The sequence below is a fragment of the Salvia hispanica genome, chromosome 3 (genome assembly GCF_023119035.1).
Source record: "Salvia hispanica cultivar TCC Black 2014 chromosome 3, UniMelb_Shisp_WGS_1.0, whole genome shotgun sequence".
NCBI classification, from domain to species: domain Eukaryota; kingdom Viridiplantae; phylum Streptophyta; class Magnoliopsida; order Lamiales; family Lamiaceae; genus Salvia; species Salvia hispanica.
The window spans coordinates 8,449,271-8,588,961 of record NC_062967.1 but is presented as its reverse complement, the minus strand read 5'-3'; the positions used below and the strand labels follow the sequence as shown (position 1 = coordinate 8,588,961).

At 34.7% G+C, this 139,691-nt stretch overlaps 23 protein-coding genes and 1 long non-coding RNA gene across 30 annotated transcripts in view; 10 read left to right on the top strand and 14 right to left on the bottom strand.

The window, feature by feature from the left end:
* LOC125215550 overlaps positions 1–3,150 on the bottom strand; it is a 5,785-nt gene extending 2,635 nt beyond the window's left edge. Inside the window, exons 1-10 of one of the 2 annotated variants that reach the window (XM_048116992.1) lie at positions 2,802–3,150; positions 2,227–2,427; positions 2,034–2,121; positions 1,826–1,934; positions 1,641–1,719; positions 1,391–1,477; positions 1,193–1,273; positions 551–1,008; positions 310–391; positions 47–223 (exon numbers count right to left, since the gene is read on the bottom strand). In XM_048116992.1, the coding sequence (XP_047972949.1) occupies positions 47–223; positions 310–391; positions 551–1,008; positions 1,193–1,273; positions 1,391–1,477; positions 1,641–1,719; positions 1,826–1,934; positions 2,034–2,121; positions 2,227–2,340 (1,275 nt within the window). In that variant the 5' untranslated portion in view covers positions 2,341–2,427; positions 2,802–3,150. Of the gene's footprint in view, positions 1–46; positions 224–309; positions 392–550; positions 1,009–1,192; positions 1,274–1,390; positions 1,478–1,566; positions 1,597–1,640; positions 1,720–1,825; positions 1,935–2,033; positions 2,122–2,226; positions 2,428–2,801 lie in introns of those variants that run through there. The other variant, XM_048116993.1, reaches the window with a different exon arrangement.
* A 605-nt stretch (positions 3,151–3,755) lies between these two features.
* LOC125213780 lies at positions 3,756–5,711 on the top strand. The gene is made up of 5 exons (XM_048114514.1): positions 3,756–3,885; positions 4,092–4,213; positions 4,923–4,993; positions 5,078–5,164; positions 5,263–5,711. The coding sequence occupies exons 2-5, from the start codon at positions 4,105–4,107 to the stop codon at positions 5,533–5,535; spliced, it is 540 nt and encodes a 179-aa protein (XP_047970471.1). The 5' UTR covers positions 3,756–3,885; positions 4,092–4,104; the 3' UTR covers positions 5,536–5,711.
* A 30-nt stretch (positions 5,712–5,741) lies between these two features.
* LOC125213779 (ribosome-binding factor PSRP1, chloroplastic) lies at positions 5,742–7,834 on the bottom strand. Its single transcript, XM_048114512.1, has 5 exons — positions 7,480–7,834; positions 6,700–6,843; positions 6,317–6,610; positions 6,099–6,207; positions 5,742–6,008 (listed from the first exon to the last, which is right to left on the bottom strand). The coding sequence occupies exons 1-5, from the start codon at positions 7,729–7,731 to the stop codon at positions 5,893–5,895; spliced, it is 915 nt and encodes a 304-aa protein (XP_047970469.1). The 5' UTR covers positions 7,732–7,834; the 3' UTR covers positions 5,742–5,892.
* Positions 7,835–11,106: 3,272 nt separating this feature from the next.
* On the top strand, positions 11,107–14,710 carry LOC125215178 (two-component response regulator-like APRR3). The gene is made up of 8 exons (XM_048116517.1): positions 11,107–11,449; positions 12,262–12,423; positions 12,502–12,632; positions 12,726–12,884; positions 12,985–13,162; positions 13,246–13,531; positions 13,615–14,263; positions 14,346–14,710. Exons 1-8 carry the CDS (start codon positions 11,209–11,211, stop codon positions 14,451–14,453), a joined length of 1,914 nt encoding a protein of 637 aa, XP_047972474.1. The 5' UTR covers positions 11,107–11,208; the 3' UTR covers positions 14,454–14,710.
* A 2,723-nt stretch (positions 14,711–17,433) lies between these two features.
* On the top strand, positions 17,434–18,360 carry LOC125213614 (NDR1/HIN1-like protein 26). The gene has a single exon (XM_048114258.1). It carries the CDS (start codon positions 17,492–17,494, stop codon positions 18,137–18,139), a length of 648 nt encoding a protein of 215 aa, XP_047970215.1. The 5' UTR covers positions 17,434–17,491; the 3' UTR covers positions 18,140–18,360.
* A 1,249-nt stretch (positions 18,361–19,609) lies between these two features.
* LOC125213613 lies at positions 19,610–20,605 on the bottom strand. The gene has a single exon (XM_048114257.1). The coding sequence runs from the start codon at positions 20,603–20,605 to the stop codon at positions 19,736–19,738; it is 870 nt and encodes a 289-aa protein (XP_047970214.1). The 3' UTR covers positions 19,610–19,735.
* Positions 20,606–22,031: 1,426 nt separating this feature from the next.
* Positions 22,032–22,463, bottom strand: LOC125209187 (E3 ubiquitin-protein ligase RHA2B-like). Its single transcript, XM_048108796.1, has one exon. It carries the CDS (start codon positions 22,461–22,463, stop codon positions 22,032–22,034), a length of 432 nt encoding a protein of 143 aa, XP_047964753.1.
* Positions 22,464–24,796: 2,333 nt separating this feature from the next.
* On the bottom strand, positions 24,797–25,460 carry LOC125216317 (E3 ubiquitin-protein ligase RHA1B-like). The gene has a single exon (XM_048118004.1). The coding sequence runs from the start codon at positions 25,334–25,336 to the stop codon at positions 24,890–24,892; it is 447 nt and encodes a 148-aa protein (XP_047973961.1). The 5' UTR covers positions 25,337–25,460; the 3' UTR covers positions 24,797–24,889.
* An 8,923-nt stretch (positions 25,461–34,383) lies between these two features.
* On the bottom strand, positions 34,384–35,393 carry LOC125211114 (putative germin-like protein 2-1). Its single transcript, XM_048110811.1, has 2 exons — positions 35,258–35,393; positions 34,384–35,032 (listed from the first exon to the last, which is right to left on the bottom strand). Exons 1-2 carry the CDS (start codon positions 35,373–35,375, stop codon positions 34,512–34,514), a joined length of 639 nt encoding a protein of 212 aa, XP_047966768.1. The 5' UTR covers positions 35,376–35,393; the 3' UTR covers positions 34,384–34,511.
* A 2,159-nt stretch (positions 35,394–37,552) lies between these two features.
* LOC125211544 (E3 ubiquitin-protein ligase RZFP34-like) lies at positions 37,553–39,796 on the bottom strand. The gene is made up of 13 exons (XM_048111387.1): positions 39,637–39,796; positions 39,445–39,553; positions 39,268–39,355; positions 39,100–39,159; positions 38,988–39,020; positions 38,838–38,915; positions 38,724–38,767; positions 38,538–38,578; positions 38,377–38,459; positions 38,210–38,301; positions 38,040–38,109; positions 37,915–37,956; positions 37,553–37,830 (listed from the first exon to the last, which is right to left on the bottom strand). The coding sequence occupies exons 2-13, from the start codon at positions 39,537–39,539 to the stop codon at positions 37,705–37,707; spliced, it is 852 nt and encodes a 283-aa protein (XP_047967344.1). The 5' UTR covers positions 39,540–39,553; positions 39,637–39,796; the 3' UTR covers positions 37,553–37,704.
* An 8,878-nt stretch (positions 39,797–48,674) lies between these two features.
* Positions 48,675–50,498, top strand: LOC125216178 (transcription factor FER-LIKE IRON DEFICIENCY-INDUCED TRANSCRIPTION FACTOR). 2 transcript variants are annotated; one of them, XM_048117824.1, is made up of 4 exons: positions 48,675–49,205; positions 49,534–49,716; positions 49,805–49,981; positions 50,277–50,498. In XM_048117824.1, exons 1-4 carry the CDS (start codon positions 48,690–48,692, stop codon positions 50,370–50,372), a joined length of 972 nt encoding a protein of 323 aa, XP_047973781.1. In that variant the 5' UTR covers positions 48,675–48,689; the 3' UTR covers positions 50,373–50,498. The 2 variants fall into 2 exon arrangements, with proteins under 2 accessions (XP_047973781.1, XP_047973782.1); XM_048117825.1 differs by lacking the exon at positions 50,277–50,498 and having other exon boundaries at positions 49,534–49,711; positions 49,805–49,934.
* Positions 50,499–57,548: 7,050 nt separating this feature from the next.
* LOC125214279 (probable aquaporin TIP-type) lies at positions 57,549–58,797 on the bottom strand. The gene is made up of 2 exons (XM_048115223.1): positions 58,356–58,797; positions 57,549–58,073 (listed from the first exon to the last, which is right to left on the bottom strand). The coding sequence occupies exons 1-2, from the start codon at positions 58,752–58,754 to the stop codon at positions 57,711–57,713; spliced, it is 762 nt and encodes a 253-aa protein (XP_047971180.1). The 5' UTR covers positions 58,755–58,797; the 3' UTR covers positions 57,549–57,710.
* A 3,244-nt stretch (positions 58,798–62,041) lies between these two features.
* LOC125214136 lies at positions 62,042–67,992 on the bottom strand. Its single transcript, XM_048115034.1, has 6 exons — positions 67,256–67,992; positions 64,135–66,942; positions 63,610–63,663; positions 63,085–63,431; positions 62,621–62,686; positions 62,042–62,325 (listed from the first exon to the last, which is right to left on the bottom strand). Exons 1-4 carry the CDS (start codon positions 67,709–67,711, stop codon positions 63,147–63,149), a joined length of 3,603 nt encoding a protein of 1,200 aa, XP_047970991.1. The 5' UTR covers positions 67,712–67,992; the 3' UTR covers positions 62,042–62,325; positions 62,621–62,686; positions 63,085–63,146.
* Positions 67,993–80,724: 12,732 nt separating this feature from the next.
* LOC125215757 (superoxide dismutase [Cu-Zn], chloroplastic) lies at positions 80,725–83,147 on the top strand. Its single transcript, XM_048117292.1, has 8 exons — positions 80,725–81,049; positions 81,252–81,313; positions 81,423–81,462; positions 81,551–81,646; positions 81,737–81,768; positions 81,861–81,936; positions 82,085–82,138; positions 82,897–83,147. Exons 1-8 carry the CDS (start codon positions 80,758–80,760, stop codon positions 82,920–82,922), a joined length of 678 nt encoding a protein of 225 aa, XP_047973249.1. The 5' UTR covers positions 80,725–80,757; the 3' UTR covers positions 82,923–83,147.
* A 2,513-nt stretch (positions 83,148–85,660) lies between these two features.
* On the top strand, positions 85,661–87,009 carry LOC125211172. Its single transcript, XR_007174471.1, has 2 exons — positions 85,661–85,858; positions 86,505–87,009. It is a non-coding gene; the product is annotated as an uncharacterized LOC125211172 (long non-coding RNA).
* Positions 87,010–90,812: 3,803 nt separating this feature from the next.
* Positions 90,813–92,091, top strand: LOC125212684 (zinc finger protein ZAT5-like). Its single transcript, XM_048112914.1, has one exon. It carries the CDS (start codon positions 91,043–91,045, stop codon positions 91,721–91,723), a length of 681 nt encoding a protein of 226 aa, XP_047968871.1. The 5' UTR covers positions 90,813–91,042; the 3' UTR covers positions 91,724–92,091.
* A 3,223-nt stretch (positions 92,092–95,314) lies between these two features.
* Positions 95,315–98,089, bottom strand: LOC125209768 (50S ribosomal protein L9, chloroplastic). Its single transcript, XM_048109353.1, has 7 exons — positions 97,861–98,089; positions 97,633–97,760; positions 97,116–97,161; positions 96,567–96,664; positions 96,435–96,482; positions 95,904–96,082; positions 95,315–95,507 (listed from the first exon to the last, which is right to left on the bottom strand). The coding sequence occupies exons 1-6, from the start codon at positions 97,999–98,001 to the stop codon at positions 95,962–95,964; spliced, it is 582 nt and encodes a 193-aa protein (XP_047965310.1). The 5' UTR covers positions 98,002–98,089; the 3' UTR covers positions 95,315–95,507; positions 95,904–95,961.
* A 1,503-nt stretch (positions 98,090–99,592) lies between these two features.
* LOC125213193 (probable histone H2B.1) lies at positions 99,593–100,202 on the top strand. The gene has a single exon (XM_048113590.1). It carries the CDS (start codon positions 99,669–99,671, stop codon positions 100,113–100,115), a length of 447 nt encoding a protein of 148 aa, XP_047969547.1. The 5' UTR covers positions 99,593–99,668; the 3' UTR covers positions 100,116–100,202.
* Positions 100,203–100,281: 79 nt separating this feature from the next.
* LOC125213192 (pheophorbide a oxygenase, chloroplastic) lies at positions 100,282–103,172 on the bottom strand. The gene is made up of 7 exons (XM_048113589.1): positions 102,500–103,172; positions 102,162–102,397; positions 101,867–101,993; positions 101,305–101,441; positions 101,011–101,170; positions 100,659–100,934; positions 100,282–100,588 (listed from the first exon to the last, which is right to left on the bottom strand). The coding sequence occupies exons 1-7, from the start codon at positions 102,917–102,919 to the stop codon at positions 100,334–100,336; spliced, it is 1,611 nt and encodes a 536-aa protein (XP_047969546.1). The 5' UTR covers positions 102,920–103,172; the 3' UTR covers positions 100,282–100,333.
* A 4,019-nt stretch (positions 103,173–107,191) lies between these two features.
* LOC125212413 lies at positions 107,192–109,197 on the bottom strand. Of its 5 annotated transcripts, XR_007174670.1 has the most exons (4): positions 109,116–109,130; positions 108,471–108,512; positions 107,727–107,862; positions 107,192–107,627 (listed from the first exon to the last, which is right to left on the bottom strand). XR_007174670.1 is itself a non-coding variant. In XM_048112581.1 (3 exons), exons 1-3 carry the CDS (start codon positions 108,466–108,468, stop codon positions 107,602–107,604), a joined length of 285 nt encoding a protein of 94 aa, XP_047968538.1. In that variant the 5' UTR covers positions 108,469–108,476; the 3' UTR covers positions 107,192–107,601. The 5 variants fall into 5 exon arrangements, 2 of the variants coding, with proteins under 2 accessions (XP_047968538.1, XP_047968537.1); XR_007174668.1 differs by lacking the exon at positions 108,471–108,512 and having other exon boundaries at positions 109,116–109,197; XR_007174669.1 differs by lacking the exons at positions 108,471–108,512; positions 109,116–109,130 and adding an exon at positions 109,133–109,194.
* Positions 109,198–111,515: 2,318 nt separating this feature from the next.
* LOC125215244 (cyclin-dependent kinases regulatory subunit 1-like) lies at positions 111,516–112,872 on the bottom strand. The gene is made up of 4 exons (XM_048116607.1): positions 112,749–112,872; positions 112,607–112,680; positions 112,437–112,497; positions 111,516–111,926 (listed from the first exon to the last, which is right to left on the bottom strand). The coding sequence occupies exons 2-4, from the start codon at positions 112,657–112,659 to the stop codon at positions 111,771–111,773; spliced, it is 270 nt and encodes an 89-aa protein (XP_047972564.1). The 5' UTR covers positions 112,660–112,680; positions 112,749–112,872; the 3' UTR covers positions 111,516–111,770.
* Positions 112,873–114,002: 1,130 nt separating this feature from the next.
* Positions 114,003–114,611, top strand: LOC125209184 (uncharacterized protein At1g08160-like). Its single transcript, XM_048108795.1, has one exon. The coding sequence runs from the start codon at positions 114,003–114,005 to the stop codon at positions 114,609–114,611; it is 609 nt and encodes a 202-aa protein (XP_047964752.1).
* A 7,238-nt stretch (positions 114,612–121,849) lies between these two features.
* On the top strand, positions 121,850–126,349 carry LOC125213608. Its single transcript, XM_048114252.1, has 8 exons — positions 121,850–122,018; positions 122,527–123,401; positions 123,592–123,710; positions 123,876–124,751; positions 124,844–125,147; positions 125,244–125,409; positions 125,487–125,592; positions 125,693–126,349. The coding sequence occupies exons 2-8, from the start codon at positions 122,667–122,669 to the stop codon at positions 125,808–125,810; spliced, it is 2,424 nt and encodes an 807-aa protein (XP_047970209.1). The 5' UTR covers positions 121,850–122,018; positions 122,527–122,666; the 3' UTR covers positions 125,811–126,349.
* Positions 126,350–127,925: 1,576 nt separating this feature from the next.
* LOC125212169 (RING-H2 finger protein ATL57-like) lies at positions 127,926–128,963 on the bottom strand. The gene has a single exon (XM_048112256.1). It carries the CDS (start codon positions 128,719–128,721, stop codon positions 128,131–128,133), a length of 591 nt encoding a protein of 196 aa, XP_047968213.1. The 5' UTR covers positions 128,722–128,963; the 3' UTR covers positions 127,926–128,130.
* Positions 128,964–139,691: the final 10,728 nt, after the last annotated feature.

The window sequence follows — 139,691 nt, the reverse complement described above, 5'->3', positions numbered from 1 at the left end:
ACTCATAAACGTTCAAGTGGCCAAAAGAACAGTAGTAGAAACTTACCGTGCAGTCATGTGCATTATAACAGCCAACATTGTCAAATTCACCAGTAGTTGTGTCAAGGGTACACAATTCAAAGGATCCGGAACATTTGCCAATAGCCAAGAACAATTTCGATGGTGATCGTGCGGGCAAAGTAAGTGAAAGTACAGATATCATAGAAGAATCAACCGTCGCAACCTAATTTCATGATAAATTGCTATTTTTTTAAGATATGACCAAAATGAGTCACGTATGAAACCAAGACACTGAGATGCAATTCTGACCTCCTTCAACAATGATAATGAATCATTGATAACTTCAGACGCCTTGAGTAAATTTTCACCATTTACCAGCCAGATCTTCACACTATAGCATAAAGCGGGGAAAAATAATCATGTCAATAATTACTAATGTGCATTGTTAATAAACCTAATATGGTAGTTACTCACGTGGTGATTATTTAAGAGCAATCAAAATTCTACTCATTTTAGAGGTAAGCCGGAAGGTAATATAAAAAGTACGTACCTACCATCAGAACTCCCAGTAGCCAATGCAAACTGGGTCTTTGAATCATTAGACCCATATCCAACCCAACTAATTGCTGTAATCCAGCTATCATGTGCCTTCTCAAGGCCAACAAGTCGAACCTCACTCGCGTGCCCATCATTATCAGTAGAATAGCACTCAGGTGCACAAACTCTCCACAATGAAATTTTACCGCACTTTCCACCAACAGCAAGAATTGAGCAGCAATTAGAAGAGCTAGAAGGTAAAGCCACATCGTCTCCAGATGTCTCTAGAATTGGAGACCAAGCAATAATAAGTGACATTAGCATTTCATTGCGAGAAGCATACTGCTGTGCAGATATTAATGGGAGACAGTCTTCGGTCACTTCCGCCAGAGGGTTCCCTTCATAGAAAGAGGAGGAAATAATTTGCCAATTGTTCTTCTCACCCAGATTTTCATGGTCTTCTGATACTACCTGATAAATGTTATCAGGATACAGATTAGTGTTTAATGAACTTTAAGAGTATTGGACAAAGAGATATTGAGAACGCCCAACTAGAAATGAATCCAGCAGCACAAAATCGCTGATTCAATGTGGATAATGATTGCTGGATAGTTGTCTATAGGGAATTAGAAAGTCGAAGAAGAGGACACATTACATTAGCTGTTTTTTGTCTTCTACGGTTGACACACTTTCTCAAACGTGTACCTTTATTTGCAGTATCTTGTCTTGGTATAACCTGTACAAGAAAAAGCAAAAATAATTACAAATGACTGAGGGTGAATGCATAGTATGTCCTGAAGAATGAATGATCTTGTAGCATATGCCACATACGAAACCAATAGCAACGACTCACATCAGAACCTTCCAAGGGTACAATTTGACACTCCCCAAAATTGGTGCTCTTGTAGTAATTATATAACACTTCAGATATATTCACAACCTTCAGAGACCAAAACAGGAGAAAACTAAAATCAGTCAACATTTTATAGAATCTAGTCCTAGTTTCATTACATGAGCTTCAGAAAATACCATTTTAGAGTTAAGGATCCCTCAAATCGTGCTGATCAAAGAGATTGCAAACTGAAGCTTCAGTATATACATACCTCTATCCACTCCGGAGAACAATGTGGACGACGGTAAAGCTTCACATGCCCGCTGGTGGTGCAAAGAGCAAGCAAACAACTGCCTCATTTATTTGGGGGTAGGGAGGGGGTGATTAGCTCTATCAATGCAGTTATGATGTTATAAGCACAAAATTACTCAAAGCTGAAAAAGTTCATATTAGTACCCAGCATCGTTGGCGAGACCTGCAGGAGACCAAGAAATCGACCGAACACAAGGACGAGTTTCCCTTGATAAATGATAAGGAAGCAAGCACCCATTTAGCAAATCAGCACCTATGTTCAAATCAACAAAAAAAAAGCTGAGACAACTAGAAGCACAATCCTTCCTACATCTATCAATATGGTTAGGCTAAGCTTAATTACTCAGCGTACCTCCGCCATCAACATCAATCTTCCCAGTGGGGAAGCGCTTGCTAGATGGAACGGTAATCACACCACGAACTTTAGGATTATGAGGATTCTAAACAAACAAACAATGCAATTGCTCAGCTAATAACCAACCAACTAAACTGTGCAACAGCAAATTCAAACAGCAGCACATAAGTTGGAAAGTACACGACTTTACCAGAATTATAACAGCGGCGCCACACGCCACCGCCAACAAATTCTCTTCCGACCAGACGACGGCATTGGGGTAAACAGTTCGCAATGCGACGACGGCAGATTGGAAGCAGGACATAGCACATCAGAAAATTGAACAATCGTTCTTCTTTTTCGGTTAAACTGAACAATCGATTCGCTGCTACTGCGAGTAGTCTGCAGCAACCTACAACAAAATTAACTTTAAATTACAATTAAAAAATTAAATTAAATACTACTAGTATTTATTAATTAATTGAATAAAAGGAAAGTTTAAACCTTGAATCAGTAAGGAAATAATGAGATACGGTTGAAGATATGGATGCTTAAAAGTAGCACATATGCAACAATATCCATAAATAAACTGTTCAATTTCTACTCCTAATTCTAACCTAATTACCAAATCCTAATCAAACGCGAAATAAATTTCCTTCGCCAACAATGATTTTCACTCTATAAATACTGCAATAGACAGAATTTTGGGAGAAGCTGCAATCGACAGAATTTCGTTAAAACTTGATTGATAGAAATTTGAGAGCGATAAAGCCATGGAAGTATCACCGAAAAAAAGCTCGTATTCAACAGGAATGCCGGAGCCGTGGATGTGGTTTTGCAGTCCAGCGGATGCAGTGGTGATCAAGCAGCTCCGCACTTATTTAGGCAATTTCAATTCTCGGCCGTCGTCGTCTACTCCTGCGCCGATGAAGCCGGAGCCATGGATGTGGTTTTGCAGCCCTGCGGATGCAATTCTGACGAAGCAGCTCCGCCGTTACTTCAGTTCTCCGCCATCGTCGTCTGCTTCTACTGCCGAAAACGATGGGAAATTACTCCATTGATGTGCTGAGTGTTCTTCAAATTTTGTTTTATTTCTTCTGTTACAATACAGAGTTTTGTTGTTGAGTTTTCATAGAAATTGTATTTTTCCTTCATTCTTTATTCCTATATTTTTCATTTAATATACTACTAATTACAATCATTAGATAGATTGTTACAATAACCATACGTAATTTAAATTATGTCATTCAAACTCAGAATGAAACAGATATTCAAAGTCAAAATTAAAGTATGCAAAATTAAAGTATTCAAACAGTTGATTAAATGTTTATATAGTTTTAAAAATTTTGATGCAAATCCTTAATTATGGAGTTCTCTATGCAATCAATATAATCATTTTTAGGTTTATTTCGTTCATTGTAAATTTTGAATAACAAATCATAAAATTTCAAAATCTCTGCATTAAATGCAATTTGCATGTAAATTTTATAATTTTCACTAATTCTTGAATCCTTTTATAACAAAATAAATTTAGTCAAATTATTGAAATTTGATTTGATTGTTAATGATGACTAACTAATCAAATGTAATTTCATTGCAAATAAATTTAAACTTCCTAATTTAAACTGTTTCATTGTAAATAAATGTCTCTTTGATATTTAACTTGAAAATAATTTCAAACTTCATAATTTTTCAATAAATTCAAATTTCTTGATTAATTTTATGACAGGGAAAAATATTTGAATAAATAAAAGTAGTATTTAAATAAATAAAATCAATTTGCACTGCCGCCGCCATCTTCAAGCCCTGATTCCTGCGCAGAAATAAAGCAGATTTCGAGTTGCCATCTACAGCTTGTTTCAACCATTTGGTAATCCTTAACTCTAATTGCACTCTGCGATTTTAACTTTTTCAAATTTTCCAATGTTAACTGCGGAAACTTATAACCTAGTTATGATTTTTTGAATTATTGTTATCATAAGAGGAAGATTTCGTTTCTTCACTGCGAAATTCAATTGATTTGGTTGGGTTTGTTTCATGTATTTTGTTGGATTGAAGATCTTGCTTGTTTTTCAGTTAGGAAAAAGGTATGACTATGAAGGGGAAAGGAACGAAAAGGGAATCTTCATCCTCCAATTTGGATTCCCAGGAACCCAGAATGGACATCAAGTCCATCCTGAAAGATATTGAATTTTTGGGTAAGATTAAGTCTCTTACATTTACTACTGTTATAATCCAGTTTGTTGGATCTTTGGTGAAGTATGTAAATTTCTTGGAGCTGTTGTTATAGGGAAAAGAAATATTGACAATTTGATTCATGCCTATTGCTGTCATTCTAGTATATTTGATCTTATTCTTTGCTGTAATATTTTTCTAGTGAAGAAGTGCATCAATGTTTTGAAATTTTTCTATGAACTATGAAGGCAAAGGAATTCGATTTGAATGAATCTGTTCACATGACTAGTTGTATTCATCAGAAATTGCTCCATGAAGGTTAAAGGGTTTGTTGTTGGTGGTGTAAAATACGGTTTGGAAAAGATGACTATCATAATAGGTTTGATTTTGGTTGAAATCACTAACATGTAGTAATCTTTTGTTGATACTTTGCACCCATGGCTGAATTGCTCCTTCCTCGTACTATGAACTCTTTCCTTTGTGTGTGTATGTTTATGTTTGTAGTTGGTTGTGTAGAATAATGTTTGGAAAAGATCACTGTCCAATTAGGTTGAGATTTTAGTTGAAGATCACTAACTTTGCACCCATGGCCGGAATTGCTCCTTCCTCTTACTATGAACTTTTTTTTTTTTTTTTTTGTGTTTGTTTGCTTTTGTATTTGATGAGATGAACATATGAGATATGGGTGTACTACAATATCTTGGAATGTGTATAATTTTCTTGTTAATTCAGGTTCCTCACACATGACATGGAAACAGAAAAAGGACTTGGAGAATAAGAAGGTAGTGTCACTCGGTGGAAAGGTGTGTTCATTTATGCCATTACTATTGCAGCACATATTAAGCTCTCAAGTACCATGTATGAACTTTGTGTTTCTTGTTAAACAGCCTCCAAAGAAACAGAGGTTACCTCTTAGTGTTGCTAGAGTTTCAATGAAGAATCAAAAGGATAGAGAAGAGAAACTGCTTCAAGAGGTTACTTAACATTCTCAGCTTCATCATTTCACTCAGTCACTCTAAAGCTGTATTTCGATTAATATTAGAAATGATGTGTAAATAATTGGTCTATACAGAGAGCTATACTTGGAAGGTTTGGAGCCTACAGTAGCAGTAGTTCCAAGAAGGTGCCAGAGAGGAAACCAGCAGAGGACAGAATTCTGAAGTCGATGCAAGGCGATTTCAGAAAGGGGGTTCTCAACGTCGGGCATCTGTTGAAGCCCTCGGCCCCTGAAGCCTCTAACGACAAGGGCAGGCACCCTACGGGTAAAGGGAAGAAGAAGAAAGATGGCAAGAAAAGTCATGGCAAGAGAAAGGGTGGTGGCGGTGGTGGCAAGAGGCGTCACTAGGAATATATCTCAAAGTGACTACACTTTCTTTTGAATTTCTTCGCCTTTCTGAACCTGGCTATGACTGTAACTGCGGAAGCAAGCTTGTAGAACATATATACATTCATGCCTTGTATCTGTTGGCATGCTCAGATTTGTTTTGTTGCTCAATGCAGAATGAAATTTTGTGTTGCTAATTTCTGATATATAGATTTCAGTTTATTCTATTTGGGAGCGCAAAATTGCATAATACATTTAGCAACAAGGGAATGTTTGCAAAGGAACTTAACACCATTTACAAGAGATCTCATAATTTTCGACTCTCTACAAACTTCGTTTTGACTAATTTTCATCTCAAAACACCTTCTTGAGCAGGAATCAGCTCGCTGTCGACTCAACAACCACAGGCTCCAGTTTCTCTGTTTCACCGTTTTGTTTAGGGATGATGAGACCGTATCCCCCGGCTCTCCGTTTGTAGACTATGTTGATCTCACCTGCAACATGGCAATCTCTAGCATCAGCGACCGAAAGGAGCCCCGTCATATATAAAGACGGAAAGACGGAAAGACGTGAAGTCAGCTTACCAGTTTCTTCGTTGCGAAAGCCATAGAAGTCATGATCGAGGTTTTCCAGCTGCTCGACCGCCTCGCTAACTGTCAGAGGAGGCATATCGAAGTACTTTGTGCGAACAATCTGCAAACAAAAGTGTATACATCGGGAGATTGCTAAGTTAACACAAATTTAATGAACACAAGAATGTGAAAAAAACATTAAAATGAAGAAAGAGATGATGAATGACAACCTCATTAATGACGATTTCTTCCTCTTCAACTCCTCCACCCAGAATTCCCACTGCATCAGCCTCATCTGCTTCTTCGGGTACCGCCTCAATATCCTCAGCAACCAAGAGTGCACCGGGGTCCCTAACCTTGAGCCTGTCGAAGCCCTTCATATGGCGACCATGGTCCGAGTCTTTCTCCTTGATCTTCCTCAACTTTCTCTGGATAATGGAAGAAACCAAATCTATGCTCCCATAGAGCGACTCAGCATCTTCTTCTGCTCGAACTACTCCATGTTTCTTAGTGAACAAAGTAACCTATATACATTAACACAACTCCTTAGATAGCATACTAACAAACACAATCCCTGTAGGCTAAATACAACACAGTGGTAAGACGCACGCACCTCACACCTTCGCACTTTTGGGCCTTTCCCTACCTCTCCACCACGGATGGACAACCTGACATCGACTTCCCTCACTAAATGGCTATGCTTTTGCACTGCCTTACCTAACTTCTCTTCCACATAACTCTTCACAGAGGGACTCAGCTGCATTTTCAATCCATGAGAAGATCGATTAAAGAGCATCAGAGAATAAGCTCACCGCAGTTTCCCCTCAACATTACCCCCTTTGTGTGTGTGTGTTTACTCAAATGTAAATGTATGATGAAATCAACAGAACATAAATGCAAGAGTTCTCTTAAGAAACACCAATTCCCAATCTACTCACCTCCCATCAAATCGATTACCGCTACACCTCTTCAATATCAGAAGTGAGAACTAACTAACTACACATTGAGCACTAGTTCAAGCTTTACCTCTTTAGCAACACATAAAGATAATTTCTTTCTACATCTCAGACAAAAACTCCAACTTATTATACCTCTAAAATCAAGAAAGTTCAGTCACATTCCATAAAAAATGTGAATTTACTACTCCAACTAACTATCCAACAACACATTGAACACTAATTCAAGCTTTACCTCTTTAGCTACACATGAATGATCATTTTAGCTACAAAAAACTCCAACTAACTGAAGTCAAGAAAGACCAGTCACATCCCATAAATAAAATGTGAGAACCAGCATCGAGAATCAAGAATCCACCGGCCCACAAAATTCCCCTCAAAACTCAACCAGAATCAGTCAAATACAAGAATTCTAAGCATGAGGAGGAAAAGGGCACCTCCAAATTTTTGACTTGGAGAATCAATTTCACAGAAGAGAGAGGGCCATCCCATGACATTTTCACCCCAAATGATCTCTGAGCAACCATTTCACGGCCTCCGAATCCCGAGCCGAGAAAACTGGATTTCTGTGAGGGAAATGAAAGTGAGTGAGAGCAGCCAAGCGACGAAGAAGAAGACGAAGTGGAGCAGAAAACATGGTGTTGAATTAAGCTCTTCTGAATCGCTGGAGCTGTAAGTAGCGTAGCCATTTTTCTGGAGCTTTTGAGATTGAGCTTCTTTCAATTTTACTGTTGCGGATGATGATTGTTCTAGAAGATTGCAGAGGGAAATGGAATTCAAGAAAGAAACAGTTGCAGTGACGATGAGAGAGAAAGAGAGAGTGATGATTATCCAAGGTGGAGTGATGGGTGACACGTGGTATTGGACAAATGGGCCGAAGATTTGAGGCCCACTCTTTAATGAAATGGATAAGCCTTGTGTTGGATGTATGTGCAATTTAAAAATCATAAGAATATTCAAATCACAAGTATTTTTTTTTTTTATATCACAAAAATAAGTTACATTTGGCTCATTCATGAATCATGATACTCAAATATATGAATCTGAAGACGAATAAGTCAAATAAATTGCCACCATAAGATTAATGATTTTAGAGTGGCCAACATAATGAGTATTGAACCATTCATTATGAACCTAGCATTTTGTTAATTTTTTGAAATAAAATATGTTCATATAGTGCATTTTGTTAATTTTTTGAAATAAAATATGTTCATATAGTACAGAGACCATATTTGTTCAATATGAATTAATATATATGTAAAAGCATAGCTAATTTTGAGATTATGAAATACACTTGATTCATATCCACTCACTACAAAATCGATCTTTATCGAATACATTTGATTAATATGCATCTTATGCATATGCTGACTAACATAACTTGGAATTGGATTATGCTCATAGTTGGTATAAACCAACATAAGTTTTGGTTCCAATTGGCCCAACATAATGGAGATCGCGGTCATAGTTCAAACTGTGATCGATTCCAATTCTAACTTGAGAAATATATATGGTTTTGAATCATTAGTCCGATTTAATTTAAGCATTACTATTTACACGTGTTCAATTATGAAAACTTGAAATATCTCATCTTCACAATGGTAGAGAGAAATCCATATCTCACAATTGTGAAGTTCACCCCGATACGACTTTTAAAACTAAATAATATACCATGATTTCAACTGATTTTTAGTTTCTCATATCATAACTATAAAACAAACTCTTAGCAGTAGTAATAAAACATTGTAAACTTAAAAGGCAGACCAAAAGCAATCTAAACATTGTGAAGAGTGTTGTGCTAGATTTTAGTTCTAGACTTTATTTTATGGATGACAAGTATAATATCAATTTAAAAGAAGTACTACTATAGAGCTACCCTAAATCGTTAAGAATACATATTTCTAGTGTTATCCATTTTGTGACGTGTATTATTTTTCCCTATCACTTTTGCAACTTGGAGTTTGGTATACGATAAATTATCACAAATATCAACAAATTGAAATATCGTACGATGTAATATCCCAACGTTACCACAAAAAATAAAATAAAAAGCATGACACGTTGAGTCTGGGGCTTATATTTCTTCTCTCATTTATGGTCTTAAATTTGAACCACATAAATAAAATTAGTGTATCTTTTAGGATATTTATTCTCCAACTTTATTCGGTTTGGCACCGAATTTATCAATATGACAATATTTCGACATTTTAATTTAGTTAATAAACCATATATTAGTTGGATACCGAATCCAACTGGCAATTGTTTTTGTTTTTTGAGTTGAACAAATATGAAAATATGTATACTTATTTAATTATATAAATTTTGGACCACTATTAAAGTAATCGAATTTGTTAGGAAGAAACTTTTTGAAGCAGATATTTTTAAATAGTTAGACTCCTTGAACATTGTATGGTACTCCATGTTTTCTTTTTAAGAGGATTATTGTGTCACATGTTATATATATAAAGCTGGGTCGTTCATAAATATAATTATTTTTTATGAATAAAAGGAGCATTAATTTTATGAAGAAATACCGGTGGAGAAATTATCGAAGTCTTAGGCCTACTTACTATTAATTTCCTTTCTGTCTCTTAAAAGTATGTCTCTCATAATTATAGACTTTTCAATATAGAAAATATTGTTCTCTTTAATAAAACGAATCCATTCTGCACTAATAATTGTGCATTAAAATTTGTGTCCTTTCAAAACTTCATATTTTCAAGAGACGGAGACAATCATAAAAGTTGAATGATGAAATGAGACATTCAATGATAGATCTATAAAGTAATTTACAAATTGTGCATTTGGAACCCAATTGCACAACTCGTACGTGTACTTCACGCACGATGCTGATCAATCAAGGAGAGCACATGCATCACACGAGCATGCAATGTGCTTTAGCGTGCCTTTACACTCGAGGCGTGCCAACATACAATACTCTTTGTCTACAATGTTACATTGTACACGCATAACATATAAAGCTTTGAAAGTTGTATTAAGTTAATTTTTTTTTTTTAAATGGCAAGATATTATCGAATCTCCCAAAGTGTTTGACATTATGACCCTCCAACTGATAAATATTCTACAACGATTCCAACTTCCCATTTGTCAAGTCGTCGTTTTCCTTCACTAGTATAGTTTAATTAAAATAGAAATACAAGGATTAAAGATAAATCATTTGGACAACTCTAAAGCCACAAATATGATACACCAAATGTCGAATCCACGTGTCGAATTGAAGATAAGCAATTCAGAGACATCAATGGTTGATTCCACGTGTCGAATTATTATCCATGAAATCTCAAAATATCTTCTCTTGTGGGGCCCGCGTGACAACTTATGCCCATGTGTTGCATAAATATCTTTATAAAGCTGTATTATATTCTAATTGTAATTAAAGAGTGTTTAATATCGACCATTGGTCCCAACCGCCTCTTTTAATTTATACCACCAACCAATTTTGAAGAGGGGAAATAAAATAATGATATAATAAAGAATGGTGAAAACCAATGGCCACTTGCTTTTTGATTGGGGAAGGACGTGGCTAATTTGGGCCATTCATTATAATATCCTAGGCATAAATAATGATCCTAGATATTTTATGTCACTTTCTTTTATTGCATGTCCAAATTACTAAGCAAGTATGAGCCCTCACTCAATTGCCCATCAATTTTTTATAATTCTATAATTCCCTCAAAAGTTTGAAAGTATTTAAGTTTAGTTACACAATAATGATAAATGGATAGTAGTCATTTAAATGCCAAAATTTAGTTAAACTTTGGCTAAAGTTATAAAATTCCACCAAAATCCGTGATTAAATAGTATTATAATGGTAAAATGATATAAAATTTGTTAAATCTTTAAGCCTTCATATATTAAAAAAATGAAAATATTTTACTTATAAAAACGGGTAATTTGATGTAGTGGAGTCACCTATAGGGTGTTAATTATAATTTTCATAAACTATGGGGGTAAATCAGAAAATTTTAAAAAAATATCTAAATGATCCAACCAATGAGTAGACTGAGTTGACATTCAAAGTTAAACAAGAAATGTAAGCCATCAGATAAGAGGCGGTTATACAATATCCTATACCAACAAAATCAAGAATTTGGGATATTTTTTTACAAACGCTTTCATTCTCAGAAGAAGAGTGAAATCTTGAAATGGGAGAAGTTGCGATGAGCAGTGAAAATGGAATGGAATTGCAAGCTCGAGAAGCGGAGATGGAAAGAAACGGGAATGGAATCACAGCTGAAGAAGGCGGCGGCGGCGTGGAGGGGGGTTCTGAGAAAGTGAGGTGGGAGAGGTTCCTCCCAAAAATGGTGGTGAGGGTGCTCTTGGTTGAGGCTGATGATTCCACTAGGCAGATCATTTCTGCACTTCTCAGGAAATGCAGCTACAGAGGTTGGTTTTTGAGTTCGGATCATTGCTCTGAATTTCTTGATTTTGGATTTGGATTTTTAATTTTTTTTGTGGGAGGGTGAAAAGGTTGGGGTTTGATGTGTGGGAATGTGACTTTTTATGGTCAAAGATTGAATCTTGTGGATGTTTGTTGTGTGAATGTGTGATTACAAGGCTGAATTTTGGATTTTGTTTTGTGATTGTCTTCAGTTTTGGAGTTTAGTGTTCCTTAACTCCCACTAATTAGTTATATGGTGAAGAATGGAGGAGTTATTTTGAAGATTTGTTTTTCAATTTTGTGGTTTTTGGAGAAAAATCATGAAATTTTATGTATAAATCTTATGATTATTGGCTGTATTGTGAATTGATGATGTTTTAGCTTGCTAGAATGATGATATTGAAAGTTACAAGTTGGAGATTTCAGGTTTAGCTCCAAGAAAAACCAAACCTTTATATTGAGTCTGTTAATTTGAATCATCTTTTCTTTTGAAAATTTCAATTTAAGCACTTACCAAGCTGTATTAGTTCAACTGACATGGTAAATCTCTGGAAAATTTGCCTCATGACTTGTTTTGAAAAAAAAGAAGTTGGCCATTAAGATTACAAATTTTGGAAATTTTGTTTAAAATTGGAAGTTTTGTCAAAATGGCAGTTTGATACATCTATGTGGTGATTTCAGTTTGTAGGATGTAAAGTTTCCACATGTAGTATTTCTTGCTGAATTTGTCAGATAGTGTTACTCATAATTGCAACTATGATAAGAAGTAGGTTTTGGTTGGTTTTGTTTGAAACTAAGCTGTGTTTATTTGAAGCAGTTGCTGCAGTTAATGATGGATTAAAAGCTTGGGAGGTTCTGAAAGCAAGGCCCCATAACATAGATCTTATTTTGACTGAAGTCGAACTGCCATCAGTCTCCGGATACGCGCTTCTCACTTTGATCATGGAGCACGACGTCTGCAAAAACATTCCAGTAATAAGTATGTTTACTCGAACACCTCATGGTTTTCCTCAACACTTGATTCATGGTTTCTAACACCTTCTGTCTGTATTGGCAGTGATGTCTTCACACGACTCGGTTAGCACAGTCTACAAATGCATGTTGAGAGGTGCGACCGACTTTCTTGTCAAGCCCATCAGGAAAAACGAGCTCAGGAACTTGTGGCAGCATGTCTGGAGGAAACAAGCTGTAAGTTGGTTCAATCAATCATCATGCTTTTCTCCGAGAAATTTGTTGTTTTCGTACTAAAAAACTGATCTTGTTTCTGTTGTATGATATCAGTCGAGCACTGCTGCTGGACCAGGACCTCCCGATGAGAGTGTTGCTCAAGAGAAGGATGAAGCCACCGCTGAGAACAATGATACGAGCAACCATTCTAGTGGTTACATGTCGTGTGTACAGAGAAACAAAGAGGGCATCGAGAAAGGAAGCGATGCTCAGGTATTTTGGCTTCTCTACGCTTCATCCTATCCATATTCTGAAACAGATGGATAATCTCAAATAATACGAGACTCATAGAGAGCGACTATTTGAGCTGCAGAGTTCATGTGCAAAACCGGGATCGAAAGCTGAAGAAGAGGAAGACACTGAACTCGTTAAAAACCACCCCTCGAAACCAGAAAGCCCGAAGTGTCTTTCAGATGGCATTAGTACTCCCGGACAGGAAGAATGCCATCAACAAAAGAGTAAAATCCGAGCACATGATAGTGAGACCGAAGGTAATGTTCTGTCACATTTACCTCTTTTCTTCTATCAGTTCGCCTCCATGGATCGAAAATGCTTACTTATATTTTGCTGATAGGATTGCAAGTGGCAGCCAAATCAGACGCTGATCAAGGAGCGACACGAGAAGACAAGAGCTGTGATGATAATCAAGAACAGCCTGGATATATTTTAAGAGAGGCCATTGATTTGATTGGAACTTTTGATAACAATCACCTCAAAAAAGGCAGTCTTGCGACATCTGCCTCAATTTCTAATGCAAACAAGTTCAACATGTTGCCTATGTTGGATCTGTCTTTGAGAAGATCTCAAGTAAATGATGAAAGTCAGAGGCTAAACCACTCTGATGCTTCTGCTTTTTCGAGGTCAGTTAACACAAACCCTTTCCCCCTTCCATTGATCATCAGTGATTCTTTGATAAACTGATGAAGAAACAACTCTTTTGCAGATACGTGAACAAGCCGTTGCAGCTCAGTCCCAGCACTTACAATCAACACAAGGACATTGAGACGAGCTCGGAGAAACAAGCCGGTCCAACACAGAACTCACCCTCTACGCCTGCTGTCCAAACAGGATGGCCTGAATTCACATTCTCCTACTCTAAAAGTCGAGACATATCTCACCCGGTTCCTGTTAGAGGCGTAGGATTCGGAAACTTGAGCAGCCCTTATGGTTCTACAACGCCCTCATCGGGATCTCCATCACTGCCTGGTCAAGGTGCAACTACTCACCACTCAGAACCCTTCCCACAGCCAAATCCTCTCTTTCAGTCGGACCATCAGCCCTGGACTCCTCAGCAACTTCTCAGCCCTGCAGACCACAGGAACAGCAACTCCGTAGATCAGACAGAAAACAAACAGGACGAGTTGGAGGATCATGGCCTCGTCTCACACGGAACGAATCAGAGTGCTAATAGCAGTTTCTGCAATGGCAACATTAGCCATCATCACAGTCAAGTTTCTGGATGCAATGGCACGATCAACGCTCACGAAGACAGCTTCCACCATCACGATGGACCCTCTCACCGAGCAATGCAGAGAGAGGCCGCCCTAACGAAGTTCCGCCAGAAAAGGAAAGATAGATGCTTTGAGAAGAAGGTACATTGAATTTCTTTTATGACTACTTTTATATGACTATGAAACACAATTTCTCACTACAGCCTTATATTTTTCTCAACAGGTGCGGTACGAAAGCAGGAAGAAGCTGGCTGAGCAGCGGCCGCGTGTAAAGGGACAGTTTGTCCGACAGCTGCCAATGGATCAACCTGAAAGCTCGTCGGCTGGTTAGCTACATCAGGAGCAAGTTATGGCAGTAACAAGTAGTGTGATCAGTTAGAATTTGGCATCTCTTTATTCTTTACTTTGATGTATGTATTAATGTATGTATTTATTATAGAGCTGAGATACAACCTAACTAGTTGTATAGTAGAATGTATTACATTCTTCATCAACTGCTTGTACATGGTTTTTTTGTTTTTGCTTTTTTTGCCTCAGTTTTCTGTAGCATTTTGAGGCATTCTATACATTGAGATAGAGATTGGCTTATGCATTGTTGTGTTGATATAGACCTGTGGTGTTGTGACCATAAATTGAGTTTTGTAGTTGGTTTAGTAGTTTCTTTATGTACTACTAAGAAAATCATGGTTTTATAATTTGATTGTATCATCATTAAAGTTTTGCTTTTATTATTTATCACTATTCTACATTTAAGTATATGCTAGAGATAAAGAGATACTAATGTACTCAACTTTCAACTTAAGTAAACGGTTTCCCGATTATCAGTTAACCGAACCGATTAAGGCGATTATCGATTAATCAATAACTGAAATTTTTAGTTTAAGTACTAGAATTCGCACCTAACATAAATCCTACATTATTTTTGCTAAAGTAATTTATGTTGAGTAGTAGCTAAGGAAATAGTAGCAATGACGGCTTCAGGCTTGATCGACCCCACCTCCGGCCATAATTAAATTCGGTCTTTTGAGTTGCTGTCACAACTCGTTGTCGGTGATGGCCATTGCACAACCTCTATTTTTCGTGCGGTAACGACCTTCTTCATTGTGTTCGACCCATTATTTCTGTTTCTAGGATTTGTCGTTAATAATGGAAATCTTATGAACCGCACTCCGCAGATTGAGTAGTTCAAGAATGGTAGATAGATAGATTCATTTATCAAGCAAACGTTTAAACACAAAATCCAACCCTCTGCAAGTAAAAAGTGGCATAGGCGCATAGCCTTATCTAATTGGAACCCACAATTTTGCTAGTGATTTTAATCTCACCCCATTATTTATATTAGTCATTTTCAATGGTGCCAAGCGCCAGCTTCCAATGTCCACACATTTTTCCTTTTCTTTTTTCTCTTGAATAACAACTACTCCACTAAAATCTTAATAATTAATTCAACCCAAAATTGTAGATATTATTTTTCTTGAATGTTTGTTGTAAAACATTGAAGTAATGGTGGGGTGATTTGGGGTCCAACAATGGAGAAAAATACGACAAAAGGTAAGTCGAGATGAGAAATCACTACTCATGAAAATGGGGTACAACAACTTTTTCTTACTCAATCTATGGTCTAACTTTTTTAAATATCAAATTTATCGTAATTTCCAAATTAATGGACTAAGGAGTATTCTTATTCAAGATTCTTAGTTAAAGGGACCCTCATTGCAATCAAACCTTGCCTTTTCCATTAAGTGGTGTGATACTAAAATATTTGGCATAAACTCAAAGATTTGATAGTGTCACTTGTACTTAAGTATGCAATATAAACTTCTAAATATTTGTAGAGCTTAAAATGAAGCTCAATTTAACAACTTCTTTACTAATTAAAAAACAAAATATTTAATTCAATGGGCGTGGTCAGGTGGCATGAGACTCATCCATCATTAAGCAAATGGTTAGGTGTTCGATCTTTGACTTATGGAGCAGCCTTAAATTCTTGATCAGCTTTCTCATATTCAACAAAAAAAAATTTAACATCTTTTTTACACCAATCAAATTCAATCACCAAACACACACACACAGACACTAAGCCTTCATACATGATACTATATCCCAAGCACAAAATTCCAAAGTGATAGAGGAGTGATGAGTGGTCAAGTGATGTTCATCTAAACCCTAGAAAACATTTTTTCTTAACACAAAAGTAACTAAATTTGGTTGTAATAAGTGCTGAATTTTTCCAAGATTCCCCATGTCTTTCCTTTAACTTTACACTAATTTATGAGTTATAATCATTAAAACCCGGACATGTTTTGTGACACTAATATATCTGCATGACTTTTCACAGTTGCAACCTTTCTCACTTACCACTTCCAAAAAGTGATTAACTTTTTTTTCCCAATAATTCCTAAAGCAACATAATCGGAATCTTAAGCCCATGAAAATTATTTTTCAAGAAACACAATTTTGTAAAGTATATGCATGACAGAGAAGTGGAGTGTGCCTGCATATTCATGAATCATTATTGATATGTTGCTTGTAGGTTGGGACTCCTAGTCCACTATGTTACAACACTACCAAAAGCCATTTGAATTCATTAGTAACCTTTTTTCCCTCTTAAATTTGTAACAATTTAGTAAATTAGACAAAGTCATCTAACAAATATGATGATAAGAAGGGATTGACCTCTGTGTTTATATCATTTCGTGGTTGATCTGAAATCTTCGGAATAAAATAATTTTTCAAAGATTTGAACCAAACTTGAAAATCGAAAATAAAAAAAACTTATTTCGCGACTTAGGTTGCAAATCAGAAACATGTGACTAAATTTCCTCAACAAAGAAACGTCGATTAATCAAGTGAGCGATGCCAGAAATTGAAGCGAAGATTCAGGTTGCTTTCACTCATCCGCAGTCGTACTTTTCTGGCCATTGCTTCAGTTTCTCAGATTCCGGGTGCCATGAAATTCGGACATTTATAGTTGTTGCGGCTTTTGTTAGCTTTTGATAGATTAGGCCTTTCACCTTTGTCATTGTTTTGTGTTTTGCTGTTTTATCGAGTTATATTTCTGTTCGAGTTTGTGCAGTGTGACTTTCGAACGCTTGTCACGAACCTTTGCTCGCCTTCCCATGCCGCCAACTTACCGTCGTGTCCCTACAGACAATAAAGCCGGTCACTCGGCTGCCAATAATTTGATGCCACGTGGATTATTCAAACAGTCACACTTACCTCCAAAACCTTGAACTGAAAGTAGAAAGCCAAAAACAATCAATTGCTGCTTTTTCTCCCCATGAAAAAAGCCCTTTATTAACCCCTCATCTCTCCATTCCCTTCCTTTCCTCACCAAACCACATCTCCTCTCCCTTCCTCTCTCCTCAAATGTCTGTAATAACAGAGAAATCACCCAAAGACTGCGCCACCAAGCAAGCAACCACCACCTTCCCAATCCCAAAACTCAACAAGAAGCTCTACCTATACCTCTCCACACTCCTCCTCTCTCTCCTCTCCCTCCTCCTCCTCATCTACCTCACCCTCCACCCCTCAAAGCCCCACTTCTCCCTCCAACAAGCCGACGTCGACCAGCTCAACCTCTCCGGCCCGTCCTCCCTCCTCAACTCCTCCATCCAGATCACCCTCCAGTCCGACAACCCCAACACCAAGCTCGGCATCTACTACGACGAGTTCATCCTCTACGCCTCCTACAAAGGCCAGAGGATCACTCCCGAAGCCGCCATCTCCCCCTTCTACCAGGACCACGGGGAGACGAACCTCCTCAGTGCGTCGCTGGTCGGGTTCCAGCTCCCCGTGGCCCCGTCCTTCGCCTATGAGGTGCAGCGCGATCAGGGGGCCGGGAGGCTGGTGTTGAGCTTCAAGGGGATGGGGCGGCTGAGGTGGAGAGTTGGGAGCTGGGTTTCGGGGAGGTATCGGTTCGTTGTCAGCTGCGTTGCTGTTATGCCGCTTGGGCCGGCTGTGCCTTCGCCCCCTTTGCGTTCGAGGTCGAGCTCGCAGTGTTCTACTGTAATGTGATAAGTGTAATTATGTAATAAGATTATGGTTTCCTTGATTGCTCGAGTGTTGAAATGTTATTGTTGATGATGTAAAGTAGCTTTGTGTGATAAGGAAGAAAGAAGAAGTGGGATTTTGTGGAGTCTTTTTGGTATTATGATTGTTTATGGGATTTTTCATTTTTGTAATGAGAAAAGATGAAAGGGAGATATGAAAAAGTGGGAAATGTGAGTTTTGGTGCATTCATGATTGAGGAATATGCGACGCTCGTGATTTTATCAAACGCTAGTGGGCCCATGTGCCGCGACTTGACTAGTCGTGGGCGGGATGCCACACTCGATGAAATGGACACACGCTAGAGGTATTGGTCGAACAGAGAGTCTCGTGTTCAAGACTTGGCTGGTCGTGGGCAAGATGATACACTCAATGAATAAAATTTAATACACACATCGGATAGGTATATCGGTAGAGCAGAGAGTCACGTGTTCAAGACTTGGCTGGTCATGGGCGAGATGATACACTCGAATGAAATTAATACACACATCACATAGATATATCGGTAGAGCAGAGAGTCTCGTGTTCGAGACTTGACTGGTCATGGGCGAGATGATACACTAGCTTGATGAAATACACAAACGTCTGATAGATATATCGGCCAAACAGAGAGCCTCTTGTTCGAGACTTGATTGGTTGTGGGCGAGATACTACATTCGATGAAATACACAGTGCGATAGATATATCGGTCGACATATTGTTCGCACAGAGTCTCATGTTGGACAGCCTGATGATTACATGTCATAACACATGGTTTGAATGATTTGGCTCATGCGTAGTACAAATGAAATGGATTTCAGTTTTCACTCCACTGCTTGAGAAAATAATCAGCCAGTTTTGTTAAAGATTAAATTTTGGCAAACTAGGCGTGATACTACTATACAATCAATCATAGATCAGCAAACTTCAAAGAAATTGGGCAACAATGATTATTTCAAGAGAAAGAGAATGAATGCTAATCCTTCTCTTTTCAAGGTCCCCAGAAAGTCATCATACTTATTTTTCTTCAAAAAGTGGCAGATTACAAGATTCTGGAGCTGTATTATTAGGAGGGTCCATGGAAGAAGAGAAACAGTGTCCCTTCTACTAGTTTGAACAAGAAAAAGAAAATCTAAACAAGGAAAAAAGCTGTTTTTCAAAACTTTTTGGAGTTTCTAAGCTCCAACTACTTCTACTAAATTTGTTTGTCCCTACAAACAGCACAAAGGAGAAAGAGATTGTAAAAAAAAAAAACTAGATTTGACTATACTCAGTTTACTGCAAGAACAGCAAAAACAAAACACAACACATCAATTAGTTAAAATGTAACAGAAAAATGATGACTTGCCACCAAACCCAATCCAAACACAAGAATTTCCCAAAGCCTTCAGTCTCATTATACACAAATATATACAACCAAGTCTCCAACTTTTGTTGAATCAAACATGTATATGATTCTTGAAAAAGAGAATACAATCTCTCTCTTATTGGTTATTACATGTGGCTCATGATTCATATACATACATTGCTCCAAAATCGTAATCCTAAAGAAAAAATGCAGAGCATCAATGGGGGGAACTCACCTCAGATTGAATCAGAGTCAACCCACTTCCAAAAATGCTTTTTACACGAAACCGCCTTCTCATCCAATCCCCCGTACTCATCCGCCTCCTCCGTCGAGAATTCGCCCTCCGGCAGCCCCTCCACCTCCGCCTCCACCGTGTGCAGGACGTACCGCGCCGGCAATCCGGGATACGACGCCGACGCTCGCTCCTCCACCTTCTTCGTATAAGATTCCGGCACCAATCGCACGATTCCCCTATTTTCGTCGCGATTCCCGCTTCCTAGGGTTCCAATTTCGACGGAGGTTCCGAGCCCTAATTCCTCCCTCACGGCGCGGTACAGCGCCGCCTCCACCGATTCCCCCGGCTTCATCTTCTCCGAGAGGGGGCGGCCGCGGCGCCTCACGTCGCCGTTGGAGAGCTCCTGATGCGATTCGATTAGGATTTTACCGTCGCCGCGGACGATCCTCGCGACGACGACTTCAACGGTGCGGACCGGCGGGATCGAATCGGCGAGATCGGTCTCGCCCTCGGCGATTTCGAGCCAGAGATTGTGGACATTCTTCGTCCCCGGCTTGACGCCCCACGATCCGAAGAGGTCGGCGGCGAGGCGAGGGCGCAGCCAATCGGAGAGCGTCTGCGGCGTGGCGAACGGCGGAGGGAGGCGGCGGGGATTCAATTTTCTAGGGCTGAGGGAAGACATTTTGGGGATTTTGCGGGGGTATAATGGGAAAGAGAGTTTGTTGGTGGGGAGGAAGAGGGCGGAGGTGGATTTGGGGGAGGTGGAGAAGAGGACGAGGAGAGAGAAGGCGGTGAAGATGATGTCAGGGAGTGTCGTCGGCTTCTTCAGCGGCGGTGGGATCGGTGGCTGGGGCGGCGGAGGCGGTGGCATGGCGGTGGTGATTTGGGATTCATTTATGATTTTTTTTTTATTTAGGGTTAAAATTTGGGGATAATAAGAGGTGGGGATTTAGATCAGATTTTTTCTAGATTTTGTGACATGATGATGTTTGTGGTGTAATATGATTGGCAGAAATCATGGTAATTTTAAATAATTTTCAATTGGTTGACATGATAATATGAGTACTATGATAAGACATGTCTCGTTATATTTCAAATAATTCTTTAAACAAGTACATCTATTCATCACGGAATGAATTTTAAGTTGATGCTAATCTAATTGCTATAAGATAAAGATATGTGTAATTTTTGTATATATTCCATATAACTACGACTATTGAATTTGACTAACGATTCATTGGTGATCATAATTCATACACGATAATGAATTTTCTATCACACTTATTTCATACTCCTATTAGCAGTGTAATTTTATGCAATTTAATTTTATAAATTAAGTCAAGATAATAAAATAGTAGGATATATATTTACTTGTGATTTTCTCTTTTCATTGTTTTCTTTGGTATGATCACAGTAGAATAATCAACAAATTTTCCTTTTGAATACTACCACTTGTGACTTGTTCTCGAAAAATAATATTTATATAGCAAAGTGTAATATACTACAAATTTAATGAAGTAAGAATTAAATAAAGAGAAAATTAGTTAAAATATTACTTACAATTGAAAAAAAATAAAGATACCAAATGAAAATATAGACTAATTTTGGTAAATGAAACAAAATAAAAAAAATATACAATTATGATTATTTTTGTGAAGAGTGATGATATGTTTTTTAATCAACGAATCTTAATCGATGAATTAAATGATAGAATCATCAAGAAACGGTGTAAAATTGAAAATAATACTAGTAGTAATAGTATTAAATTTATTTGGTGCTCCACAAAAGATGGAATCAACTTTCGAATTCAACCATGACGGTTTTGCAATTGCATTTTGACTTTTTTTTTTCATTTAGTAGTGCTTGCTTTTTTTTTTAATATTTCATTCGTCCAATTAGTACAACTCCAAAAAGTCATTGTTGATAACAATATAGTATTATAATTAATGTACTTTTTATACGTTCGAATTGAAAGATGATATTTGAATTTTTCATCTTTATCAGAACAAAGTTACAAAAAATTATACTATGAAAGTTTGAGATGACCAAGAATCGATCAATGAAATTAAAGAACACTTCAATTGCCGTATACAAATGTAACATTCAAGTGTTAGTGCATGGTTGTTCACATTTGAAAATTTTAATAATTGTTATGTTTTTTTGCATTTGTTTGTTTAGGAACCTTTTGATCTTTTATAAAAAAAATTGCAACTTTGCCCTTGATCGATCTTAACCTTTACAAAAAAGAAATCAAAGGTAAATTACATAAATATGGTTTGAAAAGTTTGTAACGTAACTCATTGAAGCTCCTCCATCAAGCAATCATATCCAAACAAATAGACCATTCTTTCTGATCTCCATGGATCTTTCCCATGCCCCACCACCTCCCAAGAGACGAGCCGAGCTCGACACGTGGGACACGTTTCTCCACCGCGATCGATCCAAGAATTGAGGCACTCGACATGGAAAGCATGCTCGCAGTTGCCAAGTTCCCTCACATTGTGCCATGCTTCTATTCTACTCAAACAAACCGCACAATCGTATTCTTCCTCGTCCTCCTCGTTCTGAGATCTGAAGGTTGCATATTCGACTACTGGAAGACGATCTTTGTCGACAATTTTGACCGTCAAGTAATCCGGAAGCAGCACGAGTTCAGGAGATAGACGAGACTCATCATCGTTTTCGAAGTAATTGATTCTAGTACTTGTGTGCGTATGATATGGCCTCATGAGATTTGAGAAGAAGATCAAGTATTTGTAGGGTTTTATAAGTGGTGAGTAGCTACAAAATCCCATTCAAGAAGAAAATGAAAATTTTGATTTTGGAGAGATGTTGATATTCCTTAACAAGGGAATGCAAGTACAATTTGAAGTATATTTATAACCTAGAGGAAAATGCACCCTCGAGGTAAATGTGATCGATGACTTTGGTGTTCTTTCGTGTTAAATATGATAATGTCAATAAACTTTGAGACTAGTCTAGTTACACGTAATATTAAGAATATAATAAGAAGAAAAAGAGATAGTACATGTTACACTAAATTATAAGTTTACGTGGACGTCAAGTAGTCGATATATGGGAAATTCAATGCTACTTTAATTATGTGAGTGGGGCTAAGTATTTGATAAAAATATTTGATAAAAATTTATATACAAATCATAAGCGCATGGGCGGAGTTCGTGATCATCCTCTTCAAAGTTGCTTCTAGTGTGTGTTTGTGTGTGACATGGCCTCATGAGATTTGAGAATAAGGTCAAGTATTTGTATTGTAGGTTAATTTTATTAATAGTGTTGAGTAGCAAAAAAACCCCATTTGTAGAAGATGAAAATTCTGAATTTGGAGAGAGATGAAAATCACATATATTTTGATATACTTTATGACTTATGTCAGCTCTAGAAAATGAAAAGCCATAGTGTTAACTTAATTAAGATCAATGACTTTGATGTTCTTTTATGTACGGTATGATAATGATCAATCAATACTGAGATTAGTCTAATCACACATAAATTAAGATTATGAATAAGAAGAAAAAGAACAGTAATATACAGTCCTAAATTACAAATTTTACATTCTAATTAAATTAATTGCAACTTCTAGGAGTAGGGCTGATTCCATGTGTGATGAATCATGAAGAATATTATACATAATCACTTCACAATTATAGGATGGAACAAAATCCAAGAATTATAGGTACCCTTAATTAGTTTCATAATCTAACATTGACCACAACTTTTAACTTCGAAACAAAATTTTAAAATGTTTATTAATTATACTGTTTAGCAAGTATATTAGTCAACTATATATCTGTTTGAGATCTATGAGTCATGACAGTATGACATTTGCTACATTGAATGCTTGAGTTTTTAGTTGAAACATAAAGATATCCAATCATCCGAAACCGGCCAATTGCTACATCATTGAATGCTTGAGTTTTTAATTGAAAATAATTTTCATAATTATTGGCTTTTGGCAACACTAATTCGTTGGGAGGTTAACAATTAACATCCAAAAATTGAATATTTGTACCTTTTGATGGTATCAACTTCTGATTCCACGAATTTCCAATATTCGTGTACATAGTCACTTACATATATCATTCCAGCAATACTATGTTTTCAGTCGTCCAATGTGTAGTCCAAACTAATTATTAATGACATGACAAGTGACCATCCTTTTTAATTTTGTAAATCATTTTATATAAATATTAAAATGATCAACGACTTTAGTATACATTAAACCGCTACTTTTTCGATTGTATTCATATAGTACTACTTTTTAATCATGTATTTACAAACCATAATTTTAAATTTTAAATTTAAATTATATATAAATGTATCCAATTTTTAGGTGTTTTAATTAGAGATGTCGGTTCAACCCGATCCCGATGACTCTTTGTGCTAGGTAAAGTCAGTCTTTTACGATTAAAATAATTAAAAGGGTAGTTACTTGTAAATTTCATAACAATCTGTCAAATTCTGGTTTTGCATACCAGCTTTCAAAATTCGGCTACAAATTAACAAATTGTTGATTTGATCTGATTTAGCAATCAATCAAGATTTCAGTGTTAACATGACTGGATCACATAAACCCTAATTCACTAAATAATTTTATTTAATTTACTATAATATGATATTGTTTGCTGCCTAGCTAAAACATGGCGTCATTTTGGTTCACATCTTGATTGATATTGCAGAACCAGAATAAATTAATATTTTGATTACAAAGTCAGAACAAAACAATAGTTCGATTATGCAAAATCAGAATTTGAAGAAAATTACTGAATATACAAATTACCCATAATTGAAAAGGTACCACGGATCGAGTAAGGAGGAGACATTTAGTATAATTCCTTTTGTTTTACTTATTGCAATGAAATCAATCTTATATAATAGTAAAAATTCAAGAAACTGATGTTGATGTTTCATGCAACTTGTACAAGTCTATTTCATATATGGGCCAAACATACTTGTTTCAAGGTTTCAACTTTCAACTTTCTATCCTTTCACATGAATAGGGAAAGCACCACCACTTATAGCTAGCAACGAAAAATATCCCTTTGAATAAAGGAAAATCACCATCACTCGTTTATATAGATATTTTATTTATGCAACTCCAAACTAGAGTAATTATTAATCAAAGTTTGTAACATACATCTCATTGAAGCTCCTCCATCAAGCAATCTTCTCCAAACAAGTACACCATTCTCTCCGACCTCCATGGATCCTTCCCATGGCCCACCTCCCCGGAGACGAGCCAGGCTCGACACACGGGACATGTGTCACCACCGCGGTCGATCCAAGAATCGAGGCACTCAACATGGAAAGCATGCTCGCATTTGTTAAGTTGCCTCACATTGTGCCATGCCTCTATTCTTTTCAAACAAATTGCGCAATCATCATCGCCCTCTTTTTCGTTGTTGTGAGATATGAAGGTTGCACGTTCGACTACTGGGAGGTGATCTTTGTTGACGGATTTGGTCGTCAGGTAATCGGGAAGTAGCACGTTTGAAGGGGATGGGCGGGACGACTCATCTTCTTCAATGTGTGAGGAGATCAAGTTTTTGAAGGGTTTTGTGAGTGGTGAGAAGAAAGAAAATCCCATTTCAAATGTGGGAGAATATGGGAATTTTGATTTTGGTGAGAGATATATATATATACATATTTGAGGGGAGATGATCACCCATTTTCTTGGAGAATTATTGGATCCCAAAATCAATGACCAAAACTCTATCTCTTAGAATGTCAATCCAAGCGTTCTGAATATCATGTCAATCCAAGCGTTCTGAATATCAATATAAGTGTAATTTTGAAACGAAAATAGTAAGTTTAAGTTAACTAATTTATCTTTTCTACAAAATATCTCAAAACATTAAATTTGCTATAATTCTAAGGACTTAAAAATATTTTTCTCAAAACAGATGGAGTATCAAATTATTTACATGAAAAAACACATGGCGTATCATAATTTCATATCTCATGAAAAAAAAATTAAATATCAATAGTATAGAGTTACAATCAATTGATAATTCTTATAGAGTATATTTTATGAGGATTCTAGCGTAATATCAATATTGCATATGTTCACATAAAAAAAATATGTATGAAAAATGTAATTTGCGTGTATATCTACACGGACTTGCATTATGTTCAGTGTAGTGTGATGATAGCCCAATTGCAATGTGTATAATGCAAAAAATATAAGTATGTAAATGTATTTTTGAATTTTCAAATGATTAAAATTTATGTAAAAATAATTTTACATCCTTATATATATATTTATATTTTTTATTACAACTCTACAAATTGAAAAAAAAAATCATACTACTAAATACTACTAATACCTAACCTAAAGAAAAATGCACCGTCAATTTATGATCAATGACTTTGATGTTCTTTTGTGTAGGGCTTGATAATGACGATGAAAATTCAAAACTGAGAATTGTATATATAGTTATAAGTAATTGTTTGGTTAATGATTCAGCAAAAGCTAAACGGTACGAAATTATTCAATTTTCCGAAATGTATAACTTGTTGCTTTATTAATGAGTAATTATGTTGTGATTAGTAGATCAATTAATGGTTAATGAATTATGAATTAATGTCTTTTCTTTTTTAAAGTAGAACGTCGGCAAAGACTGTTTTTCTCGTCCAAAAGGATATGTGAGCCACATAAATGAAGAAAGCACCTACCACTCATAGAATTTTCTCAATATGTCAATTTTTATTACTAGTACTATTAATTATGTGTCGGCTTTGCATTGTGAAATTAATAAATATCATTGTGAATAGGTCATCATCACTAAGTCAACATTGTGAATGTGGCGAAAAAAAAAGAATCACTTTCAACTATTATCAAATAAATACACCTACAGACTACAGTCCCGGCCTACTACTATGGAGTACTGTATTGAAAATTTTCTTAATACTAGATGAAAAATTAGCACAGTCTGAATTCATTAATTTAACATATGCATGTGATTTTATATGTGGATAACTTATAACTATATAGCTAGGTATGTTAAACAAGGTTGTTTAAGTAGTTAAATGTTTTGTCAATATGATATTTTTTATCTGACGCATCGATCATATATAATTTCCGTCTATTGAAACTATAAGATAATTAATAAATGTCAAAATTACTAAATAAGGAGTAATCTATTATTATCAAAAATTACTCCTAAATAATTGTAGTTGCGACCTGCGATAGTATGCCGAAGATAATTATATTCATAATTATTTAATTTGCTACACTAATTCGTATATGTCTTGGGATGTTCACATTGAAAAAAGATTGGTTTTGGACATTTGTATCAACTCCTCAAATTTCGGATTTGAAAATGCATTTTGATTTTAGACCACTTTGTACGACAAGTCAAATTCCATTATTCTTGTATTCAATCGTTCGACACATATTATTTTTGCAATAATGTATTCTCATTCATCCAATGAATGCTTTGAATACTAATACGGAGTACTAATATATTACCAATTCACTTTTATGTTTTTCTATGACACATAACAATGAATGCTTTAAATATTAGGTAAAAGCTAAAGACATCTAAGTGTCTAACTATAATAAGCCAATATTCATAACTTAAACCCAATTAAATATTTGAATATTAATCTTAAAAAAAATAAATTTTAGACGAGTTTTGATATTTTTTATGAATTTTGAAAGTAGTTTTAAAAATTGTGAACTTTAAGATTGATTTCAATTTTCCATGCCACACAATTCTTCAAACCCGAGAGATTTACGTGACACATTTATCTTATTAGCCACATACTATTATACAACATCGAATTCATGAATTTGAAATGACGCTATTCATGTATAATTCGGACTAAGCCATATAGATTTCATGATTAGCCACATATGATCAAAATCTGCTAAGAATTTTCTATTCGGATCAAGTTGGGAAAATTGCATGCTTTCAAAAGTTCATGATTTTTAAGACTACTTTCAGATTTCATACAAGAAAATATCAAAATTCACCCAAAATTTTAGTTATTTTATACTCAGTTGCGGATGACCTTAGTAGTAGAATCCAATTAATAATGAAGATCAATATCCTTTGTCTTTCAGTTTAGCTTAATTAAACTGATATCATGACATAGGATCGAGTTTAATTAGGAAGTAAATACCCATATAAGATGTGATTAAAACTTCCATTTTTTTTCATTTGTGCATGAATCCTTACAATCTTGGGCACCTTACCAAAATTAAATATTGATGCTATATATATAACTTACCTTATGCGAAACAAAAATTGGTTAAGCTTTTCGAGTCTAAGAAACCATAAATTGCCCTTAATCGATCTTAACCTTTACAAAGGGAAATACAAAAGGTTTTATATTAAAATATTAGTAACATATTTCATTGAAGCTCCTCCATCAAACAATCTTCTCCAAACAAGTAGACCATTCTCTCCGATCTCCATGGATCGTTCCCATGTCCCACCTCCCCGGACACGAGCCTAGCTCGACACACGGGACACGTTTCCCCACCTCGGTCGATCCAAGAATCGAGGCACTCGACATGGAAAGCATGCTCGCAGTTGCCAAGCTCCCTCACATTGTGCCATGCCTCTATTCTTCTCAAACAAACCGCACAATCATGATCACCCCTTCTTCTTCTTCTTCTTCTTCTTCTTCTTCTTCTTCTTCTTCATCGTCCTCCCCCTCCTCCTCGTTCTGTGATCTGAAGGTTGCATGTTCGACTATTGGAAGGCGATCTTTGCATAAAGATTTGTTCGTCAAGTAGTCCGGGAGCAGCACGTTTGAAGGGGACGGGCGGGGCTCGTGATCGTCCTCTTCACAGTTGCTTCTCATGAGATTTGACAAGTATTTGAAGGGTTTTGTGAGTGGCGAGTATAGAGAAAATCCCATTTCAAGAAGATGAAAATTTGGAATTTGGAGAGAGATTTAGAGAGATAGGTATGTTGATAACACTTCATGTCAACTCTAGAAAGGTCTTTATTTATAAGTGGTCCACATTATTTATTTAAGACAACCAAATTTAGCTAGATTGGAGGAACTTAATTATGGTAATAAATTAACTTGTAATGTGTTGTAATGGGGAAACCATGGTAGAGCCAACAGATAAAACTTAATTACCACTGTTAGTACTAATTAAGATAAGTTCAACTTGTCACATATTTTACTAAGTTAGATGCCATACAAGCTATCATTGTTGATGTTAATTAACTTTTTATTTCTGTCATTTTTAAACCTCAAATTGATTAGATATTTGTGAGATATTTATGGGAATCGGTATATATTATAGCGAGTTGCTCATATTCTAAAGTTTTATAATTAATCAAATCAGGTCCACACGGAAAAGAAGTCAATGAATTATAATCATCAATTTGCAATGTATGCTAGCAAGCAAACTCCATCTTAATTAGCAGTTTTACCTTGATAATTAGTGAAAGCTTTTCAGTGATAAAAATAGAAGTATATTCAAGATTCCATCATTTTTATAAGCCTAAACAAGTTTAATATTTATATATTACGAAATTCCGTTAGGTTTCTAAAAACTAGTCAAAGAAAAATTAAGAAGCACGGAATTGCATTACTCGTATAATTACGGAGTATAAAATATTTCATAAGTGATTCATATTAATATAAAAGTTTGAAGTTTATATTAGTACAATTTTTTTATGTACGGATGTACAATACATAAAACAATTCCTTATACTAGTAATATAAGATGATGATATTTGTTGCACCAACATGAACATATTGAAATTTTTGTACCCCACATACATAAATAGTGAAAATATATGTCCACAAAAAAGTTGAAATACAATTTTTTTATATTCGACATACATAAAAAGTTTCATCAATATGAGATAACGATGAACCATCTTTATACAAATTGTGTGATTAAAAAATAATAATATCCACTCTTCAAGGTCTCCAAGGGGCATGGAACTATATTATTTTGCTATAATTCTTTAAAAAGGAGATGAAATTCAGTTTTTCCGGATTTGAATGCAAGACTTCTACTTATCCAATTGTTAATTTACAGTAGTATTTTAATGGGAGTTGCCTTTTATTTCTGGTGTCGTGTGAAAGTCTATGCTCTATTTTGTCTTCTTCTACTACTTGATAATCAACATGTTACACGGAGATTTGTATAAGTTAGTGATCTTGATGTCAAAAGCTATCATAATTAGAACTAATTAGGGTCAACAAGTTACACTCCGTGTACTAATTTTTTTATTTTTTATTTTTTATTTTTTTCATTAAGTATTTTTAACATCACTGTTTTTTAGTCAAGTATTTTAGGTGTTGTCTTTAATTTGTGTTATTTTATTTTTTTGTATTTTATTTAATACTAACATAAAAAGTAATGATAGGTGTGGAAAATAGGCTGGGCAGATTTATAGAGCATACTACAATGAGGACTATTGCAGATGTATGACTTTTAGACGATATAATGCTGACATTCAAAGGAAATTTTGAGATAAAGTGAATTTATAGTTGTTTCTATTGTGGATGTCCTTGTGAAAAATGAGCTAAGTGGAAACTTTTGTAAATAACTTACAATAATAAACTTATTACTTAGTCAGTTTATCCGAAATCCAATATTTTGATTATCGATTGATTAATAATTATTTTTATTTAATAGTTAAAATAATGATACGCCATTTCATCCTACACTAATAAAATAATGACATGTGAATATTCTTTATGATAACACATATCCTCATACACCAATAATTTAATGCCATGTAGATATTCTTTAAAAAAGGAAATAACAAACTAACCCTAGAGGTTTCATTTATTCAATCCTCCTTAAAAATCATAAACGTAAATCCCTCCCTTTTCTTTTCTTTTCTTAATTTTTTTTTTTTTGTCTGCAAGGAAGGTTAGCTCCGATTAATTTACATTTACAACTATATATTTTTTTTACTTGATTTCTTGACTTATTTCAAATAATTGGTACTAGTGTTTCTTCTTCCTTCTAATTTTCTAAGTTAAATGCATAAAAAATATATTAAAGGATCGAAATATCTGTCAAAATATTTTATGTAATTGGTTTGTAACTTTTTACGAGGCAGAATTAAATAAATGATATTGAATGAGAATATGATAAGTATGAGAGTTTTTTATCTAGAAGTTAAAATTTAATTAAAAGAAAATTCTTGATAAATTGAATGTTTCGGTCATCCAATTTATAGTGGAGAGCTTTTGACATTTTGTGGTTTTTAGCATGGTGAAACCTTTATTTAGTGTAGGAGTTGTTAATTTTTTTTAAACGTTTAGCATGGTGAAACCTTTATTTAGTGTAGGAGTTATTAATTTTTTTTAAACGTTTAGCATGGTGAAACTTTATTTAGTGTAGGACTTGTTATAGGACTTGTTAATTTTTTTAAAACGTTTAGCATGGTAAAACCTTTATTTAGTGTAGGAATTGTTAATTTTTTTAAACTTTCAATTGTTAAATGCAGTTGTTTGATACTCTCTCCGTTCTCTATTAGAAATTCCGGTCAATTTTGCGCACTTGTTTTGTAAAAATGATAATAAATAGTTAAAGCGAAAAATTAGTAAAGTAAGATAGAGAATAACGTTGATAACAGTCTTCTCAACATTATTCTCTCTTTTATTTTACCATTTCTCCACTTTAACTATTTATTACTAACATTTTTACAAAATGAGTGCACAAAATTGACTGAGACTCCTAATGGCAGGCGGAGGGAGTATTAATTTATCGCAGTTTTTTTGGCAGCTGAGTGGGGAATTACATGGCATTAAACGTGTATGAGGATATGTATCATCATAATCAAACATTTAGTCTTTTATTTTGTTAATTTTCATACTAATCATTTTACAATATTCGATAAAAATTTAAAATTTTAACTTAAATATTTATATATTTAAAAAAATCCTTATTTTTTTAGTTAGATATTATATAATTAATCCAAATCAAGCTCGAAATTCTGTTACAATTTGACATAAAATTTCTATATCAGTCCTTTCTTATTGCTAAGATAATTAATTTTCAATTAAATTTAAATGTACATGTACAATTTATCTTTTCTCTAGATTACAAATGGTCAATAGCTTAGTCACAAACAACTCAAAGGTTTTTATTTATTTATTTATTACTCCCAATTAAATGTTGCATTTGCCAACAATAATCCCGACCCTAAAAACCGGCTTCATTCTCAAAAGTAACAAATATTAGGTATTTAATCTAATTTAATTTTCATAATTAATAAGTGTTCACTACTATTTTCGGAATCGAATTAGGAATAAAAAATACGTCTATTATATTCGATTGTATATACATCAATAGAATCCTTCGTAATTCCAGAATTAATCAATTTTAATATTAAAAAAAAAAAGAAAAAGAGAAAGAGACGACGGCGATCCCCAATTATGAATCAATACGGTACAATCGTCTCGAAGCAGTTTAACCCATCGAACTCCACCGCAAATCTCGGCGATCTTTTCGTCCGACGATCTTTCCCCGCCGTGGAAGACGAATTGGCACCTTCGTCGCCCTTGGTCTTCTTCAGATCATCAATTTTGGCGGCGGCGGGCGACCGAGAAGACAAAGAAAATCCGAGCTTCTCGCCGCAGAGAGCATCGAACGTGCTGAACATCGACATCGACATAGCCAATTTGATTTTGATTCAAATTGAATTGAAAATTTTGGAATTGTGAAAGGAATAATTGGAAATTGGAGAATGAATGGTTGCTTGCTGAGAAAGCGTTGGAGGGGAAAGGGAATATATAGAGGTGTGAAGAAGCGTGTTTGTGCGTTTTGGAATAACCTCGAAGTTTCTATATTACTCTTCTTTGCTGTTTGCGTGTTGTTTAGCTCTGGCGCTTACTACTATTTTGTAAGTATTATACTAGTATTATTCTTATAAGAAAACTTTTTAATTATTTATACTGATACAAGTCACAATTTTACAAAATACTTAACAAATAATGTAAGGTCAGACAAATATAATAATGTGTAGTCGGTCAACAATATGCCGGTTGCATATAATTTGTGATTAAGCAAGCAACGTTTAGTTGAGAAGCAATTACCAATGATTTGGAACCAACAACAATTAGGAGTACTTAGTATTTAGCAATGACAATGCAATTATTTAGCATTTTCACTAGCAAATAGGGGTTTCCAAATGGCAAGATACTTATTAATTCTTGATTTTAATTATCATCTTATGATTCCAATGAGCTATTGTTATAACATACTCTCTCCATCCCATAAAAGATATCACACTTGTGGGACAACACGAGATTTTAGAATGTTTTATTTTGTACGTAAAGTGGAGAGAAAAAATATTATTTTTATATTAGTGTGAGAGAGAACTTTTACCAAAAAGAAAAGTGAAACATCTTTTATCAGACGGAAGGAATAATAACTATTTAAAAAAAATTATTTAGGATAGGACGTGTTGAACCAAACTAGATCAAATGTCTCGTCTGGTTGCACACAATGTGCACATGTAGAGCGGTCTGGCTGCACGCACTGTGTTCACGAGTTTAGTCGCACGCATCATGCACGAGTTTTGCGCCAATAGTGAGTGCGGTTTGGCTCGCACGTACGGTGCACTAGCCCGCATTTGATTGTGGTGGGTCTTATTATTTTCATCCCTATCCTTTTTCGTGGTGAACAAGTGTCAAGTCAATTGTGGAGAAAGGGTCAATCAATCTTCAAATGCTGGCTAATTTGACCATTTGACCATACGAAATGATCAACGCCCATCCAAATAATAGGAAGTTTCCATACTTATCCGGAACAATAACCAATATATTACTTCTAATAAATAATAATCATTTTCGACATGAGTAAATTCCATTTTCCATGTAAATTGCGATTTTGGTGTATTCATTTGAGACTAACAATTGGTAATCCTTTAGATTGTTATAATTCATTTAAAGGGTATTTGTTTGTAAATTCACAAGTTTTTATTAAATTCTAATTTTGCATACGATCAAATTTATTTTATGAACAATAGCAAAAATTTAAATAAAAATAGATTTTTATAGATCGGTTATATTTATGTTATTTGAGTTGAATTTTTATTTTGATTTCAAAAGAAATTTTACTAGACCTTGTAAAATGTCTTCTTGACCCGAATAAGAAAAGTGACTCGATCATCGCCTATTGCCCTATAGCCAATAGCTCGGGAATTTGAATAGCTCAGTGTATGAAAGTGTGATGTGTGTGTGAATTTAACTCAAAAATAAATACTAGTAAAATAGTTTGAAAATTATTATAATTCTTTAAACTAAATTTTTAGTAATAATTTGGATGTAGACAACGCAATGGGCTCAAAAATAAGAATTAGAGTTTCGGCCTATTCGGGCTGGGCTTGGTTTTGGACTTAGTTGAGTTGGGCCAATGGGCTTAGTACATTTGATCAAGATTTGTTACATACAATCTGAAATATGAACGGCACTTATTAATTAAAACTTTTTATAGATTTATTTTAGGGCTTAGTACGTTTGATCAAGATTTATTTTTATTTTCATTTTTATTATTTGAACTGAAGTGCAATTGGCATTGTAAAATTTTAGTACTCCTACTTATTTAACCAATTAATTAAAACACTAGTACAAAAATCACAGACAAATATAAGCTAACCTTAAAATTGAACTCAATCTTTCTCATATGACATAAAAAAAGGATTATTTGACTAAGCAAAATTGCACAACTAAGAATTTTTTTCCGCTAGAACAAACCTTATTATCGAATTCAATCTTTCTCATATCACATAACAAAGATTATATAACTAACCAAAATCGCACATCTAGAATTTTTTCTGCAATTCCTTAATAATATTGACATCCAACTGAAACGCCTTGGAAAGATAAACAGTGTCGATTTCAGGTTGAGCTGCGAAGAGCCCGTTTGGAAGATTGGTAATCCCGGGATTCTGGCTATTGAAGGCCACCAAAGCAACACTGTTTCCTTTAGCAAGATTACGCACGTTGTGCACGAGGCCAACCGGGACCACAAAAACATCGCCTTGCCCGAGGATCTTGCTGTAGTACTTGTAACTAGGGTACGAGGTTATGAACCCGATCTCCATGGAACCTTCTAGAACAACCACGAGCTCGGTTGCCCTAGAGTGGAAATGGGGCGGGAAAAAGCCGTTAGGGGCCAAATCCGCGCGCATGAACGTCAGCCCGAGGCCGTTGAGCCCCGGCACGGTGGCTGCAGATGCGGTCACCACGGCGGCGCCGTACGGATTTGAGGTGTTTCCCGGCAGATGAAGGCCGCTTCGGAAAAAGTCATTTGGGGTAACGGTGCTTGGGTCCTTGCAAAGTGCTATAAAAGTAAAAAAGTGAGATTTTGATATTATTAATAAATTTTATTTTTTTAAAAATAAAAATTAGGAGTATTTGTTTTGACTATCAGTTTAATAAATCATTCTTGTAGCACGTCTGCATCATTGTCAAATATAGAGAATTGAAATTGACACTAAAAAGTAAGTTTTCTTGGAAAATTCTGAGCACTTTCTGAGCATAACATATACTAGTATAATAGTGTTACCTTTGCCGGTGGAGTCGGCAACGCAGAAATCTTGGAGAGGACTAACATCAAAGGCGAAGACGATGCACACGAAATTCAAAAGGGCCAAAAGGGAGAGTACAGGTGAAATTGAAGCCATTTTGAATCAAAGGTAGACTTGTTTTTTTCAATCTACTTGGAAATGAAGAATTAATCGGTTTTTATAGGAATATTGGACTGAAATTGTTAGAGTTTTATTGCCTTAATTTCTTCTAAAAATGGTAAAAAAAAAATGGTCAAACGATATATTACACTCCCAAATTATACCCACTAATTGTGTATTGCCTTAATTTTCTTTCAAGATCTTTGACAAATCCTAAATTTTTAAATTTGGTCAAATAAAATTAATAGCTAATTTATCATGATTTGATAACAATGTGTCCAATATATGAATTCCATTAGATCGCATATTATATTACACACAATTTCATCACTACTGTCACAACTTCAAGATTTCAAATGGCAAATAGTAGTAATAACTAATAGTAGTAGTATAATTTCGTAAAAATTATTACAGTAATATATGTGACTAAATAAAATTGTGACGCATTCATTTAATGCATGCGAAATATCAATATTTTTGGTACATTTGACGGTATATATAGCGGTAAAAGTGTAATTATATTTAGAGTGAACTACATAAATGGTACCTGATCTTTCAGTTTCGCACATAAATGGTATCTGATCTTTATTTTATATCGTTTTTGGTACCCAGTGACAAAAATAACCCTAGGTACCAAATATGTGATTTTTTTTCATGGAGGATATTTTTAGAAATTTCAATTAAATGGTACCAAATATGTGATTATTTTTTCTTCCTTTCTTATTTCTCTTTTTCTTATTTAGTTCCTTATTCTTTCTTTTTTCTCATTTTCTTCTTTCTTTTTAGTATTTTATCTTCCTTTCTTTTTATGCATACATCTTATTGCATTATATAAATAAAAAAATAAAATACCTAATTAAATTAGTTATTTAAAGTAATTAAATTAATTTATTTTTTATTAAATTATTTTATACTCATTTTAAGGTTGAAACACCTGACTAATAATAAATTATTATTATTATTATTATTATTATTATTATTATTATTATTATTATTATTATTATTATTATTATTATTATTACATAATATTATGTGATTCATAATTTATATAATTATACTATAATTATTTATTAATTACTATTAGTTTTTAGTATAATAATAATAATATTATTATAATATTTAAATATAATTATAACTATAATTATATTTAAATATAATTGAATGATATTAAAAATAAATTAATTATTAATTTATAACATCAAAATAATAATATTAATATTGATTAATAATAATAGTATAAAGAATTAGAAAAATGAAAGAAGATATTATAATATCACTTTTGGTACTAATTTTATGGATGCCCAAAATATCCTCTATGACATAAATGGGAAAATATATTTGTTTAAAGGGCATTTTGGGAAGAAAATTGCATCAGATACCAAAAATGTGATTTATAGGTACCAAAAACAATATAAAATAAAGATCAGGTACCACTTACGTGCGAAAGTGAAAGATCAGGTACCATTTATGTAGTGCACTCTTATATTTAATATGCGCAAATGTAACGTCTCGGTTACATGAATCTATTTATAATTAGTTATTGAAAAAAATAGTTTTATTGATAATTAAAGTTATTCAGTGTAATGCTGTGTGCGGAAAGATATGTGAGAGAGATTGTGACACATATATGAAACAAAATATTTTGTGATAGCGGTAGCAAATGTTAATTACTCCCTCCGTCCCGCTATATGCGAGCAACTTTCCATTTTAGTTCGTCTTATTTACATGTGATTAATTTCCTTTTTTAAATGTGACGGAATATTGTTACTTAAAAAATTACTCCATGTAATAGAGTTAACTATATAAATGGTCCTCAAATTTTAGTGTTTGCACATTTGCGCAGTTCCTGAATTTTGATAGTTTTTTATACTTTTGCTGTTTTGCATATTTTCATTTTAATTTTTTTTCAGTTATACTTTCCATTTTATTTATTTTAAGATCATTTTGTTAGCTTATTTTTTAACTTTTCTATTTATTTTTGGAATGACCCATTTCTATTTAAGTTATTTTATTGGAGAGAGACAAATAATGAAACATCCTAGTACAAAATCAAGAAACTGATGTTGAGGTTTCAAGTTGAACATGCCAATCTTGGTTTGAGGTATCAAATTTCAACATTCTCCTTTGACAGTAGTTAAAAGCATAAACACAAATGAAAATGGATATGAAAAGCATTAGACAAAATCTGCTCCTTTTGCTAGATAATTTATTCCATGATCCTACCAGAGTAGATTTATAGATACATACACACATGGAGTACTAATAAAACCTAAACCAACATCTCATTTCCTAATGAGCTTTCGAATCGATGCAGTGTAGCCCGGTCTCAACAGGAGGCGGGAACGCCTTGAATTTGCCGGGTATTGTATGATTTGCAGCCTGAGCATTTGTTTGCAAAAATGTGGTATGGCACCTCAGATATTTCCTCACAATCATTACATAGTATCCAAACCTAAGTCAAAAAAGAAGCAATTCATGTATGCTAATATATCTGTGTTAAAAGTAACATATTTGAATCACATTCTTCTCATCTCACCTTTTTGTCTTTATACATCTCCGGCATCGGAGTCGAAGCAATCTGTCGAAATCAGTCAATCGTCATAATATAAGTGCAAAGTTAAATACTTACTACTGTTACATATAAAATAGATATATATGTACCTCTTCATCGAGCTTTCTCCATGCGCTTGACATGTCGCCAATTGACTTAGAGCAGACCGGGCACGAATATCTTAACATTGTAAAAAAAAGGTTAAAAAAAAGATTTTAAGAAAAAAAAATTGCAAATTGCAAATTGCAAGATTGTGATGTTATGGTAGTATTATTGAGACCTGTGATGAAGCTTCATTTCGCGAACACATTCGAAATGTATGGTGTGTCCACATGGTAGAACAGTGATGTTCTTGGTTGAATCGAATAAGTACTACACCACCATAAACAAACATGTAAGAAAATGCACTCTTTGGCTTTTTTACAACTTAATGTAACTGGTTGCTACCTCGAAGCAAACTGCGCAATTATGATGCATCGCTCTCTCTACACAACGATGCGTGCCCTTAATGGATGACGCGTAGCAGCACCCTGTACCAGTAAATTAAGCGCATTTTAAGAAGAAGAAGATGACGAAGATTGAACGTTTTCAATTAGAATTTTACATACCACATTTTTTGCAATGGAAGAAATTCTCCATCCCTCCAGTTCTGCACAAAATTAAATCAGAAAATGTACGCGATTACATCATTGTAACACGTTGGCACGTCTATGTGTGGTTTGCATACTATTGCACGTGTTTATTCCGACTATCTAATAGAGACATCTGTTTAATTATTTGGTAAAGAATCTCACCTGCATATTCCACAATCATCACAGTGGTATTGTTTCTTCGCCACCTAAATTCAAACATGTTAAAATTAGGCAACATTTCAAAACATGTACTACAAAATCAAAAGGTTTTCTTACATCATCATCAAAGAATTTGCATTTGTCACAGAAATAATTCCCCATGCAAACTCCACAATTTATGCAATTTTGTTGAACCTGGAATTTAGCCAACATAGATTGAATAAATCAACAACCAAATATTCAAGCAAAATTAGGAATGCTTCTTACATTTTGTTCTGTGTCACAAATCGAACATATAACCTGCATAAATATATATGTCAAAAATTGAACTCTCAAATTGATTGCATTGCAAAATCAAACTGTAACAACAAAATCATACCTTCTTCACTTCGTGGCGGGGAATGTCGTGCCGATCAATCGGCTTGATTTTGAGATCATTCTGCAGACAGAAAACCAGACGTTGCAATAACATTATACATATATACATATAGAGAGACAGGGAGAAAAAGAAAAAAAAAATTATTAAAAAAAAAAACAAAAAAAAAACCTTAGCTTCATTGTGACAATGCCTGCAATCAAAAACCTCATCACAACAAGGAGCCCTAATTTTGCATCTCCTTTTGTAATGCTTGCACCTTAATTAAATTCACAGAATCGAATGTTCAATTCACAATTACAATAATCTCAATTCATAAATTTATACAGAAAATTAGAGAAAAGGTACCCATATTTGGCCGAGGAGAAATCCAATTGAATCGCCCCATCTTCATTGAGATCATCCGACAAAGCGACGGCTGATTCTTCCTCAAAATCACACATCGTATTCAATTCAACTGCGGTAATGAATTCAGCAGATCATCATGTCTCGTCCTAAAAAACTGGTGAAATCAAAATGTTTTGGAATTGACAAACATACCTTAAGAAAAGAGATTCAATATATTCTGTTTGCGTTAATTAGATGCAATCTGAGATTGGAAGCACACTGGATTTATAGGGCGGGAAAACAATGGCCGATGTCTCGACAGATTTCGAAGCCAAGTCTCAGAGGCAGAGCGTGTCTTCATCTTTTTCTCTGTTTTTTTTTTCTTTTTTTACAAAGGAATATTTACAGCCGTTGCAAGCGTTTGTCATATGTAGGACCAAATATTTGATTGATGTGAAATTGACACAACCAAAACAAAATCCGATCATACTTATATGCTTTTCAATCAAACAATATTGTTTTATTTATGAAAACACATAAAAAATTTATGATTTTAGGGGACCGATTAATATTCGATCATTTTTCAATAATTTACCTTTGATTTCTTTATTTTATTGGTGAAGATTAATTTATCTTGAGATTGTTCAAGATTAAATTAATCTGAAATTATTGATTACTCGTAAGTCAAGACTAACCATGCGTGACACTAGCACAACATTAAGTATTGAGTCATATTTATCTAACTGAATAGCTACCATGAAACACAATCTAATATGATCTATCAAATTTAAAACTACAATCTATTATCAATGTGTATACAGATATGATAATCTAAAATCACTTTTTTTTTACTGAGTATTATATATGCAATTTTAACGTAAATTCAAATTCGAAGTGTTAGGAATAAAGCACTAACCACTATTAATTCTGGCCTACTATTAACAATTTTGTTAACAGATCAAGGTTGATGTTTAATTGAATTTTTCCTAGCTAGGAGCCCCGGAAACTAGGATCTTGTATTTACATAATAGTAGTAATACAAAGTTTCTAAGCCCCTACCCACCACATATATATAACTAATAAGTGAACGAACCATATCAAAGTGTTAAAAGTATCACTGTTGACTAGGCCATTTTCCGAAAGCTACCTTTAGGAATTAGGATCATACTTATACTGCATACTAGTATTATTTATAAAAGAAATCATTGTGATTTCTCATTCTACCATGAAATAAAATTTGTTGGGTCAAATACAATAAAAAGAGTGATGTTGGTATTGAAAGATAGAGACGGTGCGATAGTCATTGGTGATAATGAATGACAGACAAAGAAGAGAAGTGAATCACAAGCGATGGAGCTGTCACACCATGTAGCCAATAGCAACTCCTTATGTCAAATTTAATAGAGTTTTCTTGCTTTTATGGATCATAAGATGACAGTAGAGTCGGTCGACTTCCAAAATACTCCATGATTCACACACCCAGTCTTTTATTTAAGAGGAAGACGACATATCAACTAAACTACTCCATATTTCATCCTCTGCTACGAAATCATAACATGCGTAATTCCTTTTAAAAAAAATAAAATCAAGAATATTAGTGAATGGTTTAACTGTACGCGTCAGTTAGCGCGTGAGCCACTTGAGCATGGTAGCGACATATGTTTTCGAATGTCAGAAACTTTTGGATACATTTAGAGTAAGATGACTCACTACCACGTCCTCATTAACCACTTCTATTTTAATCCGTCTATTTTTTTCCTTTGATGTGAAATTCTGATGCAATATCACCAACTATATTTAGTTGATATAAGTAAGCATCACCATAGTCCAAGATATTTGTATGAGATTAATTCAAATAATACTAGGTATATTACTTTTGAAAAAACTAAACATATGTACATGTTCAGAAATCTATCATACACGATATGAATAATGGTGTCCTTAAAACTAGTGAAATCATATAGACTCTATGTTTAAGATTCAATTCAATTTATGATAATTATTACGACAAAAATATTTAATAATATAATACAAATATTAGTACTCCAATATTTAGGGATACATGGAGAAAGCAAATAGACCCGAATCATCTGAGCTAAACTTATCGATTTAGGGCCTAATAGTTTTTCTAGCTATTTTTGGGCCTAATATTTATGGGCTTTAGAGTTATATGGTACCCAGAGATGATGGTCTTCCTCTGATGTCTTCAAGCCGGCCATAATAGAATAGATAGGCGAAGCATTCTCGCCTATTGATAGATAGCAGGTTGCTTCCAAGCTCAAACCATTTGAAACTGAATTGCTACTTTTTTCTTGTTATTGATAGAGTGCTCCGCCCCTGTCAAATAAAGTCAAGTATAGGGAGAGAACTGGAAGAGAGAAGGAAAAAGAGCAAAGGATTTACAAGTCTAATAGGAGAAGAATGGCTGACACGTTGACTGCCTTCGATACTAGAAAAATAACCCAAGCGCCCCCGGGGCGGACCCCAACCGAAAGGCGCTAGACGGACTAACGGCAAGCGAGATAAAGAAAGCAGCTGGCCCTATGTGTAAAGTGTAAAACCTTGCCGCGGGAGAGTCTTTCTCCAATGAGAATAAATAAAGTTTTTGGGCAAGACAAGAAAGAAACTCGCCCTTTGACACCAAGGGATAAGAGCTGATTGCTGGCGATGACTTGGTGAAGGGAATCTATGCGAGAAGGTTCTCGAACAGGGTTCCGACCGAATAGAGCACGGAGCCAACGAGTTCAGTCGAACAAGGTAACGAGTCTAAGGGCAGGATCAAGCTTGAAAGGAATGGACGGGCGTAGGCAACATAGTGAACGCTGCAACTAGATATGAGATCGATGTCTTAAAAGACAGATGTCGAGAGAAACTGTTAGACTTCTTTATTGCGTTGCGAAGAGAGATCGAAGACGAAGATTTTCTGACGCAGTGCGGGCACTGGATGGAAAAGACAGATAAAGGAACATAAGTTTTTAATGACTTAAAAATGACCTCAGTATCTTTGATTCTGTATTTTTTTTATGAAGAATGAATTTGCATAGATCAACTGTTTATATAGGGTGAATATAAATATAAAAATTTATATAGGGTGAATATAAATATAAAAATCATGTAACGATGAATTCGGTCATTCGGATATAGTAATACATATCGTTTTACCTTTTAGCCAACTCACACATTTTCCCTCAAATTCAGATTCAGACAAAATCCACGTGGCAACAAAAATAGGTCGCATAGGCAATATGTTGAGATTAATAATTAAAACTAACTTTAGTTTCCACGTCACGCCTCTTCTTATTTACAGTAGAAACATTCTCTCTGCCTTCCAATTCCAAAATTTTTGACAGTAACTTCTCACCGCTGCAGACCTGATGATATTTTCATGCTGCTGTTGATTGGCGGCGGTCGTGGACGGAGGTGATGGGTCGGAATCCGCCGTCCGACAAAGCTGGTGACGTGACGGTTGAGGAGATACATACCCTCTAAATTCTAATGCTTTGTTTATTCTTTTTGTTTTTCTTTTTTTTTTAACTTGGAACGCTTGCTTTATCATTTTGGTAATTCACAAAAAATGATACATTTTATAATTTTTTAGACACATTTTTATGGTATAAGGTTTATTATTATCTAAATTAAATAGAATGAAAAATATTATATAGTTGAATATTTTTAAAATATTACTCGCATTTCAATTTTATCATAGATCGTATAAAATTACTATGTTTTTATTCTCAATTTTTCGATGTTATGCAAAAATTGAATGTAGTATATGATGCTGAAAAATTCAAGTTGATAATTAAAATGCTAAGTGTTAGTATCAAACAAAATGCAATACATTTCATTTCATTTTTTTTATCGAAATAACATAAATCTCGATATTAATTAGATGACGTGGCTTAGAATTAGATGTGGTGGCTCACAATTAGATGACGTGGATTACCGATGCGTGGCTAGATGTAGAGGCACGTGCCGACATAATTAGAACGCACAATTAGCACGAGCCAATATTTAATGACACTTTAAATGGGCAATTAGGAGTGATTAAGTTAATTAAGAAGCATAACGCCATTGGCTAGAGAATTAATTAGAGGTTGTCTTAATCCAATTTGGGTCATCACTGACGCTTGGTAATACTACTGATTTAATTAGTCCCAGCGAATATTGGCATTCATATTATTAAGTCAGCTACTAATGTTGCAATATGACGCAAAAAGTCAACGAATCGAAAGCTATACTTACAAAACTGAAATTAAATAAAGTTGTATGTTTGTTTATTATGTTTAAGTATTAGTGAAATTGATTGTGTTTACGTACGTAGAAGATCCGAAGTAGTATAAAAATACATTTGACGTCTATGTTCAATTAATAGTGTATTTTGTTTTTAACAAGTGGGTGACAACTTCCATTTTTGGATGTCAAAGCTTAATCATAGGAGGAATATTTGTGGAAATTGAAGTTGAAACTCCCGAGTCATGAGTGGAATTTCCTGAGACTGGACTTCTTAATTGCATTTTTAATTATATTAAATTCCAACAAAATAGTACTAGTATCATTTAACTCGTCGTAATAGAGCATTATTTTTTAGTGTTAGTGTATTCAAGAAAATACATTTTTAGCTAATTGAATAAGAAAAATAGTGTTAATTAAAAGTTCATATTCTGCAAGCTTAAAAGTATTGGGTCCAATTTTAATGAATAAATAACTCACTGTTCCTTAATTTTGGTTGCAGTTTAAAAATCATAGTATTTGATTTTCAAGTAATGTGTTACAAAATTTAAGCTCTAAGAATGATATTTTATTTCTCTCTCTCTAAAAATCTAAATTAATAAATAATTTAGACGCAATTTTTTCGGCGTGATTCAACGGATGGATATATATTCGTTTATTCAGGTCGCGCATTGACCTTAATTATGAGTATATAACCAATTAAGTATTAAATTTGTTAAATCCAATATAGATCACTTCGATATTCGAAAGATTTAGTCCTAAACTATTGTATTTAACCTACTATTTGTCATCCATTTAGTCAACATGTGTAAGTTATAGAGCGTGTAATGTCGTGAATCGTGATCACTACTCAATAGTCACTACCTAGAGATAACGGTGTAGTTCAAATTCGCAGTTGAGTTGAACAGTAGTAATTTGCTAAGTTAGAGAATTAGAAATGGAAATTTATAATTCGATTAGCCCTAGTTGCATATTCATCAGTTATTGAGCGTTATTTGACAATTAATTCAACTCATTTAATTTTAATAAATCAATAACTCACAAAATAAATCAAATTAACCATCCTATGCAAGTTTAATACAGTGGAGCAGCACTACTATACTACTCTCTTCATTCTGCGGTAATGAATGCGTTTCTTTTTTTCACGCGAATTAAGAGCATCCGCAATGGTGCTTAGGCCAGCCATAGGCCAGCAATAGGCCAACCATTCTCTCCCCTGCCACGTCAGCAACACTAAAAAATCCACCTGCCACATCAGATTTAGGCCAGCCCATAGGCCAGCCGCAATAAAAATAATTCAAAATATATTACATTTACGGAATTAAAATTACGATTAAATTATGGAATTAAATCTACGACACATATACGGGAAAATTCATTAATTGCATTTAAAAAAGTTACATAGATAAAAAAAAATCCGGGCTTCCACACACGAGCCACCGCCCCACTCTACTCCTCACTAATTTATTAAAAAAATACATAAAAAATGTTAGTATGCCTTGAATTTGTGTTAGTTTGCCGCTAGCCGAACGGGGGTGTTTTAGGTCTTAATTTTGTATTGGGCTAGTTGTTGTTGTCCATCGCTAGATGTTGCTCTTGTACAGTAAATTTAGAAATAGAGAAAATCGCGTTTATATAGTTTTTCAAAAATTTAAAAAAAGAATTAAATTTTTTTTTAAAAAGAATTAAAATTTTTTTTTTAAAAAGAATTAAAAAAAAAAACAAAATTCGGCGCTGGCCGATCGGGCCGCCACAATGGCGGCCAGCGCATCGGCCAGCGCCGAGCTGACATTTGACCCATGCCGATCGGCTCGCCGATTGCAATGGTTCGGCTAGCCGATCGGCCAGCCGCGACGAATCGGCTAGCCGGTCGCTAGCCGACCATTGCGGATGCTCTAAGAAAAATGTACTCTCTATTAAGTATGTTAAGAGAGAGTAAAGTAAGTCATAACAAATATGCCGACTTTTACTAAAGAGAAATAACTTCACTACTATGGAACAAATTGAGTATATAATATCCTTAAAAATTAAAACTAATTTTATTTTTCATTTTTAGCTTTTACCTCAATTAGGTTACTTGGTTAGCCTGAAATTTAAAAGTTTAAAAATATTTTTTTTAATTTAATAAAATATATAATCTAATTAACCTAATTTGAACCAACACCAATTGACTGACCACGACTGACAGACATTCCAAGTCATTACTATCGCAATCGGCAATACCCAAGGACCAAGTTCACCTTTTCTGCAATAGTTGAAAAACCTAGTAAAACGGGTTCCTTTAATTACAAATTATTAAGTGAAACTCGAATCAGTGATATTGAATCAAAGGTAGTTTTTTTAAAAAAAGAAGGAAATCGGAGCCATAATCTAGTTTCGTGTCTTCCAAAATCTTACAAATATAAGTTTATAAATGTAACTAACGGGAGGTCATCAATTGCTAACTAATTAGCATTCAAAATGAAGGCTAATTTTTAATTATTATATTATGAGATTTAGTGGTTGATATAATGTGAAGTATATTATATAAAGAAAATGTAATTAACTAGAATTTGATCAAATTTCATGTTTTATATAACTATTATCGAAATATAAAATAATATACATACAAAATATAGTACTCCATAAAAATAATTTTGAATATTTAATTAATTAAAAAAGTTTGACATGATTAGTTGATTCTATTATAATGAGACCAAGTTTTACAAAAACATAGTCAACTAATTAATTATGTCAACTTTTTTTTTAACTTATTAAAAGTTTGCAATAGTTTTTATAGAATATATATAATAAAATTTTATATTATTTTATATTGAGATAGAAGCTATATAAAAAACATAGTATTTGATCAAGCTTTATTTATTACAATTTTATATAAGAGCTACGGACGTTCTTTAGTGATATTAAAAGTAAATCATCGTAATAAAAAAAAGAAATAAAAAGGGAAATTTTTTACATTTTTGGAATTCGTAAAAATTACACTTTTTTTATATAGATCTGTTAAAAAAGTAAAATTTGACCTGCGAAATTTTTTAGCAAGAGTTTAACAAATTTATTTTAATTAGATATAGTAGTGAGAAAGTTAAGGAAATAATTTTTAGAAATAATTTTTTTACCATAAAATGGTATACACTTGTCAAAGATTTAGTAGTATATTATAAAATGTATTATGCTATGTATGAGGTGATCCCTTCCGGATCACTTGCTAACTAATTAGCAATTCAAAACGAAGGCTAATTTTTAATCATTATATTAGGAGATTTAGTGGTTGATATAATGTGAAGTATATTATATTTTAAATTAAAATAATTATTAAATAAAATTAAAGGTATTAATGTCAATCCCCTTTTATTAAAATTATACAAAAACTTTAAATTTACGTATCTCTATCAATTTAAAATATTCTTTTGCAAAAAATATATCAAATTAAAGGTAATTTTATAAGGATTCTAATGAGATGTCAATTGCATATGTTCCGACGATATTCGGATGATGAAATTTGATGATTTTTATTTCAGTTTTCGTATATGATGATTTGACAAAATCTCAATATAATGCGTATAAAACATCAATATAATGAATGTAAAATCTCAATATAATGCATGTGAAATCTCAATAAAAATGAGTTGATATTTTCGTATACTTGTGTTGAAATACTAATGTCATTGTGTTGACATTTGTAATACACTATGTTAATGTAAAAAAAACACGAAAATTATTATTGGATGATGAAATTTGATGATTTTTATTTCAGTTTTTGTGTATGTTGATGATTTGAAAAAATCTCAATATAATGCATATAAAATCTCAATGTTATGCATGGAAAATCTCAATATAATAATGCATGTGAAATCTAAATAAAACTGGGTTGATATTTTCGTGTATTTGTGTTGAAATACTCATGTCATGTTAATATAAAAAAAACACAAAAATTATGATATGATAACAAAATGACGATCTTATATTTTGTCCACTATTTATTGAGATTCATAAGATTTAATCTCATCCACTCATTTTAAGATCTAAGGGTGAAGATTTGGCTTTGATTTTAGATTATAAAGCTATAACTATAAGCAATATCTAATTAATATAAATATAATGCTAAATTAAGTTACATAATTCCAAGAGGCCTTTCGAAATGCTATAGCTTTTGGTGGAAACAAAACATCAATATCAATTATAACACGATTTTCAATGGTGAATTGTTATAAGTTAAACTCCATAAGATTTCAAATGCTAATTGTAACAATTAAAATTTTCTGATCATGTAAATAAGCATTTAATTATATAATTAAATTACATGATCATGCATGTTTCATTTATATCGCAACTTGTATTAGTATATGATTATTAATAATTCATATAAAAAAAGTAACCCAAGGTTTTGAAACCCTAAATAGGCGGTTTCAACTTTCAAATGAGGGCCAGGTCCTTAGATTCTAGGGGCAAAATTGTTATTTCATTTTCTTTATTATACTTACATGAATAACGGATTCAATAAGGGATAGGGGGTCATAAATTTGGACAAAACTAAAATGTAAAGAGTATATTTTAGTAATTTTACTATTTATTCAAAAATTTAATTAGTTTTTTGTATTGATCATGATTTTCCCTCGCTATCTTCACAGTTGTCTCTCGTGTCACCATATATCACACCATGATTCTTGCCCCAGGATTACTTCATAGACATATACACTCACTCAATTCTATCATTTAGGACAAGTCCAAGGAGGTGGGGATTTTCTTTTCCAAAAACGATTCCATGCGCATTTGGAAACTGACAATCATCCAATTAAATAGTACTTACAAAATAAACATGATTAATTAATTAGTCTCATTTACCCAAGTCCTTGTCTATTCATCCAAACCTCCGATTCCGACAGCCTCGTTGTAAATTTAGGTATTCAAATATTAAAACAACATATTCACTTCCCCTGGATAAGCCTTGCATATTTAAGGCTAGATGCTTTTCACACTAACATATTTCACTATAAATACCCAAAAATCAAGAAACAAGAATACTCATACAAAAAAAGATGGATAATTTTCGAGATGAAAATGGAATGATCCCATTTCCCCAATACTACACAAATGATCTTGGCTTGATCGATTTCATGGATGAATCCAATTACCACCAATTCATCGATTTAATTCGCGGCGAAAATGTTCAAACTCATGATAATTTTCATCAGCCTATGTTCAATCAAGATTACGGCTATCAGGGCATTAACGGCGCCGTTGAGGACTGCCATTTTCTGGCGCCGCCGCCGCAGCTGCCGAATGTGGGGATGTTCGATTTTGAGGCGGCGGCGGGGAATGGTGAATTCGGGTTGGTTAATGAGATGAATCAGGCGGAGGCGGAGGACGAGGAGGAGGAGTATTTGATGGACGATCAGGATGAATCGTCGGGGGGCTCGGGCGTCACCACTGTGCCGGGGGCGAGAGGCGGGAAAGCGGACCGGTCGAAGACGTTGGTGTCGGAGCGGCGGAGGAGAGGCCGCATGAAGGAGAAGCTCTATGCATTGCGCTCCTTGGTTCCAAACATCACTAAGGTAATCATAAATTATAATCATGTAAATCATAGTAGTAATTAATTTATTACAAAATCATGTCACATTAGCGATTCATGTCATCATCTAATCATACGTCCTCCAAAATAAGAGATATTGCAATTGTAACCCATATTCATAATTGAGACTGTGTATTCGGCAAATTAAACACAATAGTTGCCGAACTCGAGCTCACTACAAATTAAATGTGTGTGGATTAATTAAATAAAGTCCTATTTTAATTAGTTTAAACTCAAATATAGTCCATATATCATTTCAATTACTCCAAATTCCGACAAAATTTAATGTAATATTTTTTGAATGTGTATAGATGGACAAAGCGTCGATTGTGGGCGACGCAGTGTTGTATGTGCAAGACTTGCAAAATCAGGCTAAGAAGATGAAGGCAGAGATCGCAGGTTTCGAGGAAAACTACAAACATAAAACTACTCAAAATGGCATCCAATCTAATCCCACAACATGCTTCTACCCCACACCCAAGATCATTTGTAAGGTAACTTGTGTTTTTTTTTAATAATTGGAGTGTTAGTAGAAATATGTTGAGAAAAGTTTAATTTAATTGAAATTATATTTGTGTGTAGATGGAGGTGTCTCAAGTAGAAGAAAGAGGGTTTTACGTGAAAATAGTGGCAAACAAAGGCCATGGCGTCGCCGCCGCTCTCTACCGATCTCTTGAGTCTCTCACCACCTTCGATGTTCGGAGCTCGAATCTCACTGTTTCTGCTGATCAAAACTATGTCTTCACTTTCACTTTGCATGTAAGCATATACATTTGTGTTTGTATTAATGTTATAGGGCAACTTGTCAGGAAAAAAAAAACATGAAATTTGGTCAAATTCTAGTCTATTTCGCAACTTTGAATAAGATGCAATTTCGCTAGAAAATTGTTATGGGATGAATGATTGCAGAAAAAATTAATTTTCATGATTTTTTCTGGTGATATTTAAAGTTACGGGACGAATCATAATTTGACCAAATTCCATGGGTTTTCGGGCAATTTGGCATTGCTTTTTGTTTAATTTAGACTAACTTGATTGTGTTGGTAATGAGCAGACGATGGAAGGGGAGATGGAGGTGAACTTGCAGAGTGTGAAGGTGTGGATTGCAAGGGTCTTCCTCAATCAAGGATTTGATTTTCAGACATCATAATAAATTATGTATATTACCGGAATTTAAGATAATTAATTCCGGCTTCTTGTATCTTTAATCTCTTTATTCAACTTGTTTTTTCACGTTGAGGCTCTTTTCTAATGCCAAGAAGAGATAGTTTCCATATTCATGAAGTTCATGTTCTCCTATTGATCAACTTTTCTTAAATAACTTTTAGAACATTAATATTAATGGAATTTAACTCAAATTAATCATTTTAATTTTTAATTAATTTGAAAATTAATGAATCGTAATTAAGTTTCATAAAAATTGATCTATACGGTAATCTTAGCCTTACCCTCTTAAAATATGTTGCATTGTTTACTGATTTCGAAATCTAATGTGAGGAATCATAACATTGCTAAAAACTTAAAATATTTTGTTTTCTCTATAAATTTTATTTATAATAATTATGAGTGTGTAAAGAAAGAGGTGGATTTATGGGATAAATAAACATGTTTTTGAGTATTGAATCCGGCCCATTAAATATGGGCCGTATATGACCGATATTTGAATGCTAAAGCCCATTAGAAGCTTTTCAGACATGTGTTTAAAATTGGGCCGCTTTTTATACATCGACAACTATTCTTGTAGTACTCCATAAATAGCATTCCAACTACACATAGATGTTGGTATACAATAAATAGCCTGCTTGCTTCTAAAAATATTTTCTTTTTTCTAAAGAGATATTTAGAAAATTAGAACAATTTGGAGTATAAATTAGTATTAATAATGTATAATTGATCTTTTGGTTCTTCAGTAATACTCCCTCCATCCCCGAATAAGAGTTACTAATTTTCATTTTGGGACGTCCCCAATTAAGAGTAGCATTTCATTTTTACCATAAATGGTAAGTAGGTCTCACATTCCACTAATTCATTTCACTCACATTTTATTATAAAAACCAATATAAAAAAATAGGTCCCACATTCCACTAATTTTTTCAACCAACTTTTTTTTATATTTCTTAAAATCCGTGTTCGATCAAAGTATTACTCCTAATGGGGGACGGATGGAATAACTAAAAATTGAACTAGCACTAGTTACTGGTATAAGAATCGGAAAGCGAACCACTTGTTAATAAATCAATCATCGATTGACCAATAATTGATCGATTAGATACGGTCATCGTATTGGATTTAGCATTTCATTCAAAAATGTTGATATATGATGCAATTTTTTTAAAAAATAAATTCTTTTAAAATATACAAATATGAATTAAAATAGGTCGTTTATTCATGATACCACAAAATAAAAGTATAATAATAAGTATTTTGTTCATTTTGTCTGATTGAAGTCTTTACCGTCCAAACCGCCCAAATTACAAATATCACTTTCTTGAAATGATTGATGGACCAATTATAGACCTAACATATAACATACAAGGTTGGCATTTATTTAGTATATTCCACGATATTTTCGGAATAATTTCATTTCTCTCAATTTCATAAAGTTGTTTTCTAATTATTGCTATATAAATAATTCACCCCAATTCAATAAATTAACATGTGTTACTTTACATTTAGACATTTAGTGCATTCATACCCAATTAGATAGATCTCACGTGCAAAATTGAAAAACAGGATGTTAGGAAAATAAAATGCATTCTTCTTTAATTTATACGAAAAAGTCATTACAATCTGAGGGATAAAAAAATAAAAATAAAAATAAAAACTAGGAAAGGAAGTGAACAAAATGAGCAAATCTCAAGACTCATAGTTCATATTTGCATATGTTACAAAAAAATGTGAATGGGCCAATATTTCCCTTTCAACTTTGCCGACCATCCAACTTTATCACCAAATGGCCGGCCACTTGAGATCCAGTCTCTCTCTATGTATATACCAGACCATATATCCTACTATGTACTACCTTCGTCCCATATTAGGAGTCAGTCATCTTTTGTGTGCATACGAATTTTAAGAAATTTAAAAAATAGTTGGTAGAAAAAATTAGTGGAATATGAAATCCGTTTTTTTATATTAGTTTTATAATAAAATGTGAGTGAAGTGAGTTAGTGGAATATGAGATTTACATGCCATTTATAAAAAAATAAAATGTGACTCTTATTGTGGGACGAAGGTAGTAATTAATACATGACTTTTTTTAATAATAATTAATACTATCAAATTAGTAAGCAATAAAGACATTTTTTGATATGGAGTCATATAAATTTAAAACAGAAAAGAAAAGTTAATTAGAGACATCCGATCATTAATCCAGAACATAATTTTGAAGAAGCGAAATTGAACTCGCTTAGACATAAACAATGACAACAAATGATGTATACTCGATTTGTAATAAATATCACACTTTCCTTTGCAATTTTTTCTTTTTCATCCATTTTCCTTTTTAGTTTGTCCCATTAAAGATGTTACTACATTTTATTTTTGAAAAAAGTCGTCTCTCACGTCGAGTAATTTTTGGTTTACTTTAATAATGAGCAGAATTATAACTATACAATTAAGTTTAGGCTTTAAAAGACATCTTCTTGATATTTGTTTCTCGGTAAGAATTAAGAAATGCAACTTATACTGTTAGAAAAGCTATGTAAACTGGACATGTTGTGTTACTATGCTTAAATATGACTTAAATCCACACAAAAAATGGACATGTTGTGTTACTATGCTTAGCTTGGTGTTTTCTTAGTTGAGTGGTAGTTAGGTGGAGGTGTTAACAATGTGTTTTTGTATACTTTTTTTGTTTGATGTATGATCCGCTTGTTTGTTAACGACTCTTCTGCTCGTTGTACCTTTTGGCTTGAGTAAACACTTATATGAAAAAACTATACCAACACGTCGTAGCATAGTTGGCAGCGTGGAACTATGGCGACCTTGAGGTATCGGGTTCAAATCCCGCCACCCGCTAATAGACTTTCGACCTTAATCTGTAAATCTAGTCGAGCAGGATTAATCGGATTCTGCCAAAAATGAGTAATCCGTGATAAAAAAAAAAAAAAAAAAAAACTATAATCATTTTTGTTCCATAAAACAACGAGGGGGTGTTTATAGCATTATTAAAGTAAAAAAATATAGACAATGATGATGATTTAGAAGGGTCGGTCACACTCTCCTGCCCTAAAACCAGTACAACACACAGAATGAAACAGAGAAATGGGAGTACACTCCACATGAGAGTAGCTCTAGCATTCATTCACATGGTGTGGGCCCACAGCATGTGAAACACAAGGCCCAGTTTGTAGCATTGTTGGTTTAATTTTCATTGAGACTGACACCCACGATGTCGAGTTCCATACAAACGTCTACATTCATTTTGAAAATATCTTTTTTTTCCGATTTTGTGGTCCTTTTTCCTTTGTCTTTTTATTCCAATACTGTTTTCTTCTCATTTTGGTGTAATACTCTATTTGTTTCTTTCTTTAGATATGTAATTGTGCGTGTGTGTGTTTTCTAAATTTTGAGTTTGGGAAATAGTTTGTGTTTGTGTGCATGTGTGTGTTTATGGGTTAACAACCAGATATTTAGAGTTTGTGTAACAGTGAATTCAAACTCAAGATGTTTGACCTTAGGAGATAAGCTACTAAATTTGATCTATTTGTGGACAATCCAGTTATTAAGAAAATACTATATGGATAAATCATGAAACGTCGTTGTTTAATACACTTAGTCGGTTATATCTTAAATTTTACCCTTTGTTAAGAGTACTTATATTTAGTTATGTAGCATGCTGAATTTTTTCAATGAACAGTTGAGAAATTTTTTTACAAAATTGCGGAATGGACTATAAATCAATTAAGTTCTTACTTTTTTTTAGATAATCTTTGAATTTTAGATGGGTAGATGTAAGTTAAAAGGTGTACTCCCTCCGTTTCTTCAAAGCTGAGGCAAAACTTTTTAGCACGAAATTTTAGAAAGTAATGTTGGGTGTGTTAAATAAATAGATAAAAAAAGTAAGAGGGGGGAAAATATAGAGAGAATAAAATATAAAGTGAATAAAGTAGAGAGAATAAAGTAAGAGTGAATAAAGTAAGAAGGAGAAAAAAGTCACCATATATGAAAATGATTCAACTATGAAAGAGCTTCCTAAAATAGAAAAATGACTCAACTCGAAGGAAGGAAGGGAGTATATTTTAAGAAAGCAATAAATGAGAATAATGGAAATGAATGTGCTAGAACCATTACCATTCAATTATTATTTTGTGAATCTTCTTTTTAATTCATAATGATTAGTCTTAAACAAGTTTAAATTAATCTAAAGGGGGAAAAGGTGACACTAGTAGGTGGATATCCATAGTAACTAGAGAAAACAAGTAAAGTTGATAAATTTGACTTTAAGATATTTAGCTTGAAAATACTCTTAATTATTCTACTATTAACCAAACACACCCTCGGTTTCGATTCAGTTTAAGATTTTGCACATTTATATCTATATACTCCAAAAAAACAAAAAATAGAAATGAGAATAGAAGTGCATTAAATCCAAAAATTAATTTGGTCACACCCTTAGCTGGTTTTCAACTTTATTTGAAATTTAAAAGTGCCCCAATCATTTGATCTACTTTTCATTGTTTGGGTTCAATTATTGAAATGGAACATTTTCAACTGATAATTACTTTAAAAATACAAAATGGGTTAAATGTGTCTACTCAATGCTATCCAAATTAATGGGATCTTATATAGGTATTTTTAACTTCAATTTCTCTTTCCTATATAATTCAAACTCGAACTATATATATTCAAAACACACCCATGTGTAATGTGTTAGTATGTTGTAGATGCAGATATATATAAATAAATTAATACTCGTATTAGTACATCTTTGTCCGTTTAATACTTGTATTATTATGCCAGCAAAGTAAGTAATAATTATAGTACATCACATTCATATAGTACTATAGTAGCAACCACATTATTGAGAGAGGAAATTAAAGGAGCACATGTATGGCCACCTAATACTTTCAATATATATAGATTAACAATTTGTTTCTGGGTTCTTTTTGGTTTTAAAAAACTAAAACATTTTCAATATAGGCTATCCAAGAGCCATATCGAATGGACACTGTACAGATAAGAAGCTGAGTTGTCAAAGACAAACATTATGATAATATTCGTATTTGATGATATACAAGATTAATAGTATTGTCTTCGTAAACCCATGAATCTATTAATATACATAGCTTTCTGATTTCTCCAACCACACACCCAAATATTTAATGCCACGTCTTTATTAACTTATAAAATGAAGTGCAGTGATTGGTTGGCCGGAATTAAAATAGAATTTTGGGGTTGATATATAATTAAAATTTCTACATCAAGAATTCCGCACTCGATGCGACTCTTTTTCTATAACTAAGTACTCCATAACCTTCTTTAATTTATAACTGAGTTTTAAAAGAGGTGAAAATGTGAATGGTAAAAGTTAAACGATCTCACATTCCACTAATATAATAGGCAAATGAAATGAGTTAATAAAATATAGAAATATGTATTATTTATAATAATAAGCGCCTAGTGTGTGTTTGGTTCATCTTATGGGGTTTTACTAAGGAACCCGATTAATCCTTTTGCAGCGATTACAAATAAAGTAATATGTGTTAATCCTTGATTTGGTAGACTAAGGAATATTGATTACTAATAAGTTATATTGATTAGTCCTTCATTTGGTAGCCGCTGTCCTTCTGAAGAACAGAAACCGAAATACGCTCTGCGAAGACGCGTCTTGTGATGGGTAGTTATTATGATGTCTTGATTTCTAAAATTGCAGGGGCAAATTGGGAATAAATTGTAAGAAGCCGAAGTCGGCGAAGTGGAGAATCCTTTATACCACAAAGTTCCTCCGATAGTGTTATGCAAACATTGCCGATTTGTTTGTGGAATTCTTGGAGATCCGAAACTTTTATGCCGGGTTTTTGGAGAAAAATCAATCGTTACCAAATGCTTGAGAAGATGAGAAAAAGACCTGTTTTATGACTTTATACGAGCTATCAAACACACCCTAATAGTAAAATGGGACTTATATTGAAGAATGAACCAAAATGATTACATGAGATTTCAACTAACAGACTAGGCCCATATAAACAAAATATTGGTAAGTTTAAGTATAATATTATTTTCATTATGAAGGATATATAAGGAATTGGGAAATCAAAATGAGACCCAAAACCCTATTATTACGTTTTTATATAAAAGCTGTTTTTATCTTAGCCAAATTATAGGATCTTTAATATTGCTTTGTCTACTTCCCTAGCGAACTGCTACTATATTGTTTAGATTATTTAGGTAGGGTTACTTTATTTATTTCAATGAAAAAGTATATATAATGAGACAAACACGTAAAACGTTGCCAACAAGGACAGAAAACTACCTACGTATTTTCACCATTATCAATTTATTTTATGGGATTGAATTAAATAATTCGACATTTTGGCCAGCTCACTATATGTATATATATATACTCAAAATTCAAAATACAGCGTTATTGAGGTAACAAACAAAGACAATTTAATTCTTAATTACTTTCACTTTTCCGTTGCATCATGTGTATTATTCTAGTAGTATACGTCTATTTCTTTAATTTTTAATTAGGATTATAAAAAATTCGTGATAATCTTAAATTAGAGCTAGTAGTTCATATATTAGAAAGAAAACAAATCAACAAATTGTCAACAAATTACGCCCTTGAAATTTCTTCGATGGGATCGTCAACTACTTATATAATTAATTTATTTTAGATGAACAAGTAAAAGAAATTTATTTACGAAGCACTCCAGCTACCTCTACTAACTCATTTTTTTTTCATTAATTATATAGTACTACAAAACACTGTTTCTACCAAAGTATAAAGCCTTTTAATACTGACCATGTAAATCATTCTTCAACTTTATATATGCATAATATCTTACATTATCAAGTATAGTGTAGGTCACATTTATTATAGGAGGTGAATACTTAAATTAACACTAGCGGTAAATAGGTAATGCCGAGAATTTTCCGAGCACCAACTACATGTGCACTATATACGGCTAGTTGGTAAGCCCTTTTCGTGCAACACACATAAAAATCCGAGCAAATGTAAGTGCTATAGATTTTATCTTGTGCTCATAAAATGCTCAATGAGTCTCCAAAGATTGTGAGTGCTACGTGCTCGGTTGAAAATCCTTTTTTTTGTAAAAGGCTAATTTTATTAGAAAAGGAAAAGGGGTGTTGAAATTGAAAGTGAGTAGCAAGGAAATACATTTGATAAAGAGACCCACCAATAATTCCAAAGTTCAAACAACAAATAACGAAATTACAAACTAAAATAAACTCCTCAAATTCATCAACAAACCAAACGCAACACAGATCGAATCACAACTCCCAATCAAATTTCATGAATTCCTTAGAACTCCGACAATGGCTCGTGGGAGTGGCTGATGAAGAACACCTCGTACACAACGCCAGCGATGCCGGCCCCAATGAGCGGCCCGGCCCAGTAGATCCAGTGGTTGGCCCAGCTGAAGCCCACAAGAGCCGGTCCGAAGGCCACGGCCGGGTTCATGGCCGCACCAGTGAAGGGCCCGGCCGCGAAGATGTTCGCTCCCACGATCAGACCAATAGCAATTGGGGCAATGATGCCGATCTCGCCCTTCTTGGGGTCGACCGCGGTCGCGTACACGGTGTACACGAGCCCGAAGGTCGCCACAATCTCGAACACGAATGCGGACCACACCGAGATCCCCGCCACTCCGAATGTCGGAACAGCCTGCAAAGTAGTCAAATTAAGTTTTAGTTAATACTTCCTCTTCCTCTGTCCACCAAAATAATTTCACTTTAATTATTTTATTTTTAGTAAATGTCAGCTAACTCATTTCAGTCACACTCAATTATAAATCTATTAACTTTATTCTATTTTTTTATATTTTTAAAACTCGGTGCAGGGTCAATTAAAAAGTTGAATTTTAATAAATTTTTTAATAAGTTAATAAAATGTTGTCGTGATTTAAATAGGTATTATCCGTTATATTAAATATTTGCGGGGCCATACCAAGCCGGTGACGAAGATGAGGAGGGCGGAGGCAGCAGCGGAGCCGAGGAGCTGCGCGATGATGTAAAGGATGCCGCGGAAGAGGGTGATGTTGCCGCCGACGAAGAGGCCGAAGGTGACGGCGGGGTTGACGTGGCCACCGGAGATGTTGGCGCTGATAGCGACCGCGACGAAGAGGCCGAAGGCGTGGGCGATGGAGGCGGAGATCAAGCCGGCGGGGGAGGCGGCGCCGTCGCCGGTGAGGCTGTTGTAGGCAATGCCGGCGCCGGAGCCGGCGAAGACGAAGATGAGGGTGCTTATGAACTCGGCGACGGCGGCCTTGATGGCGCCGGGCTGGGTGAACTCATCGCGGTTGCCGACGGCGAGGCGGCGGAAGGGGGCGTTGAAGTGGTCCGGCATTGGCGCAGAATTAATTAAAAGAGATGATGAATATGAGTGAGTGAGGAAGGGTTAGTGCATGAGCTACTTATATTGATGGATTTTTGCATGGCTTGTGTGACAGCCGGTAGCCGGTGGACCAATGATATTATTGCAAAACAATGGTCTGTGGCCGACTTTTTTTTTTTATTATTTGTCATGATCAATTTCTAATGAATCTGGACTATTATGCCCTCTTTGATGAATCATGAAATGGAGATGGATGACAGATTATTTTAGGGTTCAAATTGACATCATTGTGCTTCAATAATTGAACAAGCTTGCCACTTTTTTATTGTTTTTGTTATCTCTCTCCTCACCTACTAATCACTATGCATAATAGTTCTAGTATATAATCGAAAATTGAAATCGAAATAGTAGTAGTTGAAGCCAATGAGTATAATATAGTGTGGAATTCATTTTAAAAAGGTTTAGAGGGTTTGATTTGGCCTTTTAACTATAATGGTTAGTAGAGTAGTTGTTTTATATTTTTGGTTTAGTTACCTGATCCTTCGAAATGAGTACACATTAGTATGGAAATATGTCATTGCGTCTAAATGTTGCCCATAACTTATTGTGACACTTTCAAATGTCACAATACATGGTCTACCTCTTATGATAGTCTTAAATGCCCTAATAAATAATGTGCACTATTAATTAATTTATCTGTTGCACGATAGTTAGGACGTTTTTTAACACAAAGATTAAGAAACAAGTGTTGAATTAAGTGGAGAAAGAAAGAAAAATACATCATTATTGAAGAGATAATTGTAGAAGTGAGAATATATTATGGCATATTAAATGGATTGAGTTTTTTCATAAAAAAATGATTCAACTAGAGGGGAATTTTAAAAAATAATTTCTCTCAACAGGATGACAATAAATATAAAAATTGTAAAAGATGTTTTTTTCAGCAGCGACACTTTTTTTTATGTTTGATTAAGTGTATTATCTATTGTGATATTTAAAAAATACTATCACAATATGCGCATGCATAGGGGACCTTCTAGGAAGAAAATAATAATAGTTGATGATAAACAAAACTATTAACAACAATAAAAATATATTAATGTCATCAAGTATCAACAACTCCATAAGATCAAGGTAAAATTTTAAAGTTAAACCAATTTACTTAGGTAGAAATTAAGTGTAACCACAAAATTTAAAATACTTCCCTCCATAATTGGAAGTAGGTGAAGATTCTCCACAAACCCATTTTCGACAATTTCCAAATACATCCCGATTAGGTAAGATTGGATCACGAATCCAGTTCAAGGGTAAAATTGACCGTATAGAAATAGAAGGTTTGGCAATAGCAAAAAAGCAAAATTTATGCCTTTGCATAATGAGCAGGGCATGAAAATTGCGGGGGAAAGTAGAATGTGCGGTGGAGGTGGGGACCACGTGTAGTTACTCTTACAGCTATGCAGCTTGTCCGAGCGGCTGCCACGTGGCCGTAATGGATAAGGGCCAAGTCACATGGGATTTGTGATGTTGACTATTTCGTCATATTTCAAATAGAATTCTCTAGAACTCTATCCTCTCATCCCCTTTATTTATATAAATATTTGAAATTTTTAATAGTACATCTTTTTTTTCAGACCCAATTTAAAAAAAGAATTCTTGTCAAAGGTATTTAAATGGAAATACCTTGCAATACTTACTTGTAGATTTTAAGAATATCTTTGTATTTTCATTTATGGGAAATGAACATCTTCGATTATATATTGTACGGAGTTAGAGATGAGGTTTATAAGTTTGAAGCTTGCTATTTGGATTGACATATCGTGTAATTTGTGTTGTTGATTGTGAAATGAATTCAAATTTCAAACTAGGCAAAAATTTCAATCACCTAATTCAAACGACAAAAATAATGCAAGAATTCAAATGTTTATTAAATTTTTAAGTTTTTAATAAAAGTTTATATTTCAGCCTACTGTAATAATTTTGTGTTAGTTCAGTATAAATTTCGTCATTAATTTTCACATAATCGTATAAAATATTATACTACTACTATGTTCAAATCAATAGAAAAATAAAAAATTAAATTCGAATTTTAGCTAGCTAAAAACGACAAACAAAGATTCTATTGAAGACAATATCTTCCCCATACGCAGTGACCACGTACCCCTCTTTTGCAATGATTTTTTCTCACTATACCTTTCACTCTAGTGAATTATGAATGTTTAATACTCTATTATATCTCTCCTATATGTAGTTGTATTTCAATGTAGCTTTCAAAGTAATGTTTCGACCACGTTTTTTATAGTACTTATATACCTAAAAAGTAGAGATGACAGTCTCTTTAACACGAATTTCTGAAGTTCACATAGCCACACAATTTCTCTATACTCGACTAAATATTTTACTTTACTCAAACACAAATCATAAGAAATTAGTTGAACGTAGGTGAGAAAAAAACTAAAAAAATAATAGTATGATATATTTTCATGCAAGGAATAAATGGAATTTAAAATTTATTATTGTAAAAAATAAAACGAGATGTTATTCCACCACTAGCAATCTACTACTCACTTCTGTGACAAATCCACCTCACTCTTCCTCAAACCCTCTTAATGATATCACCGATTTTGTTTTTTGGCAGTGTTTAATTTGCAGTCGATTTTCACTGACAAATAATAGGTGATGATGTTGGTCAGAGGAAGATAAAGAGAAGAGTAGTATGGGTGAGGCCGAGAGGGAACGATCTGGGCAAAGACGTCCTCCTCGGCAAAATAACAAAATGAGATATTTCATAATCGACCAATGAAAAATAATGAAACATATGCAGCAAGATCATAAGGATCATTTGAATATTTTCATTTAGATGTATCCATATGATAATAATTACACATTTCTTTAATTCCGACAAGATCGAGTGACTCATAAACACATAGAATAAAATGCTTTTATACATTAGTTATTATATGAATTAAATGATGAAGTCACTGCATCGACAACAAATTGAAGTTTTAATTTTCAAAATAATTATTGCCAGATTTGTATTTTGTGCATTTTGTCATCGTAACATGAAGCCAAGTTAAGATCTTGATCCAAACATATCGATCATTTTACCAACCCATGACATCTTGTTGGCAAATGCACGTGTATTTTTTGAAATCCCTATTTAGAAAATGTTGGTAACGGAATGAATTTAGTGAATCATTTCTTAGATGTTCTTCTTGACAACTTTGGAAAAAATTAGATTTTGTTTTTCTTTTTGTTTATATTTGTTAATTGGAAGAATAGTATTCAAACTATTGAAAACAAATTATAAAGTGGGAGAAATAAACTTCAAAGCATTCAAACTATTGAACCAAAATCATGAAATTACATTTGAATCGGGTAAATAAATACTTCATTTATGTAAATTATAAAAGCATCACAACTTTCATAATTCCATCTCTTCATAATTCCTCGAACATATCTCTGAGTTGCAGGGACTCCTGTGTTCCGCAGAGTCCATGACAAAATGTATTTCACGCCGCGACGGCCACTGCTTGAGCCATTCATCGGGGTAGAAACAGCCCGGCCCATCGGTGACGCTGCTCATCTGCAATTTAAATCACATGACTTGCAGAATTACGATCAACAAATAAACTTCTTCTCCAAGTAAGATGTATTCCGGAAAAATAAATCATTTGGAAAAATTCCTAATAATCCACCAAGCACTCATGTTAAAATCAAATATTTCTAGATTATAGAAGACGAAAACGGTGCTTCATCTTTTCGCGTTTTATGAAAAGAAAGTACAGATAAGAATGCAATGAAATGTATAGAGATGCAAGTTTAGAGAAAATGGATGAGAATCTATTGAGATGTTTAAAGATAATAAGAAAAATGCATACCAACATTGAGGAACCTCCATAGCTGAAGGCCAGCAATCTCAGGGCTGCTGTATCAAACGGAGAAACCTGAAAATCAAAGCTTAGGTAAGCAAGCCAGTTAACGTATTAACGATTTCTATAATTCGTTTTATTTTTCCCTGACTCACAGAAAGGCCAACTTCACCAGTCCTCTTCGCAGTTGTGGAAAGAGGAAAATCTACATCGAGAAACTAAACTCCGGAGCTCTAAAGAGAACTATATTATTTGCAAGCTTACAGCATACTAAGTTTTAGAAGAATTTCATCTACTATCCATTTTCATTATGGCAATTATATATACGCACTTATATATCTATTGCACTGACACTCCAACGAAAGAGAGAAGGCATGTCTTGTTAAGATTTTAATGCTTTATATACCTGACATAAAAAGGTTGAAAAATCATAGTACTATTTTTGAATTCCACAGCACACACTGAGGATTTACCTCATGCGGTAGGGGAAGTCTCCACTTGCAAAGTACCCAGAAACCGAGTACAAGTCAATCGTCTATGGAGCAGGAAAGTTTTTTGACATCAACCACGCTGATTCAGGATTAAGAGCGCCCTGATTTGGCATAACCTGCAAAGCTGTTCCCCTCTTTATACATGCAGTGAGGTGTGGTTGATTTTCAAAAGGTTCAAGTGAATGCAGACTCCCATCCTCCAGTTCCACACCATAAACAAAAGGAAGCCTCAAAGAGAGGAAACTATCTGGCGGCAGAATCGCAGGGCAGCCCAAGCTGAATTGTAGCTTTTGTTCACGATCAGGGATAGAGGGAGGTAAACAAGATAACTGCAATTAGGAAAGATTTGTCAAGCACAGGGAACATAATTTCACTAGCACAGTTCATAAAGAAATTATTATACAGCTTGCATGAATCTATATCAATCACGAAGGGGAAGCATGAGACTTCAAATGACTGTAAAACTGGAATTACAAATAAAAAGAAAGATTCCCACTAGTTGCATACCTCAAATTGAATAACTGGGTTTGCAGCCAAAACAATCGGAGATGAAGGAGTCACCTGTATATACAAAAGCACATTTTAGTACAATTTGGTTTCAAGACCTTCTTTACAAAACGATGGATATCATAAGCTGAACTAGCTGTAACAAGTAAAATGAACTAACTTTGAAAGAGCATACAATTATAACCTGGCATGGACATATGGGTGATATGGAATGCTAATCACGAAAAGAGATACAGGGAAAACATAATAGATCATATTAACTATATTTTCTGTTTGAAAAATGTGAATTCAAACATAAAATTAGGCTTTGAGAGAATAGGAACAAAAAGAAGCACAGGAACACAAATTATCATATCTACAAAAGACGTAATCACCTACGTTGGTTTTACCAAAAACACCTGCTGGTATAAGATGTTATCCAGGCAGATACATCATACATGTCCAAGTAACAGGAATTGCAGAAGTTATATGTTATGACATGTGATAAATGACCAGATTTAATGTAGTAGAGGAAGAAGAAAATACCACAAAGATCCTCTGCAGCTGTGAGATAGCACTTGCATACTTAACATTAGATGTATTGTTTTTGGGCCTCGACTCCCTACAATGTGGACAGTTCATATATATCGGTAAGTTTCTATTCAAAAGGGAGAAGGCACCACCGTGACCATCAATACTAGTGGATTTAAGGTCGTCAAGATCCTCGACAAGGTTTCTATTGTTTCTGTTTCTGTTCCCATTGACCACTTTCTCTTTTGACTTCTCAAGGTTCTTCGCCTTACTAATACCACCACCCATAACTAGCCCATGTCCCTGCCGCCTGGTTCTACCACTGTTGCCAAGTTTACCCAATTTAGCAGGATCTTGTTTTTTATCTGAGTTTTCCACTGGCAAAGGGAGACCATTCTCCTCAGGCACTGAGAATGGTGACCCCAGGTCACTTAGATGAGCCCGCGTTAATATAAACCTATGGCCACGGGGACACTCATGTTCAAAGCCCACATATACAGTGGCAGCCTTCATTGGAGGATTGGTGGCCTTAATCTGTTCACCACCACTCACATTTAAAGAAGGTATATTGCTTCCAATATGAGGAAAAGAATCGCCATACTCCGTGGCATTGTTAGCAGTGCCATTATGCTGCAAATTATCAACGGGCGCAGTATCTTTAACCTTCAGAGTTTCTTGACTGTAGACAGCATCGCCAAGTTTGTCCAGATCCCTGTGCCGTCCATTATGTAATTTAACACCTTTCTCAGCATCGTGTATAGGCTGTTTTCTAGAAAAGAGTGGAGGAAATGCAGAGTTAGCAGCAGTTCCAGCAACAACTTCAGAAAATGGTTTTCTCATTGTAACGTTGGATAATCCTCGACCAGCACTCAATATTTTTTTACTACCATTTCCAGTGATATCCGAATAGGGCTTTATGGGAGTCCCAACTCCATTTTGTGCCCTTCCAGCTCCTAACCGAGCAACATCGGATGTTTGATCATCTGCTTCTAAAGCAGTTTCGAATTCGGGATTTCTGTCTGAGGAACCCTGCTGGAAGTCATTTAGCGGTGGTTTCTCAAGAAATATAGTCCACCTAAGCAGAAATTTCTCAGTTGCACAAAATCCACTTTGGATTAAACCTTTTGAAGGATCATAATACCTTGCACCCCCAATACGAATCAAATTCCATGATGAAGGTTGAATGGGTCCCTTAACAATTCCTTCTGGCAACTTAACTCTTGGAAGAAGCTTATCACAATCAACAAAAGTATTGCCCACAACATTTGCCGAATCAAAATCAAAAGGATCAGGGCGCAATTGCCTAGAACGCCCACATGCACAAGCATGGAGGTAAACAAATCCACTTGAATGATGTTTGATCTCATCACTGGAAATAGATTTTATGTCATGCTTTTGATGCATGCAAGGTTTCCCAGTCAGACTAACTGCATCACACAATTGCCTTCCAGAACTCCAGATAGACATGCATTCGTCATTCAATTTTTTTACATACAGGTGCACAGCAGGTCCCTTCACCATAGACATAAAGGCTTGCAAGGCTTTCTTTAAATGGACCTCGTGCTGAAAACTTGGATAACAAGGAGGAAGATCGTTCAAATACACCTCCTTTGCAACTGGAAAGGCTTTTTCACACCACGAGATTGAAAATCTAGTGTTCATTCCGATACCATTCTCCAGAAGTGACGATGCAGATTCATATGGATCAGAAGACGTTGGTACAGATTCTGTTAGTGATATACTTGCATCCTTCTCTTGCATGTGGTTGATTTTGCCTTGATATGTGCAACCAGATTTTACAGAAAGAATTCTTTGAAGAATCGACTGAGAAGAAGTTGACCATATCTCTAAAGTTGGGAGCTCGGGTGGGTTAACTGACTTTGCAGAAGCAGCAGATGCAGAGATCGAGGCTGCTGCAGCCGCCGCTGCAGCAGCAACCATACCAACACCTGCAGCACCGCTGCTGCCATTACCCAGCAAACCACCTCTTCCTCTTAGAAGATCAGACTGCTTGTGGATGAACTCCTTCACAGAGAGGATATCCTCCTTGTTTGTATTTTGATGGTGACTTTCATGCAAAAGAGAATCTGGGGTTGCTTTCCCATTTAATACTTGTTCAACAAGGCCAATTGCAAACTCGAGAGATTCACAACTCTGAGTTGAGCAAGCATCCACGAGTGAAACAGCCTTTGATGCATCCAGTGTAAAAAGAGGGGCCGAACTAGCAACCGCACCAGTCCTTGACCCACCATGACTGCCTTCAAATACTGAAAGCGTTCGGCATTTTTTTATTGAAAACCGAATTTGTGCCTCAAGGGATGATTGTAATTTTTTCCTCAGTCCACCTTCAGATTTGTTCACAGGCCGTGCAAGCATAACAACAGAACTAGATCCTTTAGCACCCATTCCTGGTCTCACAGAGCTGTTCAAACTTGACGACACGTTTAAGGACGAGGTCTCTGAAGACTGTTCCGTATTAAAAATCTCAGAGAAATCATCAACAAACACAAAGAGTACAACTGGGGTACATTGACCGGGTAGCAAAGAGGTGAAGGAACCTAAACCTGACATTACTGAATTGGCTGAAGCATTGCGATTCTGAATCCCTTGAATTTTACCAGGAACAGCATTACTAAATAATGACCCAGAAGCAGGTATTCGTGACTGAGCTGAAGACCGTGGCCTAGACGCTATGGATGTTATATTTTGTGATCTAATAAATGGAACTATTGAATGTTTAGCAGCTTGCAGAACCCGAAACTTTTTTAGCAACTGAGTATCGAAGCGTGACCCCTCCTGAATTAGTATTACAATGTGACAGACCTGCAAGGCTAAAGTAAGTTCAACTGACTTACTCTACAAAGATTTCAATTAACAGTGAAAGAATTATCACATTGAGCTACATTGCATTCTCCTAATTTACAAGATAACATAACAATGATCATGATTTTTCAAATGCCCTTTAAACCTATTCAGTTTTCAGCATATCCAATTGTTTCCCTTTTAGAAGATCTGCTAAAACCCTAAAACATTACTTAAATTCACAACTAAAACTCAAAATCCATAGAATTTCAACAATCCAAAATTCATAGAAACAAACACAAAATCAAGTAAAAAAAAATTGAATGCAACTCACAGTGAACATAAAAATCAATCCCTTGAGATCCCCGAGCTCGCGATCCTCCAAATCCGACTCAAAACCCATCCTCCCCTCCGACAGCATCGCCTCAGCTAGTGTGCAGTCAGCCATGGAGAATTGGAGGTACAAAATCCCCCTGTCTTCGTCGAGATAGAAGCTCAAATTCCTGCTGTCGAGCCATCTCCTCATCTCCGAGTCGATCCTGTCGGGCTCGAAGCGAAACGGAGTGTCCAAACCGCCGGAGCCAAAGGCGTAGGAGTCGACGATTTTGTTGATGAGATGAGAGACTTCTCGGCGGCGCCTCCCTACGAATCCGACCACCACGACGCCGTTCTTAGTAGGCGGAGATGCGTCGGGCGGCGGCGGCGGGGGCTGTGGAGGGAGGGGGTGCGCGGGGGCGGGCGGCGGCGGTGGGCGAACTAGCACGCGGATTGATTGAGAGTGTGTTTCCATTGAAATTGGCGGCGGCAACGCCGGCTGCAATCTCTGTGTTTGGGTTTTTAGCTCCGAACGGGCCAAGACTATATCTACACGGGTCGGATTATGTAAAGCCTACGGGTACGGGTCTTGATGAGACGGTTGGAGTAGGGCCCAATTGCTTAAATTTCTGGCCAATTTCAACTGAAGCAGAATTTACCCATGAATTCAAGTGAGGAGAACGAAAATTCACCAAAGAATTCTAGATCAATCATTAAAAACTCAAATCCTTCAAGCCAGCCATGATCCTCGGAAGATTTGTACTACTCCAAATTGTTCGTTTAAATCCCTACACTATCAATCATATACTCCATCTACGAAAAATTGAACATATTGTTATTAGTTATTACACCCAATAACGAACTTAGGACCTGAATTTCGTGGGATCAGATATAATAAAGTATAAATAATAAATATAATATTAATATAATTATTCAAATTAATAGAATTTAAGTAGGTCTATCTTCTATTGTACGTGATCACGATCGATGATTTCTGTGATCACGATCGATAATTTTATGAGGATTTTTATCTGAAAACTTAGTTGATCTAAGACTTTTCACATCTAAAAAATTTCAATTAAACTCATATGCTCTAATAATCTAAATATTATAAATAAAATGGGGTAAATAATAAAAAGAAAATTATGAATATAGATATCTCGAATTATTCTATAACAATCCAATTATTCATTTATTTTTTACTCCTTTATTAGAGCATCCACAATAGCGGCTAGCCGATTCGCGTTGCTAGCCGGTCGGCTAGCCGAACTATTGGAATCGGCCAGCCGCGAATCGGCGAAAAAATCGGTGTGGGCTAGCCGATTTGAGGGCGTTGGCCGATGCGCTGGCCGCCATTGTGGCGTGCCGATCGGCCAGCGCCAATTTTAGTTTTTTTTTTTTTAATTTTTTTTTGAAATCCTATATATACGCGATTTTAGTTTCATTTTCATTTGCACCACTTGTTTTAACGAGTTTTCTCTCTCTCTAAATTTCTGTACAAGAGCAATATCGAGCGATGGACAACAACAACGAGTCTAGTCCGGCGACGAGCGGATCTCGGACTCCCACGGTACCCGTGGCATCTGGATGGGGCCAAATGGGCGGGCAGATGGGCCAAGGGTTTAACGTCCCTTGGCAACAGTTGATGGGGATGCGCGAGGGGGGAACCCCGGGGGATCTGCGGGCGGGGGTGCGAGCCCGGCGGCGGGCGAGCGGCAGCCGGAGTGGGGGAGGTATGCCCCGGATGATGCAGCGAGATGATGGGGATGATGCCGGTATGGCGGGGAGGGATGCAGCCCGGTATGAATCCGGGATGCAGGGGAGTCGTGAGGGGGGGGATGACGGCTTCGTCTCACACGTCGATCCAAGTGAAGACGCAGTTCCACTGGCGATGACTTTTTGTCATTGCATGAGATGGGGATCGATCTCGGGGAGCCCCGGACACTCCCGTTTCCGGCCCGGGGTCGAGGCCGCGCCGAAGAAGAAGAAGACCAAGGGGAAGGGCAAGGTGGTCGGCGAGTCGTCGCAGCCCGCCTGTTCACGACACCCCCACTGGCCGGAGGAAGTGGACGGAGGATGAGTATGCCGGCGTGGCCAAGGCGTGGTTGTCGGTTTGCCAACATGTGGGCGAAGATTAGAGCGCCTATAGGAGGAACTGCCCGCACGCAAAGGACTACGGTGGGGAGGAGTGCCGGAAGGGGTGGGAATGCATCAGGGCCGCGGTCGGCTGATTTTCGGGGTTGTACGTCAACGCCCTCCGCCAGCTGACTAGTGGGCAGAATGAGGAGGACGCTCGGAGGATAGCGGAGAGTCGGTTCCCCTTGCCGGGGAAGTATAAGGAGTTCACCTTCTGGGAATGCTATGTGTTGCTGAAGGACTCCGAGAAGTTCCGGGCGGGGGTGCGACGCTGGGTGGCGAAGCGGAGAGGCTGAACTATTCCGGCGACTACAGCGGCAGCAGCGGCGGATCCCACGACCTCCCGGATGCTGAGGAGTTTCCGTCCCTTCCATCCTTTACTCTTCGCCCTCGCCCGGTTGGCCAAAAGCGGGCGCAACGGGCAGCGAGGGGAGGATCCCCCCTATCGCCCCAGGAGGTCATCTCGGCACCCCCCCCCCACGCGCGTACACCTTATTCTCGCGTGCAAAAACGGAGGAACGGATGTACAAGGTCTTACAAGAGTGGAAGGCCGCAACTGACCCCACGGAGAAGAGGTTTCTCCACTCGATGCTCGAGAACATGCGGGTGGATTTGGATGCCTCGAGGGCACTGGTGGGGGGTTCAGACGCGGGCTCAGATACCTCGGGTGGCGGCGACGACGAGGAGTAGAGAGTGGCGGGGCTCGTGTGTGGAAACCCATTTTTTTTTTTAAAAATCATGTATTTTTTTTATCTATGTACCTTTTTTTTAATGAAATGAATGAATTTTCTCGTATATGTCTCGTAAATTTAATTCCTTAATTTAATCGTAAATTTAATTCCGTAAATGTAGTTTTTTTGAATTATTTTTATTGCGGCTGGCCTATGGCTAGCCTAAGGCTAGCCTATTTGAGTAACATGATGATGTGGCAGGTGGATTTTTAGTGCTGATGACGTGGTTGAGAGAGAGAGTGGCTGACCTATTCTTATTGTGGATGCTCTTATTATTCCACACCAGTCAAGCCCAATTAATTGGAATAAAACAGGCCCAACTATATAAAGAACGGTTGTCTTCCTCGTCCAAATCTGCACTTTCTGTCGCTTCCGCCGACTTCCCCCATATATTTCCTCTATTCTTCACGATTATTCTTCTTATCTTCACTTATTTTCCTACAAAGGCTGAAGGATTGGGTCAGGGTGGACCTGCTGTGGGGTCGGAGACAGAGTTGCACCGTGTTAGAGGTCGACTATTCAAGTTTTCCGGCAACACTCGCTGGCTGACGGTGGGGTCGGTCGACCCCACTCGACCCCACCTGGGTCCGTAGTTGATGACACCGATTTTAAGATGAAATTGATAAAGTAAGAGAAAAGGGAAAAAAATATTCCATCCATTCTGCCACAAGTGAGGCGCTCCAAAATCAGACGTTGTAACTAAGATAATAATGTATATACGACTATCTTCTATATTTTTCTCTCTCTTATTTTACTTTCTCTCCACTTTAACTATTTATTATCATCTTTGCAAAACAACGGCCAAAAAGAAACGCCTCACTTGTAATAGAACAGAGAGAGTAAGAGAGAAATAGTGTAAGTGGAATGAATTCCATATTATTAGTAAGATAAAAGAGAAAATAGTACTCCCTCCGTCCTACAAAAGATGTCATACTTTCCTTTTAAGTTTGTCCCACAAAAGATGTCACATTTCCCTTTTTGGAAAAAGTTCTCTCTCACATGAATATAAAAATTATATTTTCTCTCTCCATTTAACACATAAAACAAAACCTCATAAAATCTCGTGCCGTCCCACACGTGTGAAATCTTTTGTGGGACGGAGAGAGTACTAAGAGAGAAGGGAAGAAAGTAAGCGAGTAGTGTTAGTGGATGATACGCTCGGATTTTGCACGGTTTTAAGGCCATTATTTGGTCCGTTTTTTATGTCAAAGTCATTCTACACGTCCATTATTTGCATATTATGTCTATTTTGGCATTTTGACGTGTTTTGTGAGAAATGTGCATAAATGAGCCGAAAAAGGGAGCCAAAACGCCAAGTTTGGGAATCTGGAGTCAGACGGCGACCGGCGACCACCGCGGATGTGTGCGGCGACCGCCGGCGCCCAGCGGTCCGCATCGGAAAAATGTGCTTGGAAGAGAAGTCTCGTCCGGCGACCGTCGGAAGATGTGCGACGGTCCGCCGCCGAGGGAACAGACTCTCTGGACTCCAACGCGGCGACCGCCGGCCAAGGTGCGGCAGCCCGCCGGAGAAAGACGGCGAATCCGAGAAGCCCTAGATTTGCGCCCAGTTTTACCATATTTTGGAGATTTTTTTCCTTCTACAACAAGGCATGGCTTTTCTCTATAAATAAGGCCTCAAGTTTCATCAAAAAGAGAGAACTTCTAATTGCAAAATACTTCATAGAGATCAAGACCTAGAGTATTTCATTGGTGCAAGGAGTTGGAGAAGGATTTCAAGAACATCAAGAACGACAAGGATTCAACCCACGGGTTTTATTTGCTTTACTTTTATGTTCAAATTGTCTTCCTTTCAATCTATGTTTTTAGCTTATTCAATTATGTGTAACTAAACTCATAAGATTGTAGGGATGTGTTAGTAACGACTTTGGTTATACAAATTCCTTTTTCTATTTAATATCCGTTTTGTTTTTACTTTGTTTCTTCCCTAAGTAGTTTTGATGCTGCATGATTGAGTGACACAATCGTGTATGATTTAATATAACTTGCTTCATAACTGTAACAGAGTTCTAGCGAGTTAGATTCACTTAGTAGACACTACAGTTAGCTTCCCTTAAAACGGCACTGTTAATTGAGAGTGAGGACTTTTCAAGGGTCTTAGGAGCTTTTTGGAGTTACGTGTTAGGATTGACAACCATAATCTTGTAATCAACGTTTGTATCGCATGAGCATAAGCTAGGTGACTCGTCCTTTCAAAGTATAAACTGTGCTAGGGTATTGTAGTTGGAATTTTGTATAACCATAACTGTGAACACACATTCCTTGGATTCTCTTATCTCTATTGTCTTCCTCTTGATTTATCTGCTTTTAGTTGATCTATGCTCTTATTGTTTTTCAGTTTTTCAAAAGTTTTCAAAACCAATTGTTTTTCCAGATAGTATTTGAGTCTTAGTAGAGGATAGACACTTTGTGTTCGTCTTCCCCGTGTTCGATATCCGGTACTAACCTTTAGCTATACTATATATACTCTGTATACTTGCAGGTTTATTTAGTGCTAATAAAAAGTGCATCAGTGGAATGTGGGTCCATATTATTAATAAGAGAAGGGAATAAAGTAAGAGAAAAGTTGTTTAAATATGCTATATTTTTCGTGGACAACAAAAAATGACAAATGTGTTCTATTTTTGTGGACGAATAGAATATTTTATTAGTTAAATTGTTAAATAAATCATGAAAAATAATATTATGACTCCTTTAATAATGTTTATAGTAGTAATAATTTTTTGGAAAATTTAAACAAAACTAGTTACCCATTTGTTTATAAAAAATAGTAAAAATAAAATATGATATTTAATTGTAAACATTTTAAATATTTAAATAAATAAGAATATGAATATAGGGTCTTGTTAGTTTGAGATTTTTGAACCTAATTGAGAATTGAGATAGCAATCTCAATCACTCCAGAATATTATGAAATGTCAACAACATGTAGTTTATATCAACTAGAGGGTATTATCATCAATAGCCTGCACATCAAATGTCAACAACTTTATTCAATAAATACTATTTATTTATTTATTTTATTTTTTTTAAAATTTGTCAATTTTAATTTTTATTTTATTTTTAATTTTTTTTTTTGTCAACTACGTATACAATTCATGTCAACTATATATACAATTCATGTCAACTACACATCAAATGTCAACAACTTTATTCAATAAATACTTTTTTACATGAATTGTATATGTAGTTGACATGGATTGTACACATAGTTGACATTATATGTGTGTAGTTGACATGAATTGTGTATGTAGTTGACATGGATTGTACACATAGTTGACATTATATGTGCGTAGTTGATATGAATTGTATATGTAGTTGACATTATATGTATGTAGTTGATATGGAATGTACACATAGTTGACATGAATTGTACTATGTAGCTGATATTATATGTGTGTTTGTTGACATGAATTGTATATGTAGTTGACGTTATATGTATGTAGTTGATATGGAATGTACACATAGTTGACATGAATTGTATATGTAGTTGATATTATATGTGTGTTGTTGACATGAATTGTATATGTAGTTGAAAAATAAATAAAAAATTAATAAAAAATTTTAAATTTTTTTTAAAAAAATAAAAAATAAAATTAAAACTAAAAATTAAAAAAATATATTTATTGAATAAATGTACTATGATATTACCATTCTGCTATTTCATAATTAATTAATCTAAAAATATTTTTCATGTGGCAAAATTTGAACCACTTATTTAATAAAAACTAGTGTTATCACCCGTGCTATGCACGGGACATAAAATTTTCAAATAATAAAGATAAATTCTAAGGTAAAAGCAGGATTAAAAAAGAGGATAAAGAGAATATTAATGATGTTCATAATTAAGGATATGTTTTAATTACAATAATTATTTATAACACTATAAATAATTAAAAATATTATAAATAATAACAAAAGAGAAATGTACTTTTCTCAACCCATTTTAAATGAAACATTTCGTATTCAGCAAACGTTTTTATACAATTTTAATACTATCTGATATGAGTTGAGTAAAATAAAATAAAACAAATGACAAAGAGGAGATGTGCGACTATGGATCGAAGACTGACTTTTTTAAAAATAATCCAACATGAGAGACACATTGACCTTGACTTTTGTTAATCGTCATTGCATACGACATGGTCGAAAGAAAATTGTCGTCGTTGGAATTTGTAAGGCAACCTTGGATCAAATGGTATTAACAATTATAAAATAAAAATAAAATAAAAAAGAAAAAATAAAATTACATTTCGAGCCAATCCAGTAATGATCATAGTTATCCATATCTACGTGTAGTATCCATATCTACGTGTAGTAATTTTTATATCACAAAAATTTGTGACACTTGTATGGTAAAAAGAATTAATAGTATTTGCACACTTGCATACCCAATCATATAAAAGAAATGATAAAATATTTAGTTAATCAACTTATATTCTAATGCATAAAAAAAGATTAAGGCAAGTCTTTCATTAAAAAATGACATTTGAATAAGCATTTACAAAGTTAATGATATTCAAAACAAAGAGTGAAAAAAAATTACCTTCTTCTCAATTTAAAGTTGACGAAACGAAATTACTCTCATTGACTTATTCACAATATTATGAATTTTGTTTACCACGAACAACATCACTTATAAGAATATGACTTTCAATGGATTTATCCACATCCGTTAAAAAAATACTTGTATGCATTTTTAATAACATAAACATAATTATATAATTAAGAATTTAGTTAACAAAACTTATATTTCAACCTAGTATAAAAATGTGTCGAAGATAAAAAGTCTCATGAAAAAGTGTCATTCCTAAATGCATTTACATATATACTGGTGTATAAAGGATAACAATTCGCACTTTTTAACATATTACTATAACAATAATAAAAATCAAAAGATAATAATTCGTAACATAGCCATGTAGTTTTTTTCCATCACCCAATTATAAAAATGTGTAAATAAAACGTTGCATACCCGTGTTGATATTTTCTATCACCCGAATATTCAATTATAATACTCCATCCGTCCTATAATAGATGTTACATTTTTCTTTTTAGTTTGTCTCACAAAAGATGTCACACGTCCTTTTTAAAAAAAAGTCTCTCTCACATTACTATAAATATAATATTTTCTCTTGAGGGTGTACAATAAAATTGAGAAAGGCGGCCGAAAAGGTCCTAACATCAACATGTACTACAAAATGATGGAAGAAAGGAGGCTTGTGCTACAAAATTTGAGAGGCTATGCAAAACATAAAATTGGATTAGATACTTTGTTAAATGAAGTGGTGATAGGGGAGTTTCTTGAATCTTCTACAATAACAAAACGCATGATTACTACAAACATCAAAATCCAAGGTACACTTCTAGCTCAAATAAATTCAAATGTGTGATGCGCTGACACACAAAATCAATGGCGGATCCAGAAACTAAATATCGTGGGGTCGAACGAAATAATAATAGTACTATTTAAAATAATTATTTAAATTATTATTTTTATAAAATTATATTTTAATATTACAAAAATTTTTGAAATTTATTTTTCCCACGAACTTTGAACTTGACATATTACAATATCACAAATTTAAATAGTTGTTGAATTTTTCTCACCGGCGACAAAATCTAATTACTGTTACATTAAAATGAGATGGATAACCAATGTGGTCTAGAGATTTTGTAATCACACCACTACACCACTATCATTTTTAAGTGGTAACCATATCTTATGTGATGTAATAACAAATGAAATGTAGACGGATTTTGTCGCTGGTAAAAAAAATTCAACAACTATTTAAATTTGTGATATTATATGTCAAGTTTAATATTTGTAGAAAAAACAAATTTTTGGGAAATTTCATAGTACTTAGATTCCCATTTTTTTTAACATCCTAAGTTTTACAAATGTAAAAATAATTTGAATATGAATATGAATATTAATATTGAAAATTTTAATTATAAAATCAAAATTAGAAGAAAATTAAGAAGTATTTATTTTATATTTATTGAAGTACTATGTGTTTATGTTAAATAAAATGATTTATTGATATATAAAAAATAAATTTAACCTTAAATGAAATTATTAGATGAGACATATTTTCTTAAGAACTAATACAAATAAAGAAAGAAAAATTCAAAGCCTATTTTACAATCAAATACACAAAATTCAAGATATTTAATCTAGTAGTAGGAGTATTAACTTTAATCAAATACACGTAATTCCATATTCTAGGTAAATAATAATATAGGGAATAGAAATTAATAATGACTAGAAATACTTTTTGTATTCACCATCTTCAACTTCTCTCCTCAACCACTACACAAAACCCAATTCCGTTTCACTTTCTCAAACCTCTCCATCTTTCATTCTCGACCACCGTCTCCCACCGTCTCCTCATAATCTCACTGCGTTGGGGCGGAATGCGAACACTGTGGGGTCGGAGGCTGATGAAAGGAGCTTTCCAGCGGAACTCCGAGGCCGATGGTGGGGTCGGCCGACCCCGCCCGACCCCACCTGGATCCGCCAGTGCACAAAATTAATATGTTGCAAAAAGCCAAATTCTTTCATTCTTGATTGCTTAACACAATCACTATACACAAAAGCATAGCTGAATCAGCCTAACATTTAAAATAGTGAAAAAATATAAAATTAGCAATGTACTACCTTGGTTGCTGAAAAAATTTGTTGCAAACTTAACACTGCATTAATGTCTTGGCCATACTCTTTCAATTTGTATAGCGGACTTAAGTTAGACCTATAGGTGTAAAACACCAAAAAATTGACCATTATGCCAAGTTTATACTTGAAATAGAAATTGCTCTTCATTTAAGTATTCAAATTAGAAGATGATCTAACACATGGTCTAACAATTGCCAGCTGTATAGATAGTGGTGGATCATAAAGGATAATACATCATTAACTTCTACAGCAGAGAACTTCAAATTAGATTATTGCAGTGCCAATACAAAAACATAATAAAGTTGCTCACCACAACAGCTTGATTATTATTAGTTGATGTCAAAATCCAAGACAGAAAACAAAAAATGGCTTCCAACAAAGATTGAGATGAACAATCAGATAATTAAAAAAAGGCGTGCAAATTAACATATATTCTCACGTAAACCACTATTCTGTCACTTCGGTTGAAATAACCAATTTCTTCTTGTTTAGAGCATTCACCTCATCGTATAAATAACAAATTTCTCATGGTTCATATCACAATCACCAATTTCTTCTTCTTGTTAATCTCACCACAAATTGAGAACTCATCATCCATTTTTCCTTTTAACTGAGCAACACATATAGCATCACCTTGATTTTGTTAAAGTGGAAAAATTAAGTGTGAACTTGGAGTCACCAATCTGAAATTAAAGAAACAAATATTGTGTAAACAATAAAGATGGCCGCAAAGTAAGGAAAATAAATGGTTACAAATCTTCTTTAGGTATAAAAAAACTGAAGTACCTAAACTTCGGTTGCTAGTTGATGAGTGGAGAAAAAACTATACCATCTAAATTTTTTCAGGTTTGAGATAAAAATAGAACCCATGCAACGGGGAGAGAGAAGACTAGTTGAAGGGGAAAGAAGAAAAGAAGTTTCAAAAGCAAGAATCTATGAGGTAGTATGAAAAAATGAAGCACCTAAACTTTCCCTTCTCTCCTTTTATAAATTCAGTTGCTAAATTTTCAATTTCTCCATTCCCCTTTAATGAATTTAGCAACTGAAAGTCTAGTAAAAAAATTTACTAATTCAATGTTGAAGGTTTGAGATGAGAAAAGAAGAACACATGCAACGGAGAATTTCATTGAAGGAGAATAGAGTGAAGAAATTTGGAAAGAGAATCGATGAGGTATAAAACTGAACTATCTAAACTTTAAGTTGCTAGAACAGCTGATGAGTGATTTTGGAAGAGCATAATAGGGTATTTGTAGGAGAGCATAATAGGGTATTTATAGGAGAAAAAGAGGTTAGCCTGCTCTTTAAAAAAACTGTGCATGTTCCCAAAAAAACACAATAATGCAAAAGACCTTCCATATAACAAATAAAAGATTTATCAGATAATAATATTAAAAAAAAACTATAAAAAATAATTGAGAAAGTATTTCAGTAAAAACCTTAATAAGAATAATCAAAATTTTAAAAAAAATAGGAGTAGAAATCTATATCTAATTTGATACAAAAATCTGAATTCAATATCAATTAAAATTTTAAAAAATTGTTGAGTAAATGTTTCAAAAATAAATTCATATATAAATCTAAATTAGAGTAATACTATAAATTTGCGAACGTTAATTTCAAAGAACCAGTCAAGTACCTAAAAACTACTACTAAAAAATAACTTGATTATAAAGCCCATTTCATTTCTTTAACTTGATTGTTTAGTTACACGACTATATAACTTGATTACTTAAAAGCAAAACCTAAAAGAAGAGAGGCGCCTCTCTCGGTGAAATAAAACAAATATAGTGAAACAGAGTAAATCTTTAAAAGGTGAGAATATGAAATCTGGAAAAGGGTGAAGAAAGCCTGGAAATTTGGGAGGTTGGAGTCTATAAAATCATTACAAAAGGAGCACAGACTACAGCAACACATGGTAGTCTCTGTAAGTCTACACTTAGCATGGAGTAAGAAGTATAGGAAGAAAGAAGAAGAATATAAAATAGGTATAATTGTATAAATCGCTCACTCAAAATTCAAAGAATGTTTTAGCGTTGAAGTTAAGTTTAAATTTTAGTTATAGATATTTTAGACATAATGTAGATTAGGTAGGTCTTGAATCATTTTATTCAAGTCAAGTTTAAATTAGAGTTACTACTCTTTTGAGTCAGATTTAATTATTTTACAGATCCCAAATCCAATCTAATTTAAATTAGTGCTGCTAATCTTCCATTTGTAATTTGCAAGGAATCTTATTTCTAGGGTATTCAAATCAGTTTAAATATATTAGAGTTACTAATCTTTTCTTTCACATAGAATATCAATATCAATTAAAATTTTAAAAAATTGTTGAGTAAATGTTTCAAAAATAAATTCATATATAAATCTAAATTAGAGTAATACTATAAATTTGCGAACGTTAATTTCAAAGAACCAGTCAAGTACCTAAAAACTACTACTAAAAAATAACTTGATTATAAAGCCCATTTCATTTCTTTAACTTGATTGTTTAGTTACACGACTATATAACTTGATTACTTAAAAGCAAAACCTAAAAGAAGAGAGGCGACTCTCTCGGTGAAATAAAACAAATATAGTGAAACAGAGTAAATCTTTAAAAGGTGAGAATATGAAATTTGGAAAAGGGTGAAGAAAGCCTGGAAATTTGGGAGGTTGGAGTCTATAAAATCATTACAAAAGGAGCACAGACTACAGCAACACATGGTAGTCTCTGTAAGTCTACACTTAGCATGGAGTAAGAAGTATAGGAAGAAAGAAGAAGAATATAAAATAGGTATAATTGTATAAATCGCTCACTCAAAATTCAAAGAATGTTTTAGCGTTGAAGTTAAGTTTAAATTTTAGTTATAGATATTTTAGACATAATGTAGATTAGGTAGGTCTTGAATCATTTTATTCAAGTCAAGTTTAAATTAGAGTTACTACTCTTTTGAGTCAGATTTAATTATTTTACAGATCCCAAATCCAATCTAATTTAAATTAGTGCTGCTAATCTTCCATTTGTAATTTGCAAGGAATCTTATTTCTAATTAATAGGGTATTCAAATCAGTTTAAATATATTAGAGTTACTAATCTTTTCTTTCACATAGAACATTATCCTTTGTTAGAGAATCCATTCAATTTTAATGTCATGCTTTGAATATAGCTAACTTTTTTCATGAATTTTTTTTATGTTTTAAATTTATGTATAAAAGTTTAGACATAGTAGGTTTTATTTTCAGGTTTATGTAAGAATTGATTTTTTATACTAATATAATAGTACTATTTGTTTTGATATTTTAAACATATAATCTACTCCTTTTTTTTTCAGGTTAAGATCTTTTGGAAAGAGGAGAGAATGGATCATTGCCAGCTTTTAGTAAAATGGAAGAATTGATTTTTTTTGTAATAGAATAGTATTCGATGCTTCCACTTTCAAAAACCGTAATATTTTTCTTAACAAAAATAGTCATGCATCTTAAACATAAAATGTAGGTCTACAGTTTAACATATATAGGTCTGCCATTACACAATTTTCCATAAATGGCCGAAAATTCTACAATTAGATTTACAATTAAAATACATATTTTAATACAACCAATGGCAGTTGTAGTGAACAGTTTTCCCACCAAAAAGAGCAAAATTGGTATTTAAAAAGTTTCTTAAAAACTTTCACTTTATATATTGATAGATGAGTGACCGATATTGCATTTTATTTCTCAATTAATATAAAATATCTCAATTCATCGTAGCCCTATGAATATATAATGTTTTTCTCATATTATTGAAATCCAAGCCTAATCGAAAATAGCATTCATACAAGTCCAATCAAATGGCCCAATCTTCGAAACATTGAACTTTAAGTAAAAGCCCAGCCCGAACATGACGACAAAATAGAAACGTGGCGAAAAAAGGGAAAGAAACAAATAAAAGCAGTCTTCGGCTCTTCGCCTACTCTCACACACACCTAATCCAATCCTATGCAAGCAGCTCTCGCAGTCATGGCCGCACACTCTCTTCTTGCAGCCGCCTCCGCCTCCCACCAACCTCTCCTCTTCCCCACCATTTCCTCCACCTCTTCACAATCGCCCCAATTTCACTCCTCCTTCCACGGCGTCGCTCTCAAGCCCAAAATCCGCCCATTTCTTTCCCTCTCCGCCGCCGCCGCCCCCAAGCCCCTCGCCGTCGTATCCGCCGCCAAAAAGGCTGTCGCCGTCCTCAAGGGGACTTCCGGCGTCGAGGGCGTTGTCACTCTTACCCAGGATGGCGAAGGTAAGCTCACTTTCACTCTCAGTCATTTCGTCGAACATCTTCGCTTCGTTACTTTTATGTTTGCTTTCGTGCTTATACTGCTGATGTTCTAGTTATTTATCCAATTTCGTGAAATGGGATCTGCAAATTGTTGTCTGATTATCAATATCAGCATACATTGTGATATTTGACTTTCATTTTGTTTGCTTATTTGGCGTCGTAGGACCAACTACTGTTAATGTTCGGATCACCGGGCTCGCTCCGGGCAAGCACGGATTTCATCTGGTGAGTGTGTTTTTGATGGGCTGGATTAGTTTTTAGCTGATAAAATCGGGAAATTTTTGCACAATCAAGTTATGAATCTAAAAAGCTCTGTTTCCTGATGTGAATGTAGCACGAGTTTGGTGACACTACGAATGGATGCATTTCAACAGGTTGGGACTTTGTTGATTTATAAGCTGAAATGCTTTTTCTGTTCTTGAAATTTTAGTTCTTGATAATGAGCATAATTGCTATTGATAGGACCACATTTCAATCCGAATGGTTTGACACATGGAGCTCCTGAAGATGAAGTCCGTCATGCGGGTGATCTGGGAAACATAATTGCCAACGCCGAGGGTATTATTTTTCTTCTCACATTTCTAATGCCATATCTTACATTTGTTCAAGTTCTCATTTTTTTAAATTGATGCGATGGAATTGACATAGGCGTGGCTGAGGCAACAATAGTGGACTCTCAGGTAGCACTCTAGATGCCAGGATTTTAGGATTTAAATAGTTAATGATTGTTCGTTTTGGGATTAAAAATATAAGCTGAGCATTTACTTTGCAGATCCCTTTGACTGGTCCTAACGCAGTTGTTGGAAGAGCCTTCGTGGTTCATGAACTCGAGGATGATCTTGGAAAGGGTACATTTATTAATTTTAGTTATAAATGATGACGTTTTTACAGTCGTCTCTGTATTTCACTTTCCTTTGCAGCAGTTGAAGTCACCATATATCATTACCATCTAGCGTACGAGTTTAATCATCTTCCATTGAATTGTTTTAACTGCAGGTGGTCATGAGCTCAGTCTTTCTACTGGCAATGCTGGAGGGCGCTTGGCTTGTGGTAGGCTATTTTTTTTTCTAATGCTAGCTCAAACTTTCTACTACCTGAATCATGACATTGCTGCATTTGAATATATCATATTGGGTCTGGAATTTTAACTCTCTCATGATCTTCAGCATCAAGAAATATCGAATCTATTCATAACCATTTTTTCTTGAGTTCAACTAAAACATAATTTGTATCAATTGTCTGTGTTGATTTCAGTTGTGTGTATATATGGTGACGGCTAATTACTAATCTTATAGCTCTTGAGAACCTAAAAGTTGTAGAGCTACTTCATATTGAAAAAGAATTTGGCCTAAAACATGTTCGTTCAGGCTCATATTTTTTGTTTTAAAGTGGAATCCCACGGTGGATCCGATAGAAATGGGGTGTCTCCATAGGGTGAGATAACTACAAATTTGGGGTGCCGCATCACAGACATTGGCCCAAAAAAGCCAAAAAAGAAGTTTGTTTTGCAATTAAAACTTGACTTAAACTTTGTGACTTTTTTTTGAAATTCATCCCCATAAAATTATCTTTTTCCCTAGTCAAAAACATATTACATCACTAAATCTGGCCTTCTTATATTCTCTTTTAGCTCTTCAAGTTGTTCTTTTATCATCTCATTATATGCTTGGTTGGCTGCTTTTATCTTTATTTTTGTCATTATATCATGTTTATTTCTGGTGATATGTTTTATAGAACCCAAATTTGTGTGCTTTTGTTACCAAACATTCTTCATCTGATTGATACCTTCTTTTATATGCAACGTGCAGGGGTTGTGGGTTTGACTCCCCTCTAAACTATACCAATGCTTCAGAAAGTCAACCCCGTTGTGCACTCTGTATCTGTCTGTGGTTCGTATAGAGGCTTGTGGTAGCAGCAGTATTAGATAAGTGGCATTGTTCATTGTCAACGAATAATGTTGTGTGCATAAGCTGTGTGCCAGATAGATACTAAGCTTGTATTCCATTGCTACTGCCTGAATTGGTTTGGATTGAAATAAAATCGGGATTAAATTGTTTAATTTGGTAAAAGTTTCCGGTCAGATGTATGTTTAATGAACGAGACGCCTTATTAAGGTGCCCTCGGAACTGCAAGAACTGAGAGCAGTGTTTTCGCCCTAACATTAGCGAAAGTGACACAAGATCCTTGTTACAAAGCTAAAGATAGAAAATACAGTTTCTTGCCACTTAATATTAGGTTAGTTGAACTATATAGAGTGATATAATTATATGGATATTAGGAGTACTTAGTTTGAGATATTTTGAGGGATTTTAAAAGTCCAAATTGGGAAGTTTTGTCAAATTCTGGTTAATCCTGCAATTTTAAAAAATGGTTGTATATAATAACTTCACAATTTTCTCAATTGTCCTCTTTACTTGTATTTTTGAAATATTTTATGGTTTTGTTGGCAATTTTGTCTTTGATAAATAACATGAATTGATAATATTTTTTCAAAATATCGAAAATTAGAATAGACTTATCCCTTGTTTGCATACGGAACTTATTAAAATAGATTTGAACAAGTAATCTCACGATATGTTAATAATACTAATATTTTCACCACTATGAACAATTAAACATGCCGATTTAGCTTCTCTCTGATTAAAAAGTTAGCTTAAACTAAATTCACATAAATAACTTACGAAAAAAATTAGCCATAAATAAAATAAGTTGTACAAGATATTTATGGTTAACAACTTAACATAGCCTAAGCCTAAGGAGTAGTTGTTCCACATATCACAAGTGTAAGTAATTAATTAAAGTTGACTCCTTTTGAATATATTTTTTCAACCAGTCATGTCCATTGTTGATGAATTTCATAGGAATTTTGTCTTTATACGGATGGCTTTGAAATTTAACCCAATCTCAATCCTCTACTATAATGTGTGTCTTGTAAAAGAAATTATAGTTAATGCTAGTATCAAAGATTAAAAAAAAAGATGATACAGAAACGTCAACTTATCAAATACAGAGAAAACTAGTTGAAAGGAGAGTGATAAACGTGAAGAACACAAATAGCATAAAAATAATTAAAACATATGAATGTTTTTTTAACTATGAAAATAAACTAAACACTCAATTAAAATCTTAAAATACGTGTGTTTTATGCATTTATCCAACTCTGTTGATTAAATACACTAAAAACAATATTGAGTTTAATTGTGATTTTAAATTTCATTCACGAATCTGGTATAGACTGACGAAATATTGTGATTTAGCAACTTTTGTTGGCAAAACTGTGAGAAAATATTGTGTCTAACCCACTATACTTTAAAAAACGTCACTTCGCATCTTCTAGTTATCCTTATATCTTAATAGTAGTATATTTTTATCATGCCATTATTTTCCTACACTCAATAAATAATTACTTACCCTTGCATCTAGATTAGGGTACACTCAATAAATAATTACTTACCCTTGCATCTAGATTAGGGATGTCAATCTAGCCCGAAGCCCGCGGGTCGATTCAAATAACTCGGTAAAATTATAGGGTTAGGGCCGGAAAATTGTAACCCAAATACATAACCGGGCTACACGGCCTGACCCGTTTGGGTCGGCGGGTTATGCGAGCTGGCCCGGGTGGGTTGCGGGTTAGCCCATGGGTTGAGCATTTAAAAAAAATATTATCAAATTTTGGGTTTATAAACTTATATATATGAAATATATATGGCATATGAACCTATATATGGTAATTATATCTTCTTTCTCAAATTAAAAGTTAGGGTTAAATGAAATATAGAGTATATTAATATCATAATATGTACTCGTATAATCATATTAAAGTCCATAGAAATTATTTTTTGACATACTTATTATCTATACTATATTTTTTAATTTCGTAGAATTTATTTTTCGGGTAAACAATTAAGAACGTTATTTAACTCCTTTTGAAATGCATGATTTCCATTTAATTGTCATTTAATTGTATTCATATTCACACGTGCTACTAATTGAGCGATATGTTTATGTATTTTGTTTCAATTTTCAATAGCTATTATTTTTCTTCTCTTGATCCCTTTGATAATACTTCACTTTACGACAATCTGTTTTTTTTATAAATTAGAATATTGAATTGGATAGAAAGTAACAAATAATATCACTTCTGACCCGAATAGCCCGTGGGTTAGCTCGAAACCCGAAGAGTTAGGGTTAGGGCCAAAAATTTATAACCCGAAAAATCCACAGCCCGAATAACTCGCACCCAAATAGCCCGATAAACCGAATGGGTTGGCCTGAACCCGAGCGGGTTAGCCCAATTGACATCCCTAATCTAGATACTAGTATAAGTATTCCAAAATCGGGTCATAATCAAATGCTAACTAATTACTAATCCCAAAATAAGACTTAATCATATCCCTCCGTCCTTCTAATCTAAGGGCTAGATTAGCTTAGATTTTATCTTTTTTTTCTCCTTTAATTAGTTAAACTAATCTAAAAAGGGTATTTTAGTCTATCAAAGTTACCGTACATGACTATGCTCCCAATCCCACTCATATTTTCTTTCCTAAAATCTCTCTTCTCCTATATTCTCTATGCCAGATTCAATCGTATCTTCAAAATTTACTCTTTAAATCATGAATATTTTGTTTCCAAAGTCATATTCTCCGAATCACGCAGCATTAATATTGAGGAATTGATTCACGCTGTTCGATTTTCGCCGATCTCATCAGCTTATCGCGTTTTTCATCTTCTCCGAGCTATTTTATTGTTGTCTTTATTCAATAATGGCAGGTATGTATCAATAATTGTGTTGTTTATGTTTTAATTTTGAATCGATCGATATGCCTCTTCTCAATTTTTGTACTTCAAGTTTCCGATTCATTCGATGTTTTGTATATTTGTCAGTAAATTTTTTAATTTTCTCATGATCAATTGATTGTAATGTTCATGTTTCTGATGTATGTTTACGTTTTCAGCATTTTTTTCATTGATTAATGTTAGGTTAATGTGTTTTAGCACAATTTGTTTTATACATTCGGTCAATTTTGTTTTTCTCTGTTTTAACCTGTATGTCTTAAGGTATACGCTCTGCATTGAAAATTGCAATGTAATTTATTGATACTATGTTTTTATTATGTTTGAATACAATTCAACATTTTAGCATACTCCGATTCTATGATTGAAGTGTTGTTTATTAATTTTGTAACGTGTTTGGTTGAAGTTATAACCTGATCGTATGACAAGAATGTTTTTTAGTTGAATCTGATTGCATGACAGAAGTGTTTTTTTATTGATTTTTGTAACCTGATTTTTGTGACCCGATTTAGTTGGTTCTTCGAGCTCAACTTTTCAGGGTCAGACAAGTATTATACATTGATTTATTATAATTTATAGTTTTTGCTTATTGAGTTGATATTATTTTGTTTATTATCTATAGATTTCTTTTTCGATGATGAGCGCAATGCCATCAACAAACTGCACACAATATACAAATTAGTACAAAGAGCCGAGGACGACGTTGAGGATGTTGGAAATCAGCTTTTTGGTGATGGTTCTTCTGTGATGTGAGGCCTGATGTTATACATGATGTTGGAGAAAAAGAAGAGATTTGAGGAATTGTATGGTGTTGTGAGGCCTGATGACATGCTCATCCACCAAATATGGTGAAATGTAAGGGATCTAGATCCATGCTGCCTTCTCAGATGGAGGCGGCGAAGAAGGCGGCAACTAAACCTCCTAGACGATGTGGAAAATGCTATAAAATGGTATCATGATTCAAGGAATTGCAGCAAAGAGAAGACAGAAAACATAAATAAATCAATTGTTCATATCACTATTTATCTGCATACATAATTCCTTGTTTGGATATTCCTTAGCATTCTTGGTTCCATGTTGGTATGGAAGAATAATAATCTCAAAGTTATGTTCTAAATGTTATCTCATTTTATTTTCCATATACTATTAACTATTAAGTTTGTTCAAAATATTTCGTGTTGCTTACATTTTCAATTATCTGTAAACAAATGAACATCAATACAACTTTATAAATTCTCAACAGAACTATCTGGAATTCTCAATCAACTAAACCTCCTAGACGATGTGGAAAATGCTATAAAATGGTATCATGATTCAAGGAATTGCAGCAAAGAGAATAAATCAATTGTTCATATCACTATTTATCTGCATACATAATTCCTTGTTTGGATATTCCTTAGCATTCTTGGTTCCATGTTGGTATGGAAGAATAATAATCTCAAAGTTATGTTCTGAATGTTATCTCATTTTATTTTCCATATACTATTAACTATTAAGTTTGTTCAAAATATTTCGTGTTGCTTACATTTTCAATTATCTGTAAACAAATGAACATCAATACAACTTTATAAATTCTCAACAGAACTATCTGGAATTCTCAATGAATGGTGTACAAATTCTCAACATAACTATTTGGAATTCTCAATAAATGGTGTATAAATTCTCAACATATCTATTTGGAATTCTCAATAAATCATATATAATTTCTCAACATAACTCTTTGGAATTCTCAATAAATCGTGTATAATTTCTCAACATAACTATTTGGAATTCTCAATAAATCGTGTATAAATTCTCAACATGACTATTTGGAATTCTCAATAAATCGTGCATAAATTCTCAACATAACTATTTGGAATTCTCAATAATCATGTATACTTTCTCAATAGTTGGCTTATACACATTCTCAATATAGTTGTGAATAACAAAATAATATCAACACAACATTGAAACAATACCAAATCATGTACTTCTTAATATTTTATAGATGAGTTCCGATACTTCTCAATGCTGACAAAAGGTACACACGTAACATGTCCAAAATGATATAGGTAATGTCTTTAGTATTTCTACTTACAAAATGTTCAATGGCGGCATAGTCACAAAAGAAGTTTAGCTAACATATAATCCTACAAATCTCCTACCGTTTTTCCCAAGTTGCGGTAACAACTTTCACATCAATTTTGCAGCAGCCTTTTGCTTTTCAATTAAATGTTCCAACATATCGACAAAGTATTTAGTTGCCCTCTTTATGTTCAATGTTTTTGTTTCCTCGTCGTCTTTATCCTTCTCCGGCTTTTCTTTCTTCACTTGTTTTCCTGCATTCTCCTCTGTTTTCCTTCTCTCCACCTTCTGCCTTTTCGGTTTCTTGTGAAGAATCGTCAGCAACTCCCTTTTCCTTGTGTGTTTTTTCATTTTCTGTTTATGTTCTCGTTACCGAAGAATCTCCTTCAGTTTCCTTTTCCTTCTTTTTATCTTCATGTTTCTATTTTGCGGCTTTTGCCTTTTTAATTTTTTTAGCAGAAAACCTTAAGTTCTCACTACTGTAAAGTTATCTTCATCTTCCTGTGGTCTAGATCTTTTCCTTGTAGCTGTATTTTTGGTAAACATAAACCATGATAATTAATTTAGAAACAAACTTATGTAAAGTCCTACAATCATTCTATCAGGCTCTTGAATTCACAAATATCAACATATATCTAAGACATCATCAACATATAACTAACACATTATTAACACATAGCTAACTCGATATAAACATATAGTTAACTCATCATCAACATTTAGCTAACTCAATAACAATATTTGTATTATATATAGGACGCAAAAAGTTGCGGCGCGTGTAATTGGTAACTAAGTTTGGTAAACGTAAACCATGATAATTAGTTTCTCAAGAAACTTGTGTCAAGTACCACAATGGTTCTAACCAACTGTTTGAATTCACAAATATCAACCTATAGTTAATACATTATCAACATTTATGCAACATAATATCAACATTTGTTCTAGATATGATAAAGTGTAGCAAACAAAAACTGCAGTGTGTAATTAGTTATCAACATATAGCTAACACATTATCAATATATATGTAAGACATTATCAATATATGGCTAACACAACATTTTGTCTGGATATAGCAAACTTATAATAATCTGATAAAGGTGCAGTGTGTGATTAGTTATCAACTTATGATTTGACAAACTAATATCAACAGAAATTCAAGCATTCAGAAACTGAAGATTCTATCATCCTCATGATAGTTGAAATCAATCCAACAAAAGTCAACATAGAAATTTAAGATTCATCTTCCTTATAAAATCCATTTCCAGAGTTTAACAAACTTAACTTTAACAAACTTAACTACAAAACAAGTATTGAAACCTTTTAAACATATATTATCAAAAACTGAACCCTAATTTGTTAGAGATTAGAAATCATAAACTAAAACTGAAAAATACCTTTCTATGCATCTTCTGGAGAATCACTTCCGATTGAATTCCTTGAACTCAAATTGAAGTCGTTTGCTGCATAATTAATGTATTACGTTTGTTTTTGTTGAGATTTTATCAAGTTCAAAACAAATTTTGAAGATTTAACTTAAGGCATACAGTCAATACCGTCGATTTTTTCAAATCTCTAAATCTGCCGTATATCGGAATGCCATATCGCAGTTCCGTATACCGCAAAAGTACGGTTTACCGAAATGCGGTACGGTATACCGATAACACGGTATGGTAACGGTATGAAAAACTGTCATACCGAATTTCCGGTATACCGAAACTTACGGTACGGTATACGGTATGACACTCCCGGTACGGTATACCGTACCGAACCACCCCTAGGTGGGTGAAGAAGTGTAACATACGGTGAGAACCAATATTAAATCCCACGCTCAGTTTAACCTGAATTGACCATTGTACCCTTTTGTTGAAATTTTTGTTTCTATTTGTTGATAATTTTTTTAATTGAATCTCAATTTTTCATCTCAAGATCTAAGGGTTTAAATTCAGTCTCATTTTGGGATTATTATACTGAAAGCATTAGAAGAGGACCCTTCCAAAATCAGTTTCATCTATAGATATACGGCATTCCATTAATTTTAACCAATACAATTAATTAAATATAGAAAAATTATTACTTCAATGTATCCTTCCTCACATTAATTATATTGGTACTGTAGAGTACCCTAATATTGTGGGCTTTATTGAGCCACTCCAATATTGCATTAGGCATAAAATTTTACAATGGGCTATCAACAGTTCAACACTATAAATTGATAGCTACTTATATTTCTCTAGTAGTACAACCGTTGTTACAAGAAGTTATTTAAATATTTTGAAAATTAGAGTAATTAGACGTGTTTAGAAATAATTTAATTAATTGCTTTGGTTTCCATAATTATGCATGTATGTAATTTAGTGATACGTATGATATGCTCATCACCACACACTAATCTTTACAGTATAACTAAAGCCTATATAGGGTGAAGGTATAGTATTTCATTTTTTGCATTTATTTTTAATTTTGAAGAAATATACTAGTATAACGTTTGCATTGAATGTGCATATATTCATTGCCACAAGTAAAATTTGGTCTTAATTAATTACTAACTGAAGTGCAATAAATTCTTTTGAGATAGCAATTACTGTCATAAATTAAACATAAATGATGATGAAGAAAAAGAAAAAAACCTAATCTTTGGTGTGCGTAGTGGCTAGTGCAAAATTAAGAAAAAAATAAAACTCAACTCTTAGAAGGACATTCGTAAATAGTGGTCGGACGTGAGATGCGAGAACAGATCATCTATTACGGGGGAGTGAGGCAGATCGCACTGCAAAGTAGTCCAAAATGCATGCAATCGGCAAGTCTTACGAGCATTTGAAGCCTAAACTTACAAACTCACATAACACATAAATGATATGGTCATAGTCGGCCAAAAGTTGGAAATAGGCAAGGAGATTGGTGGCCACAATCTACTTGTTAGCTAACTAATAACATGCTTTGCTTTTCACTCCACACACTCTCACACATTCACCAATTTAATCATCTTACTAATTAAATCACTAATCCTACTTATACTCAACACTATAAATACATATACACTCGTATTGATTTCTCTCTCGTCCACACTTAATCGCTCCTCTCCACTTTCCCACAGCGATGAACACCGATCTCTCGGAAGAATTCTCCGCCTCCAACGATCACGCCGTCTTCAAACGAAAGCGCACCAAGCGCCACCGCCCCTCCGCCGTCGATTCAAATTCATCTCCCTCCACCACTGAAATTGCATCAACAAACACAGAAGAAGACGAAGACCTCGCCAATTGCCTCATCCTCCTCGCCCGCGGCCGCCTCCGCCCCCAATCCACCCGCCGGAAATTCGCCGAAGACGCCTACGAGTGCAAGACCTGCAGCCGCACTTTCGCCTCCTTTCAAGCATTAGGCGGCCACCGCACCAGCCACAGAAAACCTAATTCCGCCGCGGAATTACTCGATCGCAAAATTAGGTCACCGCCGCCGCCGGAGGAAGCGAAATTAGGCAAATTCGACACGATTGTTGACACTCCGCCGCCTCCAATAAAGCTTCAGATGAGTAAAATCCACGAGTGCTCGATCTGCGGATCGGAATTCGCGTCGGGGCAGGCGCTGGGCGGCCACATGAGACGACACCGTTCTCCTCCACCGTCGGCGGCGGCGAGAAGTGGCGATGATTCTGATTCGAGCGATCACGATCATCGTCATCGGAATGTGTTCTCGTTGGATCTCAACTTGCCGGCGCCGCCGGAGGAGTTCTCGAAGCCGCGGCTTATTTTCGCGGCGGTGGTGGATTGCCACTACTGAGGGAGGGCTGACTATTTCGGTCAATTATTGTGAATAATTTATTTATAATTTTTAAAATTTGGATAGTGTTATGATATTATAAGTGGCATTTAAAAATTTTAATTTGATCAGCAATTCTTTGAATCGAGCCAAATATTTAATTTGGTTTTTACGTTTGGAATTGAAATATATTGGAGTGATCAAGTGGTCACAATTCATGGTTGCCTTTCATTCACGAAAAGTGAGTCATGATGCATATTTCTTTATGCTCTTTTTGTTTCTTATTCACTAAATGTAGTTTTCATGTTCTTTTTGTGTATGTAAAGTGAGATAAGAGTGAGTGAAATAGTGTGGATCGCGGAAGGATGTTGAGTGGGTTTTTCAGTCTATTTTACGTGTGGTGGATGACGTGAAAGTTCTCAATTCAGTATGCATGTGATATTTATTGTGGATCACAATGCATCATATGATAATAAAAGATGGAAGAGATAAAAAAGTGGTACAAAACTACTAACAAAATACAAACTTTAGAAATATTGAAAAGGAAGATAAAGCAAAGGAGTTGAGAATTATTTCCATTTCATTAGAAATGACAAAAAAAAACACTCCATGGTTAGAAGAATAGATGGTTATTTAGGAATTGCAAGTCCTTTGCAATTCCGATTAGTTAGCTACACTGCGTAATACTCCCTCCGTCCCAAGATATTAGACCCCTTTCTTTTGAACACAAGAATTTAGGAGATGTTGTTTAGTAGGTAAGTGGAATTGGTAATAAAGTAAATTTTTACTATAAATCTAAATGGCTCAAGTATGTTGGGACACTCCAAAATGGTATATGCGTCTAATATCTTGGGACGGAGGGAGTAGTGCGTTCGGATCATAGAATTTTTACTCGAAGAAAAGTTAGTTTCGAACCGTCAATCATATGTGTGTATATTCTTAATTTCGGTATATATATTAATTAGTTCCATTAAATACACTTTGACATCAATTTGTTACTAAATCCACTTTATTTTTATCAGTTACCTCACTGCACTTGTAGCTCTCAGGGTCTAACCCCACCAATTTACACCTAACTATTGGACTGATTAATTCCTAATTTTTCAACCAAACCACTTTAATCAGGACCTATTTAAAATATTTTTAATCCATGATAGTTTTATTTGCCAGCACATGTACATATCATGTATTCATGTAGTGATAGTGCTCAACATGATAAAACATTTATTTTGTTGGAGTATTATAAAGTTATGAAATTCTAAATTGCAATGGTCCAATATTATTGCTCACCTGTCACCACCAATCTAGCATAAAAAAGAAAAGCAAAAATATTACCAAAGAAAACACTGAGTAAACGTAATACTTAATTTTTTAGTTAGACATACAGTATAATCAATCAAACTAATTAGGTGATGCACAGCCTCAGTATCTTTTTGGTTAAGCTTTTGCAATTTGATGTTGCTTCAGAATACAGCTTGTCATTTTTATAAAAAAAATTATATATCTCACCCACACAAAACCTATATAATTATAAAAAATAAGTAAATAGGTATTCTCTCCATTCAAGATATTAGACTCATTTTTTTTGGGCATCGAAATTTAGGAGGTGTTGTTTAGTGATTTAAGTGGAATTGATAGTAAAGTAAATTTTTAGCATAAATAGAAATGACTCAAATATATTGGAACAAATTCTGTTGTGTGCCACAAATTAAAAAAATTAAATGACAAATCATAAAATTTAAAAAATTCTTAGATGTCCTATGGCATGTCTCATCTAACCAAATTTTATGTGTGTGCACCAACTCGATATCATATTTGCTCAAAAATCACCATAAAACAATTTCGAATTTTAGAAATTTCGTTATTCGTCACTTAGTTTTAAAAGGCGAAGACATGCCATAATTTGACTGATTTAAAAATAATTAGACATATATATCTATAAGAGAGATGAGTTGTTATAAGTGATACCAATTCCATCTTGACACCTCATAATGATTACTATATTTTTTTGTTGAAATCGATTCCTCTTAAATTGGCCTCCACAAATTCTGAAGTCGGCCGAAAAATTAGTTATATCCTTTTGCCTAATTTCTGAGTTAAAGATGTGTGACAACTAATCGAATTGCAAAAGTATTTTATTTCACACGCAAAAGTGATATGTTGGCCAAAGTTTTAATGGCCATTTACAACTTATACTAATAATAAAGTACGTACACCTTAATTAGTACTGCTTCACAACTTGTTCTAGTAAATTAATGAATTTACTTTTTAACAATCACAAAGTCAATGGTCATCAATTGTAAAACTAGATTAATTTACACAATAAAAACATGAGCACTCTTCAGTGAGCACTACTAGTATGGCTTCCTAAGTTCTGATCACTTACCAATCACCAATTCATATTAGTGAACACTTGCGTGGCACATCTCTCATGTTGACACGTGGTTGGTTCTCAGTTCTCTTGTCAATTTCAGTGCCATGTCAAAAATTAACAAACTACTCCCTTCGTCCCACTTTAAGAATCATAGTTGAGTTCAGCATGAATTTTTAGAAATATAACGAAAAGTTGGTGAAAAGAAATATTAAAATGTGAGTCCTACCTTTTTACATTAGTTTTATATAAAATGTGAGTAAAAAAATATTAATGAAATAGAGGGCCTAATATTTATGGAATATTCCAACCGAAACTCCTAAAGTGGAACACCAAAAAATGAAGGGTTTACCAACCCAACAATGTATCAATTCTCAGTGTGTATATTAGACAATGTATCGTGCGAACATGATTATTGGTTTCAAACAATAGTTTGTTTATTAATTATCGTGATTTCTAACTTTTGCCATATTAATGATATCATACCGACAATATGTTTATTTTCTAAAGGGGGCCTGCAATATGTTTATTGAATTAAAATACAACATTAAATTAAGATTGGAAAATAAATCTTTTAAGGAAAAACAAATAAAAGTTGATATTAGTCCAGTAAAAAAGTAACACATAATTGTCTTCCATAATTCAAATATCAAAGGACAAGTTGTGAGCTAAATCATAAATAAAAATTGACCTGATAGAGTGGGAACATCGCAATATATATTAGGTAAGTCTTATCTTATAGCAACTACACAATTATTGTTACTAATTCAACAGTTCTACTAAATATATTTGGAGTGAGATTCTTGCCTTCACCACCAACCACAGTTGTACTTACTTCAATAATTGCTGAATTTAATTTAACTATAATGTTTTGTCTGTTACTAATATCTCATCCCAATCTAAATTCTTGAAAAATGATGCATGAATTCAGCAGACAAAAGCATGTAGAGTGTAACTGTTAATTCAAAATCAGAAAGGTGGTTGATGAAATGACTAGCAGATGGTAGGAGAAGAACGCGGAAAATGACCTTAAGTTCCAGATAAACTCTTATCAACGAGATATCGGTCACTATCTACAAGAGATGCTACAAGGGATTCTGATAAGTTTTTTATGTAACATGAACTTAGCTGTTTCAGATACTGAGTATATGTCCAGCCTGTATCTCTTTATATGTTGTTTCAGAAAACTATTGAGATCACCAAATGATTGATTATAATTTTAAACTCGTGAGAAGATGTTGTGATAGAAGAATGCAACTACATTTCCATATCTCCATTTGCTAATGAATCCCAATAAACTATTACAGGAAATAGATATGATACAAAAAGCCAAAGCAATTGTAGCCTCAAAACTAAGTACATTGGATCAAAGACTTACAGAGATGGAATTCTCCTCAGACATAAAACCTATAACCGTTTGAACCACGAAGAATCCTACATGAAAAGGAAAAGAAACAGAAATCTTAAGTGAGTACAATAAATTCAATCTACTACTCAAGCTTGGCATGGCTAAATACTCTACTTAGTTCACTATTATTCCACTTAGGTTCTTGATTTCTATTTCGACTGAGTTCAAGAAAACACGTCAGTCTTTCGGCTTGGTCAATTGACAGCCTGGTATATAACTTATTTCAAAGCATGCACAGAAAGTGGAAATAAAATAACAGAAGTAGGTGTCCCTCATGGATAGGTGAAAATTGACCATTGGGGCTCAATCAGACACATAAAGTACATGTAAATCAAAATGTGCCGAAGAAGCATACAGAGGAATTCCAGTTATATGGTTCCCGGGTACACAGAAATTATTTCAATGACCAATTAACCACATACCTTGAGAAAATCCCCAAAATCAGAAACTTGGGCTTTTATGTGTATCCCTAGAATGTCCTCAGTTAGCGTACACAGTCACCCTTACACGAGCCGTGACATCAGGATGGAGTTTTAGCTCTGCAATGTATTCTCCAGTTTCTCTGATTTCTGGAAGTGAGACAATTCTTTTGTCGACATCCCTAAAAAAGTAAACGTTAAAGCCAAATGTAATGTACAGCCGTCAATTAAAAGACTTTCCATCAGCATCTCAATTAGTGATACAAAGTCTCTGCAGATTGCAAAGAACTCCACAGCAGATACTGAATCATTAAAATGTTTCTACATTTAAACAAAAAATAAAGATTGTATGTGATGGTAACCGAAGAAAGGTCTATGACATACTAATGTAGAATGAGTGCTATAAGTTAAAGGACACTGAACATTCAAACCATGGATTCTCAAGAAGTCCCAAACAGTTTGAAGTCTACTTAGAGACAGTCGCCACATACAATACAAGTATACGGCATAAGCATGAATCTGAAAAAAATGTACCTCTGAAGTTGGGCCTTGATAATGTCAACGAGGTCCTGAGCAGTGACACTGTCATTAAGAGAATATGTCAGCAATTGGCCGCACGAATTGTATATATAAGTTGCACGTGTAGAAAAGCGAAAGTTAACTTACGATCCAAAAATTTGTTTTCCTTTCCCACCCTTGCGCTTCACCTTGAAAGCGCCAACTGTCTCAAAAATCGTGGCAAGCTGTTGTGCCTCTTCTTTAACCTAAGAATCATATTGTCATAGAAAATAACAAACTCAAATGATATCCTTTAATTCAAAACTTCAACATAGTGACCCTCAACTAAACCTAAGTCGGTTAGATAACAATAATTATATTATATCATCACGGTATGAATAGTTGATCAAGTGTGCAAACTAAACGTTTTTCTATTTTACATTTCCATCCATCACATTTGTTATCCATATTTATTCTCCTAGACTTTGGTGGGAGAATCAATAAAGTTTTGGAAATCATGCAGTAGCTGGTAGTTATGTTTTGCATAATTTATCTGTGATTGCTCATTTATCATCAAAATTTGGCCTCTTTATGCCACAATACTTGTCATTTATGAACTAGAAAATATTTTCCATTTTAGATAATCATAATACAGCAGCGTGAGGAAAATTCAGATAATCTGATACTGATATACAGCTAAATAAAATAATGAGTTACTCTTTTCTTCTCGGCCTCAATCCTCTCATCTTCCATCTTCATTTCCCTAACAAAGAAGTAAGAAACTTTAAACAAGAAAAACTATAAAAACCGTACTGTCATACTTGTGCTTGAAAATCAGCAACAACAATCAATCAATCACGTATTGTACGCGAAAACTACTTAGCATCACATCAAATAAAGACTAAAACTACATCTTCCTCCCTCTGTTCTCGAGAATTTTCTAGATGATCGGATTACTACGAGGAATCCAACCATAAGCAACAAAACCATATCTAGCATGAATTACAGAGGTGCCCTTACATCATAATTCAGATACATTGCACTAAGATGATCTAATCCGTCTTGATCATATACCTCATTTCACAAAGTAAATTCATTCATAAATTCGATAATCAGAAGTATATAAACAAGACATAATCCAGAGATAGTAGAAACACGACAGCATTGCTGATAGAAAAGGAAAAACACAGCAAAACAACCGAAATTAAAAAAAAAATGAATGTGAAACAATTACTTGATAAGTTGAGGGGTGACAATCTGCGCCATACCCAGCGGCAGCAGATAATTCCTAAGATATCCAGCTTTCACATCCAGCAGCTGCCCCTTTTTCCCCACAGCTGTCACGTCCTCCTTCAGTATAACCTAAATCAAACCAAAAAAGGGGGAAATTAAGAGTGAAAACACAAAAATAAAATAAATAAAAAAACAAACAATTGAAGATGAAGCTTGATTTCACGCATGCCTTGCGCAGTTTTCTAGCCTTCTTTTGAGCTACAACTCTGAGAAGCGGAGCTCCGTCGGCAGTTTTGGCGGCGGTGTTTTTGGAGAAGGTGTGATTCTGAAGCCATGAAGATGAAGTCCATGAAAGACTTGTGGAAGCCATTGCCGCAAAACTGTTGTAGAATCAGCAATTTATTTCGATCAGTGGAGTTGCTGCAGTTGCATTCAGCTAAAATCTTATCCCGTTATCCTTCTTCCCTCTTCAATATAGCAGTTGTGATGAGAAAGAGGTAAACTGATACTCAATCTTTGGGCCAGCCCAGCCCACGTTGTAAGCCCAACTTCGAATTATTTGGTACGCGTGGGATGCATGGTTAAATCAGAATAGTCGATCCAAGTTTTTGAACTGCACTACACACTTCTCACGTGCCGAATCATAACCCGGCATGTGGGAATATTTGTTCTACCAATATGGTTTTGGTTCCGAAAGTTGAACTATAATGGGTGGTTAATCATCCATTTTGATTCAAATTTAATTTGTGATAAATCGATCAAAATCGCCTAAAATCACTACCTTTAATTAGTAGATTAACGTTCCAATTTTTTAAATCTGGAATTGCCAATTGATGAATCAACGATATCCCTAGTTACAACGAATAATTTTTTTACATCTATAGCAATATGAAAATTTTTACAGTAAAATTTTTATAGACTTAAGACTTGTTTGGAAATTGATTGATATTACCGCTTCATTAATAGATTTGGAATAACAACTTATATACTTCTCTCATTTCTCTCTTTAATCCTTAAAAATATTGACATTTGATAGATAACTAATGGATAATCGGGCATATCATATATCCAAAATGTTAGAAGGTTCAATATATGTTCTTGCACCACACCAGAGAATTGCATGTATCGGGTCAGATACTACCCGATACCCACTTTGCCATCCCTGATCTCATCATTCAAATAATCAATCATATACACCATTTGTTCCATTCAAGATGTCCACATTTCATTTTTAATTTTGTCTAATTCAAGATGTCCATTTTCTATATCTGTAAATAAATCTCTCTCCACTCCTCTCTACTCATATTCAATCATTTTTTTCATTCTACTTTATAACAGATAACTATTCCAACTAAAACTCATGTTATTTAATAATATAGACCTTTTTAGTGGAATAGAAAGAGTAATTATCATATATCCAACAAAGAAAAAGAACCCATGATCCGCAATCACCACACAAGTTTAAGATTACTTAGGCTGATTTAGTTTGAGTAATGTGATAGATTGGTATAATACAAAATTAAATACTGAATCAGGTTTAAATTTAATCAGATTATCAAAACCCATCCAAATAATTACGTTGAATTACTTATTTATAGAAAATAGAAATTGCCAAAGAAATTTGAACTGAGACTATTTCTGCTTTCGTATTTGTTTGTAAAATTATTAACATTAATCTGGGCCTTTAAATAGATATAATACGGCCCAATTGCAGAAATCAAACCTAAAGCATTCATAAATCCCCCGCTTTTCCCGTGAACGAATCTGCTCCGTCTATTTTGATAATCATCAACGGTCCACCTTCATAATCCGCGTCGCCAAATCCAACACGACCGATTCCAAATATCGCGCACCGTTGGTCAAATCACATCCTACGGTCCACACGCATGATCCCCGTCACACCCAAACCAGCCAATCACATCGCAGCCCCTCTTTATATATGCCCAAATCTCATCAACCTATTCCCTCCATCTTTACATTCGCACTTTTTTTCTTCAATCCCAAAACTTCCATTTACTCTCTCAAATTCTCTCTCTAATGGCACCCAAGGCAGAGAAGAAGCCCGCCGAGAAGAAGCCGGCGGAGGAGAAGAAATCGGCCGTCGCTGAGAAAGCCCCCGCGGCCGAGAAGAAGCCCAAGGCCGGCAAGAAGCTGCCCAAGGACGCCTCCGCCGCCGGAGACAAGAAGAAGAAGAAGGCGAGGAAGAGCGTGGAGACCTACAAGATCTACATCTTCAAGGTCCTCAAGCAGGTCCATCCCGACATCGGGATCTCCAGCAAGGCCATGGGGATCATGAACAGCTTCATCAACGACATCTTCGAGAAGCTCGCCCAGGAATCCTCCAAATTGGCGAGGTACAACAAGAAGCCCACGATCACCTCCAGGGAAATCCAGACCGCCGTCAGATTGGTGCTTCCCGGCGAACTCGCCAAGCATGCCGTTTCCGAAGGAACCAAGGCGGTTACCAAATTCACCAGCTCTTAGGTTTTTTTTTCATGGCTTAGATTTTCTAGGGTTTAGTTAAATTCTTATTTTGTATCGACGATGAATGAATTGATGAAATTTCCCACATTTGGTGTCTGTTTCGATCTGAATTAGCAGAAAATGGCGTTTGATCATGAAATTAGATGCTCAATTTTGGATCAACGAGGAAAAAAAATTCGATCTTGATTGTGAAATTAAATTTTATACAATGGGGTAAATTAATCAATGTCAGCGTGAACGTAATCAACAAAAACGAAATTCTTACTTAATTCGTGTATAGCATAAGCTGATGCAGCGGCTATGATGGCTATTGCTCCGATGATGATTCGCAGCTGGACGTTGGAAGGGATTCCGGCTGTAGCGGCGGAGGCGATTGCTGCTCCGATTAAAAGCTTTTGCAATTTCTCGAACGCGATGTGTGCGTTCTTACACGATGAGCATTTGAGTGTGTGCTGCTCGTATCTGTCCATCATCTGACAGAAATTGAGATTTAGTTTGTTGCTAATCCAATTCTGGATGTTGAATTAGTTGATGAATTTGTACCTGGCGTTTGGATAGTACGGTTGATGGGAGTGGCTGGTTGGAGGCGGTGGAGCCAAACCACTGGGGCTGGCTGTTGCCGTGGCGGGAGAGCCAGTTCCGGAAGGCAAGGACGAAACGGTCGGCTTGTGTTGGGGTGAAGGTGAGCTTTGTGTATTGCTTGTTGACATCGCTGTTGTTTGATTGTGAAAGAAAGACCTTTTCTTGGCCTTGAAGCACGATCATGTCACCGTCGTAGACCTTGTTCGAAGTCCAGTGCTCGTGCCATCGAGGAACCACCTAATTTGACAATGGATCAGAAGTTGAATAATCAATGGATTGTGTTGGGAGATGAAAGGATTGTGTTGCATGTTACCTGCCACCATGCAGGGCCGGGCATGGTTAGCTGGAAGAAGTTCCGAGCACTGCAAACAATCGAGCGGGTCTTCCCGGGTGCCATTGGTACGTTGAAGGAGCAGATCCATATCACCCATTTCTGGTCACCAACGATTGGAAGCTTTGTGTCGATCTCAACCCTGAATGTATTCAAGCAACGAGGGGGATAAAATCGAGACCATATCAGCACGAGGCAGCAGGCGAACAAAGCCAGCCGAAAAGGGAAATATGCAAACTCAATTACATTTTGTCAAAGATGATTAGATGAACTTACTTATTGATAAAATAGCATGGGGCAATAAACTTAGAACTGATCTTTGGATTGCCATCATTTGCACCAGTAAAACCCCAAGGTCCACTTGACTCCATCTTGAATGGTAAGGGCTTCGCTCTGTCTCGTCTACCAGTAACCTGTTAATAGTGTTCGTAAGTTGCAAACTCGAAAAAACTGTAACTCAACGGTTATACCTTACTCGATCACCTATAACCGGTTACTCACCCTAATCTTGTTTTTAGTAGGAACCATTGAACTAATATGAATGAAGCCATGCTGATCATAATTTGTTATCATGCTAACCATAAAGATCTGTTCCGAAATGCATAAAGCTATACATTATTCTTGCATCAAATCATTCACTTGATTGCGATGCAATGTCTAGAGCATCTTGTAGCAATCATTAGAGCACAGGTGACTAGGGAGGCGATGAACTCAAATCACAATAGAGCATAACAATACAACTTTGTAGATTTGCAAAGCCAAATCTATACCTTAATATGGGACAAAGTATGATAAACTATTCATTAAAAATGGATTCTTTTAGGTCTCAACGTTTTACCTTGTGGTGTGCAAAGTCAATGTGGGAAGGATCAGAGACATTCTCCATGAGAGTATCGTAGCCATAGTACAGATCGCGCTGAATTGTCACCGATGCAAACTCAGGCTTGTCGAAATCATCAGGCAACCTTCACCATCAATCCAAAAGAGACAAAGCCAGTTAAACCATTCAATATTGAACAATCAAAACAAATCTTAATCAATTGCACCAACAATCCAACACTCAAATATATTAGTCTACTTGAAATTCAGTTGAAATACTATAAAACAAAAATATAATATCATAAAAGGTTTACTTTGGAGGAATGGTGGCTTGAGCTCTTTCCCATCCTTTCTCATCAGGCCAAACAAAGAGAAGGCCTTGAGAAACCATGGTCGGAAACCTCGTTGCACACGCCCTCGGAGACTTAACAGCACGCGCCTCCGGCCCTTGCGAGGCCGCCTGAGGGATCCGGCTGCACGAGCCGCATCCATCAAAGGACCACCCGTGATATGAGCACTGCAAATGCCCGTTCTCATCTATCCTCCCTTCCTACACCGCAATCATAAACAACCAATCAATCAATTTGATAGCTTGAAAACTGTGATGTATGCATAAATTTCAAGAATTGAGAGATTTGAGTCACGAATTTACAGATAAAGGAGCGAGCCTGTGGGGGCATTTGTCATCGAAAGCAACCCATTGCGAGGCAGAGTTGTCGAACCAGAGAACTAGGTCACGGTTCAGCAGCTGAAACGGCGTCGGATAACGAGGGTCGAGATCTTCCACGAGTGAGACAGGGTACCAATGATCTCTCCAGGAAAACTTCGAAGACGAATCCTCTTCCAAATCTTCGATCTCGATCGACGCCTCTACGTTTTCTCGATCCTCGTCAGAAGCGGCGGCGGTAGAAGCGGACGACGGCGCAGCTACGCGCAGCGGATTGCTGGATATTTTTCTCCTTTTTTGTGAGGCATTTCCACAAACACGTACAGAGCATAAGGGAATTCGCGGCGAGCTACTACCAGTGCAGTGGAATATCGGCGCTGATGAAGCTAGAGAAACAACCACCATATTGTTTTGGGTAATTTCGAGAAACAGTAGCTCCAACTACCAACGATTCGTAGCTTATTGCATAAAAAACCAATCTTTTTTGATGGAGCAGTGTTGGAAATTATGATTAATTCGTCTATGATCACACTTTGAATTGGAATTGTGGGGTTGGAAGAAGGCTTTGCGTGCAAGGATCGAATTATACGTATTTTTCTGGAATCATCTACCATTAGTCGAGCTTGATTAACTGCAGAATTTGCTCCTGATTTTACAGTGACAGCAGATATTTTTGGTACTCGAAATTTCTAATCGTTTGATGAAAAAATTTAGGCCACGAAAAAAGAAAAGAAAAACTCAAATAGAAAAGAAAAAGAAAAAGAAAAAGAAAAAGAAAACGTGTTACTCACATGAAAATTTGAAAATTTGTCAATTGTCTCATGTAATCAATTTTTTTTTTTTAAATTTTCAAATTCAAAATAACATTGTTTAATCGACTAGGATTATATATTTAAATCATTATTTATTAATATCATCAAAATTTTATATATATTCTAATTGGTCATATGTAATTCAACATTTGAAAAGTAGTCATAAATAACAAACCAAAAATTGACTTTCGACTACTTTTTTTTCCCTCAACTTATCTCCACTTTTAGAATACTACGACTTATATAAACCAATGTATATACGGCAAAAAGAACTTGTGATTAAAACACATATATTAACCGAAATTCAACTGATAATACATTTCTCTTATAATAAGTACGGAGTAACAGATTATACATTAAAATCACCTCATGTGAATGAGTTGTTCTAATAATATAAAATTTAAGTTGACTGTAGAATTCAAAAAGAACCAAATCCTCTAATAAATCTCCTTATTTTATTTTAATTAAGCACCTCTCATGAATCTTTTGGTGCAAACTTAACCATCTAATGGTGCTGGTGCATGACCATGATGATGGCCATGACTTGGAGTTGGAGCATGGGCATGATGGTGCTTAGGACTCGGAGCATGGGCATGATGATGGCCTTTACCCGGAGCTGGAGCATGGGCATGGTGGTGGCTAGGACTCGGAGCATGGGCATGGTGGTGGCCTTTACCCGGAGCAGGAGCATGGGCATGGTGGTGGCTAGGACTCGGAGCATGAGCATGATCATGGTGGCTAGGGCTTGGAGCATGGGCATGATGATGGCCTTGACTCGGAGCAGGAGCATGGGCATGATGATGGTGGCTAGGACTCGGAGCATGGGCATGGTGGTGACCATGACCAGGAGCATGAGCATGGTGGTGGCGGCGGCGGCGACGACGATGGTGGTGTGGAGCTTGTGCGTGATGCAAATCCGACATGTCGTCTTCTTCATCCAAGATTCTGTCGGTAAGACTTAGATCCGATGATGTCGAATCTCCATTGTCTATTTGTGATAGAGCAATACAAAACAAGAGACTCAAGACCAATACGGAAAGATAAACACGAGACATTGTTATTCTAGACTTTTTTATGTTATTCCGGTGATGTAAATATTGAAAACAACTGAAGCCCTTTTATAATGAGCATATGAGTTTGTATCATTTAAATTAGAGCCAATACAATTATTGTAATTTGTTCTCAATGAATTCGATAAATCCTAGAGGAATCAATATGTTAATGACCATTTAAGTAATGAATCCATCGGTAGGAACATGGAATCCATTGATATTAATTATATTATTTATTACTACTATCTATTCTTGTGAAATTAGGGAGACTTTTAATTTTCATTTTCATTTTCATTTTCATTTTCATTTTCATGTTAGAAAATCGATTTAGTTAGTTCTATACATCCAATATTTCATATTACATATTCTTACTAATATATAGTAGTATGTTCAATTTTTTTGACACAAGATTGTTCATAATTCAGTACGGTAAAAGATTACCATAATTGGCCCATTTTATTTTATATTTTATAGTGGTAAGAAATAGTAGTAAGTCATAATTACACATTCAACATTTAATTGTGCATAAGACTACTTTATAGATCAAAGCCCAAGACTATATGGATCAGATTCATCATATATAACTGCAATTGTGAATTTTATTATTTGCATTCAAATCTCAACCCATATTAAATTTGACATTTTTTAATGTCTATCATTTGTTTCGTTCATCTCTATCTTTTGGTTTATATTTTACTGTAAAAAATTTAATTACTAAGTATAGACTATTTCCATAATATCCGCATCTTGTAATGAAGGTGAAACTGCAGGAGTATATGATATGACAGAAATCATAAGTTTGACTTCACTGTTATTAATGAGTTAAATAATACTCCATTATATATTTATAAAGAAAATAATGTTATTTGCTTGAATAATGTTATTTATAAATGAGAATAAATACAAACTTGATGATTTTTCCTGCTAATTTTGAAAGTTATAGGACATATCAAAATTTGACCAAATTTCACTATTTTCCGGCAATTTGCATCTTTTTGTTTTGTTAAGGAAAATGAACAAAACCCACACATAAAACAAGCCAATGAAATATAAAAAATGTGTACAATCTAGTATTATGCAAGAGCCAATTACTGTGAGACCAGTTAAAGAAGTCACCAGAACATAAACGTATATCCCCTAATGGTAGATATAAGTGATAGGAACCCAACGGCTAAATTTTGTAATATTGTTATTTTATATCGTAATAGTTTGATAATTAGGATAAATAATTTATTGTTGAACTCTTGATGTGTCAACTTCTATTGTATGTGTACCCAGATGAATATATACAGTGTAATCACGAAAAAAACACCACATTGCAATCGATTATTTTAAAAAGAAAAAATTACGAAGTACTCCCTCCGTCTCAGATAATTTGGGACACTTTGACCCAACACGGATTTTAAGAAATCTAATGAAAAGTGAGTTGAAAAAGTTGGTGGGATATGAGTCATATTTTTAAAGTATTAGATTTATAATAAAATGTGAGTAGGAATGAGTTAGTGGAATATGAGGTCCACTACCAAAAATGGCAAAAGTGAAATGAGACAAATTATGTGGGACGGCCCGAAATGGAATACTGGGTCGAATTATCTGGGACGGAGGGAGTATATATTTTATTCGCTAATCGATATATATTTAACTTTTTCGAATTTAAAAATAGGGCAAATGGTCGATTTTGTGTCTATCATTTGGGACGTTCACCCGAAAATATGTATCCCCCTATTTAGCTAATCATTTGGGACGTCCACCAAAATTACACGTCAATTACTCAATCGACATTTAATTTTGGCTGTCACGTCCATATTTCGATCACTATAATCTTTTTTGCAGGACATTTTATTCCCAGAAATGAAACGATGGATGCTAAATGATAATGTAATTACCAACTATCATTCGATCATCACGGAAATTTAGCCAACCGCTCAAACTTTCAATCTTTTAATTGTTGGATAAATACATTACCAACTAGATAATACGATGACTTTATGCATCATATATATCATACTATATGAAATGTGTGACAAATTGATTCATTAGCCATAATAAATGGTAACACAATAATCATATAGATATATGATGGTGAGATATAATAAGGCTAATTCTCCCATTACGAACGAAATAAGTTTGGTATTCAAATACTCGTATATTTTGGGATACAATGTTAGCCATGTTGTGGTGGAGGAGCATGGTGGCGGTGGCCATGGCTTGGAGCATGAGCATGAGCATGATCATGGTGGTGGTGGTGATGTGGAGCATGTGCATGGTCATGGTCATGATGGGATGGTTCATGATCGGATGATTCAAGATTCCATGTCAATTGATCTTCCACTAATTGGGTAAGATCAGAATTTGAGAATGTTGAATCTTCTATATCCACATTTTGAGCCCCTGAGAAAGAAATGAAAAATAAGAGAGTGGCAATTGTCACAAAAGAGTAGATGCGAGGCATTTTGGAAGTTCTTGAAGGAAATATTGCAAGGAAAGAGTGCCAGTGCCTTTTATATTAGTAGAAAATATGGGTTTGTGGCGTTGTTAGAATTAAATCTTGCTCATTAAAGTTTAGGGATATCATGTATATCAAAATTAATTTTCAGTTTCAGGAATTAAATATGGTACATCAATTACGAACATTGATTGTTAAACAGATAGCATTTCTTTAGTGTTTATTTCTAACGAAAATTATTTCTTTTAAAAATTAAGGAACTTGCAAAGTGATTTCGAAGTCACATTTCAATATGCTTTTAACTTTGTTTATTAAAATAAAAATACAAAATTGTATTCAGAAAATATATATGGTCTATTCAAATCAATTAAGAAAATTGGAGCTATAGACCAAAACTTTATTTAGTGAAAATCAATCTTACATTATAAGTTAATTGGAAAAAAAAGAAGATAATGTGACTATAACCAAGTGTGGTCATAGACATTAAAAAGGTTATGCTATTCTAACATTCATAAATTTTCTAGTACAAACTTAAACAAATAAGCACGAGCTTGGTGGCAGCGGTGGCCGCGTGGAGCTTGTGCGCGGTGGCTATGAGGCGATGGAGCACGACAATGCCCGTGTTTAGTTGAAGCAAGAGTCCACATTTTCCTACCATGAGAGAAGCAAACTATTTCTTAGGATAGATTTCAGAATCGGGTCCAATATCGCGTGAGCCAGTATTGATGTAAGGTCCGCGGAAAGTTGCTTGAGGGGGCAGCGGCTTTGATGAGTCTATCACAGGACCCTTGGATGACTTCGACCTATATACAACAGGGCAGTGCGAGAATTGGAATCAGACTAACCAAATTAGGTGAGGTGAGAAATCTCAACAATATTACTCATTTGACAAGTTCACCTACGCCATGTAGAAGGGAAATGCCAATCCGGCCGATGCAAAAACCACTAAGCCTGTGGCCACAATGACGTTGCGCTTGCGTGACATCAAGATTGGTTAAAGAATCAACTGATACTCTGAGAACTGAGAGTTTATGAGAACTGAAATCAAAGAAACAAGTCACATCATATGACTTTCCTATAATAACAGAGGAAACAAGAAACTTGCAAATCAAACTCTCAAACAGACTTAATTGCATTAGCACATAATTGTATGCATATCATGTTAATGTGTGGCCCTTAACCCTTTTGAGTTTTGATCAACAAAAAAGTGGACATTTTAGAGTTTAGAAAATAAACTACCATACACATTTACGTCCAACTAAAATAATCAACGTAAAGAAAACACCATGGATACGTCAATAGAGTTCACTTGCCAAATTCCAGGCTATCAACAGTTAATTGAATAAATAAAAATGTTTCTTCAAGTGTAGCAAATGATTAAATTTCCATGAAGCAACAATCTTCAATCCTTGCACGAACACCCATAAAATTGTAGAGCATTCAATACACGAATGAGTGCAGTCATGGAAGAGTCATACAGTGAATATGCAGATGATCAAATAGCAGTTTAGAAAAAAATAATTACGTATATGATGTTAAGAGGATGATGAAAAAATAGGCACAAAGTGTAACACTGGGGAGGGCAAACATGGCGGCGAAAGCAATCGTGATAAGAAGGCTGCTTAGGCATTCAACGAGGCGCATACATTCTTCTTCTAAAAAGTGAGCACCAAGATCTTTTGCACACTCTGTATCAAGACCAAAGCAGAGAAAGCCAAAAGCATTGCTTAGTGCCATTTGTGGGACTTGACCATAGAATGACTGGATCTTTCGAATTCTTTTATCCAAACATCTTTAACTTTTTGTTCATTATCAAAGTATTTACACATTTTTCAACCAAAGTCCCCTGAAAATTCACAATTTGATCAGTAATCCTCTTCTTTCATTTCTACAGAAGATATATTCCCAATTTGATAAGCAGGCCTAAATTACCTATATACGAATTATTTTTCAAACGATGAAGCAACCCTAATTGTAACAGCAGTCATAATAAGCAGAGGATATTTTCCAGCTAGTAAAACTATAACCAGGAAATACGATAAAACACCAAAACGCAACAATTCAAGCAATTACGCGAGCTGCATAGCACAAAGAAGACCGGCGACATCGAAATTTCAGAAGGAAACACAAAAACCTAAAAATCTGAGAAGCTCCGATTGAAATTTTGAATCGCAAAAAACGAATACATTGTTATGACAAACCATTTTTAGTGATTAATAACGTCAATCGACGTAAAATCCGACTAATTCCATGTGATAGGCATAAAAAATAATTTAAAAAAAAATATTAACCGGAAATGGCAGCTCACAGGCTGAATCTAGCCGCCGCTGCCGCCGTCGTGATGGAGCTGAGAACTGAAGCTTCTAGAAGTGGTGACGAGCAAAAGATTAAAATTACGAATTTGGGCCCGAATCAGTAATACTAAGCCCATTGGTTTTCACTTAGCCCACGTATAATATTATGTAAAAGCCCACTAAAATATGAACCACAATTGAATCAAAAAAAAGATTTCAATATATATATCTAAACTTTAACCCATGGTTTCAATGTATAGTAACAAAAACTCATGGTTTACAAACATCTACTAAGTTAACCATTGCATAAAAACCATAGAATTGACTTGATTATATAGAATTTCATAAAAAACCATTAACAAAGAAATCATCTCATAAATCTCTCTATGATTTTATTCAAATTAGAAACTTATAAATCTTGTGGTAGAAGATTAACCATTGCATAAAAACAATCATAAAGAGCTAAATCTCTCTTTTATTCTTGCTAATTAAGAAACTCCCCAAAATCTTACAACTTAACCATTCAATTATGCATGGCCATGGTGATGGCCTTTTGGAGCAGGAGCATGGGCATGATGGTGGCTTGGACTTGGAGCATGAGCATGGTGGTGGCTAGGACTAGGAGCATGAGCATGGTGATGGTGGTTAGGAGCATGGGCATGGTGGTGGTGGCCGCGACGATGGTGGTGATGGTGTGGAGCTTGTGCATGGTGGCCATGAGGCGATGGAGCATGACGATGTAGTGTATCATTTTCTTCCTCTAACATTCTGTCAGTAACCCTTAACTTCGATGATGTTGAGTCTTCTTCATTGCTTATTTGTGACAGAGCAATACAAAACAAGAGATCAAAACTAGTGTAAAAAGATAAGCACGAGACATTATTATTATTATTAAACTTTTTTTTGATACTCCGATAATGTAAAAGATTAAAAGCAAGTTAAGCCATTTTATAGTGAGCGTCTGAGTTCGTAGCATTTAAATTAAGGCCAATGCATTTATTTAATTTCTTCTTGATGAATTCGATAAATCCTAGAGAAATCAATATATTAAAACATGGTAATGAAGATTTAAGCAATGAGCCCATCAGTTAAGAACATGAAATCCATTGATATTAATTAATTATTACTCCGTATCTCTTAAGGGCGACTTTTAATTTTAATTTTCCTGTAATATAAATAATCGATTTACTGGTCCAAAAATAGGGATTAGTCCATCTTTGTTAGCTAGTCCTATACGTTCAAAAATAAATAAATAGTATACACTAATATGGGATACCCATATATGATTATATTTTGTAATATTAGCATGTTATTATATGATAACATAGACGTTTCTTCTCTCACTAAGCTACGACCTCTTTTAGTCTTTTGTGTATTCATTTAATATGCTAATTTATATAATTCAATTAATATATATCAAGCATGAGCCAGAATCGTGAGGATTTTCGACAGTTCATCGCTCTCAATAAAGGGGAAAATATCCATTGTTGCGGATGCTCTAACAATCCTCTAAAAGTTCATATAATCAGTAGCCCTTACTGGATAGTGGATTAAAATGGATTTTTGAAGTGAAGAAAATAAGAAGCTAAGTTTATATTTTTGCATGTTCAATATAATCTTTTTCTTTGACGCACAATTTTATAAAACACAGTATACATGACGAATTGTATTATCATTTGAAATTCAATAATTACATCATAATAAGGTACTACTATGAATTAGTAACCAATTTTATCAATAAACAAATTACTGCTGCACATAATATATTGTAGGTGCAAAAGCACAGTTGAAAAGAAAAAGTAGGTAGTACTCCATTCGTTACAAACTCCAAAATCAAGAATTTGTGAATAAAAAAGGATCATAAGTAATGCTGAGAGCTCACTATGCCAATAATTGCCGCATCTTTTCGAGGCCAATATTCTAAGAAATCTCAACATAAGAAAATACAAACTGGTATGGAAAGCAGTTCTCAGCATTATAAAGAATGAATAGAAATGCAGAAATCACAATATTTTGCCTCAATAACGTGTCAAGAAAATGAGCAACTTTGCATATTTATACGCAGAAGAATAATATAACAAGTAGCATCAACAAACGGTTCAATTGGATTGCTGCCTATATAAAGCTTAAAATTTTATCATATATTTTTGTAATATTTCCCAACTAACTATACTTCAAAGCAAATAAGTTGCATGACAGGTCACAGAACTTGCTATGGAGATGTCAATATCTTGGATAATCGACAGTTTAAGGCAAGCTATACGAAGTATATCAACATGACCAAAAGATGCGCAAATCACAAGATGATAAAGTGACAAAAATCTACTATAAAGGAAAGCCCTGCAAGCTAAGATAATCCAAGATGTCGAACAATGATGAAGCAAGAGAGTGTCTATATAGCAGCAAGCAGCATATTACTTCACGAGCAAACATTTAATCAACAGGTTATACATTTCTCAAGCTAACAACATTCAATCTGTTGAAAAAGTAATTTCAACTTTGAAGTTCTACGCAGTTTCATCAGCAGAATTTCATCTCACTCTGATTAGTTCAAACATCTTAATACAGCATATTGTGTGTTTATATATAGTAAGCTCATTCCCAGAGGAAACAAGAATACCCCTTTTCGTGCTAAAGCACAGTAGCTGTTCTTCACTTGGCAAGCAAGGTTTGTTGAGCTTGGCTATCCTGCTGCTGCTGCTGAAAGTTCAGTGCCCTCCTGAAAAGCATGATATGTGGCTCTGGGCGGTGGATTGCATAGTGGACCCACCCTCGGCTCTGCTGAACCCCGATAGCACGCCATTCATTCTGTACGCAGAATCGAACACCATCAGTCACAGCATTTGTATTCTACGATAAACACACATACATACAATAGCTAGTTCTGGAAGCTCCACAAAAGACACACCCCCACACCCCCGTCTCCAAAAAATAGGCCTAATCGACAATTATTTGGAACTGAGGGAATATAATAGTGAATTATAGTAGTAGATTTTTTTATTGTTTTCAGGGTAAAGTTCGTATTTCATGTAGAGATTCTACGAAATCCCTAATTAACAAAACCAAGTAGAAAACGCCTAAACAAATTAAGCATTCTAACTTAAACTCAATCACATAGGTTCTTCAGATATCCCACAAATGATTCCACCACGCATAAAATCGATCAAAAAGAGCTCATAATTTCGACTCAGTTCAACAAATTCACCAGCGGCGATTAAAACCGGCAGAAAACCTAATCGATCAACAATACAACAATAATAGGAAAAAAAAAACATAAATGAGCTGATAGAAAACCCTAAGCCCCAATTTCTGACTTACTTCAGTGAGAAGGCGATTTTTCGGAAGCAGTCTGGCAACCTCCGGCGGAAGAACAACATGTCTGGAGAAAAAAATTCCATGAATTCCACATGATAGACAATTGAAAATCCTCATCAATAAATTGCACATCCTGAATTCAATTCAACAAATTGGGGGAAGAGACGAATCACCTGTACTCATACGTATCATCATTATACTTCTCCGAATACTGGATCTGGCCCATTTCTGGTTCACGGTAAGATCGCTGAATCGAAACAAAACACAAATTTGAGATTTAACCGTTAAAAAGAGAAAATACAGATACGGAGATACCTTCGCAGGGGGAGAGAGTGTGAGAGTGGTGGAAAAACAAAGCTACAAATAATTTACATCTTGAATTTTAAAGGTTGTTATATGAATTTATTAAATGAAACATGTGGCCCTCGTTTGATTTTCAAATTTCCAAAATTCCCGCTTATATATTTTTAGTACTCCTATAAAATTTTAGAAAAAAGTACAATAACGTGTTTTTGATAAAAATTCAAGATAAATAAAATAGGTCAACATCCTTCTCTCGTTGGGCCACCTCATGACATCGGCTAATGACAAACAACCTTCTTTATTCTAGGGTCACCATATCTTCCTTTTTTGACATTTATTCATCCGATAAAAGAGCTTCAGTCTCTTCTTCCTCGCCACTTGCTTTCGTGAAATATGGCGATGCCTTGTTCTTGAAAGACAAAATTCTAGAACAATTGTTGTTCAAGATTTAAGATGTAGAGTGATTTGGGAGGAGAATAGGGCTTGGACACTTTTGCTATGGCAATGCTTGTGAGCATATAGCGATCGTAATCAAAATCCATGGTTGATCAGTTTGAATGAATTTGTCCAATTGAAATTGAATAAAGAAAACGAAACACAGATTAGGTTGCTCGAGGTTGTGTTCCTCGAGTTCAAAAGAGAATCCAATGAACACAACGAAAGAGAGAGAGGAGATGGATGATGGTGAGGACGAGGAAGGGTAAAAAGAGAGACATGTTATAAATCAATCACGAAATGGGGCATGATAATAACACCCCAATCTGCATTGCACATCTTTTTCGAGCCTAGCAAATACACTATCATGACTATCGATGATAGACGACACAATTTTAATTTAAAATTAATAAAGTATTAGATATCATGAATAAAAAAAATTATTAAAAATCATAAATCAAGTTACATATACTTACTTGCTATCTCGATATAAAGAAAAACCTAAGTCAAACTTGATTCTATCCAAAAGCAAAAACATCATTAGAGATCCTATCCAATCGAATACCTTGAAAACTAAGCAATCATTACCACTAAAAATATTCTTCAAATCACACCACCACGATACATCTTCAATCTTCATCACAAAATAATCCAAGAACCCTACATTCTTGCACATACATCCACACACAAACACAACCTCCTTTTTAGTCACTCTCACTCCTAGAATATTTCTTGAGTTCCCCCCAAGAAATCAAAAAGCACTTAAGTACCCCTCCATATGACTATATCTACTCACCTTCACCACATAAAATTACACAAAATCCCACCACCATGCCAAAATCCAAGGACACGCCGCCGCCGACGGTGCAGGCGCGGCAGCCCAACGCCACGCGCTGCATCCTCATCGTCGTCCTCGTCCTCATCCTCCTCACCCTCTTCGTGGTCGCCGTCATCTGGCTCGCCGTCCAGCCCAAGAAGCTCATCCTCTCCATCGAGCACAGCTCCATCACCGGCTACACCGGCAACAACGCCACCGCCGGCAACTCCACCTTCCACTGCCTGCTCCGGTCCAGGAACCCCAACAAGCGCGTCTCCTTCCAATTCAAGAGGATCGAGGTGGAGGCCACCTACCACGGCACCAAGCTCTTCAACGGGAGCGTGGCGCCGTTCCGCCAGCCGGTGAGGAACGTGACGGAGGTGGAGGTGGAATTGCCCGGGGTGAGGGCGGCGCTGCAGGGGAAGGAGGCCGACCAATTTAGGGCGGAGAGGGCGACGGGGAGCGCCACGATGGAGGTCAAGGTCACGGGGAAGACGCACATGAAGATCGGGGTGTTCAAGGTGCATCGGACCGTCACCGCCGCCTGTGGGCCCTACGAAGTCCCGTTTAAGGAGTCGGAGGGGTTTCGGAGGGTCGACTGCGACACCGATGTATCTTATTGATTGATTTTATTTCGTGTTTTGTTTTGTTTTGTTTCATCAGTGCATGTCACGTGTATTGTTGTTTCTTGGAATGGGTAATGAGATTTATATATATTGTGGGATTTTTTATTTTTTATTTGAAAGAAATGTAGATGATGATTTCGGTTGATCATGTTTTGTGTTTTGAGATTGTTCATTTTATGTGTTTTGTAATTTATTTGAGGCTTGGTTTGATTCTTTATAAGAGGACTTATAATTGTGTATTTTTTGAATGAATATATTTAGTCATTTATGTCTTCTATTTGAGTTGGACGATTGCAAACTAATGTGTAGTCAAAATCAAATAGTATTAACAAATTATAGGTATAATTAAAGCACTTGCAATCACCCACAACATTTAATCGAATAACGAACTAGCATGGATCGTGCAGGGGAGGGAGTCGCCAGTCGGGCTGCTTGTCTAGACTGCAGAGCAGTTCGCCAATCGAGGACCATCATGTGGCACGACCATTTAAAATTTTTGAATTTTGATTTTCCTCTTTTTCTTTTGTTTTTTAGTTGTTTTCGTGATTTAGAATTTTGCAGCGTGACCTGATTTGAGGTCATTGTTGTGAGTGGCTGAGTGCAACGAGCTGAAGCTAATATAGCACGTAATAGTATAGGCATGAGCCGAATTTAAAATTATGAAACACATATAGCATGAAAATTTAAAATTTAAAATACTACTACTAAGATAGTCGCTCTCAAATAGGGTAGTGCTCTACATATCTCTTGCTGAATATAGGATTAAATTTCGCAGTATATGTGATTTTAGATTATAGTTTGAATTGGAGTATTAAAATAACCATATTTGGGCCAACACTTTATAAGGCCCAATCAGAAAATATGTAAATAAAGACAATAATGGGCTCAATTTCGTTTAGCATAATCATGAGCTTCGAAATACTAGTACTCCCTCCGTCCCAGAAAGATTGTCTCATTTCCTTTTTCATATTCGTTTCGTAAAAATAATAATAAATCGTTAAAGTAGAAAAAAAGTAAAGTAAAAGAGAGAATAATGTAGAGAATAGTCTTACCTACATTATTCTTTCTTTTATTTTACTCTCTTTCAACTTTACCTATTCTTAATTATTTTTGCAAAACGAGTGCAAAAAATGAACTGGGACAATCTTTCTGGGACGGAGGGAGTACATTTTTAGTTGGTTCGAAATAAATTATTCTCCCTATAATCGGTGTTCGCTGAAATAAAAATAATTTAATTATTAAATTACTCTGTATTTAAGTGAGTACTTTTATTAGTGGAGTATTATAGCAATACTAATCTCCACATGTATAAAGTGAATTTCATTGGATGGGATAATTTCAATAGCTTGGTCCATACACGTTTTTTTTATTTATCATAACATATGTACACAAGTGGGCCCATTAACACTCAAGTTAATGAAATTTAAAGATTGCAAAATTAAGGATAAATTAAATGTGAGTATAGATAGTAGATCCATGATAAATAAATAGATCTTGGAAGCATTCATATAATTAAATATTGCAATAAGTAAATAAATAAAATAGATTATTGAAACTTGTCATAAAAGAATTTGAGAGTTTCTGGACTTCGTCGTCTAAATTGAATTATTATTTTTTATATCACGTTAATTAATGGATTACATAAGTTGACAAGCAACTAGTGGATTATTTGTGCATCACACACATGCCACACGTTTCAACACATTATAAAATATATAAACATGAACTATGGAAGTTTCTGGTTAAACATTCCATTTGAAGCTCATATTAAAAGGAGCCAAATTTAAGATTCTCAAATAATATAGTTTCAAAATATAAAATTCTTAATTACATACAATATATATTAATTGAGCATATCTAGAAATTTTATTCTCTTATAAACTTTATTTGTTATAAACGAATTATGTTTTTCTACAAAATTTACTCAAACAGAACATGAACTTTAATTGCTATGTTATCTTTAAGTCAAAATTCCAAATTGACATATACTTACTACTACTAGATTCTAATGAGGCCATGATTTAGTTCAATTTTTAAAGGTGATAATGCCTATAAAATATCAAAGACAGACAAGCAACTTGCAATTTCAATTTAAATATCCCCACAAAATTTGGTCCACTTTTCTTAAAGGAAAAGACAATCTAACTTCTTTTGGTTTTGCAAAGTCTCAATTTCAATGAGTCTAAACTGGAAAAGGCAGACACCATAGAAGGTGGAAGTGAAAACTTTTTCAAACTCTATACCCAAAAGCAAACATTTTTTTCTTTTTTCTTTTCTTTTTTGTGTGTGCATGTTTTTGGCCTAGGATGCCACTCCATCACATGGCTGAATAAATATCAGCAAAATAACAAACAAAAGGGCCAAGGTACACAAGGACATACATATCCAATGGGATAAGAGATATAACTGATATTTTGTGTGCATGCCACATGAACATGGGTTAGTAGGGCCCACCGACACGACGTCGTGCCATTGGTACGATGTATGTAATAATTCAATCGGTTGTTTATGAAACCCAATCAAGATTTGTTACGGGGCACATAAATCATTTTTGATCTTGGAGCTGTTATCTTTTACCAAATCAATTATAATATTCAGGAGACACTGTGAAAGGGTCAACACGTGTATGCAGAAAAATGAAGAAAATTTCACTACGTAAAGCATTAGTGGTGATGTATTGTCTTCTCATAAGATGCCGACAAAAGGATGATTGAAATTTTGAGCTAAGAAAATCGAAATAATAGAGACTAATCAAAGCATGGGTTGGGAAAAACCTAGAAAAAATAGACAAAGATTGGGGGGTTGATAGAAATGTGACCTATTTGTATAACTTTTGGTGATTCACCAACTTATTTATGCTATCATCAATGTAACTTCCTTTTCCATGCAATGTAACAATTATATGGAATTAATAATTATGGGTCCTCAATTTTTACCATTATATAGCCTCATGAATTGCAACCACTTGTCACTTTACTTGTACTTTGCTCATGCATCATGTTTCCACATTGCATCAATAGATTTTGAATTAAATAATTGCACAATCAAATGTAGATATAGTGTTTCCCTATATCATGTAGACATGTTTGGAGTAAGATATTTATATTTATTGGACTGATATATTATGTAAAAATTCCAACATCCAAAATATTAGCAAACCTGAAAATTCAAGAATACAATAAATCCACAAGAAAACAAGCAATTCCTACAAAATATAAAAAAAAGCAAAAACAACAACGCAACCACCAACACAGTTTCTAAAACAGTCGGTAGCATAATTATCCAACTAAACATCTCAAACATAAGGGAAGAAAACAAATGGTAATAGCGAGAAAGTACCAAATAAAAGAGGGATCATACCTTCCATCAAACCAATCAACACAACACAACCAAGGAACTAACAACGGGTGAGTGGGAAACATATCCGATTGTAAATACTCAAATCCTCGATCGCCAACAAAATCACCACTTGGTCTTGATCTGTTTCTAGCAATGTGAATTCTAAAACATGTTAAATATTCATATGTAACAATATAATTAGATTCCACCGTAAACTAGGAATAAATTGATACGCTTCATCTGAATATTTATTTGAAAATTATAATTAACACATGCATAAAAAACACACAACACACACTCACTCACACACAAACAAGACGACAAATGGTGTGTAATTGTCCCAAACAAGATTAAAGTGGCTTACTAAAACTATTTTGGGGTCTCTTTACTTTACATTATAAATACAATTAAGCACTATCGATGTTGTGTTATGAAGGGACATTGTCCCATGAAACTTTTTGAATAATTACAATGATTAGATTAATTAGTATCAAGGTTGTGCTGGAGCCAATGGCATCATGATCTCGACTTCTTGCTAATCATAATTTATTGATAAGCAATTATAGTAACATGTTTATGGATCTAGTCGAGTTTCGTGATTTCTAAGGTTTCTCTAAAAGTAGATTGGCCAATTCAAATAAGATAATTTTGCTCACAGGGCCATAGAGACATAGAAAAATATGATTGTAGATTTATAATTATTTCATTATTAATTGGGTATTAAAAAATGTTTAATTGTTTGTTATCCTTCATAAAAGAGGCCTCCTTTTAGTTATCATATTGCCTCATCGAATAGATTCTCGCTCCTTTTCTCTTGCAACAACTTTAGCCATTGAGTATATAATTAATTAACATGTAAAGAGGTTATGGTGTGTATATTTAGTGATTGTTGTCATTGTGGAAACCGGGTTTGCTGATTAAGGCTGAAAGTTTCCGGGTGGTGGGTTTGAAACCGTGATCTTAAGGTTACCACAGCTCCGCGCTGCCAACTGCGCTACGACCCGTTGGTGCCTTTAGCATTCTTTAATACCTTATTAATATAATTTGCTCATGGTGTTCTATTAAATGAACTATAGTCAGTCAGTCATGCTCGTAAATAGTTTGTGACATCTCAATCTTTTTTGAATAATCAGCAATGCTAAAGTTTTATCAAAGAATTCTCCAATACTTTGGAAACCGATGATCGGAAATTGAAGTATTATGTGGGTAATAACTTGGCAATTAGAAAATGTGTAGGTGTTTTATCCCAAAAAAAAAGAAGGAAAAAGTATACTCATAAAATTAATTATTTTTATTACAAAAAGTTCAATAGGAAACTCTAAAGACCACGTGGCTTCTACTGGAATTACAGGTATAATATCGGTCAATTAATATATGAGATCCACTTTTTATTTTGATTCTTCATTATGACTTTATGAGTCATTCAATAAATAACTTCACATAAAATAGAAATAAAGAAAATAAATGAAAATAGAGACGATGATAAGTTACTTGTAACACACATCTATCTTAACCCGGAAAATTTGGGCATAAATTTTACTGACTTTGATGAAACTGTTAAGCACGATGCAATTACTAACAAAATGTCACTAATTATAAGGTATCTATTAGTATATTTTATTATGTTGAAGGAGTTCCAAAATCAACAAATCTATGTGACCAAATTTTGTACAACCAAAAACTAATTTATTTGAAAAGAAATAGGTTTATTTAAGCTTTTAATTAAAATATATGAATGTATATATAATACATGGAAAGTGTATAATATTTTGGTCATATATTTATGATTTATGCATAATTTTTTTTATTTTTTGGAACAATAAATTTAATTAATGCATATTTTAATTCAAATTTTAAAAGTAATAGAAAGAAAATTCAAATATAAACATAAAAAAATGAGATTAAAGGCTAATAAGTCTTTTTAACTTATCCACTTACTATATTTATGATTTTAATATATAATTAATACTTCAAATTATTAATATTACCTTATTTTGGTTGCACAAAAATTTAGTTGTTTATCCTCACTTCAAAAATAGCTAAACAATGTTTGATGGAGTACTAATTAACTAATCAATGTCAAATCAACTGTCACATTTCTTCCAAAAGAATATAGGAGTACTAAAAATAAAAAACCAATTTAAAAACTCACAAAAGTTTGATTACTTGGTTAATCATTCTTTATTTTCATTTGAATGGCATAGTGGATACCATTCGTTAGTTAATTGCTATCAGCCATTTATATTTTTTAGCTAGTTTTAACTCCTTCAACATATAAAATAAATAAATTACAAATAGTACATTTGTGATTAAGCACCATAAAAATAGTTGAATATATGGCCAAAATTTTACGATTTTACCCATTTGAAATGTTACATGTGTTATAATTCATACATTCATTCACCAACTCCACTTTCCAAAAGTATATAATTCGATTAATTGTTTTATTTATTGAATTTCTGTTCATGTAATTCAGAGTAAAACACACACCTACTGTTAGGTGAAATTGCATTAAATACTCATGTCGCTTATAAATTACCAAACAACCCATGTGAAGCAAAAACATTAGAAAGCAAAAAAAACTTTTGGTTTCACTACTATTACAATTTCCATTTGATATAAGGTTTATTTATTATATATAGAATCTTCTCATAATACAGAAATTACAGATTCCAACTAAAGCATGTGGAACGATGTGAAATTGGAAAAGAAAGTTGAAAATAAAATGGGTTCAAAATTATTTATAATAATTATATAAAATCATACGGCAACTAAGTATGATTTTATAATTTTTTCATAAGTTAAAACAAAAATCCACTAATAAGAAAAACTCCGTAATATAATTTTTTCTTTCAACGTGACAGTGAACGTGACAACTAAGTATGCTAAATTCCATATTTGTCTTCAATCTAACAATCAAATTAGTGCCACAAAATACTACAAAAGGGCCCACACATTGAAAACGCGCAAAATAGATGGAATCGCCACCAACTATTTCTCTAATTTAATTAGATGGAATCATAACAATAATAATATTATTATTTAAATTAAATTTTTTTTATTAATTTTTCATTACACAATTTTTAAAATTAAAATATTAAATTATGCGATTTAAAATTTTCTCCATTATGTCATTCGTATACGAATTAATATCGTTTGATAATTTTAAAAAATAAATAAGAAAATAAAAGAATAAATACTACTCCCTCCATCGCCGATTAATTGTCACTCTTTTTCATTTCGGTCCGTCCCTCAATAATTGTCACACTTCATTTTTACCATAAAGGGTAAGTAGGTCTCAATTCCACTAACTCACTTCACTCACATTTAAAATCAATATAAATAAGTGGATCTCACTTCCACTAACTTTTTCAACCAACTTTTCTTTATATTTCTTAAAACTCGTGCTCGGTCAAAAAGTGACAATTAATCGGGGACGAAGGGAGTATTATAACGAAAAATGTCGTTTAAATATCTTCAAAAGACACGACATTTTGTGCATGAGATAATTGAAAAAAATAAAATAAGATTAACCCAAATTTGACTAAATTTATAATTTGAATAATTATTGCTCTAATAATAATTAGATGGAATTGCATTAAGTCATTAACCACAGTCCAATTCCAATTTCTCTAGGGAGGAAATGGAAAAAGGAAGTAAAATTAAGTACTCCACTTATTTGGTGTGGAAAACATAATAAAGTAAAAGATTAGGGGTGCATTTTGCAAAACATTTATTACTTTGCGTAAGTAAAATAGTAAGGTGAGAAAACGCAACACGTGGCAATCATCCGCGAGCTCAGCTGTAAAAATAGACGGTTGAGTTACGTTGCCGCTGACTCTCTTCTCTCCTTACATTCCGTTTTAGCTGCTGTTACTTTTCATAGCTCAAGAACAAATCCAATCTCTTCTCTCTCTCTCTCTCTCTCTCTCTCTCTCTCTCTAGTTTGTCTCCTCTTCAACCGTTTCTTCCTCTTTCTACCTTCTTCTCTTCTTCTTCTAATCACCCTTTTAAATCTCTCTCCATCGATTTCTCGTATTGGGATTGAAGAATTTTTGCATAGAGGTACATACAAACCTTCTCATTTCCTCTTATTATGTCGTATTTATTCAAATCAATGGTCAATATGTAAAACGGGGCGATGTTTGTTTCGATTGATTCGAGTGAAATATTGCTAGTGCGACTAATTCGTTGAATTTGGAATCGCGTGAGAAAAAAAGATCCAATTTTGATGGGGTGATTAATTATGCCTTTAATTTTCATTAATCCCAAAAATTGGATTCGTTTCTTGATTTCAATTTTGAATTTGTCAGAAGAATTTGAATGTTGGCAGTTGCTTTTGCTTCGCTTTTCCTTTTGGGTGAGCTGTCATTGGTCAGGGACAAGATGGATCTACAAGACACTACCTTTTCCCCTTTTCCTTTACCAAATCCCTAATTTTGTTAGCATCTTTAGATTTTTATTTTTCCCCCTTTGATGGGCTGGATAAGTATTACAAGAATCTAGCATAAATTTGATCACTTTTGTGCTTGATTGCAACAAACAAAGTAAAAATTTCAAGATCTTTTTGCAGGCATTGTTTGATGTTTGTGTTGACTTCGAATCTGATTAGAAGGGGTGATGACGAATCGTGTTTACGATGGATTGATAGGGTTGACTCGAATGTGCGGTTAAGCACTGTTGTGTTGTTTGTTGTGTGATTGAGTTTTAGCAATGGCTATTGCTGGTTTGCATAATGTATCGGCTTTTGGGACCTTCTTTCGGGACTCCCAATCTAATGCTTCGAGGCAGTGGAGCGATGAGCCTGGCACGCCTCGCACCAGGGCATCCTCTCTCTTGCAGATGTGGCGGGAGCTCGAGGGTGACCATGTGGTGAGCCCTTCTTATAGGTCAAGGGGGCGGAGAGTTTCCCGTAGGAGTGATACTGGGCACGAGCTTGATATCTCTGAGGATGCTGATGAAACTAACGCTCGAGCTGTTATAGGTTCAGAGGTGGATCACGACGATAACAATAGTGTCATATCCGAACAATCTAGTGACTTGGGAGAAACAGAGCGGGAACGAGTGAGACAGATATTTCAAGAGTGGATGAACAGTGGTGCGATGAGCCCTTCACCTAACCGTTCGGGACCACAGGGGCTTGGTGAGAATGAGTGTGAAAGGGTGAGAATTATAAGAGAATGGGTGCAGACGAATTCCCGGGAGAGAAACAATCAGGCATCAGTTGGAGACGGAGGTACTGAGGCCGGTTCTCATATTGAGCAGGTGCGTGAGGGATTGGCTGTCGCGCATCGTGAGACCACTGCACGTCGGCCCATTCGCAGATTATGTGGCAGACAAACTCTGCTTGATCTTCTCCAAAGGGCTCAGTTTGAGAGGAAGGAAGAACTCCAGGGTCTGTTGGAGCACAGGCCCGTGTCCGATTTCACCCACCGCAATCGCATACAGGTGATTGTATATTTTATTTCCTCTAATTTTCCTATGCATCATATTATGTTATGTCTATGTTGAATTGCTATATTCTTTACCTTGCACTGCTGATTTTGTGTAAACCATCTGTTAACGACGGATACAAGGTCAATAAAGAGTACTTTAATTGATCACCCTCACGATCTCACCTAATTTATGCCTATTTCAGGCTTTGCTTAGGGGTAGATTCTTAAGAAACGAGACAATGGCACCGGACATCAGACCATCGTCTGTTGCTGTAACAGAACTGGGTATGCTAAGACAACGGCATACTGTCTCTGGCCTAAGGTATATTGAAGATATATTTATCGACTGTTTTACCATTTCGACATTGCAGTTCTAAAAAACTTTACTTGGTACTGATAAATTATGTTTATCTTGATGATTAATGAGGATTAGTTATCAATCAAAATATTCCTGTTAAACTAATGGTATTATAATATGGCAAAACAGGGAAGGCTTCCTTTCCAAATTAGAAAAATCTGCTTCTACTTCAACAAACAGTTCTGATTCTTGGTTGAGTGATCAAATCCATTCTGAATTAGAGTCTACGTTGCAAGAAAGAGATACAGCCGTAAGTTCGCCAACACCCGACTTGGAAAGTGTTGCGGACAGAAATGGGGGTCCCCAGGAATTTGGAAGAGAAGTCGCTGAAGCTGAGAACCAAGTTGTGCGTGACTTGGGTAATGCGGAAGATGTTTCTTCTGGGAATGAGGGACGTGGGCAAGAAATGTCTCCGTACATTGATGTCGGTCAACAAGATGTTCCATTTGATATCGCAAGTGTTGGTACTGTAGAGGGCCAAGTTTTGGACAGCGAGGTGACTGAGGAAGTGTCCACCACTGAGGGAGCTGGTGTTAATAGACATGAAGAAGAGATAAATGTAACAATAACCAATGAGTTTACATTAGAAACTGACATACCACACGATCATTTCGAATCGAGAAGTGGTGTGAGTTATGATGAGGAATTTGCATCCCGTACTGTTGACTTGGAAGGAAATGCGGACGAACAATTTGACGGGCCAGTGGATTCTGTAGCTGACATTGAAGAATGGGTGGATACCAGTGGAGAATCAATGGCTAGAAGTTGGCAGGAAGCCTCTCATACTGAGTTGTTACGAGAAACATCTGATAACAATGCTGCAGTGCAAGATCGGATGCAAGAATCACACGACGACTGGCCAAGCCACGACTTACAGGAGGCTATTGATAGTTGGCTGGGTATGCCTTCTGCAGAGGTCGGTGAGTCCGTTGGAAGACTAGATTCATTCTATTACTCTGATGACGACAATGCTCACAGTATCGAACTCCGGGAACTTTTCAGCCGGTATGCAAAGATTTAATATAAGTTTGTGTAATCTCATTCATCAGAATATGACTCTCTCAAGTTTTTGATATAAATATCCTTTTGTGATGCAGGAGACGCGTCTCTGGTCTTCTTCGAAGTGGTTTCCGTGAGAGCCTCAACCAGATGCTACAATCTCACGTGGAAAGGCAAGGTCATGCCTCTGGCGATTGGGAAATGGAGAACGAATCTTCTTCTCCTAGTCTAGTTGATCAAGACCAAGGAGAGCAACCAAATGGTGACCGAGCCTTGGATGTTGCAGAGAGAAATTCATTCGCTCCGGAATCTTCCTTCGTCTCTGCTCCCCGGCCACTCTGGGACGAGGAAATGCAGGGGGCGAGCTTGCCTCACTTCAACTTGAGCCAGCATTTCGGAACGGTAATATCACATTTCCTAATCCTTTCGTCTGTTTGTCCAAAATATCGTGTTAGAGCATCTTTTCGTGTGCTCATCGATCAAGTTAACGTGTATTAGGACTGGGAGGTGGTTAACGAGCTGAGAGCCGACATGGCCAAGCTTCAGCAGAGGTTAAACAACATGCAAGGCATGCTGGAACAATGCATGGACATGCAAATCGAGCTGCAGCGTTCAGTGCGCCAAGAGGTTTCCGCTGCTCTAAACCGGTCCTTCACAACAAAAGGCAAGTGTGACTATGAGGCAAAACTAATAACGTCATCTAGCTTCGTCCCTTGACCATTTTCACGATATCAAATGCAGGGACATCGAAAAGGACCCCTCCCCACGACGAGTCTCAATTGGACTGTGTGAGGAAAGGGATCTGCTGCTTGTGTCACGACACCAACATCGATACGTTATTGTACAGGTAACGATATTTTCGTTTGATGCTCGGTTCTATCTTGGATTCTTGTGAAATGATCTTTCCTTTAACATTATGCAAAATGGTGATGAAAATGAACATACAGATGTGGGCACATGTGCACCTGTTCCAAGTGTGCTGATAAACTGATCCAGGACACGAGGAAGTGTCCGATGTGCCGGGCCCCGGTAGTCGAGGCGGTCCGAGCTTACTTTATCCAGTGAATAAAAATCAAAGATGAAATTAGAGTTTAGTAGATTTATCTGATTCAGGATGAGGAAGTTGCTTGATGATTGAGCTCTTTTTTCTTACAGCAACTAAAGTTGTTTAACAAAAGTAGGTGATATATTTGACCAGATAGTCATTGGTATTTTTGGATGGCTTCTGTTGTGAATAAAGAGTAGCACGGCCTGAGGGGTGTGGTTGAGTGGACGAGACTCGTCATTCGTAACCGAACGTCAGGGGATTGTCGATCTTTGGCTTTGGGGAAGGAATAGCCTTAAATTTTCGGGTCTTCAAGGTGCCTACACATACACGAGTGGATTAGTCACTGGGTCTGCCGGTTGAAATCTTGACAGAGCCAAGAAAAAAGAGTGGCATGAGAGATTGATGAATGGGGTGAAAGCTGATAATTGATTGGTGCATTGCACATGTGCAGTAGTCAATGAATTATGGGCTGCATTATTTGTTGTATCATTTGACACTTTGAGATATGTATTTATTTGGAGTGATTATATATAGTGGCAAAACCCAATTTCTCTTACTTTGCTCGTTTCCCATATCATTAATAATTTTTTTTCAAATTATGAAATTAATACTATATGTACTTCATTCCTTTATAGTTAAATATCCCATATTATTATTTTAGAATATCCACTATTGTAATTCTCATTTCATTTTTACTATTTTATGGTAAATAGATCTTAAATTTCACCAATTTATTTCACATTTTATTACTATAAAACTAAAAAAATATATAGTAGTACTATTATTTTGCAAATTTACTTGTGTTGTAAATTTTACATAAATGTTCTAATAGTACTAATATAAGCACTCTGTAACTGGTGTCTGGTGAACTGAAAAAATGTGTTTTTTTAGTATGGGAGACAAGAGAACAAAAGTTTAGGTGGAAATTATGTTGATTTTTGTAAGAATCTTTTTAATTTCAACTTTTAAATATCTTGTTGGCTAATTAAAGTATATTCTTGAGGGTTGCTTTCGGCTATAGACTTAAATCGTGCTATTCACATGTGCTAATCACTTTTTAGCAGTAGTAATTATGTCTAGTAATTATATTCTCTCTATACATACATAAACTTATCATTCACTTAAGTTTGATGAATCGAATCATAATTACATATCAATAATTGTTTTGTTAAATTCAAAAATGACAGATCTGTTAGTTGTATGATCGATAAGTGATATATACATCAAAAGTAGAGTAGAAAGGAAAAATAGTCTTGCCGGTAACATGTGATAGTTCCTTGTGTTACTAGGAAATGAATATACATCATTATATAGTCATGGGTTAATAAATGACATAAATATATTTGAACCGATCCCTCCACGTCACTGCTTAGTTAGTCAATATGAGTGTGACACAAGAGACATTGATATCTCTGATGATATGATTATAATACTATGTTGAATTGGTCATTCTTGATAGTACAAGAGTAAAAGTAAGTAACTTTTCCGCCTTTTCCCTATTTTATCAATTTGTGATACTCAATTAATGTGTTTTCATGCGTTTAGCCACTAAAATTCGGATTGAGTTCTCATTTTTCACCATTGCTCCAAAAAATTTTCGAGTGTTTAATGACGTATTTAAAGACGGCTTCACAAGCTGCTAGAAAGATCTAATTTTTTCCTTTAGTATAAGCTAAATAAGCCATGATCGCTTTGATATGCAACTATTTTACAAGACCGACGTCAAATGATGCAGGTTTGAGATTTAATAATTTACACAAATATATTACTATTATTAAAGCAGACTATTTTCACCTAATAAATTTTCTCTAAAGTTATGTTTGTGAATCCGACATTGTAGTAGCGAACGAGCCTTATATATTCATTCTGGCACGTTTAAGTACAAAATCAACACCGGTTTATATTAATGAAATAAAGAAAGGAGTGTAAACATTACAATATATCTCAATATATGAGCCTTTTTTTTTTTTTTGCAATAAATATAAAATATGCATGAACTTTTAATTTATTTTATACAAAGCCATGATTGGTAAGTCCCATGTCATTTTATATAATATCCCTGTATTTTTCACGTCAATCTCTGGCATGCCAGGTTGGTATTTCCAGATACTTACTATAAATTGTTCACAAGATAAACCAAATTTCTTTATTTCGAATGTAGTAGAACTTATCTAGAAATAGAAATTAAAAAAATTTGGATGATTTACATTCGTTGACGAGACAAATTAAAATGTCATGATTTAGTAGTACTATTTGCGAAGCTAACCAAAAATTGGAAATTGAAATGAAAAAGGTATGGACGATTTACAGTCGCAATAACTAGTAGAATAGTTTGGATTAAAAACTAGCGGTTCTACGAAACGACGTGGGATTAGCGAGATGAGAGCAACTAGAAGCTCTCCTGACAGTGACACCAATGGAGCTGACGTCCAAACAGATCTCATCGTTGGGCCTGAACAGCTCAGCGGAGCGGCAGAGGGGGCAGGTCACGTGCGCCGCGAGCCACGTGTCGAGACAGCTGGGATGGAACACGTGGCCGCAGTAGGGGATCATTTTAACCGTCTCCGTCTCACTGAACTCGCCCAGGCAGATCGGGCACTCCTCGATCATCCTGTGCTTCGCGGCCCCACCGTACGGAACTAGCGGCAGCGAATCAACGGCCGAGCTGTCCAGTCCTCCGCCGCCGCACTTGCGGTGAGGAGGCACGGCGGCGGTGGCGGTGGCGGTGGCGAAGCGGCGGATGTAGATGGAGAAGAAGGCGAGGAAGAAGAGAGCGGTGAGGAGGACTAGGATTGTGAGGGCCATGGAGGAGTCGAAGACGGGGGCAGCTTGCAGGAGCGGCGGAGTTCTGGAAGTTTCTGGATTGCCATTGAAGGAATCGACGTCGGAGGTTTGGATGAATCTTCTCGAGATTGAAATTGCGCTCATTTTTTTCAATTTTTGTTTATCATCAATTCAGTTTCACCACCACTGATATCTGATGATGATGATTAAGAGAGTGAGAGAGAGAGAGAGACAAAAATTGGATATGAGTATATATACATTATATATAAACGTTACAGAGAGAGATGGCTGTGAGGTTAATTTGGAGGGTTTGGTGAAAGCGAAACTGGGGAAGGGGAGTGGTTCCTGATAAGCTTTTATTTATGTTATGTTACGTTTTTTCTTTTTATTTATTTCATTTCATTTTCAGTTTCTACTTGTAATACTGCAAAATTGAAAACTTAGTTTTGTCAGCTAATGATGGGGAATGGGATTTATCTTGACGGATTTTGAAAATAATGGGAAATTATTTAATGGAGATTGAATTAAGATAAATAATTGGTGACACTTTGCCAAATTGATATTTGATGATTTGTTGAATAAATTGTTACAAAAGTATATTTACGCTATTTAATTATAGGCTAATCAATTTAGTTATTTTTATTAGTGACTTATTGTTGTTGGGTTTGGGCTTTAAATGAGTGAAAAATCAAATTCTATTTATTTTAAGTACTCCTTTCGTCTCATAGTAGATGTCACACTTTCTTTTTTAGTTTGTCCTATAAAAGATGTCACATTTCTAATTTTGGAAAAAGTTCTTTCACACATGAATAAAAAGCTTATATTTCTATCTTCATTTTACATATAAAACAAAATCTCCTAAGATCTCGTGTCGTCACACAAGTGTGACATTTTCTGTGGGGCAGGGAGAGTAGTAATTAAGTAGAACTTTGGTTTTTATTAATGTATCAAAACTCACATCTACTTTTGTTTATTAAAAGAATACATTCAGGTACGCTTCAATTGGATTAGTGGGACAAATTTCGGATTTTTATGAAATATCTTGTTTAAATGAATTTTGACGTGTTATATGTATTAATTCGGACCGCTTGTGTCATCTTTCATGATCATATTCTATCTGAAAAATTTCCATTATTTTTTTGTATATTTCGAAACACAATTCCAAGCCATGTTTCAAATCAGATTTGGTCCCCATTTGAGATTTTTTCCACATATTTATGAGGGAACTTCTTTAACTATTGGGCAATGTGATCTAAATTAAAATTTGAATAGTAACACCCAATAATGAATAATTTAGATTTATCCATACTGTATACTGATATTTGTTTAATAGTTACATAGTTCAGTAGCGTTGTAGAATTGTCCAGAAAATTCTCGAGATTATATTAATTACACCATTTTGGAATGTGTTAATTAGAAACGTGACTAAGTAGCTAAATCTCACCTTAAGCTATAATTGCAAACTATAGTTCTAGATAATTCAATTCTCCTTTCGCTATTTGCCACTTCATCACAAAAATCGATTACAAAAATTAGGACCGATCTACCCCACAAATCCAAGCCATTTAGAGCCTTATTCTAGATTCAGTTTTTTAAATTTAAAAAATAAAAATAAAAATTTGCACCCTCATATGACATATCCTTATTTATTTTTTATTGATTTACGCCTATTAAAAAGTTACTGTTTATGTGTTTCAACAAGTAATTAACTCCATTCATAATTCGTAATACAACATGAAGTAAACACGATATTTGGACATTTTGGGGAAAATAATGTTAAAATATTGTTGCCATTGATGCTGATTTGGGTCTATCTTCTTTTGTGACAAATGTTAATTGTATGTGCAAGGCCTAATTAAATGAGAAACATGTCTTACGTGTTAATAAATTAACGGTGTGAAAGCTCATTACGAATTGAGTCCGTGACACCAATTATCTCTTTCTTACAAAAGGGGAAACATTGTTGAAGATTATTTTTTTTGTTTTGTTATTTTTTTAGGTGATACGACATATGTCACCAATATTCACTCAATTGTTTGTTTGATGACAAATTTATTGGAGTCCTAGTCCACACTTTATCCATTTGTGGTATTTGGTTGGATATAGCCTTCTATTTAATCTCGACAGTGTTAAGTATTTTTTTTTCTGTGGAGAGTATTATGTACACACAATTATAACTTGTCTCGAGATGAAGTATCGGGTCGTATCTATTTGACCTAATATTATTCTTAAGAAACGATCTTAAATAGTAGGAGTAGTAATTCATTAAACCAAACATCACTTTGACCAAGATTGTCAAACAAAGAGTGATAATATAATCTTTACTCTAATTGGGCTATCAAATTATATGTTTCCTAATTCAATCTGAATATATTTTATTTTGTAGTAATTCTTATGGGTGTTAAATGCACCAGATTTTATATTAATTGCATTAGATAATGGGCCTATAGCCCAATTATATATATACAAAATAAGCATAAAATGCGTCTGAGACTCTGATATGGTCCCATTATAGTCAAATGATTGGGCTACCTTACTAACTTACTTACGCTTCAATTAATACACATAAATATTACAAATGTTTTTAAACATTTGATTTCCTCCTGCAGGAACATGATTATGGTGCAAGAGATGATTAAGGAGTATAAAAGAAAAAAAATTGAGAAGGACTTAAATGTAGTACTCTCTCCGTTCCGCGGTAATAGAGGCGTTTCTTTTTAGCACGGAATTTAAGAAAAAAATTGTGTTAAAGTGAGTTAAATAAAGGAAGAATAAAGTGAAAAGTGAAAAGTGAAAAAGGTAGAGAGATGAAGAAATAATAAATTAGGAGAGAGTAAAGTAAGAGATAAGAAATGTGTTGACTTTTGCTATAAAAGGAAATGACTCAACTATTATGGAACGTACCGAAATGGCAAAATGACTCAACTACCGCGCGGAACGGAGGGAATAATTAATAGTTTTTCAAAGGTATATGATGATATTCTTTTGAGTTGAGAACTTGAGATACTTAAAAGAAGTACAAATCTCATTTTTAAGTCACATAATTTAAAGTGTACTCTTTAACATAAAAATAATAAACAGCATCCATTATGATTTATTCTTATACTATTACAACAAGAATGGATATTCCAATATTGCCACACTTAAATTTATAATAACATAAACATGAAAATTATTTGGTCTTATATGATTATTTGTTCACCAAATTGTGAATTACAGATTATTTAGACAAAACTGATAAAGTTTAGTCGCTCTTCCATCAATTAGATCAACTTCTTGGCCGCAACGATTCGCAGCTTTTGCATCCGAAGCCATTTGAGGAATGCAATCTTTGGCAATTTGTATATAATAACCACAACAACCATCGACTATTGGGCCATAATATTCATCAAAACAAAAGGCATAGAAAATTGACTCCAAGCAATTATTAGATATGACAACTTGGTAGCATGTATCACTATTTTTTTCATTTGTGATTGGATAAATTATGTTGCCATTAATTTCTTGGAATTCACCAGAAATCACTCCACTGATAATCAGAAAAATTAGGATATGAATCATGGTGAAAGTGTTGATGTGAAATGCCTAGGTTAATTGACTTCTTATAATAATAGTATTCAAGAAAGTTATAGATGGTTAATTTAATTGGATGCATGCGTTTCATTCCTTCAATTTAATTATCCCAATTGAAACCTATGAAATATTAATTGGGCTATCAAATTATATGTTTTCGAATTCATTCTGAAAATATTTTCTTTTGTAGTATACTACTACAAGAATTCCTATTTCTTATGGGAGTTAAATGCACTAGATATTAATTGCATTAGATAATGGGCCTATAGCCCAATTATATACAAAAACAAAAAGCATAAAATGGGTCAGATTTGGTCCCATTATATCTCAAATAGTCAAATGATTGGGCTAACTTATTTACGCTTCAATTAACAGAGTTGTAATCAATGTCGAACCCTTCTTAAAGACCGAACTAGAGAACATATCTGGGCCATAAGATCTAGTTTTTTGATGAGATATGTTGCTGTGTAAATTTTTTTCGCTCTTCATTACAAGCCAATTTTACTTCATTGTATAGGTTTATTACTTCATTCTGTACGTAATACATTGAAACTATAACATGTTTTAACTTGCTTCAAGTAGGTTTTGAAATGATTCAACATATGTTTCGTTCGAATTCATTGACATGAGTTTTTACTTTATTCACATTAAAAAATGCAATTTATTCAAGTGAATTTATTACTTCATTCAGAAACGTTATTACTTCATTGGATAAGGTTTTTACTTCATTCCAGTAGGACTTCAAATGCTTCTACACATACTTCATTTATATAATTTATTATATTATTCCATGTGTTTATTACACCATATCAGCGTCGTAGCGGTGGTGATAGATATTGTAGAGAGAAAGAACGGCACGCGACGGCGAAACTGCATTTACGTACTAGAATGAAGTAATAATCCTATTAGAATGAAGTAAAAACCTACCGGAATGAAGTAATATATTATGGAATGAAGTTAAATATTCGTAACGTGTTAGTATGACTTATTTACCTTCGGATGAATAAAAATAGACTGGTGATGAAGGAGAAAATAATTTATAAATTTGTGAATCTCATCCATAAAAAACTAGATCTAAAAACCCTAATTTGGTATGGTTCGGTGGTTCGGTCTTTAAGAGTGGGTTTGTGGATAATGGGACTCTCAATTAACATACATAAATATTACAAATGTATATAAACATTTGATTTCCTCATGGAGTGCAAGAAGCTCCTAATTAGATCAATTATGTGCTCAAGTGATTAAGGAGACAAAAGAATTTTTTTTTTTTGAGAAGGACTTAAATGTACTTAGGGTATCCGCAACGCATCTCGCTGCGGTCCCTATCTCGTCTCGAAGAGACGAGCTGACATCGAGACGGCGATGCGGCATGTATCTCTTCCCGAAGAGACGAGCCAGCTCATCGCTCGTCGCGCGCGGAAGAGGCCGGCCTCGAGCTGGCTCGCCACGCGCGCGTGCTACGCGACGCACGCTGGCGCGCGGCGTGTGAGCGTCGTAATAATGACGTCATAATTCGTTTTTTTTTTAAATTGATTTTTCGAAAAAAAATAAAAAATAAAAAACGGTAATATGACCGTTCAACGGTCGAATTTTAATTTTTTTTATTTATTTTTTATTCTATAAATACTCTTCTCATTCTCCATTTTACACACAAACACACATCTATTATTCTCTCACCTCTCTTTCTTTCCTCTCCAATCACTTCTATAAATCATTCCTTTATTTTTTTCTTCTCCCAAATTTAATCCATTCATGGATCCATTTGAGCAAGTGTGCAATTTGTAATTTCTAGTTTTTTAAATTATGTCTTTTTTATTTTTTTAGGTTTTTAAATTGTAATTTTATTTTATTTAATGGTGTTTTTATTAATTGAATTTGTTGGAAATAAAAATAAAAAATGAAATTGAATGAATAGTTAAGGGATGAGATGGTTAAGAGATGGAGGGATGCAGGTGTTTTCTCTTATTTAAGAGATGAGCTGAAAAGTACAGTAGTGAAGCCCATAAATAATGAAGAGATGAGACGTTTAAGAGACGGATAAAAGTTGCGGATGGCCTTAATAGTTTTTCAAAGGTCTATGATGATATTCTTTCGAGTTGAGATACTTAAATGACGTACAAATCTCATTTTAAGTCACATAATTTAAAGTGCACTCTTTAAAATAAGAATAATAAACAACATCTATAATGAATTCTTATACTATTAAACCAGAATGAATATTACTATTCCCACACTTAATTTATAATAGGGATATTGACATCTAATATCACGAAATTTTCAAAAAGTTGAATTTTTCCCACGAACTTTAAAATTGACAAATAATAGCACGAACTTTACCTTGGGTTTGTTTTTTCCCACGAATGAATAAATTCATGTTATTTTAATAGATTGAAGAACAATTTTTGAGGGTGTGCTTCAAGAAAAACTATCTTCAAATATTGAAAAACTTGAAACTTTCGAAATTGTTATCGAGAAATTACGAAAAAAAAATCAGTATCATAGTATTATTTATGGGAATTTTTTCATTCATGGGAAAAAACAAACACGTGGTAAAGTTCGTGATATTATTTGCCAATTTTAAAATTCGTGGGAAAAACTCAACTTTTTGAAAGTTTCGTGATATTAGATGCCAATATCCCTTTATAATAACATAAACATGAAAATTATTTGAGAATAAAGAAAACATTCTATATGATTATTGGCTCACCAAATTGTGAATCAACAAAACTGATAAAGTTTAGTAGCTCTTCCATCAATTATAGATTGTTAATTTAATTGGATGCATGCATTCATTCCTTCAATTTAATTCTCTCAAATGAAACCTTACCGTTGGCAAAATAGATACACCCTCGCCTCCGTCCTCCAATATGCGTCTCATTATCCGGCACAAGTTTTAAGAAATATAAATAAAAGTGAGTTGAAAAAATTCGTGGCATGTGAGTCTGACTTTTATATGTTAGTTTTATAATATAATATGTGGTGGAAATGAGTTAATGGAATGTGAGGTCAATTACCAAAAGTAGTAAAAATAAAACGAGACAACTAATTAAGGGCGGACCAAAATGAAAAACTGAAAACATAATGCGGGAGGAAGGGAGTAGTAAATTTAGCGTGTAACGTCATTTTCAGTTGGTAAATCCATAAAGTAAACTCCACCTTTTTTTTTTTTAGTGATTCTTCCAATTGAAACCTTTAAAATATTAATAGTATTCTAGTTTAATTATCTCGTGTGGTGATATTGATTCAACCCTAATTAATTGTGTTCATGTAACAAAATGTGTGATTAATTTTGTGCTAATGGCGGTAACTAATGCTCTAGCCCTAATAATTCGTATAGTAACTTGAAATTCGCTTGTTGACGTGAAATTTGCACGTTGACTTATATAATTAAATAATCGAAACTAAAATAAATAAAAACTTGCTTGTCTTAGAATTGCAATGACAATTTTAGTGAATAGAACATCGAAGCTGCTTGCAAGAAGGAATGCAGCCATTAAGTAAATTAGCTGCAGTAATAAGTGTAACTGAATCTCTGTCAAGTATTAATTTGCAAAGGCCTCTCGTATGTTCTGCATATATTTGAAAGGAATAAAGTAAAATTATTATTTTTTCAAACACTAATTAATAGTACTGTAAAAAAAAATTTACTCACAAAATTATGTAGCAGGTGCACTACTATTAAACTCACCAAATTTCCCAATTTGATCGTTGAATTGGGTGACCAATAACGTTCATCATATAAGACAGCGTGACTGAAGCATGCATTTATAAACATGCCTATTGTTGGATTATTTGAGATCTCTCTAACAGCTTCAAAAAAAGCACCCTCAAAATCTCTTTCCAAAACTCAATTATTTAATTAGTTTTGTCTAATAATAAATATTACTTAGAAGCTTGTAGAATAAAAAATAGAATAGGGTACCAGTTATTAATTGTTTATCCCGTGCTTGTACAAGTACTGAGATTCTTCAAGCACAAATCACATCTTATGCGGTCATAAGAACTTGGAGGTACCAAACGGAATATAACCTAAAACAAATAGTAAGGAATAAATATGAAATTCACACTATATATATCAAAATTAAAACTGTTTATAGAAATTAATATACTTGTATAGGTACATACCTGATATGTATCAAATGTACTATTCAATATAAAGAGTGGAGTTTGAATGTCTTCGACTAGATTTTTAGGAAAAAAACACTGCAAAATAATTAAATACTATAATGCTAATCATATGTCACTTACCAAACTCGGATCTATTCTCTCAGTGCATGCCACGGGAAGGAGGCTGGATATATTCTACAATAGTATTCGATAAATATGAGATCGATGTTTATGAATCAAATATGTCAAATTGTTTTGAAAAATTTCATATGTTTACAAAAAAAGTGATACATACATGGAGCATAATTGTGGAGGTAAAATATTTCTCTCCGTAGTTGGCATTAAGGACATTCTTTCTGTCACGTACCATAAAAAAGAAAACTAAATAACAGTAAAAGAGACCAAATTGGACATTCTCTCCAATTTTCAGTTGGATATTTACCAACGGATGTTACATCAGAAGTCGACGATAGGTATATGTATGTTGGTAAATCCATAAAGTAAACACCACTTTTTTTAGTGATTCTTCCTATTGAAACCTTTAAAAGTTAATAGTATTCTAGTTTAATTATCTCGTGTGGTAATATTGATTCAACCCTGCTTAATTGTGTTCATGTTAACAAACTGTGTGATTAATTTTGTGCTAATGGCTGTAACTAATGCTCTTTTTGTATATGGCTAAACCCTAATAATTCGCACGTTGACTTGAAATCCGCACATTGACGTGAAATTCGCACGTTGAATTGAAATTCGCACGGTGACTTATATAATTAATTAATCGAAAATAAATTAGATATAAAATTGCTTGTCTTAGAATTGCAATGGCGATTTTAGTGAATAGAACATCGAAGCTGCTTGCAAGAAGGAATGCAACCATTAAGCTAAAATATTGGATCCTCAAAATTGAAGTTCCTTTAGCCAAAAGGTCGTCAACAACCGCATCAAAAATCCTTGATCCTCGAAATTGAAGTGTCGGTCCCTGGTACAATATGACCAATGTTAATAAATACTAGATAAATTAAGTTATATTTCAAAATTTTGAATTACTAACTGACTTGACCACCAAGCTCGGTGTCACCTAGGAATGATGATTGATCACAATAAGCCACTGAAATCGTATTCCAATTATAGAAATCTGAAAATGATATTATATGTTAAATGTAATTAAAACGAATTAATTAATTAATTAGTGCTTCTATCTCTCTATATATAAATATACCCGGATTGATTTGGCTATCTGGCCTAAGAATGCCGGCAAATGTTGTAAATGGGAGGAATCTGCTATTGCCTAAAGATTGGTTCAGTTTGTTTTGGCAATCAGCAATGTTATCGCACCATACACCTCCCTATATTATTAAAGAAAGTTAGACATAATCTAAAATTAAGATATTTTAAGAAAAAAATGGTTTAAATTAATTATAACCCTGAGATAGAGGAGCCAATTCTTGGCTCCGTCCCCTGACTCGGCCGAGTAATAGTAGCCAGCCGGTGAGCCGTCCATACACACTGAAATGGAATTATGTGTATATAATCACATACAAAATGAGTCATTTATTCACGGACGAAAAAAGTACTAACAAATATAAACCTGCTCGTTTTTGAGTTGCATTGGAGACTTCAGTTAATGGAACATCGAATTCGAGGCTGCTTGCAACAATGCATGCAGCCATCATCAAGGAAATGATAAGCTTCCACATCTATAGAGTGAGAGAAATTGTGATTTAAGTTTAAATTATATTATCCCAATAAAAAAGATTCAAGGATGCCACAATTAATCACTCTAGAATCTCAAGCACTAATATGTATGATGAGAATTGGAGCAATCAGAACACAATTTAGAAAACACAAATACATAAAATTAATGCATATGCTCTACTTCACACCATCACACATAAAAATATATACAAGCATACTTAGAAAGAGAGAGGGGATACTTCACACCATCACACATAAAAATATATACAAGCATACTTAGAAAGAGAGAGGGGAGAATTCACTTGGGTGATTTCGTGAATAAGAAGAATGAGAGGTATATTGCTGCTTTGTTGAAGAATGATTGAAGTGGTTAATGTTGTGTTTCTGATAGAGTGAAGTGGAGAATGTTGTGTTTCTGATATTGCTATGTAGGAACTATTTAAGTAATTTTTGAGACCGAATGTTAGGTTGATTCAAGTGACTTTAAATAATTGAATACCAACCTATTATATATAGTAAGGATTGGATGGATGTTTATAAATAGTACTCCATGATGACCCATTCTTGTTAGACTTTGTCTCCAGAGGTGGCCAAACCCAATCGGACTGGCGGTTAACCGCCGGTTCCCAACCGGTGGGTCGGAACCGGAACCGAAACCGGACGACGGTTCCGATTCGAAATCCGGTTTAGGGTTTATAACGGGCCGGTTACGGTTCAAAAAATATGAAATCGGAACCGGCGGTTAACCATCGGTTCGGAACTGCCGGTTAACCGGGAAAATGTAGCCGTCACCGGTAGGTTCCTAGGGTTGCAGGCGTAGGGCTGAAAAAGGTCGGAAAACCGCCGGTTCCTGACGGTTCAGGGCTAGGGTTGCAGGCGTAGGCGTAGGGTTGCAGCGTAGGGTCTGAAAAGGTGTCGGAAACCACCGGTTTTCGGTCAGAAACCGGCGGTTTTCTGACACAAACCGGCGGTTCGGGCAGAAAACCAACAGTTTTCGACCGTTTTCAAAGTCTCTTTGGATTTTACTATAGAATTTAAAAGTTATAACTATAAGATTTAAATAAAATAAAATAAATAAATAAAAAAGAACCGGAACCGGCCCGGAACCGCCGGAACCGCTGAAAAACCGACAGTTAGTAACCAGAACCGAACCGGCGGTTAAACCGGAACTGGATAACCGGTATCCGGGCCGGTTACGGTTCAAGCATTTGACGAACCGGAACCGGCGGTTTTTTAACCGTGGCCATGTCTAATCTCCATCAACTATCCTGCAAATCACATTTATTAATTAAAAAATTTAATCAACGAAACAACTTAGTTTTTTTTTACTGTCTACTACTAATAATTTTTTTGGAAAGAGAGGTACAACCCTATATACCTCAAAATTTCACTGCCCTGATTTAATTTATCTATTGTAATATCTGGATTATATTTTCATACATAGTGGAGAAATATGGGTATTTCAAAGAATAATCCTACATCAAGATTCATCATCACAAAAAACAAAAACAAAAAAATGAAATTCTGCATTAATTCCTTCCAAATTTAAACACTGTAAATTGGCCAACCCTTTTTCTTGTACCAAAATTTACTTGGTCAAGATTTATTTCACCATTACATCATAATTCTATATTTACTACAAGGGACCTCAATTCAAATCAATGTCTTCACCTTTTTCTACTTTCATCCAATTTTTAATCGTATTGTTTATTGAATTATTGGTGTTCTCTCATTTCTCT

Coding starts and splice junctions, on each gene's coding strand:
- LOC125211114 (XM_048110811.1), bottom strand. CDS start 35,375: ATGGCTTCAATTTCACCTGTACTCTCCCTTTTGGCCCTTTTGAATTTC. Junction 35,033..35,257: donor TGCCGACTCCACCGGCAAAG/GTAACACTATTA, acceptor TTACTTTTATAG/CACTTTGCAAGGACCCAAGC.
- LOC125214279 (XM_048115223.1), bottom strand. CDS start 58,754: ATGCCGGACCACTTCAACGCCCCCTTCCGCCGCCTCGCCGTCGGCAAC. Junction 58,074..58,355: donor TCATCTTCGTCACCGGCTTG/GTATGGCCCCGC, acceptor ACTACTTTGCAG/GCTGTTCCGACATTCGGAGT.
- LOC125213614 (XM_048114258.1), top strand. CDS start 17,492: ATGTCTGTAATAACAGAGAAATCACCCAAAGACTGCGCCACCAAGCAA.
- LOC125213193 (XM_048113590.1), top strand. CDS start 99,669: ATGGCACCCAAGGCAGAGAAGAAGCCCGCCGAGAAGAAGCCGGCGGAG.
- LOC125213608 (XM_048114252.1), top strand. CDS start 122,667: ATGGCTATTGCTGGTTTGCATAATGTATCGGCTTTTGGGACCTTCTTT. Junction 123,402..123,591: donor CCCACCGCAATCGCATACAG/GTGATTGTATAT, acceptor TGCCTATTTCAG/GCTTTGCTTAGGGGTAGATT. Junction 124,752..124,843: donor CTCCGGGAACTTTTCAGCCG/GTATGCAAAGAT, acceptor TTTGTGATGCAG/GAGACGCGTCTCTGGTCTTC.
- LOC125215244 (XM_048116607.1), bottom strand. CDS start 112,659: ATGGGCCAGATCCAGTATTCGGAGAAGTATAATGATGATACGTATGAG. Junction 112,498..112,606: donor GATGATACGTATGAGTACAG/GTGATTCGTCTC, acceptor TTTTTTCTCCAG/ACATGTTGTTCTTCCGCCGG. Junction 111,927..112,436: donor AAAATCGCCTTCTCACTGAA/GTAAGTCAGAAA, acceptor TTCTGCGTACAG/AATGAATGGCGTGCTATCGG.
- LOC125215757 (XM_048117292.1), top strand. CDS start 80,758: ATGCAAGCAGCTCTCGCAGTCATGGCCGCACACTCTCTTCTTGCAGCC. Junction 81,314..81,422: donor GCAAGCACGGATTTCATCTG/GTGAGTGTGTTT, acceptor ATGTGAATGTAG/CACGAGTTTGGTGACACTAC. Junction 81,937..82,084: donor CGAGGATGATCTTGGAAAGG/GTACATTTATTA, acceptor TTTTAACTGCAG/GTGGTCATGAGCTCAGTCTT.
- LOC125212684 (XM_048112914.1), top strand. CDS start 91,043: ATGAACACCGATCTCTCGGAAGAATTCTCCGCCTCCAACGATCACGCC.
- LOC125216317 (XM_048118004.1), bottom strand. CDS start 25,336: ATGGGATTTTCTTTCTTCTCACCACTCACAAAACCCTTCAAAAACTTG.
- LOC125209187 (XM_048108796.1), bottom strand. CDS start 22,463: ATGAGGCCATATCATACGCACACAAGTACTAGAATCAATTACTTCGAA.
- LOC125212169 (XM_048112256.1), bottom strand. CDS start 128,721: ATGAGCGCAATTTCAATCTCGAGAAGATTCATCCAAACCTCCGACGTC.
- LOC125209768 (XM_048109353.1), bottom strand. CDS start 98,001: ATGGCTTCCACAAGTCTTTCATGGACTTCATCTTCATGGCTTCAGAAT. Junction 97,761..97,860: donor AGGCTAGAAAACTGCGCAAG/GCATGCGTGAAA, acceptor GGTTTGATTTAG/GTTATACTGAAGGAGGACGT. Junction 97,162..97,632: donor GTCACCCCTCAACTTATCAA/GTAATTGTTTCA, acceptor CTTCTTTGTTAG/GGAAATGAAGATGGAAGATG.
- LOC125213780 (XM_048114514.1), top strand. CDS start 4,105: ATGACTATGAAGGGGAAAGGAACGAAAAGGGAATCTTCATCCTCCAAT. Junction 4,214..4,922: donor GAAAGATATTGAATTTTTGG/GTAAGATTAAGT, acceptor TTGTTAATTCAG/GTTCCTCACACATGACATGG. Junction 4,994..5,077: donor TAGTGTCACTCGGTGGAAAG/GTGTGTTCATTT, acceptor CTTGTTAAACAG/CCTCCAAAGAAACAGAGGTT.
- LOC125214136 (XM_048115034.1), bottom strand. CDS start 67,711: ATGGAAACACACTCTCAATCAATCCGCGTGCTAGTTCGCCCACCGCCG. Junction 63,664..64,134: donor AGCTGCAGAGGATCTTTGTG/GTATTTTCTTCT, acceptor TTGTATATACAG/GTGACTCCTTCATCTCCGAT. Junction 63,432..63,609: donor ACCCAGTTATTCAATTTGAG/GTATGCAACTAG, acceptor TCCTAATTGCAG/TTATCTTGTTTACCTCCCTC.
- LOC125216178 (XM_048117824.1), top strand. CDS start 48,690: ATGGATAATTTTCGAGATGAAAATGGAATGATCCCATTTCCCCAATAC. Junction 49,717..49,804: donor CACCCAAGATCATTTGTAAG/GTAACTTGTGTT, acceptor ATTTGTGTGTAG/ATGGAGGTGTCTCAAGTAGA. Junction 49,982..50,276: donor TCTTCACTTTCACTTTGCAT/GTAAGCATATAC, acceptor GGTAATGAGCAG/ACGATGGAAGGGGAGATGGA.
- LOC125215178 (XM_048116517.1), top strand. CDS start 11,209: ATGGGAGAAGTTGCGATGAGCAGTGAAAATGGAATGGAATTGCAAGCT. Junction 12,885..12,984: donor AGAAAGGAAGCGATGCTCAG/GTATTTTGGCTT, acceptor TTTGAGCTGCAG/AGTTCATGTGCAAAACCGGG. Junction 13,532..13,614: donor GATGCTTCTGCTTTTTCGAG/GTCAGTTAACAC, acceptor ACTCTTTTGCAG/ATACGTGAACAAGCCGTTGC.
- LOC125213613 (XM_048114257.1), bottom strand. CDS start 20,605: ATGCCACCGCCTCCGCCGCCCCAGCCACCGATCCCACCGCCGCTGAAG.
- LOC125213779 (XM_048114512.1), bottom strand. CDS start 7,731: ATGGCTACGCTACTTACAGCTCCAGCGATTCAGAAGAGCTTAATTCAA. Junction 6,208..6,316: donor AAGAAATCGTCATTAATGAG/GTTGTCATTCAT, acceptor TTTTGTTTGCAG/ATTGTTCGCACAAAGTACTT. Junction 6,009..6,098: donor CTTTCGCAACGAAGAAACTG/GTAAGCTGACTT, acceptor GCCATGTTGCAG/GTGAGATCAACATAGTCTAC.
- LOC125213192 (XM_048113589.1), bottom strand. CDS start 102,919: ATGGTGGTTGTTTCTCTAGCTTCATCAGCGCCGATATTCCACTGCACT. Junction 100,935..101,010: donor CCGGCCCTGCATGGTGGCAG/GTAACATGCAAC, acceptor TTGTCAAATTAG/GTGGTTCCTCGATGGCACGA. Junction 100,589..100,658: donor CCGTACTATCCAAACGCCAG/GTACAAATTCAT, acceptor AATTTCTGTCAG/ATGATGGACAGATACGAGCA.
- LOC125209184 (XM_048108795.1), top strand. CDS start 114,003: ATGCCAAAATCCAAGGACACGCCGCCGCCGACGGTGCAGGCGCGGCAG.
- LOC125211544 (XM_048111387.1), bottom strand. CDS start 39,539: ATGTGTGATTTTGAGGAAGAATCAGCCGTCGCTTTGTCGGATGATCTC. Junction 38,302..38,376: donor ATTGCGCAGTTTGCTTCGAG/GTAGCAACCAGT, acceptor ATGGTGGTGTAG/TACTTATTCGATTCAACCAA. Junction 37,957..38,039: donor GGAGAAAGCTCGATGAAGAG/GTACATATATAT, acceptor TGATTTCGACAG/ATTGCTTCGACTCCGATGCC.
- LOC125212413 (XM_048112580.1), bottom strand. CDS start 108,468: ATGCGCCTCGTTGAATGCCTAAGCAGCCTTCTTATCACGATTGCTTTC. Junction 107,863..108,349: donor ATCCTCTTAACATCATATAC/GTAATTATTTTT, acceptor CTTTGATTTCAG/TTCTCATAAACTCTCAGTTC. Junction 107,628..107,726: donor GCATTTCCCTTCTACATGGC/GTAGGTGAACTT, acceptor TGTTGTATATAG/GTCGAAGTCATCCAAGGGTC.